Source organism: Vidua chalybeata, chromosome 2 (assembly GCF_026979565.1).
Source record: "Vidua chalybeata isolate OUT-0048 chromosome 2, bVidCha1 merged haplotype, whole genome shotgun sequence".
In the NCBI taxonomy this organism is placed as follows: Eukaryota; Metazoa; Chordata; class Aves; order Passeriformes; family Viduidae; genus Vidua; species Vidua chalybeata.
The window spans coordinates 4,355,753-4,498,338 of record NC_071531.1 but is presented as its reverse complement, the minus strand read 5'-3'; the positions used below and the strand labels follow the sequence as shown (position 1 = coordinate 4,498,338).

The following is a 142,586-nucleotide window of genomic DNA, read 5'->3' as shown; positions in this document are numbered from 1 at the left end:
TCAAGAGGTGCTGTTTTTTAACACCTCTTGATAAGTAGTTGTACATTATAATGGCATTTTAGGAGCTAATCTAAAATAGCTTCAAAACTATTTCTTAGGAACTGTGAGAAGGACGAGGTTTTATTTGTGGCCACCTTTCAGGTAAATATTTGCATAGTCTCACAAAGTTCTCTGAAATACTTGTGATGTTACTGCACAGGCACCCTGAGTAGAACTCACCTCTGTTGAGAAGATTTGTTGAAAGGCCAGGACACTGTAGGACCCTGATTTTGATGACTTTGAGATATTCAGTCAATTCATCTTTGATCCCTGCCAGAGCATAAATGGAGTAAATTTAAATCACTTTTTAAAATCATCACAATAAAAATACTCAGTGCCACTTCCTGAAGAAGTGTCAAGGAAATCTTGTTAATGGGATGAAAAATCTTATTTAGCTCTTTTCCTTCTTCATTCATAACTGGATGTTTTTTAACCTTTCTATACTTCATTTACAAGTCATGATAATTTTTAGTACTGATTGTTAAACAGGAATCTTGACCATGTTTCTTTCCTCCTGTCCACATGACAAGGCAGGAGCTGTCCTGTGAAATTGCTCTGTGAAAATTTCATGAAAATGAATCTGGAATCACCTCCTTGTTTGTTTCCTCCCCCCCCCCCTTTTTTTTTTTTTTTTTAATTTTATTTCCCCATTAACCTTTCATCCACACCATCATATCATGGTTATATTTTGTTCATGGTTATGTTGCTGAAACTTTTAGGTGCTCATAAAATGGTTGGAAATGAAAAAAAAAGAAATAATATTTCCTTTCTAGCGTCATCAATGCCATGATGTGTTGGCTTGCCCTTCTTTAAGGTTGAGCTTTGCACTGAAATTACTCCTTTACTGTCTCAGTGAGTTCTGTTGGTTTGCTTGCTAGAGGGAATTTTTGGATGAGTTGCAGTGTGTTAGGTTCATGTAGAATGTTTGCATGCTTTTATGCTTCCTCCTTTTAGAAGATGAACTTGACTTCGTTCATTGGGTTTTGACTGTTCTGTCCTCTTACATTTCTGTTTACATGTGGTTGCTTTTATGTAGGTCTGTGAAGAACTAGTTTGTTTGGTTTTTTTTTTTTTTTTTTTTTTTTTTTGTTCTGGGGTTTCTTTTTCAACTGCTGATAACCATCACAGGGCTTAGCAAACAGCTGATGTTGTTTCTGTATCAGGAAATAGCACAAAACACGTATTGGAGCAATATGTAAATGCAGGAAGCAAGCTGCTGCCAGTATAACTCTGGTTTCTTTGGCCAGTTGAATTCACAGTGTTGAATTAGGATATCTGGAGGTAGTTATTCCACCCTATTGACTTGGGCATGGAAACAGCCCATAGGGATCTCTGTGTAAAAGCTTTGGAAGCCAATAAGCAATTATGAATTGGTGTGTGCTGAGGAAGTCCTGTTATTTCTTGCATGGAGGGCAAGGGTAAAAGGCAGCAGGTCTGGTGTCATTGCAAAATCCTGCTTAGACCTTTAGGGTTTCTTTGCCTGTCATTCTGTCTGTTGCCTTTTTGGGATGTTGGCTCCTGGCCAGCAAAGGACACGGGAGGTGTGAGGGGGGCCATGAGCCGATGCTGCTGTAATAATGAGGCAAAATCAGGGTCTCATTTTTGCCCGAAATTCACCAAAATTCAGTGAGGGTTTTAGGAGCACGTGGTGGTGAGGACCATGTGCAGCTGAGCAACACAACTCTCCAGGGCAGAGAGGGACTGTCACTGTGGTAGGGAGGAGGACAAGCCTCTGGAGGGCTGAGAGTCTGCCAAGTCCATTTTTCATTAAAAAGGACATTGTCAAATGAAGTACAGACCAGTCGTGATGCAGCTTTTACTTAAAGACCTGATTTGCAGAAATCTGTAGAAAAACATAAAAAATACAAAAAGCTATTGGATTGAATTTGTTTGGAATTAATCTAATATTTTTTTATTTTTTTGTGTTGTTGTTTGGTTGTGCTCTTTTTTTGGTTTCATTTCTGACAGATTTACTGGAAATAGCGATGCATTTCTTAAACGTAATGACCCATGATTAAGATAACATAACATTAACACTCCTAAGGCATATGTAAGAAGCTCAGATACTTCAAATAGCAGCTACCATCTGTGGGACAACACATTTTACTTTATTCATCAGTGAACTGTGCCACTGGTGGCTTTTTACTCTTTGTCTCTCCTGTCATTAGAAACAGTGGCTTTTTTTCCTGAACTTTGAGTTATGATAGGAAAACTCACTCAGTTTTGGACCTTCTGTGTTGCTGGAGGTCTAAATGCTGGTTCTGCTCCATCCATACTGGAGTTTTTGAAATTTAGGGGCTTGACTGCACAGGACTGATGGGTCCCTTTCATTATTTGGGTGCACTTTTTCCAGAGCTGGAAGCTGATAGCAAGCCAACCCTCAAGCCTCTGGTGTACCATGTGATACCTCGAAGCCTGCTCTGGTGGGGAACTCCATCCCAGTTCCCTTGTCTGGGACCTCTAGCTCCCTTTAAAGGACTCCTGAAATTTGTTTTTTTCAGTAAAGTGTTATAATAGCTCAGCAGACATCAGGAGGAATGAGGGCAGTGAGAGGGAAGGACAGTTGTACGCTGAACTCTTCTGCGCCATCAGAGTGGGTTTATGACACTTCTAAATGGCCTATTTAAATTTATCTGATGTGTGAGGTGAGTTAGAAGCCAAAGTATTGGAGTGAGATAAAGCAGACCAGTCCCTTCTAGGTCTCTAGTTGTTGGGAAGGGGAGTGTTTGACTGGTCACTTTGCTTCTCCATGACCCAGCTTCCTTATCTGAGAAGCTGTCGCAGTTCCCTTGATGTGTTTGTAAAACATTTTGAAGTGTGGGAGTGATGTGTGCTCAGGAAGACCAGATTATGTCATTATTGGATGCTACAGATTGATTTTTGCCTGAAACATTTGCAAAGCTAACAGGAGTTCAGTGATTTTGGTTTTGTGTAGTTTTAAAACACTGGGAAATTTGTGTATGTAATATCATGGAAGTTTGTATTTACCTATGAGGTCCTGTATTTTATAACAGGGAAACTTATTGATCAGAAGCTGGATAGGAAATAGATTAATAAGAAATAAAAAAAAAAAAAACCACAAAAAAACCAATCCAAAACCAAAAAACAACAGCAACCCAAAACCAAACCAAAAGCAATCCCAGAAACTCCCAAAAAAGAGTAAGGAAACACTCTTCCCTATTAATTTGCAAAGCCTTTCAAATGGTAATATAAAAAAAAAGTATTTGGGATTTTTTTTTGGTCATAGTACCTGTTGGCTTACCTCAGAATCACCACTTCTCTCTTGAGAAGAGAGACCCTTCCATCCTAACCCTTTTATTCCTTCTCCTTTTCAGAGAACAAGGAACAGAAATATCCTCCTGTGATTTATTTGTCCCTAAGTCTGGGCAGAGCTGCACTTCCCAGCTGCTGTGAAGAGCTGGGCAAGGATGGATGGGACATAAAGCAAAGCAGAAGTCCTGGAGCCTTAGTCACCAGTCTGATGGACTTTCAGTAAGTATGAGTAAGACTCACCTGTCTGCCACACAAATCAGTTCAGTGGTGCATTATTTACATGTTTGCTGGCAATGAGAAGCAAATACCACCATCAGCCTTCCTTGAAGTGTCACAAAGAATTGGCACGCTTGAGGGGCTGAGCAGCTGTTGAAATCTCTTCAGTGTTGTTTGCAGTTCAGTTTTGGGTGAGATGATGCCTTGATAGAGGTTCTAAAAAATAACCTGTTACTTTGGGCTGAATGATGTTGTATCTTTACACAGCTGCAATGCGCAGGGTTTTGCTCTGCAAGGTAGAGAAAGGTATTTCTCAGTGCAGGACTGAGGCACTTCCTAGGCTTTTTTTTCTTGTAGTGCAACATGAGAGGACTCAGTATACAGCAGCATTTATTAGAATGATTTATACAGCTTGTGGAGCTGTATAACTGCCTATTTTAGATCTGCACCAGCAAACATTTTGGCATTTCTTGTGTCTGTGGCAATCGGTGGTTTTGCTCAACGTTAACGTTTAACTTTAAAATAAACTGCTGGATGCTTGAAACGTTCAGTGCAGAACCTCTCTTGTGCCCTGTCTGCAAAACTTTCAATATTGCTGTGGCACAGTTCCCCTGCTGTGCTTCTCTCCCTGTTTTTGGTTCAGTGACTACAACACACAGCCAAGAAAACAACTCTTTAGAACACGTAAGAGTGAAAAAAACCTGGCCTGTGGGGGCTGCAAGTATCATGAATTGGTTGAATTTGTATTTCCTGATGCTTTGCTGGTTTCTGTGTCATAAACCTCACAGAGACACTTCAGTAAGTGTTGAGAGAGGGCCTGAGCATGGCACTGACACCATGTGGGTCTCTGCCAGGGTATTCTTTGACTCTGGTTCTGCCAGCAAGAGTGAGCACTGACTTGACCTTCTCAGTTTGTGCTGCCCTCGTGCTAATGAATAGTCACCACTGTATTATCCTCAGCCTTGTATTGAGAGGCTGCTGAGATCTGATTTCATGCTGCACCTTAATTTGTAGCCACTCTTCAAATACTTCCACTTGGTTTGGGTTGTTTTTTTTTTTTTTTTTTTTTTTTTTTTTTTGTTTTTTTTTTTTTTTTTTTTTGAATTTGTTTTATTTCCCCCATCTGCAAATCTGGTCTTTTTCCAAAGGGAAACTGACAAGAAAGCTGGACAAAGCCTCCAGTTGTGATTGCTTTCTTTTTTTGTTTGTTTGTATAGGTTCACTCTTTACTCCCCAACACTTGAATTGTTTCTGTACTGTTGACAAAGGAAAAATGACCTCTACTCTAGTAAGTAAATAAAATATTCACAATATTCCTCTCTGATTTTTTTTCTTTTAATACGGTTTTATTTCTTTACACGTGACAGCCCATTGAGTGCTATCCTGATTAACAAGTCTTTTAAAACATGGACTATTTGCTGTGTTTCCTTTTTGGCAAAAAGGGGAGAAGATGCTGTGAGGCAGGTGTAAGAGCCTCGAATTAACCAACATTTCAAGTGCTCAGATACTTTTAGGGGAGATTTATGCTTTTGAGCACGTGCATTTGATTTTTTTTTAAGCTTGTTTTGGTGGGATAGGTTAGAATGGCTTCTAACTAGTTCTTAAAGCTCTTCCAGGATAAATATTCCTGTTGCAAGCCAGTGTGTGTCAGAAATAGCTTAGGTGTACCTGGTGTTGTCACAGCATGAAAGGGGGCAGTAAGCATTTATCCTGGACCTGGACAAAGGCTGTTACTTGTCAGCATTTCTTTCTGTGATGGTGCAGCCCACAGCTGTCCTTGCTGTTCATTTTTACCCTGTCAGACGTCCCAGGGCAAGCATTTGTGCAAACAGCTTGGGAGGGCTGGGCTCAAGAATCCTCCTTGGGCTGGGCTGCTATGGATCAGGAAACTGATCCTGTCAGAGGATTCCCAGCCTCGCTCTGTGTTGTTTTTATTATTCAAAACTGTCGCTGTTGGACACGAAATGAGTACACAGAAGCTTGGTAAGTTCAAGAGACAAAAAGACCCAGGTTTATTCAAACATCTGGTATTTATAGAATTCCAAAGGTTACCGTGGATTGGAGGATGGAATTACCACCTCTCCAACCACACTGGTCCAAAGATAAATCAATCATTTCTCTCCACCCACAGAGAAATATGTGAACTATTCTATTTATACATGAAATTGTGTGGGAACTCTGACTCTCAAATATGTAAACATTATCAGAAGGCTAAAGAAGTTTTATGAGAACTTTAAAACTTTCAAAAGAACTATAAAAGAAAACGTAACACTTTTAAAAAATCAGGGCAACATAAAACGTGAGGTTTTAGGCGTGTTCTGCGAATCTCTCTGTCTGTGTACACTGGAGTCCTGTGGGAATCCAGGGCATCCCTCTGGCTGCCCTGGAGGGTCTGGAACCCTGGCAGGGGGTCAGGAACCCCCTGTACAGAGCCCCGAGAGACGCTGTCTCTGATCCCTGTCCATGGAAAAGAGTTTTCAATCTTACAGGATGAATTACAAGCTCTGAGTGTTTGATGTAAGTAGTAATTAGTGTGGCACGGGTGCAAAAGTAGAATTTTAGGATTCTAGATAAGGGGTTCAAAGGAGGCAAGATGGAGGAAACTGGGCAGGCCTTGTCCTTTTTCTTCTTCTTCATGCCCTCCATGTTTCACTGTGGTGTTGGCATTTTTCTGTTGGTTTAGGCTGGGGACACACTGTTCAACATGGGTGATAGATATTGGCACGTTATTGTAAATATAGCACACGTAGGTTCTAGTCTAGAATGTTTGTAACATCCCACTGAGGGGCAGAGCCCCGCACTCCGTCCTGCCAGACAGACCTGCTGCAGGTCAGAGAGAAAATATTTTAGATAAGAAGAAATAAACAACCTTGAAAACCAGCACAGACGAATTACGACTCCTCCTTTGGCAGCGGGGCTGAAAGACAGAGACTTTCTCCAATCTCGGGAGCATTTCAATATCACAGATCCCGGCAGAGTCCCTAGTGAGTGTTCTGTGTGCGGGGGGTGTGTTTTATAGAGCAGCACTGTGCGATTCTGTCCTGATGGCAGCCTTGTTTCTCACTCTCTCCTGTTCCCTCCCTCCCCACGCTGCCCCTCAGGGTCCACCACCGCCATACTACGAGAACCGGGGCTTCCAGCCAGAGCCCCTCTACGCTGCCAGGCCGGCAGCAGGTGCTAATCCTTACCCCCAGCTCTTCTCCACCAACCCTCCCTCCGTGCCAAGCTACGTCCCAAGGGTTGCCACCCACCAGTCCACCAGGCCAGCAGCGCCCCCGCCCAGGAGAACCTGTGCAGCCAGTAAGTTTTGGGGGAATTTCTCCTGCTTTTGGACCTGAGATCCGTCAAAGTCAGATAACAAAGGAAAGGGACCTTCCCTTCCAAGTGGCCGCTTCCTTGTGGATGAAGAAGTGACAGCTGGCTGGGGTGCTGGTGAAGCTGGGGGCTTTGGGAGGAAGGATGGTGGAATGGAGAAAAGTCTGGCAATAAATGACTGATTTTAATGTCAAATAAATAGTGCTGGTGGGTAGAAATTACTTTACTTGTGAACCTGATTTCTCTTTTCCTCCTTGCTTTCATTTCAGGTCTAAGGAAAACCATAATAATATTATTATCTATATTAATTGTAATTTGTTGTGCAATTGCTGCTTTCTTCATCTGGTATTTTGGTAAGTTATATTTTTTCTTTTATTTTTTTTTAAAGAAAAGATGTACTAAACTTCTCAAGTTAGATATATCCGTTCTCATTTTATGCTTTATTCTGAATTAAGGATAGAAAAGTCTTTGTTCCTTTTCTCCTAAGAGATGAACTAATGTTGCTTCTTAATGGCTCAGTTTTGTTTGTGGGTTGAGGTTTTTTTTTTTTTCCCTTTCTTTTTAATGTTGCTGTTACTTTCCAAATTCGAGCTTCATTTAATTTCAGGTGAAGGGAGGGGATTGCAATAAGTGTGCAAACCTTAACTGCAGGAGTGTTAATGATCAAGATGTGTTTTGTTTTGCTAAAATGACATCTCTCTTGGAGCAGAAGTCATTTAGATCCATTTATTTGTTTCTGTGGGACTTTTGTGTAAACATTGCATGAGCCCAGCCTGTCTCAGCACTCTAAGTTGTACCATGGATGTTTGCTTTAGAAATCATCCCCAGCTGGGGTGACTGAGCTCTGAAGTAGGGCTAGACCAATTCTGTTCAGCTCAGGTGAAGTTTGCCTTGTGCTGTCTTAATGTGCCTTTCAATGAAAGCTGCTTTGCTAAAAAAGCAGGAAACTAAAAAATCTGGTGCTTTTAGGAGCCTCTCCTTTCCATTCTACTCAGGAGAAGAGGAGGAGAAATCTAGTGGAAGATGTCCCTGCTCATTGCATTGGGGTTGGACTAAAATGATGTTTAAAGACCCCTTCCAAACTATTCTATGACTTTAAGGGAGTTCATTTAGAACTATTAGGATGACACTTTGTGTTCTTAGAGGCGTTTTTCTGACTCATTTTGATTTAAGCAGGGGGAGTGTAATCTTGTTTTAAAAGAGAGCAAAAGTCCATAATTGAGGCACTCACTCTCCTCCTCCTTTTCTACGTGCTAACGCTTTGCCAGTGCAAAGCTGACTCCTTTCTGACAACTTAATGGTGCCTGATTATTCAGGGAGGCAAGTGGCCAAAACCCAATCGGCTGCATCAGAGACTTGATCTGTGCAAAGGACAGAGCAATCCATCTCTGCTGTGGCAGGCTGGGTCCCTCCCACCTCCGGGTTTGAGAGCCGCTTCCAACGTTTTGCTCCATCCAAGCGGGAAACTCTTTGAGAGCTGGGCTGATGTGCAGCCTCGTGGCTGTGCTTCTGTCTCCCTGCAGTAGAGAATCACTGTCTCAGCTCCCTGATTGAGTGTGGATCCTCAGGGGTGTGCATGTCCCCCTCCCAGTGGTGTGACGGAGTGAGCGACTGCCCCAACGGGGAGGACGAGACCCGCTGTGGTGAGTGGCAGCAGCCAAGGGCTGGGGGGAAAACCTGCATCAACTGCAGGAGCCTGGGAGCAGGTTGCCTTGTCCAGAGCTTGCCTAAGCCGCAACAAGAGTGTTTTAGCCTAAGGTCTGTCATTAAAATGGTTTAGGATGTGTGTTATGGATAGATATTCGGTTTGTTTCCAGCCCGATTGAAAAGCTGAAATAAAATGCTCAGGGGTTTCAGCTGCCTCGACTTTGAGTCAGTTTTTTGAATGGGGTTTGTGCAGAACTGGATCTAGCATTGTCTCTGGATGGAACGGCCAGTGGTGACTTCTCAGTAAGCTTCAGGTGATAACAAACCTGATGGTCTTCAGTCAGGCTTGTCTTTTTCCATGTATTTTGTATTCCTTGTTCTCCTCTTAGCTTTTCAACTACTTCCTAACTCATTTGTGTGAGAAAAGCTGGCCTAATCATTGCTTTGAAAAGATGCCAAGGGGAGCTTTACTGCAGAGCTGAAGGTAGAAGGTGGAAACATTGATTTGTCCATTCCAGAGGTTTGGCATCTTGTGTCGTGCCAGTGCCACACTGGAAAACTCCAGCTGTGCTTTAAATTCCCTCTGTAAACTTTTATTCAGCACATTCTCATGCAGGGTTGGCATTTGCTGGCAGCTCTTCCACTCCATTTGGTTGAATAATGGCATCTTGGAGAAGCCTGTTTCAATCTGTTCTTTTGCTTGAACTATTTTTTATTAAATTCTTGTGCAAGCAGATACATAATGGGACGTGGAATGTCAGAGCTAATTGCTCCTGGTTACATTCTTGCTTTCCAAAGCACTTCTCTGAAGAAATTTGGTGTGTTAAGAGATAATATAAAGTATTTTTCAATAGATCATATTTTATTTATACACAGTATGTGATATATTAAGAAATAAATGGTTGCGTAGAGAAAAGATCAGGAAATTTTCATTATTGCAATCTTTCTCAGTGGTAGAAGAATATAAAAGGGAATTTTGAGTCTAAAAGCTGAAATGAAGGGATGAACCCTATCTTGTACATTTGCATTTTAAAACTGGTTAGTTCTTCTAAATTGCTTTACATGAAAAGAAGTAAGTCTTTGCCACATTTCTGTTTACTGTCTATTTACTCAGAATTTGAGTAGAAGGGAGCATTAAATTAACATCAGTTCATACATGAAGTGGATATTATGGGTAACTACTTCCAAGCAGAGAAAACAGTAATAATAGCATGTGGTGTTCTTAGTTTCCTTTTTTTTTTTCCCTTTTTCCCTTTCTTCCTTTTCTGGCAGTTAGACTTTTTGGACCAAATTTTATTCTGGAAGTTTATTCACCCATCACCAAATCCTGGTATCCCGTTTGCCAAGATGACTGGAATGATGATTATGGGAAGATTGCATGCAAAGACATGGGCTACAGCGTGTAAGTGCAACCTCTGTCAGCCTTTGCTCAGACAAACAAAGGTTAAAATTTCCCTCTTGCCATTTTTAAGGTATTTGAGACTTTTCTGTGAAAATGTACTGGCAAAGGCATCTTGCCCTGTTACACGAGGTGCATGCAGATCAGATAAAAATAATATTTATAATCATTATTAAATAATTAAAATATTTAATATTATATATTATTATTAAATAATTAAAACATTATATATATATATATATATATATATATATATATATATATATAAACTAATAATATTATTTTAACCCAGTGACTGGTGGGAAGTGGAACTTGACAGATGTTCAAAGAATCTGAGACTCTGGCTGGGCTGCACCACCAGGGTTCCACATTCACAAAAATAAAAATAAATATAATAAACAAAAATAAAGATTTCTACTGCTGTCATGTCAGAAGCTCTGGCTTGGCACGGCTCATTGTTATCACTTGTTTGAAAACTGAAACCACTGCTGGGTTTCACTGTGGACTTTCTGTTTTGCAGGGATACATATTTCTACAGTCAGGGGGTGGCACCTGAAGTCAGCTTTAAGAGCTACATGAAGCTGAACACAAGTGCTGGGAATATAGACTTGTACAAAAAGCTGTACAGCAGGTACCTTTGTTTAATAAAAGCCTCTCTCCTTTCACCCAGGCTCTCTCCAGATGCTGGAAGAGGTGCAGCATCTGCCTGCAGCACAATGAGAGCACATCTTTCAGTGGGGATTGTTGGAGGGAAAGAGACTTTGCTTTTAATCTGATTGCAGCAACTGTTCTTCCCTCTTTTTAAAAACACAGCTGTCGTTTTTTCCATCCTCCCTGTCCTCTTCTAAAAGAAAAAATGTCCCGTCCTCTGTGCTGTCTAGAAGGTTGCCTTGTCAAAGGTATTTTTGTAAGGCTCTCTGACCATCTGCAGGAGTTTGTGTATGGCGACAAGAGCTACAAGCTGCAACACATTCACAGCAGCTGGCACAGCCTTTTATCAGTCACATGAACACACAGCATGCAAAAATGGATCTTCACTGTGGAAAGCATCGTTTTTATTATCATTAAACAACTCTGAAGTGTCCAGTGTCAAAACCTGTAGTCTGCTGTGCCTGCAAACTTCCTGCAGCTCCCTTGTTTAGTTCTTCTGCAACAACTGCCTAAATCAGCTCCATTTCATCACTTCATCTTGCTTCTCAAAAGGCTTTCAAACCTTTTGAGCTCGTGCCTGCAGTCTCCCACAGGACAGTTTTGGTGAATGCAAGGCATGGTGGAGGCCAGATGGTTGCTGGTAGGGTAGCTGGAGAAAGTGAAGGAAAGAGGGAACCTGCCACAGGAAGATGAGGCTGAAGGCAGGGCATGTAGCTGGAAAGGGTAGAAAGCAGCTGGAGGGTGGACTTTGCTCACCATTTCCTTCACTGAGTGCCTAAGATCCTGTTTGGTTTTTTTATTTCTCCTGCAGTGGTTCCTGTGCCTCAGGAAATGTGGTTTCTCTGCGCTGCATAGGTAACTCACTGGCTTTTGCAAACTTCTGCTTCTTCACACTTTGAAATGCTCTGGCTGGCAAGTTCTTTTGGACCTGTGGCATTAATTGCTGTTTTTGCATGGGCAAAAGATTTAACTCTGGTTCCCAAATAATGCAGTTTTAGGAGCAGGGTGGGAGAGGAGATAAGGAATACAGTGGCTCCCCAGTTGCTTTTGTCTTTGCTGCCACTGGTTCCTTTAAATGACTTGTGGTGGAGCTCCATATCTGTCCCCCAGCAGCTGTGTTGGGATGTCTGTGGCACATTTGCTTTCCAAGATTCAGCAATTGGGTGGGCAGTGCCTGCTTGATGGCGATTCCTGTCCCGAGGAGTCTCCTGGCTGTTGGCTGCTTTGTTGCACAACACAGGGGTGTCAGAATCGCCAGAGACTCTTGAAAGGTGGGAAGAGTTTATGGTGAACCAAGGGCAGCTGCTGCCAGGTGGGGTTTGCAATTTAATGGGGGTCTGGGCAATGGCAGACTTGGTGTCAGGGCAGGGCTTTGAGCTGTGCTGTGCCCAGCGTGGCGTGTGCACCCTTCTGCCAGGGCAGCCCGAGGTGCAGAATCCACCTCCCAGCTCACTCTTTGATCCACCTCTGCCTGTGACCGACTTTTCAGAGTGTGGGCTGTCCAGCAAGAGCGTGAGCATCATGAACAGGATCGTGGGGGGCAGCGGGGCCGTGCTGGGCCAGTGGCCGTGGCAGGTCAGCCTGCACGTGCAGGGCACCCACGTCTGCGGGGGCTCCATCATCACCCCACGCTGGCTTGTGACAGCAGCACACTGTGTGGAAGGGTGAGTCCCTCTCTCCGTGGCTGTTTGCCTTTCTTCAGGCTGAAATGCATTAATTTCTTCAATTCTCCCCACTTTCTCCTTTAAAACTGAATTTCTGCCCCACCCAGCCTGGCACGCAGGTGATCGGTGCAGTGTTTTGTCTGTGTTAAAAATTTGAAGTATTAAGGGAAGATTGGTTCTGGAAGGAGGCTGGCTGCAGTTCCTCTGTCTGCTTTCTACAGGAAGCCTTATTTTATATTTTGTCCTATATACAAAATGAAATGGGAGATATTGAGCACAGATACCCACCCAATTTAAGATGTAAACTCAAGGCACCAAATGTAATGCCAGCCACTACAATGTTTCCATGAAGATGTTGAATTACACTGTGAGGAAACTCCCCCTCTCCAAATTCTCAAATATCACATTGCTGTAGATACAATCAATTTAAAGATTTCTGTGCCATTTATTTTTTCGTATCTTCTTGCCACAGGGTAGTAAAGTCCAAGTCAGTATTAAATACAGATTTATATCTATCCAAGGAGCACTTTATGTAGCCATCAACAAGAAAAATAGCTGGTGCTTTGTACATTTTTAACCTATAAAAGAGAGTCGAGGGTTGTGTGGTGCCCTCAGAAAGGGCAAGAATTTCTTTAAAAGTTGGCTGCTTCTGTTGGAGGGAAAACACAAAACAAAACCATTTTTAATGGTTGGTTGGCTGGATCACAGTTTGAGGCTAAGGCAAGGAAGAATATTTGTCCTTAACCTTGAGAAAGGAATGCAAGTGTTGATTTCTACCTGGAGATCTTATCCCTCCTTTGTTGTCTGGATTTGAGCTCTGCAGTGTGCTAAAGCTTTGGGAATGGCAACCAAGCTGCAGCTGGCACAGACCCGGTTTTCAGCCTGATCTGGGGTTTTTTTGGAGGTGACTTGCAGGCACAACTGCCTTGGTGCTTCTCATGGAGGGAGTTTTAACACTTGTGGCAGGTTTTCTGTCAAGCTTTTGTAAACTGTGCTGGAGCACAAGAGGCTGCTTAAATAACATCTAGTAAGCATGCTTAGCAATTTAAAAAGCCCACCAAAACCCAAAACCAGCCTAAAAAAAAACCCTGGTGCTTTCAAGATAGTGAAATTCTTTCACTAGATCATGTTTTTACTAATTTTGGCTTCTGCTGATACCACTGACATGTGAGACTTGAGAAATACCTGCCTGATCCCTCAGTCATGGAAATCAAAAGGCTTCAGTGTTGCAGTCTCAGACTTAATTTGTTGTGCTGAGTGATTAAGGGGATGGACAGCGATACTTAACCCACTGCAAAGATTTTTTTTTTTAATATATTTTTGAAACTAGAGCCAAGCTTTCCTCAAGTTACATGTCTAGCAATTTTTCTGTCTTATTCTTCAGAAATTGTAGTCAAATGCATGTGCATTTTTGCTCACACAAACATTTGACTACAGCTCCTGAAGACAATTTTTTGAAGGTCCTAGTCCCTGTCTTGTCACCACAGAAGAAAACCTTCAGACCTTTTCTTTGTTCTGCAGGCGACTGTCTGACCCACACAGCTGGAGGGTTTATGCTGGGATTCTGAATCAGGATGAGATGCTCTTTAAAAGTGGATACAAAGTGCAACAGATAATTTCCCACCCAGATTATGACACAGATTCTAAAGACAATGATGTTGCCCTTATGAAGCTGGAGACACCACTGGTTTTTACTGGTAGGTATTCTGCTCCTCTTAAGGGAAAAATCCAGTGGCAGTGAGCACACCTTTTAAAATTTCAGAATTTCATCAAGCAATCCTTGTAGACACTTATTGGAAAACACAAAATTACCCTAGAGACAGGGTATAGAGACAGAGGGCACAGCCTCTGGTTTCCTAAGCAGGATTTATTTAAATCTATTACATGGATAGGGGGTTTGGGCTCATCTCAATAATATATTTTTACCTCAGAATGCTCTATGGTGCTTCAGTTTAGCCACTGCTGTATGTGCAGACAACTACAGGTGCAGTGCTGGAGCAGCTGATTAAATCCCCTCTCAAATCAGGTCAAATGATGGTCAAAAAACCCTTCAGAATTCAATATTACAAGAAGTTCCTTTCATAAAAGCAGATGTAGGTTGTTTGTAAGCAATCAGTACAAAATAGAGAACAAGCCATTATTTAAACTTGAAGTGCTTTTTGTGCAGGCCCTTTGTGTTTCAGTGCATCAGTTTAAAGCTACCAGGAGTGATCTGAAAGGGAATTTCTGCTGCTGAGAGCAGGGAGATTGTCTGTTTTCCAGGTTTTTGTGCTGCACACTTCTTGTATATATCAATACTGAATCCTGCTTGTCTTGTGATTGTTTTCAGCAGAGTTTTGCAAAGAGAATGCAGAGCTGTAGTTTTCAGATTTTTTTTCTCAGTCTTCTACTGCTCAGAAGAGCTGGTGTTAATTGTTCTATTTAACCTGATGAATTAGGGTCGAACCACTAACTGCTTGTCCCTCACTTTAAGGTGGAGATGAGGTAGATTTGAGGTGGAGATGAGGTGGATTTGAGGTGGAGATGAGGTACCCCTCAGGGAAAGGGCAGCTGGTAAACTTTCTGCTGCTTCCTGCATTGACTGCCTGCAAGGCATGTCAAGTAAAGAGGGAATGCTTGGTGTTTAAGTGGTGGCCATTTAAATCTGAGTTCTGTCTGAACATCTATTTTCTGTTTGTTTTGCAGAAACTGTGAGGCCAGTTTGTCTGCCCAATCCAGGAATGATGTTCCAGCCTAACCAGCAGTGCTGGATATCAGGGTGGGGAGCAGAGCACCAAGGAGGTAAAAAGTGCCTCTGGAATATTTTGATCTTTCACATAAACTAGTCCTCTTCATCCTAAGAATATTGTTGCATGGGCTGACGGGGCAGTTTGAATTAGGTTTGACCATACACTATTTTTTCACCTGTTTTACAGCCCGCAATATTTAGCCAGGGCATTCTGTCTCAAAGCAAGTTGTGAGGTTTTGCATTCAGCAGACTGCAAAGGACCCTCAGATCAGTTCTGGGGGCCAGAAATACCCACCCAGGAGATAATTCTGTGCCCCTGCTGGCAGAGCCACCTCTCCTGCAGCAAGGATTGCTGTGTGCCAAGCATGTCCTGTGGATGTGGGAAAGGGCAGGAGCTGCTCCTTTCCACCTCCTCAGGCTGAAGAGAATGATGCAAGTAAATTTGCAAGACTGGAAAAAGGAAAGGGAGGAAGGGTTTGTTTTGGTATAACAAAAGTACTGGGGGAGGTTCTCTTGACCTCTTGTAGACTTACATCTGAAATTTCCATCCCACTGCTCCTAGGAAGTTTATTTCATCTTGGCTGCTGGGATTTTTTGTAACAGCAAAGTAATGTGATGCTGACTCTGGTTTTGCCTTTGCACCTTTGTGCATATTTCAATTCCAGGTAAAACATCAAATCACTTGAATTACGTTGCGGTGCCCTTAATAGAACGTTCGAGGTGTAATGCTGTTTATATCTACAATGGCATGATTCTGCCTACAATGATCTGTGCTGGAGACCTAGCAGGGGGATTTGATTCCTGTCAGGTAATTGTTCCTAATTAATAGCTAATAATTATATAAAAGATGAAATAAAAATGATCTGATTACTTTTGTGTCTTTCTTTCTTTCTTTCTTTCTTTCTTTCTTTCTTTCTTTCTTTCTTTCTTTCTTTCTTTCTTTCTTTCTTTCTTTCTTTCTTTCTTTCTTTCTTTCTTCTTTCTTTCTTCTTTCTCTCTTTCTCTCTTCTTTCTCTCTTTCTCTCTTTCTCTCTTTCTCTCTTTCTCTCTTTCTCTCTTTCTTCTCTCTTTCTCTCTTTCTCTCTTTCTCTCTTTCTCTCTTTCTCTCTTTCTCTCTTTCTCTCTTTCTCTCTTTCTCTCTCTCTCTTCTCTCTTTCTCTCTTTCTCTCTTTCTTCTCTCTTTCTCTCTTTCTCTCTCTCTCTTTCTCTCTCTCTTTCTCTCTTCCTCTCTTCCTCTCTTCCTCTCTTCCTCTCTTCCTCTCTTCCTCTCTCTCTTTCTCTCTTCCTCTCTTTCTTTCTCTCTTTCTTCCTCTCTTTCTTCCTCTCTTTCTTCCTCTCTTCCTCTCTCTCTCTCTTTCTTTCTCTCTTTTTTTCTCCCTTCCTCCCTTGCTCTCTTCCTTCCTCTCTTCCTTCCCTCTCTCCCATCCATCATTTCTCTATTTCAAATAAACCCTATGCCCTCCCCAGAATTAAAAATTTGCATTGCTTCTGGTTCTTTTGGTGGTGCATCCCTTTAAAGAGGAGAGCTTTTTTTTCATCATCTGAATGGCTGCCAGTGCTGAGTCCTCACTAAATTCCCAAGGGGTTGAGGCTCCTTTTTAATGCTTCAAGGATGGTTTGTTACTTGGTACTTGAACGTGATCAAATGCTCCTCATAACTACAGCATTATTATCATTATTATATTGCTAATCACAGCGTTGTGCTTGTGAACAAGAAAGTCAATAATGCCAATCTTACTTAGAGGGCTCTGGGCAAATTATTTTCATCCCTATTGGAAGCAGACATCATTTAAATAACACCAAAACTGCTGCCATATCTTGTTTTAGGGACTCCCTGAATAGCAGGTGGGTTTATATTGAAACTAAAGCTGTGTTCCTGGAGTGAAATGGGTCGTGCTTTTCCTGGTGCCTGTGTCACTAACAAGGTGTTTGTGCCCGTGCAGGGTGACAGTGGAGGTCCTCTGGTGACTCACCACCACTCTGTGTGGTGGCTGGTTGGAGATACCAGCTGGGGCACTGGCTGTGCCACTCCCAACAAACCTGGAGTGTACGGGAATATGACTGTGTTTACAGACTGGATTTATAAAAATATGCAGGTAAAATAGTCGGAGTTTTTCCATAAATTTTAAGGCCCCGCATCCTGAAACGTGGTTTTACATTTAAAAAATAAAGAAATAAATGTGACTTGCATGATAACTAAGCTGTTTTGTTGGAAAGCATCCAAGTGATTGTTAAGACAGAACCTGAACCTTTGTTTTCTGTTTTGTTTTGTCTTTTAAACAGGCAAACAGATGACAACATTGCTAATTGATGTTCCTGAGGACAAGAATGAATGAAGCCATGGGGGCCTGGGATATTTATTCACTTTGTGGTTGATTTTATTTTTCCTCTTTGATTTTTCTTTTTAAAAGTAACATGAAGGATTGCACACTTGGTTCTGTGCTGGCTACAGTGACAGATCTTAATCAGTGAAGGATTATCACAATGAGCACCTTTCTTCTCCTTGTGGTGCCTGGCAGAGTCATTCTGTCAACTGCTTGCTGAAATGTCTCTCTTTTGTTAAATAACTTTCACTTGATGATCAGGCTTATAATGACAATTTCAATCACAGTTTAATTCCAGATTTTTGTAGCAGGATGCTGAGACAGTTGGTTTAGTAGTTTTTAAATTAAATGTTAAGTAATGTGAATGTTGAATCTCCGAGCTGCTGGTTGGCAATTTAAAAAGAAATGAATGGTTTTTTAGTGTAGAATTACAAAATGGTTTGGGATGGAAGGGATCTTAAGGATCATCCACTTCCAACCCTGCTGCCATGGGCAGGTACACCTTCCACTATCCCAGGTTGCTCAGAGCCCCATCCAAACTGGCATTAAACACTTCCAGGGCTGGACCATCCTAAACTTCCCTGGGCAACTTGTTCCAGTGCCTCACCACCCTCACAGGGAAGAATTTCTTCCTAAAATCTAATGCAAATGTGCCTTCTTTCAGTCTGATGTCACTAGCCTTTGTCCTCTCACGCCATGTCTTTGTCCAAAGTCCCTCTCCAGCTCTTTTGTAGGCTCACTAGGGACTGGAAAAGGTGGTGAAGTCTCCCCAGAGCCTTCCAGAGGCTGAACAACCCCAGCTCTCTCAGCCTGTCTCCATAACAGATGTGCTCCAGCCCTTGGAACACCTTTGTGGCCTCTTCTGGACTTGCTCCTACAGGTCCATGCTGGGGATCCCAGAGCTGGATGCACTATTCCAGGTGGGGTCTCAGGAGAGTGAGAAGGTGAGGGATATATATGAAGGGAATTTTTCATGCACTACAGTACAGGCACAGAAAAAAAAAAAAAATACACTGTCTATTCAGGTAGTTAAAAATCCTCAGGATCTCAACACAGCCGTCAATCAAAGTCAGACTGGTGCAGTCTGGCTGCCTCAGACCTTACAAAAAAGTGCTGTTCTGCCTTAAGCTGCTCTGAACCCAAAAGGGGCGCGTTGTCGATGTGGGATTTGGACAGGGATGGCCCAGACAGGGATGCCCTGGACAGGGATGCCCCAGAGCTGCAGCAGGAGGAGTCTCAGTGCTGATGTCCCTGGCTGAGCACACTGAAGGTGACTCTGCACCTCTCCCTGCTGTCAAAGGGCGAAGTGTCCAGCCAAGGCTGTGCTGCACCTGGAGCTGCACACACACACACACACACACACACATACACACACACACAGGGACTGGATGCTTTGTACAAGGAAACGCAAAGCTGCGTTTCTGCGGGACGAGATGAACTACCTCATGTGTTAAATTTGGCTTCTGATTCCTTAGAGCTCTCCTTTATGTATCCACCTGTATGTTTTTAGCAAAATGTAATTCGTATCCGAGTGCCACCTGACTGAGGATTTTGATGATAATTTATAATTGTAGTAGAGGATCAAAAAGCCATATCAAGTCACTTTGTTAAGAAGGATAAATCTTTATTGAATGAAATGATTCTACTAGTCTTGCTTTCTCTTTTGGTACTGAAATGCAATAATCTTACATGTAAACACTGCACCAAATAAATTGTTGGTTTTTTTTTTTTTTTTTCTTTTTTTTTTTTTTACTAATAATTTTCCTTAGTTGTGCTTTATATCTGTTGACTTGGATTTTGTTTTTGAAAGCAGTTGCTGGATTCAGTGTATGACGTGCTTTGAGAGTCTGATTAAAAAAAACAAAACAAACAACAAACAAACAAACAAACAAAAAAAAGAAAAACACCTCAAGAGTGTGAGCTGAGAGATTATTTTAATTCCAATATTTCTGGTCCTTGAACAAACCCAGGGAAATAGAACAGGATGTCCAGGAATGCTGAGTGGTTTTGGTGACTGGGTCTGATGAAATCACTCTGACTTAATTGAATTAAATAAGGAAGTTTAGCCTGCAGGCAGTGGCTTGAGGGAATCACACCCTATTTTGTCATTCCCCCTCATGCTGCCTGGAGCAATGTGGCCTTGCCTCTCCTCTCTAGGTGTGAGATGGGTGTTTGCAATAGCACATCCTGGGGATGGGGGAATACTGTGAAATAACCAAAGAGTTTAAAATACTTTCAAAACAGAAATGAAAAAATTAAATTGTTACAGGTGTGAGACACTTTTTCTGTGGCTTCTTGCAGCACTGGAAGTCACTAATAGCAAAATAATGTACTGGGAGAAAGAGGAAACTGGCTGCAGTGTTCAAGAAGGTTGAGGAACCTGGATGTTGGGGTGAATGGGGATATGACAGGGACTGTGATATCAAACCCTCTCTGTCATATCTAGCCTGAGGAGAAGGCTTCTCTTGTAAGAAACTTGGAAATGACTGCATCAAACACTGGTATAAACACATTTTTTTCTAGCTGGATGCAGACATTACTTTTGGTTATTAACCAAATCTTCTGTGTGAAAAATGTCGTGAACACAGTGTGTGATCTATTTTGCATTGGCTTCCATGAAATGAAAGAGCTTTTGGAAAGGTTCTCCTTGCCCTGGGGAGGGAAAGGAGAAAGGCAGCAAAACACATGCTGAGACACCCCTGTAATGTTTAACATCCTGGGAGGTTTCTTTCCTTTTGGACATCCAAATCCTGCCCTCTGGTGAGTTGCCCATCAATCCTAAAATTTCAGGTGATGCTGCAGACATCTGAGAGGAAGAGCCTCTTGGCCTTCTGCAAATCAGCCAGCTGGGAAAGGAGGATGAACAGAGCCAATGGTGTCCTCTGCATGCGCCAGTCACATAAAGGAAAATAAACCTTTCTTTTCCTTCTAGGCTGGAAGGGTTTCATGCCTGCTGTGTGCTCCTCTCTCCCTCCTGGGCTGAGACTTAGTGGTGACACTGCAGAGGTGTGATTTAGGTGACAGCAGGAAATAGAACAACCCCAGCAAGCCAAAAACACAAGGGAAGTGGGAGATCAGTGTCATGCATTAAGCTTCATTGAGGAAAGCTAGATAATTTGATTTCTACAGTGTGTGAATTATACAGCTTCCATCATTAAAAAGAGAAAAAAAAACCAACAAAACATATAATCCTCAGAGTGTTAGCTTTTTAATGATTATTCCAGTGGTTGCACAGAGTTCACAAAAGAAATGTTTAAAAATGGGATAATGTTTATTTAATCACAACTCCCTCGGTGGAGCTCTTTATGCAAAGGCAGCTGTTTGCATATGATTATGGAAAATAAAGAAAAACTGAACACTAGAAATTAGTATCAAAGGTCTGGGCTGACACTACATTTTTATGGGATTATACAAAATTCCTCAGTAATGCTAGAAGATGAAGAGAGAAAAAAACTTATGAAAAACAAAGAAATTACAACAAGCTGAATTCTCTCAGGTACTGGAGGGCTTTGGTGAGACGATCAGCTCTTTGGCTGAGGCAATTCCTGGTTTTAGCAGCTTCAGAGTCCTCGTCGAGGAGAAAGTTTAACTTCTCTTTATCTTGCAAAAGTTGCAGCATTGAGGTCTGCACCTTTTCTCCAAAGTCATGAAGGACAGAAGACAGGATGATCAGAGGTATCTGATTGGTGAGGCGTTTACTTGCTTCCTGTGAGATGGAAGAAGAATAAGGCAAAATACTAAATTAGTAAAAAGAACTGAAAAATGAAGGGTCTATAGATAATCTGTAAAAAAAGTGGTTCCAAGGTCTTAAAATGTTGGACTGAGTTACTGTTCAAGAAGGGAGTGATGCTATGAACTAAAAGTGTTTGCAAACAATGTCTTTTGTGCCTGAAATCTAAAAATTGAGAGTAACGGGGATGTCAGCTGTTGCTTTTCTTCCCTCAGCAAACTAGACCCAAGGCAGACTTTCCTCTGCTCAGCTCTGCCAGCTGTCACTGGGACAAGTTATAGGAGGACATTCCTGACAAACAGAACTTGTGCCCAGTTTCTGGAGTCCAACCTGTCTTCATTGAATGCTAACAATATGTTTTGATGCAGGAAATCAGAGTGATTTTTCCTAAAGCTGGTAAATTCCTCTATTAGATTATTATTTAGATGGTGGTATTTAGATGGTATTTCTGATGTGGTTGTCCTTTTAAGCTTAAGACAGCTTTGGAGGAAGCTTTAGCCTTAAGGGGAAATGTCTTCAGCAGTAGTGAGACCAGACTGTGCCTACATTACATTAATTGATATCCTCACAAGATAATCTCCTGTCTGACCTGACCAACTGCCTGGTTCATTTATGGATGCAAACTGAAACAGATTGATCCAGAAGAGCTTGTGGGGCCCTTTCCCCATGGACATCCACAGGGTTTGGGGGCCCACCTGGTGCTTTAGGGCAACATGAGGTTCTAAACCTCTCCCAGCTCTGGGAAGTGGCTGCCTCCAGCCCTCCTGGTGCTGGGTGAGCACTTAGACCTAAGTGCCTGGCTGCAATTGAGAGATTCTGTCCTTCATTTTGTAGCACAACTTGAAAATGGCATTCACAGGTCCTATAGGGTGTAGGCAGCCATGGTCACTTAACTTCCATCTCATTCAAACTGTATTTGGCCTTGCATAAGTCAGTCCCACGGAGCTGTGGTGCCCTGGCATTTGGGGGTTTGTTGAAAATGGCTCTCAAGGCGTTTACAAAAATATTTAACTGCAGATCAAACATATAGCAGAGTGTGTAGCAAGGTGGGATGGACGTGCTTATGCACTTATGGCTTCGTTCCTTGTTCTATGACAACCAAGGGCTTTGTCTTCATCAGCCTGAGCAGCCTGACCATTTAATTGCAGGAATTTGTCACAAAGCCTGCTCTTGGAATTCAAAGTGAGCTGCTACCTACCTTCCTGAATTATTAATATCAAACTTGTTGCTTTCTGAGGGAGTTTTACAACAGAGCAAATCTTCATAATGCATGTTCTCTTTTCTTTCTTTAACATGATTCTTTGTTAAAGCACCCTATTTGTCTTCAGAGACTTCACTTACAGGGTGCTATCTGCAGTACAGCAGATGCACTCTGATCTCTACAGACAGCTGATATATTTTAATGTAATGTTTTATTATTGTTCCTCCTGCTGTAGAAGTTTAGGATCTGACTGCAAGCCACTGACACCACTTTCTGCTGGCTGTAGGAATGTGCAGAGTGGCTTGAGGCTGACCTGAGCCAGACTGGGAGGTAGCTAACAAGTGCTTTAGGAGCCAGCTGTCACTTTGGCACCTTCAGGCTTTTCTAATCACCATATCCTGCATCCTGCTGATACAGCCCAGCTTTGCACTGACACTCTCATCACTGGTCAGAAGCTCCAAGTAGTTTGCAGAGAAGCTGAGCATCTACCTGAATGAGACACTGAGATACCCCCTGGCTATTCCCTGCACAGTGCTAGTGTGGCATTCAAGGCTGTATTGACTCCATCAAGATCTGGCTGAGGGGGATCTGCTGTGGCATTCAGGGGGCAGCAAATCTGCCTGTGAACTCACAGAGAAATAGGCACTGGTGTGAGAAACCATCTCCATGACAACAGAGGACTCCTTTGGAGCAATCTGAGACTGCAGATCTTTCCCGGAGGACATGTTGAGAGCACTTTGTGCCTTAATAGTATTTAAATCTTGAGTGTAAAGGTCATCCTGGCAGTACATGATTCTCTCCATTTTAAACTGTGCCCGGATATGTCTTTCAGCCTCCACTGCTTGTTTGTCTCTAATGTCTTCAATTTTCATCTAGAAAAGAAAGGAACAAGAAGTTCTGAGACATTTGCTCCCTTTGGGAAGATGCCAGTGATTAGCAGCATCCCCAGGGAATGACAAGGTGGGCACAGGGTTCAACTGCCCTTGTGCAGCACTGTCTAATCCCAGAACATGGGAACATGGAGTAATGCTTTGGATTGTGGTCTCTCTCTTGTGAAAGAGCAGGAAAATATGGCAGTTTTGTCCCCTCCTTACACACAAGTGGGATCAGTCCAAATCTGGTGCTTGGAACCCCAAGGAAAATATCTGTAGTCAGCAAACAAACCCTGTCTAACCCCTCTCTGTCTGGTGCTTTTATTGCAGGCATCTGACTCTTTCTGGCCTTTTTGATACTTCCACCTAAAAGTGTGTGGGGGTGGCAAAGTTCCCTCAGTCATGCTCAAATTCCCTTAAAATGCTTTCCTAGCATCCCTAGGAAAACACCCCATACCTTTTCTCATGTCCAGTGTTTGCCTTTGCCAGAACTTCTTCCCTCTTTATTCCTCTCACTGTGTTACACCTAAAAACCCTGCCTGAACACCTCTGTGTTTGGATGAAATAATTTATTTGTTCACTGTCTGGTTGGCCTGGGAGGTCAGCAGGGTTTGACCACGCAAGTGAAATAGCAAAGCACCTATTTCACTCACATTTGCCTCTCAGTTTCCTTTTTCAGCAGTACCCTGTGAGTGGACTCTGTTTCCTGGCTGTTAGCATTGCTTCTTATCTTTTCCTCAAGCTCTTTTCTTAGAAAAGGCCTTCAAGGACATCCACACCACTGAACTCCACCCCAAAACATGTGAATGCCCAAACTGTGAACAGCCATCTTCTAGTTTTTTCATGGCTGGATGATTTTTGGTTTGTCTGCTCCTGCTCCCTTTCATCAAAGACGAGATTCCTGCACTGGCTAAAACCCAGGCTTGCTTTCAGAGAGGAGAAAACAGTTGAGCACTCTGAGAAATCATTGCAGGACTTAAATCTGAAATTAATGATAAACTCTTCAAGGTAGCCACACCTTGAAGTCAAGAATGTGAGCAGAATGAATAATGTGTATATTAGATCTTGTCAAAGTTGTGCAAAATGCACTTTCATTAGTGCCATTACAATCACGCCATCATTTTCAGGCTCTTTCTTACTTTCCTGCAAGAAATTCCACACTTGCATAAGGTACCACAATCATGGATGTATTTACAAATGCCATTCTGTCTTTTGAGAATCTCAGGTTATAGTAGTGCCTCACCTTGGCAGCTCTATCTAGATTGTGAAAATTAGCAAAATTCCTTTTAGCGAGTTCCATAAATTTCTCTTCAACCAGTTCTAAGGGAAGAACAGAGAGACAAAATAAAGTTAGGTAAGTAAGTGAGGGTTTTAAGCTATTGTTAATATGAGACTTGGGAGACTACTCATTTTCTGTATTCATTCAGAAGTAGCTGAGCTGCTGTACTGGTGCACTCTGCCTTTATGATGCATACAAACAAGTAGAAATTTAGATTTCCAGGTACAAGAGTGTGACCACTTAAATCAAGTACTTCTACTGTACTGTTTCCTTGCTGTGTTATTTATTATAGTTATTTTGTAGTTTTTTATAGTTATTTTCTATTTATTATAGTTATTTTCTAATTCCCTTCCAAGAGCCCATGGGAAAAGTATTAACAAACGCTGTTAGCATTTGTAATAGCAATCCCCAAGCTGAATCAGATTTACTTCCACACTCTGAAGGATCCTGAGAGCATCAGTGAGAGCATCAGCTTCTCCTGGAAAATAAACTTGTCAGGCCCAGCAGTGTCCCCCACACAAGAGCCTCCCATGGGCTGGGCCATACTCATCACGTTGTTCAGGATCTCAATTGCTGGCTCCTCCAGTTGTCTGATCTGCTCTTTTATAATGTCCTCAAAAGTCCTGTAGTTGCTGAAGCCTGGGAACTCCCGTCCACGGTACTGGTCTTCATATTTCCACACTTTACCAGGGATGGTTTTTTTAGCTGTAATGGTAAAATAACATTGCTTTGCCAGTAAATCACTCAATGTACACGTTTCAGGATTAAGAAGGAAGTCTATTTCTCCTCTTTGAGTTGTTCTTGAGAGGAAAAACTACTGAGATGATTTTTTGTTACCACAGAACAGAGCTAACACGTTGTTGTTCTCTGAATGAGCCATCTCACACATTGCATCAAGCATCTGACTGACAGAAATTATGATGGGCTACAAAAATTCTAGTTCTTCTTGGTATTTTCACCCTCACAGAAGCAGCTGGCCATTACCAGTCTCTTCCAAGTTTAAAAAAAACCCTGAACAAAACAAATCTCCAAGCTCACTAAACACTTTTTCTGGGGAATCTACTGTTGACTAGTTATTTTATTTAAGATATCACAGTCAGTATTTCTTTGTTGATACTGTACAAATTTGCTAATTTTCTTTTTGTATGAGGTATCACCTTAGCCCAGAGCTAAAGTGGAAAAAACCCCACCCATATTCTAAAATATTAATAGCAATAATAAAATAAAAACATTAAGAGTAAAAATAAAAACGATGTAGATTGTTATTATTTATTATTATTCATTAGTGTTGCTGTTACTTAGAAGAACGGTTCAGAAAATCACCAACAAATTCTGTGCCAGTGTCTTGATTTTATTGCTGTGCTGGATGAAGAGAGACAAGCACTGACCTCTCTGTAATGACAGCATTTAACACAAACTGTGTCTGTGTCCCCAGGACACCAGAACGGATGGATGCTCCTGGCTTCTTGCTCTTAATTTTCTTGGAAAACATTTACTGAAGATGCTGGGTCTGGGTTTAAAAGCAGGGGGATGGGCTCTCAGGTCAGCTGCCAGGATGGGTTCACAGAATTGACAGAATCACAGAATCACTGGGTTGGAAGAGAACTTCAAGATCATCGAGTCCAACCCAGCCCCAACACCTCAACTAAACCCTGGCACCACATCCAGGCTTTTTAAAACACACCCAGGGATGGTGACTGCACCACCTCCCCAGGCAGCCATTCCAGAACTTTATCACCCTTTCTGTAAAAAACTTCTTCCTAATATCCAACCTGTATTTCTCTTGGTGCAGCTTGAGACTGTTCTGTGCTTACCCCTCACAGCAGACTCCAGGAGAATCATGTTCCACGAGCGGAACTCCTTGCGGATCTTGGTGAACAGTCTGACCTCCTCCCCAAACAACTGCTCCTCTCCCCGTGTGCTCTGAGAGATGTCTTGGTTGAAGAGTTTGATCAACTGCAGTGAATCGAGCAACAAGCAGGCAATTTAGTGAAGTTTCATTTCTTCAGACTAATTTGTGGATGTTAAGCAAATCTGCAGTTTTTTGATATTAAAGCAGGGACACAGTTCATAAAAAAACATCCCTTTCTTACATCTTTTGTGCTCTTAGCTCCTGGTTTGTCTGGTTTTTTTATTCTTTCCCCCCAAACTGTAACAGCTAGAGGAGAACAAACTTTATATTCTTCTGGTTTTGTCCCCTGTAGACTTTTAGAGCCATTTACTAAATTCTAATAGGCCAGACTTGTATGAAGTCTGATAAGCTTCCATAAACACCTCTAAAACCTACTGAAGGCTTATCAGGGAGTAACTCCATGAGATGAGGCACTTGGATGGACCTGCAAACCACATTTTGATATCAGGAATGCATTTGATCTTATGAGTGTAAACAATGGGAACCCTTCAAAGTGTTGAGCATGCAGGAGTTTGTTTTCCCTTGCTGAGATGCATGATTTTGACCCAATCAACCAAGTAGTTTAGTTTTCATGTCCCATAATCACAGGAAAAAAAATTTAGAAGAGGCCATGAGCTCCTGTGGTCCATTATTTTTGCAGGTGTGGTTTGTCTGTGTTACCCTCACTGAAATGATGGATATCACAAATTTCCCAGTGGTCCATGCTAATGTTTTGATAATTTCAGGTGGTTTCTTTTTCTCCCACAGTTACCTCCTTGCTGTGCTCTGTGACCAATACTGATACTTACATCTGTGAGGAAAAACAGCTTCTCAGACTCTGTTTGGGGTGTGCCTCTATTGTACCTTTGCAGATCCTGCAATGTTTTGTGGAAGGTGTCACGAATTTGGCTCTCCAGTGCTGGCAAAGTTTTCTGGGGAGGAAACAGTGAAGAAGGACATTGAGATAGGTTGAACCTGTCTGGTTTTGGAAGGAAAACAAAATCCCTCTAAGAGTGATCTACACCTGCAGGGGATGTTTGCTGTTTTTACAAATCCAATAGCTTGCTGTCAGTGTCCCATGCGTGATAGTGGGATAACACGGAAAAGCAAATATGGCCTTTATTGAGGGAATTCAGGAGCCAGGATCTCCCTGAGGGATCAGGCTGGACCTCACTGAGATCTGGGCAGAAGAGCTGCAGTCTAGGGCAGAATTTCACCCACAGTAAGCCAAAAACAGTATCCTCACAGCTTGTGCCAGGAAAGTTGTGACTGCTCAATTCCTGATGGAACCTGGCTGTTTAGTTGCTTATTTTCAGTAAATTTACTTAATTTTTTTTTTCTCCTTTGAGAAAAGACTGAATTTAGATGTTCCCTATATTTTATCATCTTCTCTTAAAGGAATAAGATATATTATGTGCAGATATACCAAATAAAAACCCCCAATAACCTTACCCAAGTATATTAATATAATAGAACATCTTGATGTTTTGAAGACATTTTCAGTGGAATAGAAATCACTATTTCAGTAAGCTGACAGCAGTAACTCGTCACCCAGGTGATCAACGCTCATAAACAAAAAGAAATATCACAGCTGTCATTGAAAAGGTAGGAATTATGAGCCACAAATAGATGAAATAATTTGTTTATTGTTGATCTGCAGCTAAAAGGCAAATCTGAAGACAGAGCATGGGGCTTTTTACCTCTGCCTCTCAGTTCAGTTTGTTCTCTGATCACTGAGTTGAAGGATCATTAAGCACATAAAGACGAAATCCAAGGTTGAAGGGTTGAACTTGTTTTTACGTAGTAATTGATACAAACAGCTCAGCATGGGACTTCTGTTACTTACAATAATGTGTTTCACAAGCTCATCTGTGAGCTTCTCTGCCAGATGGGGGATAGTAGCCTTTCCTTCTTCCAAAAAAGCCCTGTGAAAAAAGAGGAAAAGGTGGCTTTGGTTAGCCAGGCTGTGCAGGGCAAGGAGGCAGCAATGATGCTCTGCTCCATTTTCCCCAATTCAATTACACACTTTGGGTAAAGAAAGGGTCTCTGGGCCGTGCTGGTGCAGATGTGGCAACAGCCCAGGACTCTCTGGGTTTATTTGAGACTCGTTTGACAGCTACTGACTGAGCAAAGGGAAACAGAGAAAAATCTGAAAAAAGCAAATTCTAACAGCAGATGAATGTGCTGTTCCATTATTTCTTCATGTGTGAAGTTCACAACCCTTGTCAGCTGCCATTCTCTGTATTATGATTGATTCGCTGCTGAGTCATCTGGGCAGCCTGTGTCCTCAGCACAGCCTTTCTCATGCTGTTCCTCCATGTTTTACAGTGAACAGAAATACTTCAGTGCCTGATTGAAGTGCTCAGATGCTTTAACTCGAATTCTTTGGGACTATTCGGAACTTCTGAAGTTCACAGCACTCCCCCCATGTGTTTTGCATCCAAAAAAAACCCCAAAAAACATTTTAAAAAATGTATTCAGCATGTAGAAGTCTTCTGGGTTACTGAAACACAACCCTGTATGGGCAATGAGAAATATTGAGTATAAGTAATACCTGTTTGTGACCCCTAAGTAGTTAAATCTCAGCAAATCAACAGGAAGCTTTGATGTGACTTTAACATGTTTTTGATGAGAATTTTTCTGTGAGGAGTACCTGAAATGTTTGTGATTCTCAAAGAAGATTCTCTCCTGTTGGATTGAAGCAGCCAAGGTCAGTTTGTTGTGGATGTCCTGCTGCCCACGGCACTTCACAATGATGTAGCCTTTTTTGAGGGGGACTACCCTGTTTCGCAGTATTTTAACAATAGCCTCTTCAGTTCCCCTGTCTATGAGGTCAGGTTTTGTGAGGATTCCTGTGAAGTTAAAAGAGAAAGTTAACAACCAAGCAGGAACACTCTGTACCATGTTTTATAAAGAAATTTTTTTTGGTATTCTCTCTCCTAGAAAGTTCTCCGCTCCCAGGCTGTAAAACTCACTCTGCAGTTCCTCCCACCATGCTTTTTGCATTGCAAACCTTTCTTTAAAGGTTTTTTTTTTTTTAAAGCAAAGCTTTTTTTACCAATAACTTCAGATCAACTACTATTAACTGAGATTTTCAGCTTCCAGTTATTCATAACAGGAGTGCCAGCAAGACAAACTAAGGGATTCTTGGAGCTACTCAAGAATTGTGACTAGAAATACTTGCAAATATATTCTTTAGGCTGTTTTCTGGAGTTTTTTCTCTCTTATTCTTGCAGCTAATTTCACAGAACACAGAATATCAGACCTTATGGCAGGGATAAAAAAATATTTGACCTCCTTTTCAGCTCATAGATTAAAAAATTATCTCACCTATTGTCCTTTCTCCAGTAGGGTCCACCTCTTGAGCCATTTTCAATGCTTCTGTTGTTGCAATATCCACGTTACATGGCACCACTACCAAATTGACTGTCTCTTTGCAGCCAATAATTCTTTTAAGTAGTATTTTGATCTGCAATTCAATACAGCAGTGAGGAGGTTCAGTGAAATCAGACACTTGCTTGTAAGATGTGACAATTTCTAGCAATATGAGCCACTGCCTGATGACATTAAATGCCATTAAATGTGCTGAGGATAGTCTTACATGCTAGAGGATGGCATGGAAAGGGACCAGCAGAAGAATGCAGCCTTTTTCCTTATGTCAGGATTAATCCAAACGTCTGGCATGAATGAGACCAGACTAATGTTGTTAAGCCTGTCTTGACAGCTACGTGGAGTTTAACCTCTTGTGCATATATAATCTTTCATTATAGAAATATTAAAGGTATTTGATATCTAACACATGTAAGAAAAGCAGGTTCTGATGTGTAGGTATACACTTATGGAAAGAAAGCAAGCTCGATTATGCTGATAAATCTCAAATTTGTATCTCTGAAAGGTGCACAAATGTCTTTGGCTTGTTTTTCAGTGGAATATTTGTAGGAAAATTTTAAAAAGCACCAAAACTGAAGATGAACATGACATTTAGTTTCAATGCCAAACAAAATGAGTTCCTCATAATTTGTGTTGTTTTGTAGAAGCTTCACAGAGCACTATTGTGCTTATTGCACAGTGAATCAATTATTTTTTTTCCCCTGGATTTTGGTAAAAATGCCTCTCTTTTCTACTTTCCACCCATCTCAGTTTCTGACAGGCTGCAGTGCTACAGACTCCATCTCTGGAGCACGCAGACAGCTGGGAACAATGGAAATGTTTGGATTTTATCACATCTGCTGCATTCTTCTCAATACAAGAGAAAGATTGCTATCTAACTGTAGAATCAAATCACTCTCCTCCCAGAAAGTAAAGCCCAGACAATCTAACCTTGTCTCATTTCTATTTGCTATATCTAGTTTAGTTTGGGCTCCTCTTATTCCAAGTTGCCATTTAAAGGTATTTTAGGGGAAACAACACACCCAGCTCCTGCACATCACCCTCACAGCAGGCCTTATCCTACCAGAGTTTTATTTGCATTTCCCAGCATTTCTTCCTAAAGCAGATAGAGGAAGAGCAGAGATGCCCTCCACTTACTCTGTTTACTTCACAGAAAGTCTGCTGGGAGCCCTGAGGGGATGAGAGCTTGGGACAGGTTGGCACATGAGGCTGAGTTTACCTGGTCCCCGATGTCTTTTGGCTGGTCCCCCACGGCCACTCTGGCAATTCCAGGAAGATCAATTAGTGTCAGATCTGGAACATCAGGGGACCGAACTTCCAGGGAAATTAATTTCCCGCTAATGGCACCTCTAGGACCAGCCACAACATCCTGGGCTGTGAAAAGAACAAGGCAATGGATACAAGCTTCAAATGATGCATCAAACCAAAGCTGAACACAATGACTTTGAAATGTACCAACTACCACCTAAGGTTCTTACAGGCTTGGCATTTTCTTTCAGATCCAGCCACACAATTAAATCAATTTATGCAAAAATCTAAGAAATTATCATGCAGAACAAGTTGATGTGAAGTCCTGTTGGAATATGAGCTGTAATATTTTACAGAGCATATATTTATGCACTCTCATGTATGCAGACAAAATACATATAAATAAACCACAATGAAAGGGATCAAGTAAAACACTGGTCAGTTGTAGAAATGCTTCCTCAACAACAAGAGACTTTGTAAGCATTAATTAATCCTTGGATGCCGTGAAAGAAATATAGATGTTGCTCTATATTCTTCACATTTTGATAGGGAAATTGAGAGTAAATTGTCCCAGATGCTACAAGGCAATAATGCTTGAACTGTGAACACAGAGAAGCAAGGAAACCCCAGTCATTTTCATCAGAGATTTTCAGCGCTGATGAAATTTAATTACCTTAATTCATACCAATTGCCTGGCCAGTTTTGAGAATATCCAAATAATGTGTTGAAAAGCTAATTTAAAAAAATATAAATAATAACAATTTGCAGAGCTGTGCTAGTCAAGAAAGTAAGGACAATCCAACTTTCACATTTAGGGCAAGTGCTTATTGCCCTTTGGGTAAGAACACAGATTTCTTACCCAGCCTGAAATGCTGTAACAGTAAAGCTGAGACATGTGAAGGGCAGTGACTGAGCCCGTGGTCACAGTACCTGCCAGAAGCTTTCTGTTCTCCACTCTGCCTTCTTGCAATTTCCTCCAAAATAATAAAATTTCCAGCCAGAGATACCTCAGGCACTCTCTGGGCTTTTGAACTCATGTCAGCAACCATTTAGGTTCCATGTTTACAATTTGACAGACAACCACCCCAAACCAGGAAAACAGGAAACCACCATGCATGTAAGGACACAGCCTGAGCCTTTATCATGGATCAGGATAAAAGGATCATGGATCTAGTGGGTGGCATCCCTGCCTGAGGTGTTGGAACTTGAAGACCTTTACAGTCCCTTCCAATCTAGGCCATTCTGGGATCATCATCATAAATCATCTTCACCACAGAAGAACTGGCACAGCTCCCTTGAGAGAACTGAGTTTTGTTTTTTGTTGACCCAGCTTCTTCTGCTCTGATTCCAGCTCTTGGTGTTTCTCCACAATCACTGTGGATGCTGTTCAGTCTAAGAGGAACATTCAGAGGAGATGGAGCCAGCCAAATCCACTCACCTTGCCTTATTGCTCTGTCCACCTCAGAGGCGTCCTGGAGCTCCAGGGTTACATTTTGGTAGGAGATCTTCCCTTGCCAGGCCTGCCCTTCAGGCAACCTCTTCAGTTTAAGTTCCAAGGGACACCGAGTGACAATACCTGCAGCAGTTCCAAAGGGCAGAGGTTGTGCATGAAACATGGCTGTGAGGTGTGTGGTGTACACAGGGTTGCCTGTGTCACACCAAAATGTTTCACACAAAAATGTTTCGCCCAAAAACGTGGAAATGTTCCAATAGATGCTGCCAGAGGGGACTTGTCCAACTTCCTGCTCAGAGCAGGATAGTCACCAGTGCTAGATGAGGTCAAACATGGCTCTTCCCAGACATGTCTGGCCCTGAAAACCTCCACAGATGGAGTTTTGCTCCTCTCTGGATTATCTGTTTCAGTGCTGCAACTAAATCCTATGAAAAACCTATCCACAACTCCAGCCTGGAAGACTAGATTATATTGTAAACTCACATGGAACTTGCAGAAATTATGTGTGCAAAAATGCACACACAGAGCTGGAAAGTGGATTTTCTTGAGCTGTAAAGTATTTCAACAATCATCTCTGACTTAAATAATGCTTTAAGTAAAGATCTTTGTACACTTTTTACGCATAATAATAATAAAAGATATCTGTAAGAAAATGTAGTTTAAAAAACCCAAGACAATCCCAAAAGCAAATTTAAAAACTGGTTTTCCATGTGAAATTAATACTCTGCTGCACTGCTGCTTTCTGAGAAATGCACAGAGTCAGCTGGGGTAATCACACTACACTTCTTACTTCTGGTCTCTTGAGCATGTGGAACATGTACCTTGGATTTACCTTGTGGTGCCTCACTCACACCTCCATTTCTCAGTCATGGAGTTATCCAATTCTACACCAAACAAAAAAAAAAGAAAAAAAAAAAAACCAAACCCTTCCACCTCATCAAAGAGAAAACGTGAGAAAGTGAATTCTTACCATTGCCTCTGGGGAGAGCAACACCAGACAGGGCTTCGAGGACAGAACTTTTCCCGGAGCTCTGGTCTCCAATCACCGCAATCGCAGGCAAGGACAGGTCCTTTTCTATTCCAAGAGCTCTCAAGCTGTCAACAAGATCAATGCAGGGTCGGATCTTCTCCTCATATTTGTTGTACAAGGTGTGCTCTGCAGCCTGTTAAGAGTTAAACTTACAATGAATTTTCCATAGTCAAAAAGAAAAACAAAAAAAAAAAACCAACGCATTTTCTGTTCGTCGATCTTTAGTAAAAGTTATTTACTGGCATCAAGCTCTACTTCATATCACTGTGCATCCTTGCATCTCCATGTAATAAACAGGTGTCTGTAAATATGAAAGAAACAGTTGAGGTTGGCTCACAGACCATCCTTAGTAAAAATAACAAATTTTGGAAACCATCCTGAAAAGATAAAGAACACATTACTACGTGTGCTTTGTTAATTTTTTTAATAACAGTTTCTTAAATAACAGACATTTTTTTCCACTCATCCACAGATGTACTGAAACATGTGTATGCAAATGAAGACTGATCCCAGAAATCACTGAATTTGGTAAAAAATAGCTTATTAGATCTTTGTTTTGGAATTTGAAGATTTAGTTTGTACACAGGCACCAAAAGAGTTCTGCTGTAACATTCTTAACAGGTGGCTGAAATCTTTTAGATCATCATGGCTCTTTCTTCTTTGCCTCATTTTAGGCTCACATAAGGCATGAATATGAGTGAGTTGTTTTAAATGACTGATTATTGTCATTTCTGGGTTTGACACAGGTCCAGATATTAACACAGCCTCTTCATTTATGTGAAAACAAAACAATTTCCAGTCTTTGGCAAAACTGGTCCATCTGCTGTTAAATATGCTCAGCTAAAGTATATAAAGATCAGCTTGGTCTCTTCTCCCTGTTCCTCTCTCAATGTTCCAGTCTGACTGCTGCAGTTAGAGATGCAATTTTGGGAACACCAATCTGTTTCAGACATATTGGGCCAGGCATATTCAAACCTGATTTTTTGAAACGAAAAATAGAAGTTTCTCTCCATCACTTTTATCCAAGAAAAATACCTCCAGAAGTATGTTTATGGATCAGATGCACTCAAACAAAGCAGATTTTTTGGTTCAAGATGAGGAAGGCAGCACATATTATTGGAGGCAGGCATTTTAAACCCTTTTTAGTAACCCCTGCTCACTCTCTTCACTACAATGTTTAATAGCTAGTAAATTCTCAAAAAACTTCAATAACTGTGTCGCAGACTTAGAACCAACCCGTGTTCAGTGTTAAATATCCAAACAGGTTATTATAAACCTTTCTGTGCATTTTTGTTAAGGGTTGAAGAGCCTCAAGAAAAAAAAAAAACCCTCAGCTTTTATGATTTCTGTTCAACATTTGTTGCAAGGATTGAAACAGACACATGTCACACATTAAATTGGCTTTTAGGCTGCAGCCATCTCTTTTTTTAGACCTGCATTATTAATGTCTGCATATTAATTGCAGGTACCTCTCTTGCTACTTACATGAATAATTGCTAGGCCTCATCCCAAAAGTTATCCTTAGACCTAACAAGTGCAGATTGCCCAAAGAGACAAAGGAATTAATTTTGGGGCACAAAGTGAAACAACAGATTAAGAGTGGGGAGGATCTGTGCCCTCCCCTTGCCTTACCTTGTCCTCTTCTCTGAAAAACTCTTTTTCCAAGTCCTGGTCATAGTTAGGTTTACTCTCAAACAGCTTCTCTGACAGCTCAGGATCTTCTTCTGGTTCCTCTGGTGGGAGAGGAATTTTAGCAGCTTCTGGAAATGGTTTTACAAAAGAAAATACAAACCCCTCTTTCTTTAGGGTATTGTTGGTTCTTTCAGAAAGTTGTTTGAATGCTGCTTTCTTTTTATCCATGGTCTGCTGATTTACTGGGCTTGAACGTATGCTGTCCATAGTGCCTCACTAAATATTGGTCCAACCACTCTGAGGTGCAGCTTCTGAAACCAAACAGGAGGAAGTGAGTGACTCCACCTAAGAGAGAAAATCAAACACCTCTATTTCCTGATCCAAGCCATTGGTAGGTACCAAGTGCCACAGCTCTTTTCAAATCACTAAGATTGCTCTCCAGAGGATAGACTTGAAACACTTCTCCCTACCTCGTTTATGCTTTTATTTTTTTATATTTAAAAAAAAATGCCACAGGAAAAAACAGTTGTTTTTTTTTTTTGGAAAAAAAAAAAGTTACATCAATTTTTGCAAAAAGCCAATTCTCCTAGAGGAAAAATTTTGCTGAAGGGTGTTTGGAGAAGCTCAGTCAGTGTCAGGACAGGATTGGAGGGAACATGAATCCTTAACTTCCTGGGGTCAGAAGTGCAGGGCTGTGTAGACATAGTCTGCTCAGTGCCCATCTCACATCTTCTGTGGAAGAAATACTTGTCAGGGGCAAGTCTGACACCTGTTTTCTAAGCTCTGCATCTTGGTCCCCTCCTCTATAGTTTAAAACCCTCTGCCAAAAGCAGACTTTTCTTCACATGATGTTAGAGAAGGGAGGACTAGGAAGCTTTTTATTTCCTTGTTCAGCATTTCCTTACAGAAAAGTTTTGTTTTCTATGAGTGACTGAGGAAATTAGTGGCATTTGATGTGACATTATCCAGGGAAGGCAATTTCCAGAAACAGTGATTTAAGGAAAAAAACCCCAAGAATCCTTTTTCAAAGTTAGAGTTTTTTAGCCTCCCTCTGCCAAAACCAAGATCTGTTTAACTCAAACACTTCAGAAAACATATTAGGAGAACCACATCTTTGCTTGAAATAACTTCCTGTTCTGCTTTTTTTTTTTTTTTTTTTTTTTGGTTGAATTAAGTTTACAGGCTTTCTAATTTAAACAGATGCCAAAATAGGATGATCAGATACAATGTAGGTTATACTTTAAATGTGTAAAACAAGTTTAGGGAAAAAAAACACACATTGTAGCAGAGCAGTTGACAGAAGGTTGTGTGCCAGGCACAAGAAACTGGACACAATGATTGTGTGGGCATTTATAATTAGGTTTATTGCTAGTACAGTATGTAAATATTGCCAGTTCAATATCAAAACAACAACTTTATCATCTATTACAATGGATTATAATCAGGTCATGGTCCTTCTGCTGAGTCACAAGTGAGATCCCCTTGCTTCCAAAACTTCTCAGAGCAGTTTAGGTGCAAGCTGCTCCACTTTAGCTCCAGATTTATCCAGCAGTCCGTGTCTAAAGGGTTACAATAGGAGCAGGTTCAGGTGGAAATGTACAGATTTCCAGTCTTTGGCCTTGCAGAATTCACCATTGCAAAACAACAAAGCACCTCTGGAGCTACTTTAGGATTTTATGTTTGTATTTAAAATACCTTGGGTATTTTAACACCTGTCCAAAAGCACTGGAACTGGAGGTACCTTGTGGGCATCTCTGGTGGGTGTGGGGAGAGAAGGGGATGGGGAGGGGGGAAAATCAAGCCAGAAACTTCCTGCAGCTTCGTGACACCAGTTTGTCCTGTTGGTCCAGCCTCCAGCAGCATTTTATATTCCTTTTGTGGCCAATCTACACCAAAGTAAATCGCAAACATCTCAGTCCCTGATCTCTGGAATGAATTAATTATGCAAACGTCCAGACATCCTGCAATACCCACCTGGTGTGTTTACTCAGGACAAACCCCATGGCCATCACAGAGGTGGAAGGGACGTGGGCAAGGCTGAGGATGCATGGGGAAAACCGAGTCTCTTTAGTCACCCTTTACAAACATCGAGATGGGGTGCAGACCACAGCGTGCAGACCCAGCACAAAGATACCTGCAGTCAGCACCAGGATAAACACCCGTGTGCATTTCTGAGGCTACACCGCTGCTCTCCCCTGAAAGGGTGGGTGGGCTCTGTAACCACACGGGCATAGTGATTTCTTTGTGTACTGAGCCGCGACAACATCGGATGGAAGAAAGGAAGAGAGGAAAACAAAAAAGCTGCAATTGTAAAGAGCCCTTCTCCAATGGGCCAGAAGCCACATGTGAAACATGACACCTACATGACGCGATGATACTGAAAGTCTGCCAAAAATTTCCTCTCACCAGAGCTGGCCCTGCTTCCTTTGTCGGGATAATACCGATTTCCTTGAGCTTTACCTTTAGAATTCGCCTGTCTGTGTGAGGGAAACCTCTCCCAGAACAACATGAAGCACTCTGCTGCACACCCATATCTGCACAAATACCAACCTGCCGATGGTTCTGAAGAGAAGTTCCTTTGTTTTTTCTGTTTTTTTCTTTGGCTATGCATCTGTAGAAGATGAAAATCCCCTTCTAAAAAAATCCCCTCTCAAACCCAAGGTGCAGAGCTGCAGTGCTGAATCCGCACAGCTCCTGCATTTATTCACTCTCTGTCCAGCCAGAGGAACACATGGATTTCTGGCTGACACATCCTGTGACCTCAGGATATTTGGGTAAACCTCACAGTTTCTGTGTTGTATGTTTGTTAACTCCAACTGTCTTCTCAGAAAGGAAATGAAGCAATGCAAAGCTTATGATCCTACTCATAAATAGTGCTGGATAGATCATCCTGCTGAATAATGGCTTAAAAAAATTAAATGCCATCTCTCAGTTTCCTCCCTTTTAAAGAGGAAATAATACTAACATATTTTATTTTTTTATTTTTTTCCACCCCAGAAAGCAAAAAATCCTGCTCCTGGCAGCCCTGTTTAATCACACTAACTCTAGACACTTTATGCAGCCTTGTCACCTTAAAAGGAATGAAGATAAAAGCAAAAATTTGCATTATTCTTTTTAGAAGAAGGAAGAGAGAAACTTACCCTTGTAAGTGTCCTGTAGAAAGGAGAAGCAGTGACTTTCTGAAACTTCTTCAGACGCTTTTTTATTTACAGGCTCCACCTTCTCATTATGACAAGAAGGACCAGAAATGAAACTAATTCTCACAGGAGAAATATTTGGCTTTTGTGGAAATGACCAGGCTGTTTCAAAAGACAGAGCTGCCATGAGTGGGCACCACTTACTTACTTTGCACCTGGCTCAATTAAGGACATGGGTATCCTAACACATGAATTGTGTCCACAGAGAAGGGGGGACCTCACAGCCAGAAGTTCAGAGAGCCAGAGAATCCTAGAATGGTTTGGGTTGGAAGAACATAAAGATGATCTTGTTCCACCCCTCTGCCATGGGCAGGGACACTTTCCACTGTTCCAGGCTGTTCCAAGCCCTGTTCAACCTGGCCTTGGACACTTCCAGGGATCCAGGGGCAGCCACAGTTGCTCCGGGCAACCTCTGCCAGTGCCTCCCCACCCTCACAGGGGAGAATTTCTTCCTAATATCCAATCTAAACCTACTTTCTTTCAATTTAAAGCCATTCCCCCTTGTCCTATTACTACCTGCCCTTGTAAAAATCTGTCCTCTTCTCACTGAAGACTCTCAGAAGAGTAGCCACACCTCTGTACAGCAGTTCAGCATTCAGCAGATGATATCCAGGTGAAGCTAAGCTTAATTACTGCTGAACTTTTAGTGAATTGTGAATTATTAATTAATCACTGTGTAGCCTTAGGATATTTAGCACTAATGCAGCAAATGCATTTATCAAAGGCAATTCTGAATCTGTTACAGCTGTCACCTCAAAACACAATTCTTGACTTGACAAAACTGTCTCCATGAAAGGCCTTAGAGGGGCTCTGTCAGGCAAATGTGAAATCCCTACTATTGAGGAGACAGCTTTGTGATAGCCCTGGAAGTAACAATGCAACATGTTGGTTTTTTACTTTCATTTCCTTGTATGTTTAGTGAACAGCAGAAATGAAACTCCTCACAACTCAGCTGAGCTCCTCCTTCCTTGGCTGTACTGTATAATATGATGTCAGGGATTAATGGCAGAGTTACTTGGAAATATCTGAGCAACAACTTGCCTTTCCTCCCTCACAAAAAGGCATCTCAGTGAGTCAGTTCACTCACACCTGGGGCAGAACCTGCTGGTTCAAGCTGCTGTCCCCACTCCCACCAGTGTTGCCTGCTGGGGATGCTGGTCCTGTGCCATCCAGGGGACCCTTTCAGCCTCCTCATCCCTCCATGCAAAAAGCAAGTGGGTGAGGGCCACCTCCACAGGACAAGGAGTATTTCTTCCACCTCCCAGTGGGACTTCACATCCCAGCCAGGGTGGTAAACCATGCCACCATTCCCCTGGGGATGTGCTTTGGCTGCCAGAGGACAGTCACAAGTTGTTTCTCATGACCTTCTGGTGTTTTCTCAACATTACTGGGTCAGGATGCTTCCTATTCTTCTGTCTTTGCTCTCCTGCCCTCATTTTTTTGTGTTTTAGTTCTTTTTTTTTCCTCTGTTGTTAATAGGCTCTAAGCTGTTAAGCAACATCAGTATACTTTGTTCAGTCAGGGGCTTTGCAAGCTGGATGCAGGAACCCCCCTTGCTTCTCACTCCTCTCTGGTTTTGCCCATTGCCTCGAGTGATCAGCTGTTCTCAATTCCTGGCTGTTCTGGTGGGTTTCCAACTGCCTTACTCAGGTCCATGGGTGTGACTGCACAGCAGTCACACTTCTCTGGAACCAGCCCTTTCTCCTCACTCCTCACCTGGCAGTGACTCAGGGGACTTGTTCCCCAGCTCTGGCTGCGGGTGGCAGGATGCTGGGCATGGGCTGCAGCAGGACACCGCAGCTCTAAGCTCTCCTGGCCTCCTTCACCATTCCTATCCTTGCACTTAACCGTGCAGGAGATCAATCTGAAGGATATTCTAAGTCATGCTCTTGTCCCAAAATGGCTTTTTCTACTCTGTGTGAAAAAGGCTGATCCTCACACAGAGCTGAGGTATTTGGTTTATTTACAGTCTTGCACAGAAAGAGGTGCTGGGTGGCAAATCCACAAAGCCAGCCCAGTGACTATCAAAACTTGTTACTATTTATACACAAACAAAGGCATTAATGTTCACTGGCTACAAGTCACAGAGTTCTTTTATTAATTAGTATTCTATTTTCTATTCATTAAATTATTCTCTCACTTCTTTTGCTAATTAGTCCTCATGCTCAGTCTTTCTCTTCTTTTGAGTCAGTGAGTTTTTTGGGTTGGTGGGCAGTGAGTCAGTGGTTGTGATCTCCCCTTGCCAAAATGACCCATTCCTGATTTGATGAACTGGCCTTGCTTTGTTCCTTGCTATCTGGCATTGTCTTAGTTTATTCACCAAGTGTCCTTGGTTTGTTGGTTCAGCAGTAATTTATGCCTGGCTGCAGTTGATACATTATCTCAAGTTTCTTCTATTCTTTTTTTTTTTTTTCCCCACAGCTCCTGCAATTACTGAGACACATTAAACATAATTTATCTTTTAGGGAGCTGTTCATCATTTCCTCCAGTTGTGGTTTTAAAGCCACAACAGCACTCAAAAGCCTCACTTTTTATGAATATCACACATTTTCCCGAAATTAATCACAGGGATGACTGGCAAGTCAATTGCTTCATGATTTTTCAAATGCAAATATTCAGTGCTGCAATTAAGACAAAGCATAATAGGGTTAGCATTAAGAGAACAACAACAGGGTGAAGTAACTTAGTGAAAATCCCTGTAAGCTGTTGTGACCATCTGAAATGAGTGTCCCACCATCAATTCTGCAGGAATTGATTCAGCAGCACCTTTCCTCCTGTTGGATTTCCCCACCTGAATGCTTAGATGGTCTAGATCTCCTCATCCTCCAGAATGCAAAAGAAAGCATCTTTTAAATCCAAAGCAGACAAATCATTATTTGTCCATGATAATTTGTTTTATTTCTTCTAAATCCTGTACCAGCCTATACTGCTGAGAACGAGGCTTCTTTGCTGGTGTCTGATTCAGAGTGACCCTCTCCAAGCAGCATTCAGGATGTCATTCTCAGGTTCCTCTGAGCTCTGGTTCATTATTAAATGGATCCAAGCCTTCCATGCCTTTTCTTGTGAGATGCATAGAGGTTTCTGAAAAAGCTTTTCAAGCATATAACTTACAGAGTACACTTCCTGTGTCTTGGTTTGGAAAGACAGGTGTCTGCTAAGGAAGGCAGGAGCCTCCCTGGAAAACGTAAACCCTCTCCCCGTGAATTATTATAATTTTGAAATTAAGGGGCTCTCAGGCAAAGATATGGGAGTAGGAATAACAGCTTATTAGGGAAGAAATAAAAATAAAATAAAAATGCAGTAATACTTTTGTACCAACCCTGCCAGAGTCAGAGCAGGCCCTGGCAGCCTGTGGGTCAGGGTGGTGGCAGCAGTGCCATTCCATGGGGGCTCAGCCCTCCTGCAGTGCCAGCTGTGCTTCTGCTGGAGCAGGGATCCTGGACAAGGCTGGAGTTTTCCTCTGAAGCTCCAGGGCTGCTGGAGATGGGCCTGGGCTTCCTCTGGGAATGCAGTGGGGCAGAAAGCTGCTCCTCTGGGAATGCAGTGGGGAAGAAAGCTGCTCCTCTGGGAATGCAGTGGGGAAGAAAGCTGCTCCTCTGGGAATGCAGTGGGGCAGAAAGCTGCTCCTCTGGGAATGCAGTGGGCAAAGGCTGCTGTGGTGTTCCCCAGGTCAGATTGTATCCAGGTAGGAATGCTTGGCTCCTCCCCTGGGTGGAGCATCTCCCCATGGGATGATGGAATTTTCTCAGCCATGCAGGGACACTCAGTGGCCATGAACAGAAGAGATCTCCTGGAGGGAGGATTGGCTGTGGGAGAGATAAAAGAAAAAAACTGCCCAATGAACCGCAGAGAACTGCCCCAGCTCTGACAGATGGTGATAGAACACATACCCCTAGCCACATCTTGCATTTCCAACCCAAGACATGCTGTCATACAGAAACTCGTGAGTTAATTTAGTGTCTCCAGCTGCACATTCTGTGGGTTGTAAGAATGGCTGTGAAGCTCATTTTCCCATTACTCCAAGATCAGAATTGTAACTTTACTTAGCAAACCCTTGCAGTGAGTTTTACTGAATGTCTGGCTCCTCTATCCACTAGAAATACCTGGTTTCAGTTGATGTATTATCTTAAATTTCTGTCTTCTAGTCTTTGTTTTCTATAGCTGCTGCAATTACTGAGGCATGTTAAACCATAACTGATCTATGTGGGAGCCGTACATCAATACTCGAGATTAGCTTATGAATTTTCAGCTGTGCCTTTGTTATGTGATCAGTTTTGTTTTGTTTAATCACAGGACTATGTAGCAAAAAAGGGAGGACTCTGAGCAGCTTCACTTGCTGTGAACAATGAAATCAGGGTTCTCCTTTTTCCACATGTCAAGAGTTTGGTTCTCCTATTTTCTCCTGAAACTGCAAAATAAAAACTTGACCCCCTTAGTGGGAAACTTTTTAGTGTAAGGCATTGAAAACAGTTTTAATGTATATGTAATGATTTATAGCAGCTTCTTTCACTGGCATACAGTTCTACAGATTAACACAACACAACAGAGATGTTTAAAATAGACTAAGCAGTATTTAATTCAAATCTGACAGTGCAGAGTATGTTTTGAAATAATTTTAATGAACAGAAAAATGGGGCATGATGCAAAAGATGAATGACAAAGCATTTGTCAAAGCCATTTCACACTATAATTTAAAAAGAAATCAAAATATAGTGTAAATGCACTAGTTGGCAGGACCATTCTGTGACACAAACCACTAGGAAAAATCCTTAATCATAAAATTATTCAGATATTATACTGGATGTTGTCTAGTCAAACCTTATAAATCAAAGTGATTCAGACCGTGTTGCCTTGGGCTTTATCCCAGTGAGTCTTGAAAACCCTCAGGTATGGAGATTCCACAGAATGAAATTCATTCAAATGATTGACTAATCACTTTTTTTTTTTTTTTTTCCTTTTCATATCTGGTTGGATGTATCCCCCATGTTTCAGTTCCCACCCAATATCTCTTATTCCCCCACTGTGCATCTCTGTACAGAGCCCAGTGCCACCCCCTCGGCCAGAGGTGCTGGGGGGCTGCTACAGCCCCACCCCCAGAACCCCCCTCCCCAGTGTCCTGGCTGAGGCTGGGACAGAGGTGATTTTCTTCCTGGTAGCTGGTGCAGAGCTGTGTTTTGGAGAATAGTGTTGATACTACACAGATGTTTCATTGTTGCTAACTACTGTTCACCCTCAGTCAAAGACATTTCAGTTTCTCGTGCTCTGCCAGAGAGGAGAAGCACAAAAATCCAGGAGGGAGCAGAGCTGGAAGGGCCAAAGGGATATTTCACACCACGGAATGCCATGCTCAGGGTTTAAATGGGTACAGTTAGCCAGAGGGGTCCTATTGCTGATCAGGGACAGGTTGGCATCAATCAATACCTGGTGAGCAGCTGTACTGTGCATCACTTGGGCTTAATTTTTAAAAAGTTCAGTTAGAAATTATTATGATAATATTTTACTTGTTCCATTTATTCAACTCTTTTGATCCCAACCCATACGTTTTTTGTGATTCTCCTCCCCATCCCACTGTGGGGGTGATAGATGAGCGAGTTACTGCTTGGAGGAGATTTTCAGTTCCAGTGCAAAGCTGCTTCAGCACAAGCTAGTGGAGACAAAAAGCAGCCCGTGAGGTGGGAAGGAGTGGGTGGTGATTTGAAAGGCTTTAAAATAAATAGAGAAATGGAAAGGTCAGAGAGAAAATATAACTGGGGGAATGTGCATTCTTGGGGGGGGGCAGGGGGGAATGTATCTGTGCACAAAAGTGTCTGAAAAATACATCATCAGTGGGTAGAATGCTCTCCATGGTTCAGAGCAGAGAGAGACACAAACCAGAACCATTCTCTTTAGTTCCTGAGCCTTGTTCTTCTCTAGTAGGGATGAGCTATAGGGAATTGTGTGATTTGCTGTGTATGAACATGTCCACCTCTTCCTGCAAATGTCTCAGGTGTATTTGTCTGCTGTTTGACTTGGTTGAAGTTTGGGTCACAGTGTTTGACATGCAGGTTTCATCCTTACAATGAGAGGGGCAATCCTGAAGATCATGAAGAGTGGGATAAAACCTTGTTCGTGTGAGTAGCCATCACTGTGTGGCTTCCTGTCAGTCACAGAGAGGGAGATGAGTGCAGTTTGTCTGCGTGTGGTTTGGTGAGGCCTGACTGTCTTATGTAAATTGGATATTGTAATTAAGGGGATCTTTTTCCAGTACAAAAATACTTGAAATTTGAGAGATCCAAATTACTTGAAGCAGTGGGAGCTGCTGACATCACTAATACCAGGGTAATCCCACATGCATTGGACTATCCAGATAATGGGTTTTCTGTAGTCTCAGAAAGCCTTACCTAGTGGGTTGTGTCCTCTTCAGCTGTGTGCAGAGACCTGCAGTTCCTGTTGTCTACTCACTGCCTGGGGACTTTCCCTTCTTCCAGCTTTCCTGCACATTTGTTATGCATCAAGCTTTCTGGGCAGAGGGGTGGTTCAGACTGCGCAGGGCAGACAGGGGAAGTTCAGGTTGAACACCACAAAGAATTTCTTCACTGAAGGGGCTGTTAAGCATTGGAAGGGGCTGCCCAGGGAGGTGATGGTGGTGTTCAAGAAATAATTGCACGTGGCACTGAGTGCCATGGTTCAGTTGATACTGTGGTTTGTGGTCAAAGGCTGGACTCAGTCTTGGAGGTCTTTTCCAACCTCATTGATTCTGTGATTCTGTGATTTATTAGACTTCAAGCTTTCTGGGCAGAGGGGGTGGTTCAGACTGTGCAGGGCAGACAGTATATCTTCTGTTTTTACTACAGTGACCCTTCCTTCCTTCCATCTGTCTACCCTCCTTTCTGCCCCCACCCTTCCCTCTTCTCTCACATGATCCTTGCACAGTTCCCCCCACTTGGAAGTGTCCACCCCACCCTGGAGCCAGGCACATGGAGCTCATCATCCTGGAGACTCTGACCCCTGATCACCAGAGGGAATCTGCTGGAAGCAAAGGGACCAGACCCTGTTGTCACCCCCAAGGCTGGTGTGCGAGAACTTCAGTGGCTTCTCTGGTGGACAGAAGTGTTTCCTGCATTTGAGTTTTGAGCAGTGGTTTATTCCATAGGAACAGGATTGTTTGGCAAATCTTCTTGGGCTCCTTTACTGCAAGTTTTGTGGTAATCAGAAGTGATTGTAGTAGTGGGTAAAGCAAAGTGAAATTCAGATGTTCTCCTTGAGAGGCACGGAAGAGACTGTGGTTTCAGCTGATGCTCTTTCAGAGTTTTTAGTAAATATACAAATCTAATGAGGTGGAAACTTGGCTTCAACTTTTAAAAATAGGGATTTATGTTTGCTTTCTGCTTCATACTAAATATTTCCTTATTTCTCATAAATATTTATGGAGAGTCCTGTAGCTAGTCCCAATCTCATATGAATTCCCAGGCTGATTACTTTTGGCCAGAGCTGGATTCATCAACCAGATGTTGTTGTTCACAATGATGTTCACCTGAAAATGCTGTAACTGTTGGCTCTGTTCACAAATTGCCTGTGCTGGTGTGTTTGCCAAAGCCATTTTGCCTGTCTGGACACTGAATCTTGACTTGGGTTTTCTTTTTTACACTATGAAAACCTCCACTTCTGGCCCAGGAATAGCTTTAAAAGAGTGTCTAAAGCAAGGCAGTCTGAAGTCAGTCCAGGAAATGACATCTGAACTCCCTCTTTGTTGTTGTCCATGCTCCTGACTTTGTTTTCAATTACATGTTGCATTTTTTCATCTCTTTAGAAAATGATGAAATTTCCTATTGTAAAGGGAGGATACAAACTTCACTGAATAAAAGAGTGAAGATTTGCTTAAAAGCAACAAAGAAACTAACCCACCAACAGCTGATAAGGTGAAGTATTTTTGTGTCTCTGAATTTCAAGGTAATCAGAAGTAAAAAATGAAGTAATGTATCAAAAAACAAAGAAGACCTTTAACTGTGCAATAGATTGGACACTTCTCCAAAGCAAGCTCCACACAACAAGATTCCCAAAATTAATTAAATAACCCCAATGAGTAGAAGCTATCAAAAAAAGGGGAAGAGGAAAAATGAAGAAAAATATCCCCCCTCAAAGACAGGGACCATTTCTTCAATTTATATAGGGCAGTGTGACTAAGAATTAAGACCTTGTTATCTAGAATATTAAACCTCTTTGTTCAAGGGGTACCGAAATCTGTTAATGATCATTATGATTCTGGTATTTAAACAGTTGCCATTGGGACATTTACAAGAAGTGATATTTTTCTCTAACCATTTTTCTACTTCCTTAGTTTCTGATAATGAAATAAAGAGTGTTATCTGTTACAGATAAGGCAAATAAAGAGTTCCTCACAGCATTAAAATATTACAGTTTGAGTGGGGCAGGGAGAGTCTGAAACCTAAAGCACAGCATGTAGTGTGTTGGATTGTCCATGAACTGTTCAGGTGCAACTGGCTTTGCATGACCTTCCTCCTGTCTGTCTCTTTAAATCTTGTTACATTAAAAAATTACAGAGATGAGTTCTTCAATTCATGTAAATTACTACTGTCAGCAGGAAATTAAATGGTAGCAAAGGATCTGGCAGAACAGTGGTGGGGGATTTTTGTATCCCTCAAGGTGTATTAAGCACATGTTTATGCTTAAATGCTAAGAGATTTAATGAACAATATCCAGAGCAGAGTCCTACTGCCATAAGTGTTTTTACAAGGACAGTGCAAAGATGTGGAATGGGCTGATTCCTTACATTTGCCCTTGTATCCATTGTGTGAGGTGCATTGGGCACTTCATCCCCGTGGTCCAGCCCCCAGCACCAGCTTTGCTGCTCAAAGGTGGGCCCTGAGTGCTCCCATTGCACCACTACCACCAAAATACTGCAGCATTTCTTATCTCAACAGCCAGTGGAACATCACTCCCTCACAGGGAGCAGCCCTGGCTCTGGCATCCCTGCCTGCAGTCAGGGTAACCCCTTCCTGGCCTCATTTCCTCTGCACCAGATCATTCCTTGGTCTGGAATTATCATTGCTAAGCAGTCACAATTTCAATTATCTCTCCTATGCCATACTAGAAAACAGGTTATGGATTTAATGAATGCTTGCTCTTTGCTACGAAATACATCAGTATCTCACTGACACATTCACTTCACTGCAGCAAAACACAAGTAGAGGTGCAGACACTAAGCAGTGGACTGTGAGAGAAGGAAAATGCTTTCCCCACGGCATGGAGTTGAGGAATACAATCAGTGCAGGTGGCTCAGGGTGCAGATGCAGGAGCTGCAGGTTGAGCTCTGGGGGTGGGAGCCCCAGGCAAGAACTGGCATTGACCCTTTGCCCCTTAAAAGTCACAGGCACCTGTGGCACCAGCCAGGGAAATAAATTGCTTTAAGGATCCAGATGCCTGAGACTCCGCTACGGGAAACCTGAGGTTGAGCTGCCAAGTCCACAAGCAAGCCATGTCATCTTGGGAATAAACATGGGATAACAGCATCACGAAATTTGCAGGGCCACATCTGAATTGCACCAGTTGTGCCTTATAAATGTTCAAGAACTTCAGAAACAGTCTTTTCCCGAGGAACAACAGTGATCCCTGACTGACCACGTGTATGTTTCACTGATGTTTTGTGTCTAAATTATATTTATGTGAAACAAACCTTGTAAAACTCTAAATGCAAATCCATTTGTGGGAAATCCCTGGGGTATTAGATATCAGTATCAGCAGCATTAGAAAATGATGGTTGTAGTAATATATCCATAAACAAGGAGTAGTTATGCTCTGCTGAGCAGGTAGAGGAAGCCTTCCTTTCCTTAGTTTTACTGCATTCCTAATGGAGTTAGAGCCAGACCAAATAGATGAGATGTGTTGCATTCCTGCTGAGGTGCCCTGCAATAAAAACTGTGGGAAACTATATCTTAGGTAACTCTTGAGCCCTCATTTTTGGTATAGTGCTATGAAAGTTTTAAGATAACAACAGCAAAATAAAACCTCCTTTTTTTTTGTCCATGGGATTGTTAGGCAAGGGATCAGAGGAGTGCACCAGTAGACTGGAGTCCTATCTGATGGAAATGTTACATAATCCAGAAGGGGAGAGCTGGGAAATTTACTTTGTTGAAGTTCCCCATGATATTTAGCGAAATCCACTCCCAGAACAAGGTTATAGAAGCATCTGACCATCCCTCAGCCCCTCCTCTGCAGGGGGCTCTCAGCTGCCATCAGCTGGAGCTCTACACAGGGTTTGTGGCAGGGAACCATGAACTTTCTGTGATCCTGGCCCATTCCCTGAAATGACACAAAAAAAGCCCTCACAGTTCATCCATATGAGCTGTGAGAAGTGGGACTCAGTAAAGGACAGAGTGCTCTAAATCAGTTGCTGGTTATGTGCAAAGCTGCTCTCAGTCAGGCCAGTGCTGTAGTCAAAGTGAACAGGGATGCAGGGAGTTTGGCAAACCCTGTGCTCCAGACATTTTCCATATCACTAATAATCACCAGTTGTTTATTTGTGCAGGAACTGTAGCTGTGTTCCCCAACCCTGTCTGTCAGACTGAGCAACCAGTTCCTAAACCAGGTCTAACTACAGCGTACTTGCACATGCACATATATGACGAGTTGTAAGTGAAGGAAATTAAAAGCTTGATCAGTAAATCCTCCATGTCAGGAGAAAGCAAGTACCACAATAAATGTCAGATTCTCTGATATTTAATATTGGACAACTGCAAGTATGGGGTGTGTCTTAAGAAGATAAAAGGCAGAGTCGTGATGAGTCACACAGCAATGACCTGTAAAGGGGAGGTGAACATTTGTTTTCCATTCATCTGAGAAAGGGGATTTTGCTTTTTAACACATCAGCTCCTGCAGCACAGTGAGGGAGAACTGATTTTCTCTTCTGATTTATTTTTGTAGCTCATCTGAAGAGATACTCTTGTAGATACAGTGAGTATTTGGCTTCCTGTGTCTAGATCAGGATTTAATGGTTGCTAGTGGAAGGGCCTTAAAGATCATCTAGTTCTAACTGATGCTCTGTTTCTGAGACCTCTTTCCTATTTCTTTCTAACTCTCTACCTCCTCTTCCTTGTTAAATAAAATCCACATTAAATAAAATCCATATGTTGTCCTCATATGGTCTCCTTTGCACCTTCATTTGGGCAGAGGCCTCTCTTGTAACACCTGCTCAGGGTCCCTTCCAGCCGCCAGCATTCCAGGATTCTGTCAGCTCCTCTCTTCCCTTTTCTTCTTGCCTCTGCTTTGAGCTGGGAATGTGCTTGACAATGTCCAGCAAAGAAGCCTTTGCTGTCTGCTCTGGGAGCCCACCCAGCTTCGGGACCTTGTCACCTGAATGTATCTCCCTCACCCCAAAACGCCTTCCCTGCCCCACTCTCCCTAAGGAAAGTCCCCTTTTTGCCCATCCTCCACAGCACTCTTCTCGTCCCATTCTTCCTGTTCTGGATGGTGGGGCAGAGCATGCTTTCAGCGAGCTTGCTGCTGACACAAAACTGGGAGGTGTGGCTGACACACCAGAGGGTTGTGCTGCCATCCCAAAGGATGTGGACAGGTTTGGAGAAATGGGCTGACAGGAATCTGGCAAAGTTCTGCATGACAAAGTGCCGAGTCCTGCAGCCAGGCAAGAACAACTGCAGGCACTGGCACACGCTGGCAGTAGCTGGCTGCAAAGGAGTTTTGTGGAAAGGACCTGGGGTCTTGGCCCACAGCAAATTTCATACCAGCCAACATCTCCTTCCAGCAGAGAAGGCTGAGGGCAGCCTGGACTGTATTAGGGGGAGTGTTTCCAGCAGGCTGAGGGAAGGAATCCTTGCCCTCTCCTCAGCAATGGTGAGGCCACTCCTGAAGTGCTGTGGTCACTGAAGAGGGGCCACTGAAAGGCCATGAAAAGGATTCACAGGCTGGAGAATCTCTCAGAGGAAGAAAGGCTGAGGGAACTGAGGGGAAGAGGCTATAGAAGTCTGCAGGGGAATTTGACGAGGGTATAGGAATGTCTGAAGGGAGGGTGCCAACAGGACAGAGCCTGGTGCCCAAGAGACAGAACAAGACCCAAGGACAAACCGAAATACAAGAGGCTCCTTCTGAGCAGAAGGAAAAGAAACTTTTCACTTGGAGGGTGAGGATCCACTAGAACGGGTTGCTCAGAGAGGTTGTGGAGCCCAAGGAGATGTTCAAAAGCCATCGGTGTGGACGTGGTCCTGCACAACCGGCTCTGGATGGCCGTGCTCGAGATGGGGGCCGGGACGAGGGGCCGGAGCAGGCGGCAGCCGCCCCTCAGCCCCGGCGGGCGGGGAGCCCTCGGCTGCGCTCTTGTGGCAGCAGGGACCGAGCCTGGCCCCGGCTCCTTCTCTGGGGCGCCGCGCAGGCGACGGGACACAGCGGGAGTAGCCTCGGCGCCATCGCCCTCAACCCCGAGCCCACTTCTCCATCCCGCGCGGGGCTCGCCCCCACTGCCACAAGCAATAAACAAGCCGTGCCTGCGGGGCAGAGACTCCTTGGCCCTAGGCTTTCTGGGCTGCAAGGACACTCTCCAGCGGAGCCCGCGCACGCCGGGGACAGCCTGCCCAGAGGGGCTGTGGCGCGGAGGCAAAGGCTGCGGGCGCTCCCCTCGGGCCAGCCCTGCTGGAGGTGGGCAAGCGCAGGGCAGAGCCCCGAGGTCAGAGCAGCCGCTGCTTCTGGAGGTGCTGGGAGCGGCCGGGGAGGCAGCGCTAATCTGAGGCATCTGGAGGTCTCTTCCGACCTTGATGAATCCGGGACTTGGGGATTGCCCCGGGCCAGGTGCAGCACCTGGGCCTTGGCCTTGTTGAACCTCATGAGGTTCTCGTGGTCCCACTTGTCAAGCTTGTCCAGGTCCCTGTGCACGGCCCCCTCCTTCTGTGATGCCCCTGCCCTGCTCAGCTTCCCGTCCCCTGCAAATGTGCTGAGGGTGAGCTGGATCCGCTGTCTGTGTCATGGGGGAAGCCATACAAGAGCCCCGGGGCCAAGGCAGAGCTCTGAGGGACACCCCTCATCCCTGGCCTGCAGCTGGACATGGAGCCACTGCCCACAGCTCCCTGGCTCTGTCCATCTCTGTCCAGGGCTCTGCAGGGTGGGGCTGGGGCTGGCGTGTGGGGCCGTGTCCAAAGCCTCACAGGGGCCTGGGCACAGCAGGGGCTACAAGTGCCAAGTCCGTGGCTGCTCCGTGCTGCTTCCACCAGGGTCGGCTGTTGAAGGGGTGCTGGGGGTGGCCCTTGGTGACACAGGTGCTTGGTGTGCCCTGGGGTGCCCAGTCCCAGGAGAGCCGCTCTCAGGAGGAAGCAACTCCCAGGACCCCTGTGCACTAGAGCACGGCAGAGATGGAAGAGGACAATGCGAACCCCAACTCGCAGCCACCCAGCCCCTTGCCCAGCTGGCTGAACACCAGGCCCTCGGCAGGCACTTGGTGAGGGCAGTGGGTGGCTCAGTCCTGTCCCTGTCAGGGACTGAGGAGGGGGCCTTTGTCAGCGTGGAGGAAGAGCAGGAATCTGACATGGATCATGAGCTTTCCCAACGGGGAAATGTTAGGAGCTACCAAGAGATCCCTGACTGGGAAGAATCTCTTGAGTGAGAGCTCTCCCAAGGAGATGTCAGTGGCTGTGGAGAACTCTCCAGCTGGGATGAGGAGAGCAGGAGCTGTCCCAGGGAGAAGCCCTTAGCTACCAAGAATTTTCCATGGGGAAGAATGCATGGAGCAAGGGCTGTCCCAAGGAGCAGTCAGAAGCTCCCCAGAACCGTCTGACTGGGAGGACTCTGCTGGCCAAGAGCTTTCCAAAGAGGAAGACTCCGCTGGCCAAAAGTTGTCCCAAGGCAATGGTAGCAGACCCTTTGTGCAGTCCAGTCGGGACAATGATGGTGACAAAGAGCTTGCTCAGGACACTTTGGAACACGTGAGCGTCCACAGCAATGGGGTCAAGCCCTTGCTGCGGGAGAAGGACACGGCACAAATTGAGCTTCTCTTTGCTGAGTGAAGAAGAAGACGGGGAGCAGAGACTGGGAGTTTTTGCAGAAGACGGGCTCCCAGTGCCTGTTCCTCGGGAGGCCTGGGTTGAGCGCGGGGCAGCTGAGCCGTGCCCCAAGTGCCGCTCTGGGCCTCGCCTCCCCACCTGGCAGCCCGGGGCCTCCTCAGAGGACCGCGGCTTCTCCCGCCTTCGAGGAGCAGGTGACAGAGGCCCGAGTATTTTTTATTTTTAATGAGACCTGCAATGGAAATGGAAACAGGCCAAAAGGTCTATTCTTTGGGTAGACTTTGGAAGAAGGAACTGCTAGTGTAAAGTCTGTGTTCTGGAGGAGAAGCTACATTTCCTGTGCTGCTGAAAACTTCTCCTGGAAAGAAAAACAAAACAAAACAAAACAAAACACCAAACCAACCAACCAAAACCAACAACTCCCCCCCCAACTCAAACCAAAACAAAAACACAGGAAAAAAAAAAAAGACACCAAAAAAAAAAAACCCCAAAATAAACCAAAGCAGAGAAATGAAATCAAAACTTCCGAGGCCCCAGAAATGAAGAACTGCTGTCACTCAAATGGCTCAAATGTTATTAAACCACCCATCTCAATCCTCTGAATTCTAGTAATTTTTCAGCATCTCACTGCAGCTAAGACGGGATCACATAAATCACAGTCATACATTACTTCCCTCCAGGCACTATGTTTAAATAAAAGCATCAGCTTCTCTTTGCTTATCTGGGTGGATTGCTCTTGGTCAGAATTTTCCTTAAAGCACAGCCTGCCTCAAAAAAGAGCATCTTTCATCTTTCTTTTCCTGTCTTCTATTTTTCTTTTAAGTATAGTGGAAACTTCCCACTTTGAGTTAGACAACACTGCACAAAGAACATGGAGAAACAGTTGCCACTGAGAAACTGAAAATGTTACTTATTATTTGATCAATATTTTCAATGGCTGCCATCAAATTGGACTGCCAGGGATCCAAGTTTTTTTAAGAGACATGTCAGGACCCTGAAATACTTCTCATGCTCTTAAATGGAGAAGTAAAACAGGAACTTTGTCCAGGTACTTTGTTCTTTATGGGTCTGGTTGTCATGTTAACATAAGAGGTAAAAATGGGAGCATCTAAAATGTGTTTCTACATGGGGCTATTCCATGTGTGAAATGCTCTGCTGGGGAGATTTGAAATGGGAACCTCCTCCTGGCAAAGTGTAGGAAAGGAAGGTCTGGCACAATAGGGGCAAAGCTGCTGGTGTCCACCCAAGGTGACCTCCAGCCATGTCTGTAGCTTCCAGTGTCTGCCCAGGACAGGTAAGCACCAGAAGGTTGGGTATTTCTAGAGATATAGAGGATGTGGAAAACCACTGCTACCACCTACTGTACCATCCCACTTTTAAATCCACAAACCCACGCCCTGAGTAATGCCATAGCCTAAAGCTCATGGCTTCCCATGGGATTTGCCTACTGGGATTAGGAAAAGATGGATTGCTGTGCAGGCTTTTACCTTACTGCATGGTGGTGGCCCCACATGTGTAATAAGCACCCAGAGGTATTTCCCAGCACTTTCACAGCTCGGGAGAATGCAGGAAATCACTTTCTACCTGCTCCTTGTGGTTGGCAACACCACCTGGCATGGAGAACACCGACCTCCACCACTGCAGCTGTTGTTTTCCCCCCCAGATTAATTTTTCAGAATTAGGATTCCATGAAAAAGCTTTTTACTTCTTCCTAGGAGGCCGTTCCTTTAAAAGTGTTCAAATTGTGGGTGTAAAGCCAAAGTCCCACTTTCAAACCAACTCTGCAAGATTGCTTCTAATCTGAATAGTGATTGAAAAAGTGGCAAGTGATCACTTTTCCACAATTTCCTCAGATCAGACGCTTGTCAAAGTATTTGAGAGGTCTCTGCTTGCCATATTTTACTTGCCGTATTTAAGTACTGTGTCGTGCAAATGAAAACAAAGCTGATGATGGCTATTCAGCACTGCAGATTATCAACAGATTTCTGTCTAGTCCAGGTTACTCAGCTTCATCTCTGTAAAAGTGAAAACACCATGGGTTAAAGACCCTTTTGCAGGAATTTGTGCTGTGAAAGGTTCTCAGAGTGGTTTGATATTTGATTCAGATGACAGAGGTGCAGCTTTTACTGTTGCTAAGGGTGGAACACTTGCACAGAGTGTGAAGAACAGAGCAAATGAAAAGCATGAGAATGTTGTACTTCATGGTAACTGCTAAGCAGAAATTGAAGTAAAATTTAATTGTAATTGATGTGAGATTAATTGTGGCCTGGAGCAGGAAGCAGTGGCTGTCAGACTGCACAGAGCTCGAGGGCTGTCTCAGAGCTTGGCACTCTTGAGGACTGCCAGCCATTAGCACTGTAATTATGTTATTTTTATAATTCAGGCATGTAGCAAAGGGTGATTACGATGCAAAGGAATAAATGTCCTGCCAGTAGCACCACCCGAAAAAATTATTATTATTAAGAAGAATGACTTAATGTGGAAAAACATTGAAACAGCTATTGAAGGGCTGAGTTTGTATCCACCTCGTCAGCAGCAAGGTGCTAAGGAGCTGAGTCTGCCAAAGTCAAATTGAGCCAGACTAATTTAAATGGTTTTTTTTGGCAGTGTCCCTGGGCTATGGAGCAGTTTGCAAACCAGTAGCAGGAAACTTTAGGGACTGGTGAGAGACACAACACCAGAAAGCTGCTGAGGACGCAGCAGTGACTACAAGTGGCAGCCACAGTTGGAGATTTGAATCTTTCAAGCTTAATTTGAAGGTTCAAAGGGGGCTTCAAGCAGGAACCACAGAACTAATGTTTTAATGTTGAGAAAAGTGTAAGGAAAGATTAAAACAGGTGGGTTCAGTCTAGGCAGGAGAGAGTAGATGAGGACAATCATAAGACATATCATAGAATGGTATAAAAAGAATAGTGATGAGTTATTCTCCATGTAATCAGTTTGGGTTAATTCTATATGTTTGGGGAATAATTAGAATAATAGTGGAATGCTGCAGGAAGCATAATTTAAGTTATGGAATCAGGCATATGGGAGATATCTGAACCACAGGGGGACAAACACCACTTAAGACCAGTCCAGACACATGCTGTGCTTCAAAGAAAGAGAAATTGAATAAATGTTTCTACAGCTTCCTTTCAATCATGTGCTTGATTCTACAGTTAACATGAACAACTTTTACACTTGCATGAAGTCACTATATTTTTTATGTACGTTGCACTTAAAGAAAGAAAAAATAATTAAATCAAACTATGTAGATTTGCTGCTTGAATTTGTCAAAATAATTCAAGTAACTGGATCTTTACATGTTAGTATTGCTTTCTGTGTTGTCAACATCACTAAAAGCAGCTCAACAAATGTACCTGGTCTTGCCATACTTTCTCTGAACAGAAGAAATGTTATTAATAAATTGACTTCAAAGTAATTTGCTGTATTGCAAATGATTTTATATTACAATTTAGACTAAGTTCTGTTTGTGTATTAGTATTTAAAGGCAACCAAAAGAAAAGACATACTAAAAAGAAACAAGTAAAACCAAACCCCTAAAAGTATTAATGACAATCTATACTCACTTTCAAAAATTCTGGCATTTTATGACTGACTTCCTGAACATTGCATTTCCAAACCAGACTATTTTATTTTTACTTCTTATCAAAATACCTATTTGTTTTCAGATTAGAACAAAAGCACAGAGAGCAAAGATAGGTTAAAAACTGTGCATTTGACTTGTTTTGCAATTGGTGTTCAGATGCTTATTGAGTTCTGGAGGCAATTGATTAGAGTCATAGATATAAAAATATAGAATTGTCTTTATTAATGAGGTATGCATTTGTTCAGATCAGGTTTCTTGGGATACAGCCTTCTATTTGGATTTCAGCTGGCCAGCCTTTGTATCTGTTCTTTGTCTGGTCAGAGTGGTTTATCTGTAAAAATAAAATAAATTTAAAAAAAGAAATCAGTAATCAGTATTTAGTTTTTTCTATTTACATACCAGTTTGTTTAACTTTATACAAGAGGAGGGAGTAATGAAGGAGGACTGGGAAGCTGAGGAGAATGTTGCACATCTTGCTTAACATAATGGGTGAAGATTCTGCCAGTTTCTCTCTTACACAGAGTGCTTTATTTATTTCACAGATGGCTGTCATGATATACACTAAATTGAATATCTTTGTCCAGCACAAGCTCTGAAATGTGAAGAATATTGCAAAAGTATTCTGCACCAGCACAAGCTGGGGTGACCTGCTGGGAAAAAGCTCTGTGGAGAAGGACCTGGGGGTCCTGGTGGACAATGAGCTGTCCCTGCCCAGCAGAGACCAAAGAGGCCAATGGGATCCTGGGGGACATCGGGATGGGCACTGCCAGCAGGTCAGGGGTGACCCTGCCCCTGTGCCCAGCCCTGGAGGCACCTCTGGGTGCTGTGTCCAGCTCTGGCTCCTCAGCACAGCAGGGACAGGAGCTCCTGGAGCTGAGCAAGGGCCTGGAGCATCTCCGTGCCCAGGAAAGGCTGAGGGAGCTGGGGCTGCTCAGCCTGGAGAGGAGCCCCAGTGAGAGGGGCCTCAGCCCTGGCTGTCCCTGGCTGTCCATGTGTGTCCCTGTGTGTCCCAGTCTGTCCTTGTGTGTCCTTGTGTGTCCCTGTGTGTCCCTGTCTGTCCCTGGCTATTCCTGTCTGTCCCTGTGTGTCCCTGTCTGTCTGTCCCAGTCTGTCCCAGTCTGTCCCAGTCTGTCCCTGTGTGCAGGAGGGCAGAGCAGGCCCAGGCTCTGCTCCAGGCCCAGCAATGGCCCCAGAGCCACGGGCAGGGGCTGAGCCCAGCAATTCCCTGCACAGGAGGCACAACTTCTGCCCTGGGCAGTGCCCAGCCCTGAGCAGAGCCCAGAGAGGCTCTGGGCTCTCCTCCCTGGGATATTCCAGAGCCATCTGGACACAGCCCTGTGCCCTGTGCTCCTGGAACAGGGAGGTGGCACCAGAAGAGGCACCATGGTCCCTTCCAGCCTGACCATCCTGTGATCCAGTGATATTCTGGGAAAAAGAGCCCCACTGTGGGAGCTGTGGAGGGAATCAGCATCATCAAGGGACCTGAACTCTGTGTTGGGTTTTCTTATTTCTGTCTGCCTCAGTCACACAGATGAGCATTACAGAAACTGAACACAAGAGCACAGATGCAAACAGAAATCTCTGTGAAAAACAGTTTCTTTAGTCCTCCTGCGACCTGTGGGCAAGTTATTCCCAAAGTTTTAGGTTTTGATATATAGACAAATATAAAGTGAAAATGAAACAAATCTGACCTTTTCTTTTTGGATATTATCTGGCAGCTTGAAGCCTTTGGCAGCTATAAAAACCCAACTTGATCTGAACTTTATATTCTTTATTTCTTTACTTCCCAGTTCTTCTACTAATTTTTTGGTGTCATCTTTCAACCTAGGAAAACGTAGTGAAAAAATGAGTGTTAAAAATTCAAGATGTGAAAAATGATGAAAAAGATCATGGCTGATTCATGCTTTACATTCAGCATTAAGCCTGCAGAAGCAAAAATGAGATTCAAATAGCCCTGAGAGCTGTGGTAGCAGCATGACATTGAATTCACAGAGAGAATTTAATTTATCAAATTTTTTCCTTCTCACTAAGTTCCTGATGTTAATACAACCTGTTTGTAACAGCACAGCAGAAAGAAAAAGGTATCTCAAATACTGTCTGGTGCTTCAGTCCTTCCTAAATAAGGACAAGGGTGTCAAACACGGATTAAGTCTTTTCCTGGATAATTACCATATCATGAACTCAGCTAAAAACCCCCAAAGATTCAAAAGCACCTGAAAAATCAGATTATGATGTTAGAAGGAATGCAAACTAGAGACATCATAATTGGAGGTGTGGATAAATAGTATTTCAGAGTAAGATAAATAATATTTCAGAAGGTTGTGACCCAGATGGAACAGCAGTGCCCTTTGGAGTGCTTTTAAACAATGTCTACCCATCCTAGGGAGCACCAACACACAGGTATGTGCAGTCATGGAAAAGATATGGAATTGAAACTTTTAGACAAGAATTGAGAGAACAACTCTGAGCGTAAAATGGAATTTACCATTCCTTTACACCAATTCACAACAGCCCTTTTCCAGAGTTTCACTGCTCTGCCCCTCAGGCTCATTAACCTCCTACCTGGTGCTCCCATCATCGTGAGTGGCCATCAGAAGGAGGGTCCCTTCTGGTGCTTTCCTGATGAAATCCATCATCTCCCTGGAGTGGTCTGTGGAGTCAATCACACAGATGGTGATTCCTGGCACACACATCACGTTCCTACTCATGCCCCCACGCTCACGAATATTTTTAAGGAGTCAGGGAATCAGCTTCCAGTGCCTCGGAGCATTCTGGTTCTCCTCACTAATAGGTAAGGAAACTTGCCATTCAAAGTATAGAAAATGTGTTAAAAGCTATTCTCAAAGTAGATAATCTTTCCAGCAACGTGGAAGGCTGTTAAGAGACAGATTAGCAAATTTCCTATGATGATGATGATGATTTTATAACTATGATGATTTTGTAACTGAAATAGAACAAGATGTGTCAGGAAAAGGAATTTTGCTGAGTGAAGTATCTGGATGTCATAACTGCTTAAGTGCCATTACTACCAGACTGAAATAAGGGAGACCAAAGGAAAAAAAAAAAAAAGGAAAACAACAAGATAATTTAACAAAGAAGATCATTAACTATCTCAACCAACAGGAGAAATTCAGCTTTTCAGGCAAAATTTGTCATCATATCTGGCCAGAACATATTTTATGAAGACAGCAGCTGTTTGTTTCTAGCTGATCCCTGTTGAGAATACAAAGTCAAACAGAAAAGAGGAGGATAATTACATGAATCTGTCTATTCTTAATGCTGAAACACTAACAAAAGCTCTCTTGGACTCTTTTCCTTACCTCCTGCCCACATTTCAAAAAAATTTGTCGACATGAATTTTCCTGTTTTATCTGTAATTAAAATAAAAGATCGAAATATAAGCAAATGTTATTTTATTCAATAGGCAAACACAGCATTTTCAGCTAAAGCTAGGCATTCCTAATTTTGTGTATTATTTGACTTCTTTTGTTTCAGTTCTTAAATTGGAAGAAATATTAAATAATAACTTTAAGATTTGGAGAGAATATTTTGTTTCATATCGTCTCTAATAATCAAATGTGACTAAAATTTTTATCACTTCTTATTTTAAAGAAAAATTCATTTTTTGGTGTGTGTTTCTGTGTTTTTATATCTAAATATACGATATATATATATATATATATACACTAAATATATATATCGTGGCCATAGACAGGAAAATTGGTTAAGCCTAAAACTGTTTGAATTAGCTTAATCCTATTCTGTGCAGTGTTTGAGACATTCAGCTTTTCATCCATTCCATTTATTGAGAACAGTCATTATCTTGCCTGATCTAATTAATGGACATGTAAGAAAATATGTTTTACCACAGACTGATGCAAGATAATGGATAGATTTGCCTGCTCCTATTTGCCACCATCTTGCTTGTGCATTCAAGATGATTATTTCTCCTCTTACTCTTATTTTAAACTCATTTTTATATTTTATACCCAGTAAAGATTTTGTGATTGTTAGAAAAAGAAGGCAGTAGTTAACTGGGGAAAAATTTGGAACAGATTCTTGTCAGTGGTTAATTTAATCCTCAGCAAAATTATACAAGTTTAGACAAAGTCAAGATCTTGCTTAGCAATAGTGGGACAAAAAAAATTAAGATATAAGCGTTTTGTGATCAAAGCCAGCTTGACTGTGCCTGTGAACTCCCTTTTTCCCTCTCTCCCACAAGATTTAGGCATTCATTTTTCCCTGGACTCATTATTGAATACACTGCATTTCATCACCATTCCCATTCATCGAAATCAAAATTTAGGATTTAGGTGCCTCCAAACCTAGAATAAAGCACACCTGCTGCTTCCATTGACTTTTACTATAAGCAAATGGCAATTTAGTATTAATTAAAATTTGAATTTGTTTTTCTGTATATCCTGAACAAGTCTGGAAAAGGAATTTGTACCACGGCTACACCTTGAGGCAGAGCTGCAACTCTCAGTTCGTGCTTCACCCGTATCAGTGGAGCAGCAGATATATTTTATGAAGGACTGAAGCTGAAAGCTGAGTCCTACTGCTGGAGATCACAGATATTCTTGCTGTGCTACAAGTCTTTTGTCTAATAAAATACACCACATCTGTGTGCACATTTTCTATTCTATTTTCCTGTATTGATTATGAACATGTTTCTTTTGTTTACCCAGAAGACTGTTTTTTATCACACAGATTTGTTTTTCTTACAGTAACGTGAATCAAGTTTGCAATATTTTCCTTTCCCTTCCATACTAGCTGGTAAAAAAACCCCACAAAACAAAATATCCAAGCCCTCCAAGAACACTGGTAATTTATTGCAGTACACAAGTATGTCTCTCTGTAACATTTTTTTCTCTTACTTACAATTCACAATGGCAATGTTTATACCACTTCCAGCCTCATGATTCCCTGCACTTATAATCCTGGAATTGAAATAAATACAGTGTCAGTAAAATAAAATACATCTGTCCATCAGCTCTGTTGCAAAGTTATGTTTACCAGTGCAAAGTCATTTTCTGATACTTATGGTTTCTTCAGTTATTTAATTCAAAATTCTATTTTAAACAAGAGTTTAAAAATCTTGTGCAGTCTATCAGTCAGTATCCTTTAACAATGACTCTTTCAAAACGAGCCAGATCAAGAAAATATTTCATACAAGTGCAGCCAGAAAGATAAAGGAGGAAAACAAAACAAAACAAAACAAAACAAACAAGATGAAGTGGTTTTGTGGCTGTACTCTCTCTGGATTATGTCTCCAGGAAAGGTCACTGCAAGGTTTTGAAGTTATTTCACCTGTCCAGTTTGAAAAGCTGTTAAAGAACCTGGCTTTCAGAAGGTGCTGAGCAGTCAACATTCTGTAAATCTGCTATCCTACACCATGAAAATTAAAAATCCTGCTGAAAACTGACAGTCATCTGCAGCTTATATAGAAGAACAAATAAAATCACTGGAGATTAGGTTAAAAAAAAAAAAAAAAAGAAGAAGAGTTAAATACTATCAGATAAATTCTGAAGTTTTCCACCAGAATAGGAGCCCCTGGTAGCAGCTCAGTTGCTGCTACTGAGCCAAACCCAAACACGTTTGCTCACAACACAAAGCACTTGCTTAGGTGTAAAGTGAGAGGGGTACTCACTCCTCGTCCTCAAAACAAATTGTAGGCCTCCTCTGTTTGCCACCGCCACTGAGGATGCGATAGGCGAAGTTCCCAGGTGGGCAGGGAGACCAGAGGTCACACTTCTGCCTTTTGGGGGCTGGGGCTGCAACAGCAAAGATGAAAGAATGTTTTATTGGATGCTGCATGAACAATTTCTACATGGGATGAATCCCCTAAAGTCAACGTGCTGAACTCAAACATCTGAACACAGAATCCTGAGATCGTGGCAACTTCATCACAGGTTGGTTTGGGCTGGAAGTTATCACTGATTTCCAAATAGGTATAACTGAAAATAAGGTGATTATTATCTGCTATTCCACATCACAGGAAACAAGGGCTACCAGGATGAAGGTTTCCTACCAACAGCTTGAAGTGAATAGTTATCGTTCTTATTTTAAGCCCTTTTTAAACACAATGACTTAGTCATAGAATGACAAAAGTATACACATTAAACCACCTGGTCAGAGCTCAAAAATAATGAGAGTTTACTCACAAAGTTTAGTTAATGATTCAGCTGTTTATCACAAATATAAAATATGTGTAATAGAAACAAAGCTGCAGCTTTGCACTCTTTTTTCTGCAAACAAATAAGGTGTTCTTACATCAGTGTTCAAATAATTGCCTTTGTACACATGTAAAAATAGGCTGACATTGTGTTTCTTCAAAAACAGTGTCTGAGAAAAGGTTTAGCTTTGTTTTAATTAGCTTTACAGTCAACTTCATTCGTATAATAGCACATACCAAATAATTTCTTAGCTAACAAGCCATTCATTATTTAGCACATAAATACACAATATCAGATACAGTATAAGAAAGAAAAAAAAAAGGAAATAAATACAACTACATACCCCTCAACACTGGTTTCTTTCCAATCTCTTGAAGTGCAGCAATAGATACTGTATTTTGGGGTATATGAGCAGCAACAAAGTATCCCAAATACCAAGCAGCCAAGGATGTCAACAGGAATCCAAATAATCTCAGAACAACTGTGAAGGGGGAAATAAAAAGGAAAAAAATCCATCCAACAAAAACATAAAAACGTTTTCATAGCAACACAAAAAATCTTGTTTTTTTTTTTCTGGCATTGCTACCCAAACTGGCTGTTTTTTTTTTTTTTTTTTTTTTTGTTTTTTTTTGTTTTTTTTTTTTTTATATTTTTTTTTTTTTATTTTTTTTATTCACTGTGCTAACCACAGCCTTCAGAGATGTGGCAATAGAGTATTTGGTGCATTCCTATCTCCAAGGAGAACCCCTTTTGTTTCTAAAACTTGATCTTCAAGCAGAAAATTCCCCCAAGACTCCCTTCAATCTACATCCATAATATCTCAAATAAACACAAGGTTTAACTCAATCCTAGCAGGATTTTGACTCTGAAAAGTAAGTACTGTGTACTACAGAGGTGTTTTGCAGTTACTATTGATTTTTTGAGATGTGCAAACACTCCAGGAATGGTTTTAAATGCTGACCAAGCAGGGAATTCCCTGCACCCACGTTTTCAAAATGCTGGGATAAAATAGAAGGCCCAAACAATCCCTTTCACACAATGAGCTCTGATTCATACACAGAATCAGACCTGGGTTGGAAGGAACCCTCAAAGTTAATCTAATTTGACCTCCCTTCAATGAGCAGGGAAATCTTCAACTGCATCAGGTTGCTCAGAGCCCTGTCCAGCCTGACCTTGGGTATTTCCAGGAATGGGGCAGCCACCACTTCCCTGGATGACCTGTGCCAGTGTTTTGCCACCCTTGTTGTGAAAGGCTTCCTCCTCATATTGAATATCTGCTTTTCCTCAACACCAGAAGTGCTGACAGCTTTCCTGATGAAATACACCACCTAATTTATGATGCTAAACGAGGAAATATCACACTGCAGTAGTGGAACAGGATGTTTTAGAGGCCTGAGTCACTTCCTGATCTGCAAAGCACCATCCTTGAAAACAAGGGTCTGTTAAAGTGGAAAAAAAAGAAAATTATTCATTTTATAGTCCTGAAAACTGAGTTCAACAGGACCAATGTCCAAAAATATGCAGTATGTTTACTTTGCCAGCCCTCTAGAAAATTTCTAGTATTTTGTATGTATTATCTAGTCTGAATCTTCCTTATAACAGTTTACACTCATGAGATAGTTCTCTTCTTTCCTTCTTAGCACTGCCTTTTATAAACATTAAGATTTCTGCCCTGCCCTTTCTTTAGAACAAGGCCAAAGTTTTCACTTGTCCTCCTCAAGTCCTGTTTTGCGAGTTCTGCTACTCCTGTGAATTCTGCTCAATTGGTCTGCATCCAAGTTCTGAAAAATTCTGTTATTCTGGTTATTTATGCCAGAAGGAACTTTGATATTTTTTTTCCATAAGAGCAGACTTTATTCACACAGGTTCTGTTGATAACCCACCATAAAGACTGAATTTTTCCTTGCTAGCTACCCCCTCTTTGTATTTCTCCATGTGGTTGTTCCTGCATTCTCCCAGCTTTAAAAATAAAAAGCCCAATGATACATTGCAGAAATATTTGTGTGACTGCAGGGAAAATATTGTGAGAAACTTGCTGTGTTTTCATCAAAGGATTAAAATTGAGAGTTACATAATGGATCTTCAGATACTATAAATTTTCCTCAGTATTACCCATGAGAAGTCTCTCACTCCACCACTAGTAGTGCTGCAAACCCACACTAAAATAATACTGAAATTACTCTGACACTTCATTTCTGCAGTGATGTGAACACAAACACTGACAAAGCCCACATGCACAAATCAGGAAGCTGCTGGAACCAAGCAGATTAACACAAACTTTAGGTCTTTTTTAATACTAAAAAAATTACCAGATTTATACACAAAATATATTTAATTCATAAAGGAGGCCAAGTCACAAATTTCAAAGACAAAACCCCAGAAGAATGAAGTGAAAATGACAATTTTATTTAGAGATTTCAGTGACTATTTTTGGGGAGAGGATAGGGCATGGTGCATTGCAAAGATCTATGAGAGCACCAGTCAGGTTTTGTTTTGCTCATTCCACAGTTAGCTTGGCAGGTTTACCTTTACCATATATTTGCACTATTTTTCATCATTATTATGGAGCAACTCTGTTGCAAAACAGGCTCAACAGTGGAGCATTTTATCTAAATAGAAGAGAAAGTACAAAAGTCTAACTGCTGTTATGCCTGATGTTATTCCCTGGTGGCTGAGGAAATCATGGAACAGATCATCCTGAGTGTGATCACATGGCACAAACATGATAACCAAGGGATCAGAAAGGGCTTAGGAAAGGCAGGTCTTGCCTGACCAACCTTTTATGATCTCCTTGATGCCTGATCTCTTTTTATGACCAGGTGACCCCTCTGGGGGATGTAGGGAAGGCTGTGGATGTTGTGTGCAGTGACTTCAGCAAAGCCTTTGACACTGTCTCCCACATCTCCTGGAAAAGCTGCAGCCCACAACCTGGACAGGAGCATCTTCCCTTGCTTAAGAATTGTCTGCATGTCTGAGCCCAGAGGGTGGTGGGGAATGGTGCCACACCCAGTCACCAGTGGTGTTCCCAGGATCAATTCTGGGGCTGGTCAGGTTCAATGTTTTTATTGCATGAGGGGATTGAGGACACACTCAGTCAGTTTGCAGACAACACAATGTTGAGTGGGAGGGTTGATCTGCTGGAGGGCAGGAAGGCTCTGCAGAGGGATCTGGACAGGCTGGATTGATGGATGGAGGCTTGAATCAGGAATAGGGTGGCCACAGGAGCAGGACCCACCTGTACTTGGCACTGGTGAGGCCACATCACAAATCCTGTGTCCAGTTCTGGGCTCCTCACTACAAAAAAGGTATTGAGGGGCTGGAGTGTGCCAGAATGGAGCTGGGGAAGGGGCTGGAGCCCCAGGAGGGGCTGAGGGAGCTGGGAAGGGGCTGAGCCTGGAGCAAAGGAGGCTCAGGGGGGACCTTGTGGCTCTGCACAGCTCCTGCCAGGAGGGGACAGCCGGGGGGTCGGGCTCTGCTCCCAGGGAACAGGGACAGGAGGAGAAGGAACGGCCTCAGGCTGGGCCAGGGCAGGCTCAGCTTGGCCAGCAGCAGGAATTTCCCCATGGAAAGGCTGCTCAGGCCTTGGCAGGGGCTACCCAGGGAGGTTTGGAGTGCCCATCCCTGGAGGAGTGAAAGAAACAACTGGATGTGGCACTCAGTGCTTCTACCTAGTTCACAGGGTGGTGATCGATCAAAGGTTGGACTCGATGATCTTGGAGGTTTTCCCCAACCTAAATAGTTCTGTGAATCTATAATATTTATATAATATTTATATATCTATAATATTTATTCTGTATTTTACTTAGAACACAATCTTCTTAAACCTTTTTTGAAATATGCCTTTTAAGGCTCAAGGAACACATTTCCCAACTCTCCTGCATAGTTTGTACCTGGTTCTCAACACTCATGGAATATTTTCACTGTCAACCAACTTTTAGGTTTGCTTTCTGGGACTCAGAAGGTATCAAGAGACCTCACTGACCCAGCTGCTGGGTCCAGCTGGCTCTCTTAGGTTTACTGAAGTTATTTATCCTGCACACATACATTCATTTTTGGGTTTCTCTGCAGACATGTGCAAACCTCGACACAGTTAAGAGCGAAGCCATAAGCTCAGAGAAAGTTAAGATAGTCAAGAGAGCTTAATATTTGTGATTAAACAATTAAAAGCTATAAAACACAAAGTCCAGCCTATATGCAGGAAAGTCAGACTGTGCTTTTGCTGACATTGGAGGCTGTGGTTGCTCAGCACCAAGGAGCAGTGTGGGGATGCTGAGCTGCAGAGGTGTTGCTGTGCCTCCCTCACTCTGTTTCTGCCACGGAGGAGCTCCCTGAGAGTTACATCTTGTCCCTGTCATGAGGCAGGGACACTCACAATACTCACAGTGCCAGGCAGAGGAGGTGGCAGAGAGAAGCCAGGAGGAAGGACAGTCAGGATGGAGGCGCAGCAGGACATGTAAAAAAGCAGAGCATAAGGAAAAGATGACAGAATCACAGAATATCCTGAGTTTAAAGGGACCCACAAGGATCATCCAGTCCAGCACAGGACAGAACCCCAACAATCCCACCCTGTGCCTGAGTGCGTTTTCCAAACCCTTCTTGAGCTCTGTCAAGTTCAGTGCTCCCCACTTCCCTGGGGAGCTGTTCAGTGCTCGACCACCCTCTGGGTGAAAAACCCTTCCCTAGTATCTCCTCTCTTAATATCTCCCTATCCTAATATCTCCTCTCCCCCGAGAGAGCTTCCTGCCCTTCCCTCGGGTCCTGTGTCAGCAGTCCCACCTTCCAGCAGCTCGCAATTTCCCTTGTCCCTCAGGTGCCTCTTGGCAGCAACGAAATCACTAAATGTAAGCCCGGTATTGGGTTATTCTGTGTTTAGCTGATTCCAAACCCCCACGCAGCCACACTTTGCTAATAGACACACCCATCCGCACGCAGCTGGGCTTGAGCAGAGGAAAAAAGTAAAAAAAGAGAATATATTTAAGACTCGAGCATGACTTATTCGAGTCTAAGAGCTGAGTTGGCATCATCCCTCTCGCCCCTTCCCCTTGGCCATGGGGGTCTCATCCCGCCCGGAGCGGCTCTGGGGCGCATCCTACTCACAGTGCCGGGTCAGCTTCATTATTCCTCCTCCTCCTCCTCCTCTTTCCGTCCCTCTGCCAGCCTTCCCCTGCCAGCACCGGGAAGGCAGCGGGAAGGGGAGCGGCCGCCTGTAAGCGCCGCACCGCCCTGGTTTAACAACTTTAAATTACTCTCCGCAGAGAGCACCCAGCTGGCCTGCGGGACAGAAGGAGAGCACATATGCCTCTTTTTCTTTTCTTTTCTTTTCTTTTCTTTTCTTTTCTTTTCTTTTCTTTCTTTTCTTTTCTTTTCTTTTCTTTTCTTTTCTTTTCTTTTCTTTTCTTTTCTTTTCTTTTCTTTCTTTTCTTTTCTTTTCTTTTCTTTTCTTTTCTTTTTTTTTCTTTTCTTTTCTTTTCTTTTCTTTTCTTTTCTTTTCTTTTCTTTTCTTTTCTTTTCTTTCTTTTCTTTTCTTTTCTTTTCTTTTCTTTTCTTTTCTTTTCTTTTCTTTCTTTTCTTTTCTTTTCTTTTCTTTTCTTTTCTTTTCTTTTCTTTTCTTTTCTTTTCTTTTCTTTTCTTTTCTTTCTTTTCTTTTCTTTTCTTTTCTTTTCTTTTCTTTTCTTTTCTTTTCTTTTCTTTTCTTTTCTTTTCTTTTCTTTTCTTTTCTTTTCTTTTCTTTTCTTTTCTTTTCTTTTCTTTTCCCCTTTCCCCTTCCCCTTCCCCTTCCCCTTCCCCTTCCTTTCCCTTCCCCTTCCTTTTCCCTTCCTTTCCCTTTCCTTTTTTTCTCTCTCTGTCTTTCTTGCTTTCTCGCTTCCTTTCTCCCTTTCTCCCTTTCTCCCTTTCCCTTTCCCTTCTGTGGTGAGGCTCCTTTCAGATCATTTGCTCCCAACACCACCACCATGGCCAGGGAATGTCTCACTACGTCAGGTTACTCAGGCTTTGGACACTTCCAGGGATGGGACAGTGCCCCACCGCCCTCACAGGGAAGAATTTCTTCCTCATATCCAACCTAAACCTACTCTCTGAGTTTGGATCCATTCTCCAGGTGAACCAGTTATTTTTGAGTCAGTTGAACCCAACCCAGGGCTTTTTCCATTGGAGACCCCTCCTCCTTTTCCCACCCCTTGTCCCAGCTCTGAGATGACACAATTTCCACTATGAGCTCCATCCCATCCTTGGCTCATCTTTTCTTGTGTACCAAGTGTTGTGCACCATCACCTGGAGATTTCCTTCCTGCTGGGGTAGCTGTGTCACTAATTTTCATTTAGAAAACCACTCAAACCTCTCTGTGATTCTGCAGTTGCCCTTAAAACCTCTTAGATTTAGTTTCCTCTAAGCTCTTTTTTTCCCTCTGCCTCTAATGATGCAGAGGAATTATGTTTAGCTCAGCAAACAGATGAATAAATCCTGCAGGGGGGCTCATATAGGAACTGCAGCCAGAGAGAGGCTTTTGCATTCCTCCCAGGACACTGCTGAAAGCTGTAAATGTTCCCAGTCCCTGGAGGAGAGGTGTTTCTTGTCCTTGTCTGCGAGTGGTATATTATAATACCCTGTAAATTGCAGGTAAAACCTAAGGGAGTAATTGCTGCAGGTTATTTTCAAATGTACTGGAGCTTGCAAATGAAAAAGCAACATCCCATGAAACCTGGGCATGTGAATAATTAAAGTGGTAACATGGGACAAATAAACTTAAGCAATGAGAAGCATTGAACAGAAAGGAAGAAGTTATGAGATGGCAAGAGGAAGTTAAGGACAACATTAGTCTGACATACTTTTTAAAATATGCAATTACTTCTGCAGGAAGTTAACCTGCAAGCTGGCATATCAGAAAATGATGCCTCTGTTAATAAATGATTGAAACGGTTGAAGATTGCACTTCTAGCCCTTAAAGTAACAATAATACAGCTCTAAACCTAAAACACCGTGTGGCAACCAAATGAAAAATTAATATGTTTTTATTAAATCAAAGAATATTAACTAGGACTTGGGATAATTTAATTTTGAAATAAATTTATCGTATGAGTAGTGGTGGGTCACAGATTCCATAGGGAAAAATTTTAAGCCCTTTGGAACTTTGTCACCACCTCAATACAGTGAAAAACACACTGTACTGGCCATCAATGTCTGTAGGAAAAGATGAAATTTTACCTGCTTTAGCCCACAAGAAAAGTGTAGCAGGTTACTTTTCATTACTGCCTAAACCACCTGGAACTACACCCAGGCATTTGCTCCAAATCCTGGTTTGCCTGGCCTGCCAAATCCCAGGGATCCAGTGGCTGAGAAGATTTTAAGTGCCTAAGGAAGAGGAAACTCTAAAATGTTTTACTTCAGGTATCTCTTCTGTATCTGCAAAAAAACCCAAATTACACTTCTTTAGTGATTAATCGAAGATGTGGGGTGCAGAACCCTTCTGAAGGATAATTTCTGATTTCATTCTGCAGACGTTCATTCTGTAATTTGAAAGCTTAGAGAAAAACTTACAAAATAATAATCTGCACTCTCAATTCCTGTAAGACCCTTTGGTGATAAGCAAGACAGGAAATCAACTCAGGAAACAAATGACACTGAATGGAGCAGGTGAATGCATCTACAGGGTCTTGCTCTTCTCTTATCACCACAAAACCCAGTCAGCAGAGGAAGTTTATGATCTAACACAGTAAGAACTACACCAGCAAGTTCCTGCTTGCCCTTTGAACCACAGCACCAACAGAGATTTTCTGCATCCACCTCACTTGACCAACAGAAGTGTCATTCCAACCCTTGTAAGAATTTAATTTGTGTTTTCTCCTTGCCCACAAATGGCCAGCAGTGGATTTTCAATCCTGCCAGGACAAGTTCAAAGAATTTAATGATTTAAAATGGAGGCAGAGTTAGCAAGGCAGGGAGAGAACACTGGACTAAATCTTTGCCTGTAGAGCTCACAAGAACTTAAGAAAAATAGACCTCCTACATAAAATGTGCAGCTGGTATCTAATTTTACCTGACACTTGGGGCAGACAAGAACATGCACGTGGACAACAGGGGCAGTGGTGTGGAAGAGCAGTTATTGAACTCACCCATAATTCACCATGTGCCTGTGCCATAATGCAGCATCCTGTGTGGTGGTGACATGAAGGGGAACAGAGAAATAGAGATGTAAATGTCTATTATAATAAAACTACTGTTTTTTTTTTTTTTTTTTTTTTTTTTTGTTTTTTTTTTTTGTTTTTGTTTTTTTTTTTTGTTTTTTTTTTAATACCTTAACTGTCTGTATGAAACGCAGGAGCATATAGTTAAAACAAGATGAGAACTTTTAGATGCTTCTTTTGTGGATATAAAGGATTAAAGACACCTTCCACAAGATATGCAAAAATTGATCATTTAACAAAGGGCAAAAAGCAAGCATTGATTACTTTCAGTTGATAAGCTGGAAAACCTGTAAGGTTTGTGAGGCTGAGGCATTTCTGACCTGCTGAGCAATACAAAGGTGTGGCTGATTTGTGTGTTTTTCTTCTGCTTTGTTAATCCAGAGGATAAACATGTGGAGAATATATTTAACTGCACTTGATCCAGATAGAAGGTGGATACATCAGCAGTCAAAAATAAATCAGCAGTTAAAAATCAGTATAAACCACCAGCCTAGAGAATCTTCAAGCTGTCCAACAATAAAAAGAATCTCATTCAATAAGAATACAGAAAGCTGAAAGTAATGTTAAATTTACAATTAAAAAGCAATCAAGGGAAAAGTAAATAGTATTCCTACTCATAGTACTTCAGAAGAATTCTGGGTGCATGAAAAGAAAGAATTTGAAGTCATAATACTTGTTTATTCATAGAAAGCAGTCTCATCTAGCTGACAGCTGTAAAAATCCAATACTCTAATATTTCTGTAGGCACTGGCAGCACAGATCTCTGTACTCTTTACAATAACCTGTATTTCTTGGGGAATGCTATTGAATTCCCTAGCCAAACAGATGAAGAGTCAAGGTGTAGGCAAGTGGTACTTGTCAGCCTCTACAAGGAAAAAAAAAATAAAAAGAAACCACAAACAATTTATTTTTAAAGAGTTTGTTTTGGTGGAGAAAGGGGAAAATAGTAAAAGTTTACTGTTTTAAGTGGCCATCAGAATTACACATTTTACTGTAAAATTACACAGAGCACTTGCATTGCCACCCTTCATGTATTTGTGTACACTCCACTGTCATTATCAAAAAAAAAGCCGTATTCTTGCAACAAATTCTTACTTTTGTGTTTCACACACAAACTTAAAAGCTGTTTTGTCTAAACAGGCTGGTTTTCATGGGCAAAGATGAGCAAGGGAAGTGTGAATAAACAGTTTTGCAGTTTTGGATTCAATGAGCCTGAAGTCTGGAGGGTTCTCTGAAGATGATGGTAATTTCAAGAGCATAAGTTTAAGCACAAGAAAAAGAATGAAAAATTGTGAGCAGAGCTGTGTAATAATGGGAGCATGAAATGGTTTGGAAGGGACCTTAAAGATCATCCAGTTCTGACTCCCTGCCATGGGCAGGGACAATTTTCACTAGAACAGGTTGCTCAGAGCTCCATCCAACACCTGAACACTTACAGGGATGCAGCATCCACAACTTCTGGATATTCAGTGAAGCCTCTCCTTTACTGCCACAGGTGTGGCAGTAAAGGAGAAGCTTCACTGAATATCAGGACAGAAATAAGCAAAACCTGCCAGCTTTGAAGGAAAAATATTAAACAGTTGGTGTGACTCCATGTTATTTGACTAATGTCCTAAACTTATAACACACACAATAAATCCACTGTGCTGCCTTTAAAAAGTTCAGGGCTTAAAATAATGGATTTTGTAAAGAGGTGTTTAGGTGGAGGGAAGAGGGAGATAAATGATCAGAAGACCCTAAGCTAAGGGTCTTTGAGGTCGGATATTCAAAAAAGAAAATGAAAGTAACTTTTAAGGGAATTCAGGCAAAAAATCAGAAAGTGATGAAAGGGTTTGATGCCTTGAGAAGGCTGACCTAGAGCAGAGGCTGGACAGAGCTAAAGAATAAAGTAGGGATTTATGAAAAGGCCTCCATGGATCCACCTTGGGCAGCAGCAGAGCCCAGCCAGGGCTGCACCCAAGAGGAACCAAAATGGTCCCAAAATGCACGAGCGCTCCCGGGGGCTCTCACTGGGATCAGCTCTGCTCCATTTGCACCTTGCAGTTCATTGTCCCATTCCAGCTTTAGCCCAGGCGCTCCCATCCTGCTTGTTTTTCTCTCTCCAGCCCACGCTGTTTGTGCTCCTGGCCTGAGCTTTGGATCATTTGTCCTTGGTGCCCAGCTGGAGAAGGAATTGTTTTGTCTCCCTGCTCTGTGAAGAGAGCTCACCATCCCATAATATGAAGGCCAGACCCACACACTGAAGCAGCACAGAATCTGAAACATAGAAAAGTTAAAACCTGAGGAATCAGATTTCCAAGAGTTGGAAAACGCCGCTTGGGCTCCACCTGGCGAGGAAAGAGCGCGGAGCAAGGATTGGGGACAGGGACAGGGATTTGTGTCCCTTCCCCATCTGCATCCCAGGGCAGGAACAGCCCTAAGTATGACCCCAGTCCACGCCAAACCATCAGCAGCTCCACATTCTCAGCGTCATGCTTTCTCTGCTCGGTTCTGCCCCGTACTGAAATGGAAAGTTGAAGCGGGAATATCCGTAATTCCGGAATAAGCAGGAAAAATAATCATCTCGGAGCTAAACTTGGCTGCCTCCCCCTCCTGCCAGGGTCAGATGGGATCTACACAACCAGAAGTTGGAACTGAGAGTCACAGGAGGAATTTGGATGGATATAATTTATCAGCTTTGAAGTTCTTCTTAACAGGATTTTAAAAGACACACAGAATAGGTTGAAAGAATTAATCATTTATTTTACGCAGCATAAAATCTGATTTTTTACATAGTGTTTATCTGAAAATGGCAAGAATTGAAAATACAAAGTATCAATTTTTGGAAAATTGAGTAATGAGGCTTGACAGTAAGTGGGATAGAGATCCTAACATAACCTGAAGATTGAATTAGAAAGACTATACCCCTTTGCTCCAAAGTTTGATCCCATTTTCTTTTCAGTCAGTGCTAAAAACATTGCCTAATAAAAACAAAACAAAACAACAGGTGAAGAAATGCCTCTCTAAGCTGACCTTAAAGGTGAAATCCTTTCCACATTTCCTATATAACATAACAGTTATTGAAGTTTTAAAAGCCTTAAAAGACCTCTGCATCTCCATGTAAAATTTGCAATAAAAAATGTGAACTGCCTGTTTTCAGGTAAGTCTTAAACACTGAACTTTGTATAGTTTATACACACACAGAGTATTGGCTACCAAAACAATTTTTTTCCAGCACATATTGCAGTACTCCACGCCTTTGTGCTATCAAGAAATTGTTAGTGTCTTTTTGTTACCTCTAAACATTCTCAACTCTTTTTTTTTTTTTTAACCACAGAATTTTCCAAAGGACAACCACACTACAAATACAGCCATTTAAACATTCAGCTCTATAATCCCTCTCTGAAAAAAACAGGAGTAAACATGCCCTTTGTAGGTTTGACTTGGCCCTGTGAAAATTTCCCTCATCAGAGGGGGACAAGATGAGAGGATTGTTACAAACAATGTCCTTTATTCGAGCATTTTGCCTAAATACACATTGCTGTAAAATCAGAGCAAACTCAGTTGCTCAGCTGGAGTGGTTTTTAGGACAAAAAATGTCATGGATGGAGCTCTAACAGCTCCTTGTGGTTCTCCTCTCCACCCCTGTACTTCCTGAGGATGGAGAAAAAAGAGAATATGCAGGACCATGGCATATTTCCAAGCGGGATGTGAAAGAAGTCCAGGGAACATAATCGAATGCACAAAGGAGTTCTTGGCACACAGTAAAATTCAGGGACCATTGGCACAGGTAAAGTTCTGGCTCCAATTCTTCTCTTAAGGACACTGCAAATATTTTCAACCTACAGTTATTTTTCAAATCATTAAAGAACTACTTTAAAACAGGTTTGTGAATGGCAAACAAGAAAAATGTATCTTTTGTTAGAAAGCTGAAAATGGAAAATGAAGACCTTAATATTTTAGCAACTTTTTTGGGAGGGGAAATGAGAAGGGGTGAATGGCCTAGAAGACAAATCAGAAAAATCAGATTTAGAGCCAGTGAATAAGTAGGACAGCAACTATACTAAAATATATTTAAGTGATGGTTATCAATTAAAAAAAAAAAAACAGGAAGAGAACAATTTTTGAGAGCTACTTTTTTTTTTTTTTTTTTTTTTTTTTTATTCTAAAAATTACCTTTTGTGTTTTACTTTTTGGCTAGCTCAAAAGAAATTCTGCCTGTGCCTTCATGGTCTAATCTAAAATTCCCAGTATTTCAAAGACTACCTGACCACAAAGATCCAGGCAGATACAAACCATTGTTTATTACTACTGCACAGGCATTGATGTCAGCATGTTTTATGGTTTCCTGTCCTGCTGCTTCCAAATGCCACTGCTGGGGGTGAGAAACAGCATTGAGTTACATGGAGAGGGAAATATTCAGCAGCTGGGCAATGATCCTCCCTAAAGATGATTGTGTCCTGTGTTCACCTGGGAGGGGATAATTCCCAGTAGCACCAAAAGGCACCTTGGAGTGCTGGTTTCCAAAATATTCAGGCAGGTGGACCCTTGCCAAAGGAAATGGGGACTGTTGGATGTTGCACCTACAGCAGCTGCTGTCTTTCTGTGGCTTTTGTGTTTTGGATCCATCTCACCCAGGGGTTTGGCTGAAGCCAAGTATTTCTGCTAGCATTCCCAAAGAGCCATAACCAGGATTACTCACAAGCCTGGATTAGCATCTAATTAAGCCTCAAAAGCCAGCAAATCTAACTGGCTCAGAAGATTGCTCATATCCTGTTACCAACCTGTCTTCACTTCTCTCAACAGCAGCAAGGGCTTCAGCAGCCAGAAATTAACAATTTATCAATCAGAGAGTCAAGTATGACAGGAACTAATGTCTTGGTGAAAAGTGCAGCCTTTTCTGAAAAGGATGAATCTGTTATGCTTTTGCAATTTTTAATGAAGCTAAAGGCATCCTGATTATTTTTCTTTCTGTAATTCCCTTTAATTGCACCTCCATAGGTCACTGTACCAACACCCTTCATTACACTGCTCATATTGCTATTTATATTTGTATCTGAGGAGAGGATATGACAACCAAGAACAGCCCAGTTTTTGGAAACCCCTATGGAAATCAAAGCAACTTCCAGCAGCACAACCATTTTTTAATATTGGAAAATTTAAGGACCTGGCTTTCTCTCCCTGGAACTGTGCAGTGCTATGCAACTCTCAGAAGCCTTTTAATATTTAAAAGGAAAAGCTTGGTAGACAAATGGCTCATCCTTCAGTAAGACAAAACCAGCCAATACACAGCAGGGAACCGGATCAACTCATAGGTTGATTTTCGCTGATGAATTTTACAGCTGTTGAGCACAGGAGATACCAAACCCCCTTGATACATTGCATTTAGGTTGATTCAACATGCACATCCTAAACACAATCCTTCACCTTAAAAACAGAACAATCCTCTCCACGTAACTTTTACAGCACCTGAACAAAGGCCTTATTAAAATGCTTCATCTGTTTCCCTCAGCATTTAAATTGCACCAAAAACCCCATGATAATATTTCTAAAACTTGCGAAGGCAGCGGGATAGAATTAACCTATTCCCGGGGCTGGGCTCAGGTTTAACCACTGGAACTCAAACCACACCCCCTCAAATCTCTGGCATGGCACCGATGGTTTCAAATTACCTGCGAGGCTGCGGCCAGGGGAATGCAGCTTTCTGACACTTTCCTGGGACGTGGTGTTACATTCCCATCAGGGGAGAGCTGGGTCAGCAAGAAATATTGATATTTCTTACAAGGGATGGTTTGGGGTGCTGTGATTTGGAGCATCCTCATAATAAATAAAGGATATTTTCCCGTATCATCTTTATTCAATGCTCTGTTTTTTTTCACTCCTCTTCCATTTTTTTTTTTCCCTTAAGGTGTGGTTTATTCTTACACCTGAAGTTGGTTAACAGGAGCATAATATATCTCACAACATATATATTTTTTGAAATATATGAGGGAAAGAGATCACTATGAGTTACCAAGTGACTACACTTGGTTATAGCGTAGTCTATCACTGTGTTTCATCTTCCATACAAAACTGCTCGAGAGCATTATTTTTCTTAATGTGTTGTAGGCTAAAAATGAACCCTCAAGGGTTTCCATTGCTCTCCTTGTTGCCAGAGCAACAAAGCAATGCTCACCTGAATTTCTGCCACTCTAAGTATCAATTTACAAGCCCAGATGAAGTTTGTGCTGCTCGCAGGTGTCACTCACAGCATTTTTACTACAAGCCACATTTTTAGTGGGAAAGAATGCCAGGAAAACTCAAGAATATATCAGTATTGCTACTTGGTTATTGTTCCTCTTAATTGAAGTGTTTCCTTTAAAATATCTTGACCAAGGACATTCAAAGCAAAAGGGTAATACTTAAATCTTCTATATGAAATCCAGTGCACTAAGAAGACTTTGTCCACCAACTCAGAAGAAATCTCTTTAAAAAGTCTACTCAGAACCTTTCCCAAGAAATTCCTTCCTAAAGCTCTTTGTGGCAAGGAGATAGGAGGTTCTGAGGTGAGGGGAGCAGTGATGAAACTTTTTAACAGCATACAAGTTGTTTTCACTTTCTGAATTGAAAAAGGGTTTATTGTTTAACACTATCCATCCAAAATCCATACAGTGTTTCTGTTTGAAACAAGTGACAGAAGCATAACTTCTATTGCCATACTGTAGGAAAAGGAGGAATACAACTCTAAAGTTATTTGTTACATGTAAAACCAAAGCCAGGAGGACGATGTGGAACTCTTAATGAAAAGATATTAATAAAGAGATATGGAAAATAGAACACTGAGAAAACAGTTAAGCTCTATGGCTTATTTAATGGAATTCACAATTTTTCTCCTCTTAGAAACTAAGAGGCAGAGGAAGAAGGAGACAAGCTCACAAGTCCTTCCTGTTTCCAACTTCAAATTCCACGAGAAATCATTTTCAGACATTGGATCACAGCATCAATTATTTTACTCTACTGAGCCAAGCAATCTGAAAGTGCAAGAATTAAAAAGAAAACCACAGGCACTTCCAGTTATGACGTGAAAGACATAAGTTAGTTAAAAAAAAAGCCCAACAGTGTTTTATTTTCACACACATGATGTGCACCTCTGTAAATGCACCATTCCTGAAAGAAAAAAATAATCTTTCCTTATTCCATGCAGAGTGAGATGCAGAGGCAGTGTGATCACAGAGCTATATGAAGGGATTTTGGGCAGAAAATTTTCTAGGCAAGGGATTGAGAAATTCAGAGCTAAGCTTTTTTTTTTATTTATTTCCTCATTTCCCATACAGATATGCAAACTGCTCTGCTATCAAAATGAAAACGAATATTTTTTCCTTTTTTTAATGTATTAAAAAATCTTCAGCTTTGCAATGTTTCTCTTTCCAATCCAAACACTTAGGCCAGTGTTACAGAGAAACCTGCAACTAGAGAAAAGAAAAACTGTCCTATCTGCAAAGAAAACACCTCGTTCTGACCTCAGCATGATGATCTGCACTTGCAGAATGGAAGCCTGGTCAAATATATCTTCCCCTGCTCTCTCCCACTATTGTTTCCAGTCCCACCACGTGTTTGTTTTCAGCCAGGCAGGACACACACACTTTTCATTTGATTGATGCCAAACTGAACACCTCAAGCTGAAAAACAAGCCAGCATAAAGACTTTCACTTCACAGCCTGTCCATAAAGACAGGTACTTCTCCTTTGAATTTCTAGGTTGCTGAGCTCAGCCAAATTGAAAACGTTGTCATTCTACAGCAGAACACAGACCTCGCTGTCTTGTCTGTCCATACATATGCAGATCAGCCTTTTCTAAATATCAAACTCGGAAAAAAACCACAAAGCCCCACACGAGGGGGAGAAACTGAAAGGTTTCTTTTTTTTTTTTCTTTTTTTTTTTTTTTTTTTTTTTTGCACCAAAGTGGAAAGTCAGGAAGTATTGATTTTTATAAAATCCCAAAATATTCAAAGCCAAGTAGTTCCATTTGGTTGTATGGAGCATCTTTTGTGCTTCAAGACCAGTTCTAATCCACACACTCACCAGTGGTAGCATCCTTGTAAATTAAGAGAGGTAGTCTTGTTTTACTCTAAGGCTGAACAAGTTTGTTTCCCAGTTTTCACCACCTTGGACTATTCTGTTACAGCTCTCAGGGAGGATGGCCCTCTCGAGTGGCAGCAGTGATCTTGAGGGAAAGAAAACACAAACCAACATTTCTTCTTGATCTCCCTTGCTTTTTCTCTGCTGCTTAAGTCTGACTTTTCTCCCTCCCCCACACCATAAGCAGAGTTTCAAAATAAACTGATGTAAACAGAAAGCAGTATTCATTTAATGCAATTAATAAGAAATATTTTTTTTTCTCTTTTTCTACAGTCAGGACTCGATTAGTTAGAAAATACTGACAGCTCCTTTTGTTTTGTGAAAGAGAGATGGACAATTTTGTTCAGACAGTGGAAGAACATCACGGCGTGGCTTTTTATCTTTTTTTTTTTAAACTTTTTTTCTTTTTTTTTTTTTTTAAAGAAGGTACTGTAGAGAGCATAAAGGCTCACTGTACTGCAGTAGCAATTCCAGTACCGTAGCACTTCAGAGGTGTTTAACAGTGCTTTGGTTCAGAACCGGTGTTAGAAAATAAAGCTATAAAAGTCACGATGCAGAGTATTTGGTGGGATTTTCAACAGCGTTTTGTAGGAACGTAGAAGGGACTGAGGAGGCATTGGCTTCTTCCCCTTGGCAGAGCTCTTTGTCCTTGGTCCCGTTTTTAAGTCTGTTTTTGGGGTCCAGCCTCTCATTTCCACCGGTGGCGCACGAGGGAGGACTCGTCGTTGACCACGTCATTGTCCGTGTAGCGGTGCTGGCAGCGGGGTGGGATGAGCAGCAGCACGATCAGGACCAGCAGGATGATCCCACACAGGCTCATCAGGGCGTAGGAGGCGATCCAGAGCATGGGCTCGTGGAAAGAAACGCTGGCGACGCAGTTGCTGGCCACGTCTGCTGTGGTGAAAGGGCCCTCGATCTCAGAGACGGGCGAGCCGTCAACTTCTGGGGAGTTACAGAAACAAAAGGATCAGGACTGCAGACACCAGTTAAAAAGTACTTGTACATCCCTCTCCCTCTGTCATCACACATCTCAGCACATTCGTGTTTCACCACATTTCTCATTGCAATATAAACCTGTCTTAGGTTGGAAATGGGTGTGTGTATTCTATTCCTATCTGTGGGGCAGTTCTCTGCTGTTCATTGGGCAGTTTCTTTCTTTATCTCTCCCACAGCCAATCCTCCCTCCAGGAGATCTCTTCTGTCCATGGCCAGTGAGTGTCCCTGCATGGCTGAGAAAATTCCAGCATCCCATGGGGAGATGATCCACCCAGGGGAAGAGCCAAGCATTCCTACCTGGATACAATCTGACCTTGGGAGCACCACAGCAGCCTTTGCCCATTGCATTCCTAGAGGAGCAGCTTTCTTCCCCACTGCATTCCCAGAGGAGCAGCTTTCTTCCCCACTGCATTCCCAGAGGAAGCCCAGGCCCATCTCCAGCAGCCCTGGAGCTTCAGAGGAAAACTCCAGCCTTGTCCAGGATCCCTGCTCCAGCAGAAGCACAGCTGGCACTGCAGGAGGGCTGAGCCACCATGGAATGGGACTTCTGCCACCACCCTGCCAGGGCCTGCTCTGACTTTGGCAGTGTTGTTTGTTTTTTTTTTTTTTTTTTTTTTTTTTTTTTTCGTTCTTTTTTTTTTTTTTTTTTTTTTTTTTGTACTATTGCATTTGTATTTTTAGTTTTCCTATTAAAGAACTATTCCTATTCCCATATCTTTGCCTGAGAGCTCCTTAATTTCAAAATTATAATAATTCAAAGGGAGGGGTTTACATTTTCCATTTCAGGAGAGGCTTCTGCCTTCCTTAGCAGACACCTGTCATTCCAAACCAAGACAAAAAGCAAGAATCCCGTGTTTATAAAAAGGGACTCTGAAGCATAAAGGAGACTGTGACTCTCCCATATCTCCACAGGCTGTCTAAGAGAGGACAGGCATTTCAATCAGTCAAAGCCCAAACCACTGGATCACTTATTTGCCTCTGCACTAATCTTTCAAAAATATCCATTTAAATATCCTACAACATCCACCCTGGTGTAGGGCAGAGCCTGGGCAGTTTTTTGCTTGTTTCTGGTATTTCCAGCAACTGGAAAAGCATCTCAGGTGATGCTTTGCTCTTCTGTGTTTGCTGTCTTCCTAGGGAGCAGCAGGAAGGTTCATCAGCTTCACAGATACCTGAAATGATTTTATCCTAAACACAAGGTGCAGTGTGGAAAGCAGCACAGACCCTCTTGTGGATGAAAATGCAGAAGGAAGGGGAGGTGAGGCAGGAGGGCTGGGTGACAGCTGTCCACAAAAGGGGAGCGGAGGAGAGGAAGGCCAGTGTCAGGAGTGAGGAACAGGGACATGAAGGAGCAACAGTGCTGGGCCAGGAGAACTAACCCAGCAACTCAAAAATGATGACAAAGTTAAGACAAGAAGCAGTTTTAATTCACTCCTCTAGTCAGCCACTTCCATGACACATCTGAATATTTTTTCATGAAGGCCTCAGTTTTAACTGTCCTGTCTATTTCTCACACATTTTACATGCAGGAACACTCTTGCCTGATTGGAAGCGATCCCATCTACTAAAAACTGTATCTCTTATTTTCACATATCTTACTCACAACTGCTGAAACCAATTTAAAGAGATTACCATAAACTACCCCCTTGGAAGGAAGAAGGGAGCCTGGATTTTGTGAAGGTGACCTTTAAGGTTCTTCAGGTTTTTAAAGAAATGCAGAATAGTTTGGTTGCTTTATCTGCATAGATTTTGGTTGTCATTTGGTCCCTGGCCTCATAAGACCTTGTATTATTTTAAGATTTAGTTTTTGTTAGATTTAATTAAATTTAATTGTGGGCTGGTGTTGAAAGGGACAATCCTGCACCCTCACTCCTGTCCCTCACAGCCCCGTTCGTGTTGGTGGAGGGAATGGGAGGCTGCAGCTCACAGATCAGATGGGAGACCAACCTTCACAACAAACAAAATGCCCAAACAAGGAATTTTCTGTAAAATCAACTCATCTGAACCAAGCTTTTCTCCACCCCTAAGTGTGGGAAGACTCCTTTAGCAGGAATATGCTGTGAGAGTGAACTGGGGGCACCCGAGGCTGCACCCACGAGGACCCTGGCACTGGTGAATAACCAAACACCCACTCCCCAAACTCATTAGATGGTAAAATTCTGCCTAGAAGGTCTGTGGAAGAAATGCCTTTTGTCCAGAGCCCCAGGATTGCATTTTGCAATTATTTCTTATGCAATGATTTCTTCTGGACATCTCACCCCCTCACACCATTGGTTTGTCTCTATGAAGTTCTGCAGCAACACCAAACTCAACCACATTTAACACCAATTTGAAATGCAAGGCCTAAATATCATTACTTAGTTGTATTTTGAAGAAGTGTGGGGGGGAAAAAAAAAGCAGCACCATTTTCCACCTTGGAAATAACTTTGAAAATAAACAGTCTCTAATTACTCATTATTTGGCTCCAGCACAATAATTACTCCTATTAAAGAAGACAACACAAAACTGTTGCCATAGTGGCTGACATTTTAAATTGCATTTTGAGAATGCCTGATAGCAGCACAGCCTCTGCTTTCTTCCCTCCAAAAGGGGAAAAAAAAGTTTTCCCTCACACTCTTCCACCCCCAGAGAAATTGAGAGGAAATTTGCCTAAATTGTTCAAAGAAGCCCTTAACATAAACTAACAGTCACACACACCCAGCATATTACACATTAACCGAATTATAGGATTTTGATGTATTATTTTAAATATCTGGTGGTACCTAACTACAGTACTTGTGTAACCTTGAATAAATGAGATTTTCTTCATTCTTGATGATTACAGGACAAAAAAGGTGCCTCTGGAAAAATGCTATCTTCTGACATTTGTGTAGAACTCAACACATGCTAGCTCACCCACTTGGGTGGTTACAAAGGCAGTAAACCTGGAGTTAGATAAAATTAATCATAGAATTGTAAGGTGCAGCTTGAAGGAGGCCCCTGGAAGTCACCTAGACCAGGTTCCTACTCAGAGCAGGACTGTCAGCATCAATGGATCAGTTCTGCTGCAGATTTATCCAGCCAGGCCTTGTAAAACCCCGAGGATGGGGACCCTCTTTCAGTGCTGTACCACCCACCTGGTGAAGAAGAAACTCCTCATGTCCAACATTCCTGAATGTCCCTGGTAGATGTTGCTCTTTGCTACATAATTTCATTTTCACTTGCCTTGACTTGCATTCAGCTTAGGGCCTACTAAAACCCCAGTTCCTTTCCACAGGGCTATTTTTTTTCCTTTCCCCCCCCCTTTGTTTAGAAAGGGACCTTAAAGATTATCTAGTTTAAACCCCCTGCCATGGGCAGGGAACTTTCCATCAGACCAGCTTGTTCAAAGTCCCATCCAGCTTGGCCTTGAACATTTCCAGGTTGCTTCACTAAAACCACCTCTTTGATCTGAACATCCTGTCTCAAGAAGGGACCTGATCCAAAAACCTGTCCTAATCATCCTGTAAACACTGGGTTATCAACAGGCAACTCAAAATTATTTGTCTGAATAAGTCTTAAAGGGTTTCATGTAATGAGGAAAAGGCAAATTTCCTGCTACAATGGAAGAGCTTCCTGCAGCCATCTAACTTTCCTCATTCTTGGTACATCCTGGAGAATGAAAATGGTCCAAGGAATAATGAGGGATAAGCCAATTCTCATGTCTAGCCAAGTCCGAAAAGTAACCTGGAAGTTCAATGAAATTAAGGTTTTTAGTCCTGGTCCTGTAATTTTTGTATTCACCACGTACAGCTTTAACACCTTATACTATTAATTTGATTTAATTTAATGTTCACACTAAGAAAGCACAAATCATTGCAAAGCCACACTGAATTATCTTTAACATTCCTCTGTTTCTGAAGATTGGAGCCACCAGTAATTCAGTTTAATTTATGCCCACGAGCTGACTAGAAGGCTCCAAATAAATGCCATTAACACAGTTGCCACGGAGGGCAGGGCTGGCCTCCAGTGGAAGCTCCATCCCTCATCCTGCACTCACAGCCATGGCTCTCTCATCCAAGTGCTGTTAAATATGGAAACCACAAGCTGTGAAGGAGTGAAACTCAGCATAACTGGCACAATCCAGCAAAATGTCATCTGCCTCGTGTGAGTGGAATCTGTCAGCTGTGTGCGTCTTGTCTCAGCTGATTCCTCAGGAAGCCGAGTTCTCGTGATGCTGGGTGAGACATGTGCAGAAAACGTGGACCAGGAGACAAGGAGGAAATGGCTTGGAGCACCAGCTGGGTGTAATCACATGTCCAAGCTCGTGGAAATTCCAGTGGCAGCTCTGTTCAGCAAGCTCAGCTCTTCCTCTCTGGCAGAACTGCATGAAGTGGTCAAACTGTGCTTGCAGGTAGCAATACTAACACCAGGGTGTTGTTGTTATGGTTCTCAGATTATTTTTCTCAACAAAGAAGGGCTGGCAAAGCAGTTCTGATGCTCAGCAGCTGCCTCGTGTCCCCTGCTGACCATGCATGGTCCATGTCTTCTGTCAGATGCCCCCTCCTCCCTCCACTGATGGCTGCAGCAGGACAGGGCCAGGAGGCAGCTCCACACTTGCTCCAGCTGCAGTCAGGAGGCACCAGGAAGAATGAAAGGCAGGAAAACCTGGCCTGCAGTATTTGTCCAGCTACACCCTCCTGCCAGATGCATTCAAAACGTGTCTTTCATCACTGCCTGGCACCTCTCAGAAGTGTCCATAAAGCAACTCATATCAATATCCAGATTTTCTCTGGGAGCGAGCTCAAAGCCAACAAGGCTGAGCTTGTTAACAATGGAGAGATTAAAAAAAAATAAAGCTTTAAAACTGCCCTAAAGCTACAACTCAGCCAGCCAGTATCTCTGTTTTTCCCCCCTATGATTGCATTAAGCACTCCAGTCCTATCTACTTTTACCTTCTCTAAGACCTTAAAGACACATTGCCAGTTCCAGTCCTTTTCTCAGGCAAACCTCAGCTGAGACAATGTTTTTCAGGGCACAGACCATTCCTGTTTGGGACAGAGACCTGAATATGGGTGCACATCCTTGCCCTCCTCTCCCACTTGGAGGTTCTTGTGATGTCAAAGCAATGTCTGAACGACAAGGGGAGGAAACCCCAAAGCTTTTTGGGTTTTAGCTACCCTTGGTGAGGAAAGTGAAATCATAAAAGTTAACCAGCACAGTAAAATCAGACAGAAATGATGAGCTTTTTCACATCTCCTCAGAAGCTAGCTAATAAATTAATGGCTTTCTGCTTACAGTGAGAGAAGTAATTGTTTACAATTAACACAAACACTACGAGTCTTAATGTGAGTCCCATTTTCACCTCAGCTCTTTCTTTGCCAATTTCTGAGGGACTGAACAGGCTCAATTTACATTAAGAGAAAAGTGTGAGTAAGGCACTTCACTGCACACTGCAAGAGTTGCTTGAAGAATCCATTTATGCACAGCTCAGAGCAGGAACCAGCCCAAAATGAAGCTGCATTAAAAACAGGGACTCGTCTGATGTAACTGTTGGGGAAACTGCACACACAGACAGATGTCCCAGAAAGATCATCTCTGTGAGAGGGAAGAACCCAGCATAGATACCCAGAGCTGAGGCTGATTCACTGCATGCAATGTTGCAAGATGTTGCAATACAGGTTTGGGTTTTCTTTTTTCCCCTTTCCTTTGAAATGTGAGTAACTTGGAATTTCTTTAAAATACACCTTTCACACTGCAGGAGTACCCACACTTTCTGCCAACAGATACGTGGCAAAGGTGTTTCTCTGAGTTTCCTCGCTCCCCAAATCCTGAGAAATTTTCCTCTTACCTGCACAAGGACTCACTGCAAAGCCCACTCTCCTCTGGGCTCTGTCAAAGATGACATAAAATCCTTCCATGACTGTAGCACCAATGACCAGAGCGTTTGTGGAGGAGGAGATGCCGAATCGGTAGCACTGCAAATTATCTCCTATCACAAGGATGGGTTGAATATAAAGCTGTTAAAAATAAAATAAAATAAAAATAAAAATAAATTAAAAAAAAATCGGAAGCCAGAGTGTAAAAAGCAACACCTCAGAGCAGGTAGAAGTTCAGACATTTTCATTCTTATAGTTCAGGCACGCAAATTCCATTGGAAATGGAGAATGGATAGGGGCAAACAGATTTTTGTACATGATTTAAAACTGGTCAAAGCTAACAGGCAGGTAAAGAGGTAAAGCTTGTGGACTCGAAAATGAATTTGAACACAGTCAGTCACTACATGCAGGTCAATACATCCATAAGGGAAGGATGGCTGAGGAAGAACTTGGGAGATGAACTCAAATTAGAGAATAATTAGTTCTTAAAAGAATTATTAGGATGGAGTTGATTCAGAGAGCATTCAGTGTCAGCTTCAAGGTTCTAGATTTTATCAATTCACGTCACATTTCACCCCCTGTCTCCTCGGGGAAGATGAATGATTGCCAAGCTACGTGATCAATACAGAAAAAGCTTATCATAAGGCTTTACTATATTTAAAGTTTAAATGTACTTAATAGGTTCATTCTTTCCTTTGCTCCTGCCTGTCCCTTGAGGTAAAAGAATGTATTAGTAATGTTAGACAATACCAGCCTCTACTGCAACTTACACTGGGAGGAGAAGCCAGAGAAGAAAAACAGAAGTGGCACATTATATTCTAAATATAATGGTATGGATGGAATATTAATAAAAGATAAGCCAGGCGAGTTACAGAAACTGGTGAAGAGCTCACAAAGGGTCATTGCCAAGATTTTCATATTCAGAAGAAGTGCTCCAACTCAAAATGCCACGAGAAACAAATCAATTCCCTTCCCAAAACAAGAAGATCAAAATGAGCAGAGACATTCTGTATTGACATCTGATGTGGCCAAAGCTCATGAAAACAAAACAGAAACTTGCTTGGTTTTCCTGACAAACTGAAAAAAAATAATTCCCAGCTAGATGGACTGCACTGAGAGGGAAACTGTGCTTCGTCCCTTTCTTTTTTGCTTTTAGGTTTGACAAGTTTGTTATTTTCCCTATTTAAAAATTGATTTTTAAAATTTGATTAAAAAAGGCTTCCTTTGCATGCAATAAGCCTGCTACTGCTAAATAATAACCCTAAATAATAACCCTACTAATTGCCCTGTTACTGCTAAAAATAGCTCCTATTTTTTTAAGAGCATGTGCTTTATAACAGTAAAAATAAATGCACAGATGAATAAACAAAGAAGGTTGAGACCTGTGGTAGGATAGAGATCCGAAACGACCTACTGGAGTTTTCATCCCTCAGGTAAATGGAGAGTTTGGGAAATAAGGACCAGGGTTTTTCAGTTCTATCCCAGCATGCAAGCTGTGTGCCAGTCCAGAATTCAGAAGAGAATTCTTGTATCTGTAAAACAAAGCAAACAAACAAAATTATGCTTAGAGATTCCAGCCATTTTTGATAGATCTTTGTGAATGAGCACTGCCACTATTCGATGCTTTCATTTCCATGGAGAAATTCAAGAACACAAATCTGAGCTGCTTCTTTAAGGACCAAGGCAAAATCCCAAACCCCAACACCCAAACCAAGGTGTGTCATGACCCATCATGGCCTGGAGAAGGGCGAAGAGGCAAAAGCAAGTTTAGCTCTCCTTTCCCTCCCCATTTCTGTCCCATTATTTCCTCTACTGCAGTGAACACGTGGCCTCCCTGAGCCATCACTTCCACAATGGGATTTTCCTGCCTCCCTCCCTCCACTCTGACCAAACACCAATGGTTTTACATTTTACATTTTATAAAAAAACACAAACCAAAACACAAACCACGTGAATATATAATGAGATAGTGAGGCTCCCTGAGTTCCTCATGCACCTACAGCTCCTTACTGAGAGTTTTGAAGCCAAAGGCTAAGCCAAATATCTCCTGGCATCTGAGGGAATCATTTGCTGTAATGGAAAGAAACACACCCTCTGTCTCTTTTGAAGCCCTGTCACTCCCTACCAATAGAACCTGACATGCTTTTGAAATAAATCTGATTAACAGTATTTTGTAATATATGCATGGAACTAACAAAACAAAAAGCCAACCCCTACAGAGCTTGTTTGGCTAAGACAAACATCTTGCTCAATGCTCCTGCTCCCTGAAGCTGACCTGCTGCCAGATCTGAGCAAAACCCTTCCTCATTTTACTGCATTACTTTGGCTGGTTCCTGTTCCCTCAGAAAGCAGCAGAAGGGAGGAGCTTGATCTGAGGCTGCACAGCCAAAGCCTCCCATCTGGGTGAAGGAAAAAGATGGAATCCAGCCTCTGCACTCTCCTCATTTGTATTTATCTGTCATATGGATTATTCTGTAAGCATCAGCTCATTCATTAAAATATGGCATTTTACAGGTGACAGGCACTCACCCTCGCCACACATCTGCCAATGAAGTGTTTGTTAGAGCTGCACAGAGACTTCTTCCCATTTCCAGGTGCTCTGCCCTGTTCTTGGGCCTCAACAAGCACAGACTCATGTGAACAAGGAGATTTCTCACCACGAGCAGGCCTTTTACCCTGAACTCTCAGCTCATGCTGAAGTGCATCCCTTGGCACAGGGCAGAACACTCTTCCCTCACAGCTGAGTCCCAGGCCAAACCTGCTGAGAAACACAGCTCTCCTCTCTTTCCATTTGCTCTTGAGAAGCAGATCTGAGAAAAATTGCAAGGTACCACCCAGCCAGGTCAGGCCAAGCCTATGAAGTGCTCTGTTTTAAGTGCCTGCTTTAATTTCCCAGAAAGACTGCTTAATGCATTGCATTTCTTTCCCTTCCTTCTGCGCACTGCAGCAATGCATGTGGGAGATTTGAGTGCATGACACCCTATTAAAATAAAGATTTTAGGATTATCTGAGCCTTCCTTTGTTCAACTTTCTAACTTAACACTGTATTCCTGCTGTCCTGACTTCAGCTCAGTGAGCCCCTCCCTGGCTCATTTCGGCCCATCTGCCAAAATCACCACCCTTCAACACCAAACTGCATCATAACAGCTGCTCCCTGAAAGCCTTCAGTCCAAATAATTTAAGTTTAAAAACCCATCTGCACCACTAAAGAGCATAGAGCTCACAGCCTTGTTTTTGAACTGAGCTGAATAAAGAAATGTGTCACACACAGTTATCCCAGTTTATCTGAGAGGGAAAATAACATCTGGCTGGGTGCTCTTAACAAGCTATGAGGAGCAGGAACTTGTTAACCTGGCTCACCTGTGGTCAGAAAAGTGTGTCTGACTACAGCAGATGATTTTTTTCCAGTGGTACATCTCCTGGCAGAAGCACAGAGCCGCAGTACAATTGCTGAAAATACCCATTTTCCTGACATTGCTCCTACACAGCTGGAATCCCATCCCTTCACCCTGTAACTACTTTCTTATTTAGTAGACTATCTCCATTGTTTAGAGTTGTCAAAGTAAATTCTGGGGTGTGTGGAGGGAAAGGGGTAGAGCAGGAAGGTCCTTGAGATTAAAAAGAACTCAGAAAAAAAAAGGTACTTTATGCATTTTTAATAGGAACAGAAAAAAAAAAAAATAAGCAGAGTGAATGGTTCCCCTCTAATACTTTATTGATCTGTCCACTGTTCCCTTGTGACGTGGAAGGCCCCACTTCAAATGTCCTGACCAGCATCAGAGGGGAGTGTGGATCACTGTGACCACTTCCCAGGAGCATTCCTTATCCACAGGGTGACATTACAAGAGCTCCTGGGCTGGCTTCTTTCAATTCTCCCCCCCATGGACTGAAATCGTTCCAGTCAACACTAAAGTGTTGTGGAAAGAGAAGAACTCGTAACTGGTACATTTATTTCAGATATTGGACATCTGCAGGCAGTGAGGAACACTTCATGCCAAATCTCTGCTCTCCATTAAATAGGGAAAAGGATCTCAGTCTTGAATTATCAGCACACAGGCAAACACTGTCTTTGGGGCAGCTGCTTACTGTGTTTCCTGTGATTTGCATCAACAACCACTGTCTGATTGTGAGTCCATGACAAAAATATCGAGTTTGTTCACACTGAAATAGCTGGTGTTTATTCCTCCTCTTTAACCTTCTTGGTGCTGTTCCTTGTATTGAACAAAAATTTATGAATAGTTTTTAGTAATCAGAAAATGCTGTTTCAGCCACTCTGCACACAGAGAACTCCACCATCCCCATGCCCTACTTCTAAAGCCCACTCTGTTTCCAAAGAAAGATGCTTTTGAACATAAATAATTCAATAATGAAGGTCAAAAGCAGCTTTATTGATATGAATAACCCTAATGAATGGCATTTATTCCAGACAGCACTAAGAATTATACTTGGAAAGGAACTGCTTGCAGCAGCAGGTTCTCCTACTTTATAAACACTCTGTTTTGAATGAAAAGACTGATTTTTGCACTCTTAATACTTTGAATCAGAGCAACAGGGATTATGTCCGTGTTTCTCAAATGCTTAGAATAAAATACACCATTTCTGCCCTATTTCTGATGCATTTCCATACACACACTTCTTGTCTGCAATTGTGGCCCCCCTTTTCCCTCCTCCCTTTTTTTTTTTCCCACTTCTTCCTTTCCATCAAAGGCCATCAGTCATTTCTCCTTATTAACAGGGCTAGACCAGGGAAGCTTCTGCTCCCCTCAGGTGAAAAACCCATGACTTGCAAGGCAGGCAGCAGAGATGACACTCCTTTTAAAGACCCCGTGATCCTTGAACAGGAGTTTCACATTTCTGAGCAGGTTTCGTGGCATTTTCTTACCAGGGACGTGCGAGCTATTGCCTGCACCACAGCACTGAAGACTTTCTCTGGCAGTCGAAGGAGAGTGGTTCCACTGTCTACTATGGCTTTATCAGCATTGTACTGGGGAGGGGAGAAAGAAAAAAGAGAGAAGTTGTATGCTGTAGTTACTGTAATGCAGATCCCACTGTCTCCTGAGCAGAACAAAGCTGCTCCTTTTTGGCAGCTGCCTTGCCAGAACTGCAACTTGTCAGCAGCTCTCTCCAGCTGACAGCTTCAATCCCAGTGAAATCTGAGAGCAAAAACAAAAACAAACAAAAAAAAAAGCAAGATGCTATCAGCCTAGATGCAAGAGTGGGTTTATCTGCACAGGTCAGGAAATTACTGTGTCACCACAGCTGGTGCAAATGGTCACAGTGCTGTAAAAAAGTGAATTCTGGCCCCTCTCAGAGGGGGCAAAAGCACTTTAATATTCAGTAGAGAGGTGTTAAACACCCTGATGCAGCTTCTAAGCTCTAATCAAGGTCTCTGCTGGCATGAGAACAACTCTAGTTTAAACACAACAACCTGTTTTGATGGCTGGCATATCTAATATATGAATAAGCAGAAAAAATTAGGCCTTATTACATGTCTATACTGGCTCAAGAGCACAAATGTCACACCTTTATCCCTTGACTGCTGAAAACCCCTGAAGCACACACAAAAAAACCCAAAACAAGTACAAAGAAATTTGAAGTTTCAATCTTGCTGCCTTAAAATCTGCACAAAAAACCACGCATAGCAAACAGCTCTCTTATTACTAAAAGTTCAAACCTAAAATTAAGAGATTTCAGCAAACTTCAGATACATTCAATGAGGTATAAACTTTTAAAAGGGTAAATCTTTTTTCATGAACTCCTTAAAAACTATGCTTAACTGTTTGGGGTGGGGAGGGGGGAAGGCAAGTAGCAGTGGCAGCTATTTGCATTACTTTTGCTGCCAGTTTAGGCAGCAGGATTAATATAACTGAGCTGTGACATGTTTATGGCATAATCATAAGACACAGGATGATATACAACCTAAGCTACTTAGGAGGAGGTCAAACAGCAAGTGAATTTAAAATACACTGATTTGGATGTTATCAAGTCACATGGAGTCCCTTAAGGGCAGTGACAAAAATAAAACCCACCAAAAAAGTAAGAAAAAGTAACTCTTGACAGTTATTTCTACGTTTTTTGAAAGAGCTGCTATGGGGCTGCCACACAGAGCTGAGAGAAAAGCAAAGAGGAAAACATTTATTACACACTCAGAAATACTTCTAAAGAGTGGAAAGAAATGCCAAGGCATTTTGGAGTCCATTTTAACAGATTTGCACCACAAAATACACAATCACTGGCATCCTGGAATGCCATCCTTGGGGAAAAAAAAAAAAAAAAAAGTAGTTAAAAGGGTTGACCACTGATATAAACCTGTGCAAAAATCTGGGAGTAGTGGGATGGTTCACATGGGGACTGAGCACCTGGTTTTGCCTTCTTGGCTTTTCTGGTTAATATTTACCAGTGCAAAGTGCACTTCTGGCAGCTCAGGACTTCTCCCAGCCCCGGCTGCCAGGCTCAGGGCCACAGCTGTGCTGGAGCTCTGGACACATTCCCAGCATTGAAGCAAGGGGAGAAGTTTTCCCCAGCAAGGAAAGGAGCAGTCCCTGGTGAAGGCTGTGAAAAAAAATGTTCCATTTCCTAGAAAACAACAGAGAGGAGAGAGGGCTCCTCATCCCAGAGTGAATCATGCATCCTCTGCGAGCTCCTAACCAGCCAAACTTGCATTGTACTGCTCCTGTCTTACTGCTCTTCCTCTGAAATTCTGTGGAATTTCTGTGGGAAGGTCTCCTTTGATCCAGGAAGGCTTGATCCTTCTGCACCAGTGAAAGCAACCCATGGCTCAGAAAAGAGCAACAATTACAGGAAACTTTCCTGACACACCACTGAATTTTTCAGTGAGCTGTTTTCTGGAAACAGCATGTATTAAACTAAACCACTGAAGGGCTCCCCTTCAAAAACATGTTGACTGTTTTTTAAGGCAAGAAAGAAAAGCAAACATTTGTTTTAAAGGACCAGTGGTTTTGCTTTCCTAACAGCACAATAGAGAGAGGCATTTAAATAGACCTTGTTCTGCTTATTGAGTTGAAAGATGTTGTGACTCATTTTAAATAATTGATATGGCAATATGATTTCAATATTTTGCATGGAAATATAATATTTATGCACATGTTATACTGGAATAATGAATTTCACTTAATTTATATGAACTATAAAAACTTTAAACTTATCACATCCCATTGATCTCCAACTAAGAGCATCAGAGTAGAATGAAATTAGGATGTCTAAAGAAATTGGGGCATAAAAAATACAGAACTAAAATTAAAACATGAATACCAACAAGCAAGAGTAAGAAAGAGATAAAGCACACACATACACATATATCCTCCACAAAAAAAAAAAAAAAAAGAAATGCATTTGGAATAAAAATTGCAACAGCACAGTCTCATTAGACTGATCTAGGTACAACAGAACATTATTCTTAATAGAAACAGAAAGCTTATCCATCAGGAATAATAACTGCCAACCACAAGAGAGCAAAAGTTGATTTCAAGAACATAAAATAAAAAAAAAGGAAGCCTAGGATGAGAGCTTTAGGAAGCAACCCAGGGTGACACCTGTCCACTGCCATCATGAGTTGTGAGCTCAGACAGCTCTACAGGGGTCAACCCAAAACCTCCCATTTCCTCTGTTTGACCAGAGCTGCTTTAATTCAGTTCTCAGGACACTGCAGTGCACATCTGCTTGCCAAGACAGAACTGACCAAGCAGGGTATTTTTTTTTTTTCTCAGCCAAACTTGCATTTCTCAGAGACAGGAGCAGAGAAGGGCCAATACCTCTCTGCAGTCCAGCTGGAGGTTCTGCCCCCCGACCTCCAGTTTGAGGATTTCCACCTGGTAGTACCACTCCTCTTTGATGGGTGTGTACCAGATATCCCCCGTGTACAGACTCGGCTCAATCCCACCCAGCACCTAAGGGAGAGAGGAAAAGAAGTCACATGAAAACCCCACGTGTTTAGTTTTGGGGCAAGTGCACGCAAAAAGGGGGACATTTAATTGTGATATTCAGGGGCATCCAAGTTTTAATTTAGCACCATTGGTTAGGATTTTACTGTCAGGTTCTCTGTCAATAATAGAGCAGTATGAAACATCTAGACATTAAACAGATAGTGCTTCAAACAGAATTCCCCTACTGGGCCAAATTATCAGCATTTTCTTTCACCTACAACCTCACACTGATTCTATTATGAAAACTCCACTGTTTTCATTTTAAAAACAGTATCTTCAGTGGTTAAATCTAGGCAATGTATAAAAATGGAACAGAATAATAAAGTTACATGTGAAAAATCTGCTTTATCAGATCAGAAAAGCATTAATATTGTCCAAGAAGATTTTATTTTTTCTTACACACATTTGAAATGGAATCCCATCCTGTCACTGCTATCACTCTTATCTCCCATCAAAACTTAGGCTGAGGATGGCTGGGAGCATTTGTGGACTCTCTGACTCTGAGCTAAGCCTAAGAAAGTTCTCTCTTGGTCTCCAGTTATATGAAAGGCATTTACAATATGTGAATTTTCCTCAAAATAAGTATTTGTGATCAGCTCCTGTGCTGAGATGTTTATTTCAGCATCATTTGGGAACAGTCATTCCATCTCCCAATTCCAGATACATAATGGGCCAATTCATGGTCCCACTAAAAATGATGGAAAGATTTCCCAGAGTAACAGAAAGCAGGAGATCTGAGCTACAGATTTTTCCCTTTAATATGTTGTTAAAAAAAAAAAAAAAAGACCCTTGATTCCTCTCCCCCTTTTCACATCACATAAAAAAAATACTGTAGCATTTTGATGAGATTGAACAAATTTATCAGCTCAATAAGGGACTACTAAGTTTGAGAAATACAGCAGAATCTGCCCTGAGGAAACACCACAACATCCATGTTTTCCTTTGTTAAAAGATGAAAAGTTTACTCAAACTTGAGAGAGAAAAAAAAAGAATTGAGAATGAAAACAAATAACACTCAAATTTTGCCCGAGGGCTTAGCTTTTCTTTAAAAAAAATAGAAAACTTTTAAAACACTAAAGTTTAAAATACTAAAAGTTTAAAATACTGAACACTAAATTTGGCAGAAGCAGGATAGTCAGAGAAAAGAGGGAGAGAGATGAACAAAGATACATTTTCCCTCTCCTATTGACAGATACCCACAAGACTACCTCCGTTGGTACCACTTCCAGAAACAGGGAGTCCAGCACCACACATCTGCAGGGAGAAAATGTTGGGGATCTTTGCCTGCCTCACGAGGGAATCAAAGAATGTCTCCACAGAACTGGAAGGCTTGAAGGTGTTGAAAAGCAAAACAAACAAACAAACAAACAAAAAAAAAAGATTTGCAGGGTTCATTAGAAAGTTTCTTCACAGAAATCAGCAAATCATTCAAATAAGACCACTTTTCATGAGTAAATTGAATTTCTGACAAGCATCTGATGAGACTTCTAGACATAATAAGCCATTAAAACCCCAGTATCTGTCATTTTTCTGTTTCTGTTGTTTTTAAAGACATTTTCACTCTTGACCACTGTCAGCCCTGCTGCCACCAAATCCCTAAAACATAGGAGTAATTTTCAATTGCAGTTTCCAAACTCAAACACCAGTTTCAGGCAGAAACTCTCACCAATTATTTCTGTTTGGAAAAGGCTTTGTGTTATTAGAACGCTCAAAGGTAACTTGCCTTTCACACCTTTCCACAGTTAAAAAGCAGAATTTTAAAGTCAAGATTTTCAGTTTTTCAGCACTGTTGAATTGTAATGAACCTTGAGTTGAGTGGCCCAAATTTCCTCTCTTTTCTCTTAAAGAACTTAATATCCTTCACGCTCTCTCCAGCTGGGTACTGGCCAGGTTCTTCCTGACACTGCAGGTCCTGTTTTCCTTTGCAGTCACTGGAGTGCTGCAAGTTCCCTGTAATTCAGATTTGTGTGCATGGAGGTGAGAGGGGCCAAGTGCTCTCAGTGCACAAAGCCCAGAGCAGCCTCAGAAGCCAACAACCCCTGAAGTCCTTGGAAGAAGGGAAGAACAAATGCCCTGAGTACTTTGTTTGCCCAAAGCAGAGTTTGAGAACAGCTCCTCTCCTCTCCTCTCCTCTCCTCTCCTCTCCTCTCCTCTCCTCTCCTCTCCTCTCCTCTCCTCTCCTCTCCTCTCCTCTCCTCTCCTCTCCTCTCCTCTCCTCTCCTCTCCTCTCCTCTCCTCTCCTCTCCTCTCCTCTCCTCTCCTCTCCTCTCCTCTCCTCTCCTCTCCTCTCCTCTCCTCTCCTCTCCTCTCCTCTCCTCTCCTCTCCTCTCCTCTCCTCTCCTCTCCTCTCCTCTCCTCTCCTCTCCTCTCCTCTCCTCTCCTCTCCTCTCCTCTCCTCTCCTCTCCTCTCCTCTCCTCTCCTCTCCTCTCCTCTCCTCTCCTCTCCTCTCCTCTCCCTTCTCTTCTGCTGACAGTCCATGAAGTCAATAAACACAATTCTCACACAACTCTGGAGTAAAGCAGACTCGCCAGGCAGTGCTGAATCATTTGTTCTCTCTGGGTAGAACTTACTTTGGGATGTGAAGGTGGAAAATTGTAACTTTGTAGTTTTCCAATCGAGTTTTCAGCTTTAGATTTTAAGGTTATACATTTTGGATTATAAATTTCAGGTTTTAATTGAATCTTCTACCTGAATTTCCTGCCTCCAGAGGAGCAGGATGTGCTTGGTTCTATGTTCCTGGAAATACTGCAGCTAATATTTGTTCTGAAATTATCCATCCACCTCAACTTTTACTTGATGAACGTAGAATGAACTGCTGAGGACTTTGCCTGGGACCAGTTTTGAAAAGTATCCTCAGAGCTCTAATACCTCCCTCCACACACATCCCACAACCACACTCTGGTACTGCAAGCTCTGTAAAAGCTTATTCATTCCAGAGGAGCTAAAATCAGCATTTCCATCACCAGAAAAGCAAAAATCCTCACACGGGACTGTGGTACTACCACAACCCAATTTATTCTTTCTGGAACAAAGACAGAAGATCTGTAGGAAGGAGTGGCTGGAAGGGTGGAGCCTAATGCTGACAGATCATCTGCTGGCTTGATTTTAACATATTTCTATTTATTGTCCTTGTGAAAGACAATCGGGGGGAGGGGATGGTTTACCTTGGCTAAGGCATCGTAGGCAAGACCCAGGATCCCGTGCCATTTAACCCCTGGCAGGAAGAAGTTCTCTGACTCAAGGATGGTGGCAATGTTGATGGTGTAGCTGCCATAGAGTCCTTTGGGCATGGTGATGACATCTGTGCCCAGCACTCCCGTCCAGCTGCCTTGGCTGTACTTCACTGTCACCTCAATCCCTTGAGATCTGTATGTGCTTGACCTTTTAAAAGGAAAGGACACACTGATGCATGGGCTGCTCATTTACAATGCAAGACAACAGAATTTATTCCAACTCAATTTTGCCCAGAGAGGGAAAAAAGAAAAAGGTAAATTAAGTATGCAAAATATGTATTTATACTGCTTGTAAAATCAGGAAAAAGCAGAAATTAAAAAACCGCAAAACTCAAAGCCCCATTTTATCCAGAAGCCATCAATAACTCAGATCTTCACAATGTGTTTTTTTCAAAAATAAATAATCTAAGGTATTATGTCAACTAGTGCAGTGTCCCTGACTCAGACTGGTCCCTAGGAGCAACACTCTTTTAACTGGAGAAAGAATGTATTAAATGGCACTAGGAAATGGAAAGCTGCTGAATTCAAATCTAAAATTGAAATGCAAAGCTAACTGAATAGCTGTAGACTAATACCTCATTAATATTCCTAAAAGATCCTTTTTGGGTAAATTGGAATATTATTCTGAGTATCAGCAGTATGACAGAGGTTTCCTAAACCTGCAGTTTGACCTATCTCTGAGGAAGTAAGTAGAATTTGATATCATTAACAAATGATTCACTGACTTGGAGGAGAAAAGGAACTAATTTTTTCTAGACCAGGGAGGCAAAGCCAAATGAGCAGTTGAGTATGGCAAACAAAAGAAGGAACTGAATCCTGTTTAAAAGGCTTAAAAAAAAATTAGTAAAAGCTTCAATAGATTTTTCATTTTAAAGACCTGTAATCCATAAATATTGTTATCATATCCCACCCACATCTCTGCTGAAGAGCTTCAAAAGTTCTAAATCCCTCACAATTTACTTTGAATCCTCTCCTTGGCACACAGTTTCCTCTTTTGGAGAGACAGATGACTACACTCAGTTCATCTCAAGAGACTTTTCACAGCTTTTTGGAAAGTAAATTAGGGGAGGGAAAAGCGTAAAATAAATTTATAACAGCATCTTTACATGTGTGTAGAACAATAGAAAGGGCAAGGGTTTATCAGGTGCAGATACTTTGATCAACCCAGCTTTAATCTAACAACCACATGAAGTGGCTTCACAGGCCCTGTGCCTGAGCTCACCAGCATGAATTTGGGGTCATTTTCATTATTATGAGGAACAACCTTCAGATGGCAACATGACCAAGTCCCATAATTCAAACACTTCCTCCTGAGGAACACTTTGGCCATACAGACCATGCAACTGACTCTTCCATGGGAGGGAGGCCAGGTTCTAACCCTAAAGCAGTTCTTGATACTCTCAAGACCTCACTCTTCAAGGGTTAACATCCAAGGCAGCAGAAATACATGAGATAATATTTTTAATAATTTAAAATGCAGGAGTTCTGGAGGTACTGCTATTGCCTGCATCTGATCACTTCCACTGCTCCTGTGTAATTCTGCATTTGTATGACACTTACACAGAGGAACATCTCTGCTCAGGCAGGGTCTTCAGAACACCTCTGTGACACTGGCAGGACATTTTATAAATCAAAATAGAGTCTGAATAATTAGCGGCACAAGGGAAACTGGGGGACAGGAAATGAAAGGGAGAATATTTTCTTCATGTAGAAAAGTGTCAGGCTGAGCAGCAGAGGAGGAAACATCTGAAATCAGAGAGAAGATTGAGTGCTGGGAGAATAAAGCGAAGCAAATCTGCAGATACAAGCAGTGCATGACTAGAACAGCAGCACACAGCTCTTCTTCCATAAGCAGGAAGAGCTGCGGACCAGGACACAGAAAGACTGGATTCATTTTCCAGCACAGCTGGTGACCTTTCCTGTGGAAAGGTCCTTCCTCACCATTTGTGCCTCAGCTTCCCCACCTGTAGAAATGGATACGAAGACACTCATCTCATTTGTAAAGTTCACAAATGTCATATTGAAGAGGAGGAGACTTTATTACTTCCTTCAAGGAGCAAAATTGGTAACACAGGAAGGGACCTTGCAGTAAATCATATTCTGTTCTGCAAAACCACTTCCCCATCCTCTTGCAGGTAATCAGACACTGTTTTTTTTTTTCACTTTTCTACCTCACTGATCTAAAGGAAGAAAACTTTAGAGTTTAAAATTAGAGATTTGCTGTAATTCATGGGCCGAGTGTTTTAAAACAAACACACAGCACAGAAAATTACAAACAAGCTGTTCTGGCTGTGATGAGGAAAGAAGAAATTCACCTCTGCCAGCAGGACAAAGTATATCTTAGCCAGAGGCAAGGAATAAGGGCTCCTAGATCATGGTGCTGTAGTGATCCTACTCCCTTCTCCCTCTCCTTCCATTCCTACCTTCTCTCCAAAGCAGCCACCAGAACCCTGGTCCTCAAACCTCAAATGGATCTTGAGCTCCAGCTGAGCAAACCAGCAATGGGTAATTTTCCCTTGCAGAGTTCACCCTCATTACCAGCACACCGCATAGGACAAAACACAACCAAAGTCTCATTTCTCATGTCACAATCCCTTTGCAGCAAGCTCAACATGGCAACAGCAAATCCACCATGTGCAGGAAGCCCTGTGTAACACCAACCTCACCAAACAACTTTAAGACAAAGCAGACATGAAAATACAACAGAAATGATTGATTTCTAACCAAGAAGTCCCATCTAATCTGCAGGGCTTCCACAAAAAGTTTACAATTCACCCCAAACCACAACCTGTACAGTGCACACACAACCAACCTCGCAGGATCACACTGCAAAAGCAGCAAAACAAGCTGCTTTGTTTCTTTTGTTTGATGGCATAGAACTTATTGTATTACCTCAATTTATTGTCTATATCTCTCTTACCTCCCTATCTCTTGGAAAGATCGACTCTTGAGCAGCTTGCTTTTGAAGCTTCAGATGGTGAGGCAGTAGTACTCTTTATTTATTTACTGAAATAAAACTGGATACTGTTCCTGAATACTGAAAGCCCTGAACATGTTAAATTTACATACTGCTGCAGAGCCATCACTGATCACTTGGGTTCAAGTGTAAAAATCCCTTTATATGTCTGTTTAAGTAGCTCTTTTATCATAAGTAGAGTACTCAACAAAACTACTTGTTATTTTCAACAGCATGAGAAACAAACACTGTGATTTCTTTTCAGTTCAGGACAAATCAGGTAATTTTGCAAAACCTTATACATCGTGGCGACTTATAGAGCATGATTATCACAGCAAACTCAGAACTTTTTACAGCAAAGGTTTGTCAGAGCCACTCAAAAGCCCGAGTTGTAAAAGACTGCATGGTAACAGCTTTACTCATGTTGTAAAGAAAGAGCCAGATAATTAAACAGCAGGATTATATCACATAGATTACATGATACACAACATCATTTAACAAGTTAGTTCTGGAATTGCTCCAGGAGGGCTCCTCCTGAAAAACACACTCTGGGTCCTTTGAAACAAAGATGATGCCTTCCCCATGCACCCCCCTCAACTTCAGTCAAAAAAGAATCATGCATTCAATTTCTGATTTTGATCATCTGAATAAAATTAAACTAAGAGTGTGGCACCAGGAAATTAAGCCCCATCACTCTCTCCAACACAACATGAATATTCTAATAAGCACACATCTATAACTCATAACCCATTAATTTAACAAATTACTAATCTTTCTTTCCCCTTGTCTTCAACTTGAAGTTTAAGATGTCGGAAGCACTCCATGACAATATAGGGAAAAACTGCAGGAGCGATTACCAGATGAGAGGAAACCCCTTTATCTGATCTTAAGTGTTCCTCCTAGGAAGGAAGAAAAGTGCCCATAGGTCGTTTTTCTCATTTACACGTGGGCAAAGGTCGCTCTTGGGTAATTTTACAGATCCAGCTGATGTGATATCAGTGCCCTTGTTTACCATCCCTGCAAAGTCATGACAACCAAGTGTGCTGGTTTGGGCTGGGGGATAGAGTTAATTTTCTTCACAGCAGCTAGCACAGGCTGTGTTTTGGATTTGTGCTAGAAACAGAGTTGAAATAGAGAGATGTTTTTGTTATGGCTGAGCAGCTCTTGCACAGAGCCAAGGCCTTTTCTCCCTCTCACCTCACCCCACCCCACCACTGCCAGGCTTGGTGTGCATGAGAATTTGGGAGGGGACACAGCCAGGTGACCCCAGCTGACCCCAGGGATATCCCACAGCATGGTGCCATGCTCAGCTGGGGGAAGACAGGGGAAATGTTTGGGGTTTTGGTGGAAGAGTGAGTGAGTGAGTGGCTGTGTGGGGCTGAGTTGCCATCGGGATTTAGATCACAATGCCAGGGAAAGTGTTCTGACTGCTGGGAAAAGTCTGTCCTAAGGCCAGTCTCAAAAAGAGACAAGCAACAGCACTCAAGGAAGTAGAGGTGACTGGGCTTCACCTCCAGTCAGGAAAAGTCTCAAATAAAACCTCCTGGAATCTGTTTCCAAGCATGTGAACGACAGTCATGCAGTCACAGACACTCAACGAGAATTTCACAGGCACACCACACCTGACCGATCTCACTGCCTCCTACATCAAGACTGGAGGCACAGATGAGGAGAACAGTGGCTGTAGCACATCTTGGCTTCAGTCAGGCTTTGGACACCACCTCCCATGGCATTCCTGTTTGGAAGCTGAGGATGTGGGGCTGAACAAACCACCAGGCTGCACCCCTGGGTCCAAAGGAGCTATTGACTCGTGACAAGCAGAGCCCTGGGAGTTTTGAGTGGAGGAAAAACTCCACAGCCTGGAGAAAAGGAGGCTCAGGAGAGACTTTCCCACTCTTTACAAGTCCCTGGCAGCAGGGTGCAGCCAGGTGAGAGTCAGGCTCTTCTCCCTTGCAAGAGCAACAGGACAAGAGCACACAGCATCAAGCTGTGCTAAGAGAGGCTCCAGCTGGACACCAGGAGGAATTTCATCATGGAAATGGTTGTTAAACACTGGAACAGGCTGCCCAGCGAGGTGGTGGATGGACATCCCCCCTGGAGGTGTCCAAGGAAGGCCTGGACGTGGCACTCAGTGCTCTGGGCTGGTTGACAAGGTGGGGAGCAGTCACAAGTTGGACTTGATGGTCTTGGAGGTCTTTTCCAACCTCAATGATTCTGTAGTTCTGGGAAGGTCTTCATCAAGAACCTACAGGAAGGACAGACTGCACACTCAGATTTGCATGGGATCTACATCAAAGGGAGCAGCTGCCACAGCCACGAGTTACATTTTTTGAGGTTCAGGTTGGACAACTGGAAATATTTCCTCCCCAGGAGACTGTGGCACGGCACTGGAACACTCTGCCTGGACAGAGCAGGGATTCTCCATCCTCAGAGGTTTACAGGACTTGGCTGGGCTCAGCCATGGCTCACGTGCACTGGTGACAGCTCCAGCTCATTTGGGATGTGTGCTGGTGACCTACAGAGCTTTCTTGCAACCAACAGTTTTAGAAGATCTACCAGATTTTACTGGGGCGAGGATCCTTCCAATTTACTTATTTAAATGTATGTAAAATATTTAAAATGGAAGAAGCACGACCCAGGAGTCTGCTAATGTTTGTGTTCTGAGCCCACTGCAGGACTCCATCAGTGCAACCTAAACCAGAAACTCTTGCTGCAATTGCTCTGGATTGTAATGACTTGATTTTGAGTAATTTTACAAAGTACCTTTAACTAACTCTTTAGGGCCTGGACTTCAAGGTTTCATTATTAACCTTATATTAAAGTTCTCAAAACACATGAGAACACCAATCAGAGGCTGTAACCTTCACATGATTTCAGCCTGTCTTTCTCCACACACAAGCTCTGCTGCTGCTGTTTCTAATGGTTTATGTTTTGGATGAGTGAGGCCTTGTCCTTCCAGTCTCAATAACATCAATTAAGAGAGGGAGAAAGAATGCTTGTGCTTTTAATTCTTGCAATTAAGTTTTCTCATAGCCACTGCCTATGGAAGGGGATAGCTGGCTGGCATGGAAAACCCTGCAGTAATGCAGAAACAGCTATCAAGTGCAAATTCTGGATTTTCCAGACCTGTATCATGTCAGCATTATGTGAAATATCTCCATTAACATCTAAATACATGGCAGGAGGTGAGGCTACTCTGGTAAGCAGCATGAAAATAATGGATTTCCCTCCATTCCCAGTAAATCTTACTGGAAAAAAGTGTAAAACCCCATGTTGAAACTCATGTGAGATAGTGAGAAGGGTGATACTCCCCAGTTTCCCAGCACTCAGTATTTTTATCCATATGCTTCAGCTAAAGATAGACACTGCCTTTTGGAGAAGTTTACCTGAAATAATTGAAACTAGAGAAAGGAAGAAAAGAAGGAAGAAGAAGTGAGATTCAGACAGACAAAGCTTGGCTGTGATTAATGGCAGCTTATGCTAAACACAGCAAATTTAGTGCATAACAAACACCAGAACCACCAAGTTGTATTTTATAAATAACCAGATTCATCAGGGTCTGTCCAGATCACTGACTGATTGAGGCTTGTGGCCAAACTGAACAACAAATTAGGTTTTGACTAAGTAATTTTGCTTCTGGATGAAATGTCAAGTAACTGATACAATTCCCGGCTTTTAATTTTTGTTTTCAAACAAAGGCAAAGCATATTGAAACTTTAATTCCTTGCATGTCTATTCAGGTAAGAAATTGGCTGAAATTGGTGTGATTTTGTAAATGATTTTCACCCTGTAATCATCTTCTCTTTTCTCCAGTTCTAATTAGTGCTGCTGGTGTTCACCCAGAGCTCAGCTGCGCTGCCACCCGTGGGGCTGTTCATGGTGTCAGGCAGGGTTTTGCACTTGGCAAATCCAAAATTCCCACCCCATGGGATGTCACAGGAGCCCCAGGAGCTGCCTTATCATCCTGTCTTGCATGGAGGAGCCAGAATCCCCCTAATTTCCACCATGGGTGCAGAACAGGTACTTACAGTTCGGGATTGAAGTAGGATGTGACATCAGGATCAGGCACACCTGCTACAGCAAAATTGCTGCTCCCAGTGTCAACCAGAATATTTAACTGCCAAAAAAAAAAAAAAAAGAAAAGAGAAGAAAAGAAAGGGGAGATGATTTGCATATCCAATTAAACAAATTGAAAAAGAAACACTGCAGTTTTTGTCTAAACTATCTTCAGTTTTAAAATCATGGTGAGCACTGCCCTGAGAAATAAATTTAGTGTCACTTTTGGGAAAGATATGCTGCTGCAGCCCATCCAAAACTGATCCTGCTGAAATGCTTTAAAATAGTCCCTGTGAAGGGGGAAAACCCACCAAGCCCACATTTGCACAGCAGATGAATTCCTGATCATCTCAAATTTCTTTTTGGCCCAAGCCCACATTTGCACAGCAGATGAATTCCTGATCATCTCGAATTTCTATTGGCCCAAGCCATAAATCTTGGCAACCTGTCCAGAACACAGGCTGAATTATGGACTGCTTAAAGCTCTCTTTGTCTCAGAGCTTGTGAGATTTCAAGGTAGGTGCAGAGTGCAGGTCTGGACAGAGATAAGCAGAACCATGAAGCTGCTTCATGGATTGGAAAACACAGGAGCAATGCCCAGCTCATCCTGAGCAGCAGCAACCTTCCACAGCCTTTACCACTTTTAAAAATGAGGATGGCAGATTTATTAACACCGTGATTGAAAGGTGGCCTAAGAGGGGGCCACTTGTTTGGTTGATGGGGAGGGTGATTTTGGCTGAAAATTGCCTAAACGTGGACAAAATGGGACGCCTCCCTTCCCCATCTAGCTCAGGTAACAAGGCTGCTCTGTCACAGCTGCACGATGGCAATGCAGGACCACTTCCATCGGTGAGACCTGGAAACCACATTAGGTACAGAGCCATTAAATGGTAAGTTTAAGTCAGTCAGAGACTCTACTGCTACCAAAAGCAATGGTCACACTTTTCCCCTGCTCTTGGCTGGATGCTTCCCAGGCCTCCCTGGCAAAGCCACAGGGCTGTGATGCAAACCAGATCAGGTTCCTCACCCACAGATACCATGAAAAAATAGCAATCTGCCATATCAGACAGCCACCCCAATGGATATGGTAGGAGCAGATACTAGAGAAGGGTGATTCCCTCCTTTGGTGACAACAGATTGGCTTAAAACAGCTGCTCCCCAGAAAAATATTAAAGAATTAGGAATTTTCCTGTAGGAGGGAGTGAAGCATGAAGATTTGGTTGGCCACGGCTTAAAGCCAGCTCAAACCAGCCCCTTTGGTAGTCCCCGTCACTCCTTAAGATGCGATGCAGCTTGGGATGTACAACAGGAGGGGATGTGGGAAGGGCAAGAGAGAATGATCAGGGAAACAAGTTTGGTGTTGACAAAGGAAGTGGAGAAAAAGGGCTGAGCTCAGAAATGAGTGTAAACACAAAGGAGGATAAAGCATTTGAAAAAGATGTGCTGAATACGTCTCTAATAAGAATGAGCGTAGACAAAAAGTGTGAGTCAATGTCTAAAAACATCTTTGGTTTGTTCACAGAGGAGAGGGGAGGTGATGGTTTCACCCTTTTAATATAGTATGGGACTGAGGAACTCTGAAATTTAAACAAGAACACAAAACCAAACAGAAATTTCTGAGAATCTCTTCTGAACTGCAGGCACACTCTGTCATTGGTATTCCCAGCCCTAATCTTGCAGAAATTTTAAGACTAAAAAGAAACAAACCAACAACCTTAGCCAAGCTGCATCCCAGATTTTAGATTAAGCAAAGACAATACATTAAAATTTATTTTACAACCACATGAGCTAGACAGAGACATCTAAGAACAAAAGGACATCCACAAGTTCACATGGCTCTAGGAGCTGAGGCTTTAAAAGAAAATAAGAACCTCTGAGGCTCTGCAATAAAATCCGAAGTTTGCTACATAGTTCATTTCCATGCTGTCAAAAGCCTAACAGTTTTTCAACTACCTAACAAAGTACAAACTATTCATTCCCCCCCTTTCTCCGGCATAGAAATCATATTAAAAATAAACAACAAAGAGCAGCTACAATGTGTGCCTGCATCTATCAGGACTGACAAAATTTGCCTCAAAGGGGTGCTGCAGGGCTTAAATTAATTAGCCTTTCCCAGGTAGTCTGTGATGCTTGAGCAATGGGCACTATAGATCAGCTGCATAAATACATGTAGGTGTTGCCTTAGCCTCAGTGATGTGCATGGCACCATACACGGAGGAGGACTTGGGGGAGAAAAAAAAAAACAATCAAAACGAAACAAAAATCACTAAATATGACACATAGGAATGCTATTTTACCCCCACACCTTAAATACAATGTTATCATCACGGAATTCACAAACCATCCATGGAAAGGGCAGATTTACTGCCCACAGCACGGAGCAAATCGAGATTTCAAGAAGAAAATAGATAACCCCCACAAAGAAAGAGGGAGAGCACAAAGCTGGCTAACCATGCAGGCTCCAGCCCACTCGGACACAGCAGCGCTCACATGACAGATGCTATTGAGGCTGACATTCTCTATCCACATGTTTGTGCATAATGAGATGCAGGCGGCCGGGGCAGACACTGATTTATTGTAGTCCTCACAATAGCGCCAGTGATTAGCAGCTCATTTTGGGGTGGGTATAACTTACTGAGTTCCCTTTCTCTCCTGAATTTTCTTTAGTGCCTTCACGTCTCATTAAAAGGCACTTTCATGTTGTCTCATTCCCCGGGCTCATGGAGCTGCTGGGGCAGCTCTGGAGAGTCACAAGGTGGCCACTGAAGGAACCAAGGTCCAGGGCTGTCCATCCTGTCCTGTCCTACTCAACCACGGACAGCAGCTCTGCTGAGAAGGACTTGGGGGTGCTGGTGGGTGAAAGGCTGGACATGTCCTCGGGAATGTCAACTTGCAGCCCAGAAAGCCAGCTGTGTCCTGGGCTGCATCCACAGCAGCGTGGGCAGAGCTGAGGGGGGAATTCTGCCCCTGTGCCCTGCTCAGGTGAGAGCCCATGTGAAAAAGGCCAATCACTTGGTTTTTAAAATGTTTGAAGTTTAATAATAATAAAATGGTTATAAAAATAGTAATACAATTAGATTAATAAAAATTTAGAGTTAGGACAATTACAAGACAATAAAAAACAAAGAATTACGGACATCCGGATGCTCTCGGGCCCTTAAGCCCGATAAGCATGCCTTGTGAACAAAGGAATAACCTTAAAAGCAAGAGCCTGTTGCATATTCCTACATCTCATACATGATGCATAAATTCCTTGCAAATTAAGAGCTTTTCTGTTTTTTGTCAACTTCTTTCCCTTAATCCTGGTGGTTCCATAAAGACGGAGAGAAGGTGGAAGAATGTTTGTCTTTTCTGATAAGGAGGCACTGACTCTTTATGGGCCCCGTCACTGCCCTCTCTGTGAGAAGAATTTCTTGATTATCTCATCTCTTTCTTGAGCTAGCTAAAAAGTATCCTACATAGCATAGTTTCTATTTTAACATTGTGTTATGAGTTAAAAATACATTTAACACACTACTTAAGAGAATTAATACAGCATAACTTTCCAACATTACACATATAATATTCATTGTAACACTTGCGAAAAGCCAATCATAAAATATGCATTTTTCACAGCCCACCTGCAGAGCTGCCCCAGCCCTGTCCCAGCCCAGGGAGGAGCTGGAGCTGCTGCAGAGAGCCCAGAGGAGGCTCCAGGATGAGCAGAGGGCTGGAGCAGCTCTGCTGGGAGGAAAGGCTGGCACAGCTGGCATTGTTCACCTGCACAGGAGAAGCTTTGGGCTGAGCTCAGGGTGGCCTTGCAGGGCCTGGAGGAGCCCCAGGAAAGCTGGAGAGAGACAATTTCCAAGGGATAGGTCACAGGGAATGGCTTCAAACTGCCAGAGTGTGTTTAGATTAAATATTAGCATTAAACCAAATGAAAAACTACTTTCCTTTTGCTTTTGGAAGAAGCAAAGCCTTTTTTGGGGATTTTTGGTGGTTTATTTTGTGGTTTCCAAGTTCAGTTTCAGACTCGCACAACAGACACTGAGAGCAAATGCACTAAATTGTTTCTTCCCCCTAAAGGTCACCTTAACCACAGCTGTGGGAAACTAAATCTGCACCTAGTAAAGTACCTAGAGATTATTTTGCTGCATTTGTCTGCATTTCCTATATGCAAATAGAGTTGTTATTATTAACAGGAGGCTCATAAATATCCCTATTTTACAGTAAGCAAGACAGGAACATCCACCTCTGCCATGACAAACTCACAGGGGGAGTCTGACACTATCTATATGCCATTAATTTGTGGTTGCAAAAAGAAGCAAATCCAAACTTGTTTACTGAAAGTCATGAGCGCTGAAAGCAGAAGCCTCAGAGGTCATGCATTTTACATTTTTTTCTATTCTGAAGGGGTAGAAACACTAAAAATTCCCCAGTCCCAATGATTTCTTTCAACTGGAAGTCAAACACTTTGTCAATGCATCCCTTAAACTTTCCAGTGCTTGATTTAGCAGCAGCATCAAATAGCACTTACTGCATGCTACACAGCTTCAATAATTTAACTTACCACTATGCCTTTAATATTTTTAAGCCTTCCATTGTTAAATATTGTTGTATTTTGCTACCAGAAAAACCAAAAATTGCCTATTGATGTGTTATCATTTTTTCACTCAGCAAAGCTTTGGCTGTCTGTGGTTCAGGCACCTGCCCTGGTACAGCAGGTGATGTCAATATGACACATCCACACCAGACTGGTTGTTATTCATGCCTCATTTAACTGCCTGGCGTAAAACAATTTGCAGTTATCCACCATGCTTTCAGAAAGTGACTTCCTTCACATTTTCAAGGGAAAGTGAGAGCAGCAATCATTCATTTTTTTGTTGCATAGAGGTTGCTCCTATCCCTTAGCTGGGACAGAAGTTGCCTCTGTTCTGGCACACACCCTGTTCAGACTTTGTAGAAGTTCTTCTTCCCTGTTTTAGTTTGAGGTTGGGAGGTTTTGGTAACATCCAGAAAAACATACGAAACAAATCCCACAGACTGAAAGTGCAAAATGGATTTTTTTTTTTTTTTTGAAGAAGCTGTCTGCATGATTTAGCATCCACAGTCTTTTCCAGGTGTGGAATCCTGGGGCTTGCCTGCAAACCTGCTGCTTTTGATGTGATTCACTGAACTAGGGATACTCTTCATCCCCACTAAAAGACTAGTCCATAGAGAAATCCACTGTATATTTTTTTTCCAAGTTCATGGGTCTGATCAATCCTTTTAGGTCAAGGAATAAAGTTCCACCACTGGACAGGCTAACTTTCTACAGCTACTTGAAAGGAGGTAGGAGTGAGCTGGTGTCAGTCTTTTTTCACAGCTAACAAGTGACAGGATGAGGGGGGTTGGCCTCAAGCTGCACCAGGGGAGGTTTGGGCTGGATATTAGGGAAAAATTTTCCTCAGAAATTGTTGTAAAGCACTTGACCAAACTGACCAGGGAAGTGGAAAAGTCATCATCCCTGTAATTGTTAAAAACAGGTGGATATGGCCCTTGAGAACATAATTTATTGGTGAACATGGTACTGGGCTGATGGTTGGACTTGAGCTGAAAGGTTTTTCCCAGCCTTAACTATTCCATGATTCTGTAAAGAAACCAGACTGCAAAAATGTATTTGGCTTTTCACTCCTGCCTCAGCTGAAGCATAGGGAGTAGGGGGAAAGAAAAAAGGAATAGGATTTGCACACACAGGGCCATAAATACAGAAAACAGCCTTACATTTATTCTGGGGTTCACTCAAAACTTAAATAATTGATTAGATAATTGACAGTTTCCTTCACAAGGCAGCAGAGCAACGAAGGGGGCTCTGTAAGAATTCACAGAACCACAGAATGGTTGGGGTGGAAAGGACCACAAAGCTCATCCAGTCCCTGCCATGGCAGGGACACCTTCCACTGTCCCAGGCTGCTCCAAGCCCCAGTGTCCAACCTGGCCTTGGGCACTGCCAGGGATCCAGGGGCAGCCCCAGCTGCTCTGGGCACCTGTGCCAGGGCCTGCCCACCCTCCTGAAGGAAGAATTTTTTTCTGATATCTAATCTAAACCTACTCTCTTTTAGCAATGATATCTCTTTTCACGATGAAAACTACAAGCCATCGTGCCTCCTCTGGGATTTTAACTCGACCCAAGGGCACCCCTTTCTTTTCCCTTTCCTCTTGTCCTCAGTAAAGAGCACAACCATTCCACACCAGTAACATTCACGCACCACTCAAAATCTTTCCATGCTTTCATGATTTCTCCCAAAGCACCCACTTAAAATAGGGTTTGTAATTCTACATGCTTGCTGGAGCATGTCACACAGTGAACTATGACAAAGCAAAAAAGTTTTTATCCCCACGCAGAAACCAGAAATAGGAATCATCCCATTACCTGCTCAGGAGCTGTTACCACACATCACAGTGTAGATGTAGAAGTCCACCCCATCTCACCCCTGAGCTTGTACGATCTCTTAATTCTCTTTCTTATTTTGTCCCAAACATAATAAACCCTCCAGAAAATAATCTGCTAGACAGTGCTTCAAAAAAAAAAAAAAAAAAAAAAAAAAAAAGAAATGGTTCAAAGAAGTGCTGCTTCTTGTTAGGGATTAGCAGCTAGAAATCATTTGGGTAACAGCTCTTCTTTTTCAAGCTGGTTAATAGATAGGAAAATTAGTTGGCAATTTAAATGCTGCCTCATTTAACACAATGATTCCTAATTACATTATCAGCCCATCTGGCAAGAATTGCTTACAACCATCACACAGAAAAGAAAACACCAGTAACTCTATGCTGTGTTTGCCCACAGTTATTACGTGTTATTATTGGCACTGACTGTCAGTCAGGTTATTTCAGTAATTTGTTTCTACAAATTAGTAATGTTACAATATACAGTGGCTTTTTAAGCACAAACATACTTTATGGTTTTTTCCTCCCCTCTGTTACTTAGAGTTAGCATTTACAGCCTACTTTCTAATAAAAAAAAAGTATCAGAAGGCTAGGCTTTAATATAGATTCTTCATCTGTTCCTCTGAAGATGTAGAAATAAAAGCAATTTAAAAGATTAATTAAGAGAAAATTTTGGAAGCATTTCTAGATGTAGAAGACTGCAAAGTCAGACATAAACCTGAAAAGCCTCCACAATGACAGATTTCTGCTTGCAGAATGATATGTACTTTGTTTAAAAGGTTAAGACTGAAAACAAAAATAGGTAAATTTGTTGGACTGGCACACTGCCTATGAACACGGGGGCAAGGATGGACTCTCCCACTTCTCACTGCTCACAAGCAGTCCCTGCACTGGAAGAACACCTCACCCCAAAACCAAATGATCCTCTGCAGCTTGGATGGAATCATACTTCACCTTGGAGGAGGAGGAGGAGGAAGGCAGACCCACATTTTACACCAAGTCCAGGAGGGGCATTTCCAGTGTTGCCCTGAGTGATGTCACCTCACCAGAGGAAACAGACCTATCTGCTCCTACCTCCAAAAAACCCCTCCCATGGTCACAAGAAGGGTTCACCCATGCAGCCAACATAAGAGAGGCATTGTGAGGAAAGAAAAAAAAAAAGAATGAGATTAATTTTCTAATGACGTTTGTTCAGCAGGTGGTGCCCACATTTTACTGCAGCTCTGGGGATGCAAAGGAAGGTGATTTATTGCTGCACAAAAACGTGGGCAAACCAGAAGGTCAAGTTTATCAGCAAAGATAACTCCTGCTTTCACAACAGCAGAAGTTTGTCACAGAAACTGTGCTGTGTTTGCAGTCTGGGGAGTTAACAGGAGCACCAGTGCCAGAAGCAGACCAAGCTCTCCAGAGAGTGTTTGGCCTTTGCTGCCATTCCCCTCACTCCATTCCCAGGTGGTGCCAGGACCTGAGAATTACATTTACTATTTTTGCATTTACTATCTTCACATTCAGTCTCTTCTCTAGCCACTTAAAACATCTATTCCCAAACACTCTCACACCCTCACTGGGCCCAGCAGAAGACCAAGAGTTTTTCCCCTCAATCTCTCCATGATCTGCACTGCTAGAGAAGGAATATTTCTTTTTTCCTGCCTGAAAAGCAATAATCTCTTTCTTTGCCAGAAGATTACAAAGTACTATCTGGATTAGCCAATCTATCCGTGTTTAAGAGCACTGCATGCTTCTGTAGTGGAGATTTGTATAAAAAACACAAATGCTAAAATGACAGATTGCTCTGAAGTCTAAACTTGCTAAACTAAATTGTGAGTTGAAATATGAGCATCTGACTGTGGGACTGATGAATAGTCATTTTGAAGAAAAATATTACAGGAAGTGCTTTATATATATTATCATTTTGACAATAAGGGAAGGCTATTATGGTTTAAAGACAAAAAAAATAGTCAGCCAATCAATCCTGGTAACAAAACAAAATATCTATTCTTCATTTCTATGCTCTCCTTCCTGCCAATGCCCTCAGTTCCCTAAACATTAGCATTCTTTCTGCACATGCCTTCTCATGTGCTATCTTATTTTTCAGGCTGAAATTTATTTGCTGTGTCTAGATTTATCATACAACACATCCATCCTATTCATGCTATATGAACATGCTTTGCTGTTGAACATGAGCCATTACTTGCTTATCTTAGAGCTGAGTGAATCGTAGCAATTTTGTCTCATTGCCTTTTCTGAAAAGATTAACCTTTTTTTTCCCTCTTTTTTATTTCCTCCCCCCAGATATGAGTTTCTCTCCCACCTCACACCCTATAGACAAAAGCAGGTGTAGCAATCTTGTAGTTCACATAAACCAGCTGCAGCTGAAGTCATGCTTTGCCCAAAGCACTGGGTTTTAAGGAAAATCTGGACTAATTACAGAGTAACAACAATAATCTAGAGGTGTAGAGAAAAATCACCTGTAAATAAGCGTTGACAGGCTTTAAATGGCTTGAGAAGATGAAGGAAATTTGTGACAGTCTTTTAACAGATGTAGGGGTGCCACAGAGACCCCCAGGGAGCCAAACCTTCAGAAGGGAGCCAAACCTGCATGGAAATCAAGAGGTGCCTTCATCAGCCTTCCCCAGGCTAGGCACCAACCCTTAAGCACAAGTAGAGTTAGTGCTCACTGAGAGCCGCAGAAATCCTCCCAAATCTGAGTGAGGAAAATCTGTACATTTGCTGTACTTATACCACACACGTTCTTGAATGGAAAGATAATGAGTGCCTAGACAAATGGAGGATTAACAAAACCCCCACAAACACTCTGAAATTCAAGAACAAGTGCATGATACATCAGCTATTTGCAGCTATTTGCGCCTAAGTGCACACAAAGCTCTTGTTAAATCCAAAAGCCTGTTTCCACCTGTTAGTAGGTGTAAAGGAACGAAATTAATCAATTTCTAGGTAATTACAGCACAGCACTGACGAGACAGGGAGGCTGTAAGCCAAATGCCACTGGAAGCAGCTCTCACATTTAACTGCAAGCCTCGAGAGGAATCCCAGTGCCCACGCAGCCTTGGTTTAGAGACAGGCTAAGTCTAAGCCCTGTGTTCTAAATTAGCAAGAGTCTCATCCAGAGCTCACCCCTCCCTCCCTGGAGAACAGGGTGACTTAAGGTGCTGGAGACACGGCTATTAATTCAATAATTCCATAGCTAAAAAGAGCTTAACTCTTGGGGATGTGTTGTGAGTGGCATCACCCATTTCACAGGCTCCTTCTCAGCATAAAACTCCTTCTCACTTGGAAACCAGAGAGTGTCACCACCCCAGGGCAGACCTGCTGGGCACTGTCCAGCAGGATTTTGAGCTCTTCGGGACATCAGATGGAGCTAAGGATGCTGTAGGAGGACCTGAGGAGGGGGAGAGCTTCCACAGTAAACAGGGCACTGTCTGAGGTGAAATGTCTGCTGTGGCTGTTCTGCTCACCAGCACTACTTAGGGCATGATCTTTCTAAAAAGTATAATCATGTCAAAGAATTTTAGAGGTTGGGCTTTTTTAAGGGAGTCACAAAGAAAAAAAAAAAAAGAGAAATCATGCTACTACCTTACCTTTCAGAATACAATATTAAGGAGAGCTTTTTGCCTTTTTTTTTTTTTTATTTCTTGGGTTAAGGAAATGAAATCAGTAAGCCTACATTAATGTATTATACCCAGTGAATGATTACAGTTAGAAGCTGCATTCAGTTCAGAATTTCAATTTTCCGAGGCTTTTGCTCTCCAAAATTAGCTTCCAATTTATTTTGTCAGGTCATTCTTTTCTTCTATTGCTCATTAGACTCAGTGAAACTGCTGTCAAAAAAAAAAAAAAAAAAAAAAAAAAAAAGGCATTTTTAACTCTTTTTCTCTACCTAGCGTCAGAAGTCCTATCATAAAAAAAAAAGAAGCTTGTTTTTGAAACTAAATCAACAACCCTCCAACTGCAATTATACCAAAACAGTTTTACACATATGTACAGAGCCAAGCCATGCTAGGCAAACTCAAGAAGGCTTGAAGTGACTAATCTTAAAACCTTCCTCACCCTCTAGGTGAGTCACTGCCCATGTTTACTGTGCCATCTGGAAATAACAAAATTCATCAGGGGAATGAAGCCCATTCCTAATATTCTTGAGCTTAGGCTAGAAGGCATCCCTAGCCTCATGAGCACTGCTATTTTTTTGTAATCTCCCTTCTGCCAAAGACACCACAGCCCCCTTGCCCTTCAGCAGCAGGCAGAAACCCTGCAGCAGAGGTTCAGTCCCACTCCTCTATTCCTACTTTCTTTCAAAGGTCTCCCTCATACCAAACATTTGAACTTCAAGCTCAATTTTAAATAAGATCCTGGCTTTCAAATTGCATTGGAGATGTGAAACCAAGCCAAAGCCGCTCCTTCAACACTTAAGAAGGTTTTTTTTTTGGTTGGTTTTGTTTTTTAGAGATGCTCTTTACAAGAACATAGGGAATGGCTTCAAACTGAAAGAGAGTAGGGTTAGATGGGATATTAGGGAAAACTTCCCTGTGAGGGTGGTGAGGCCCTGGCACGGGTTGCCCAGAGAAGTTTTGGATGCCCCTGGATCCTTGGAAGTGTCCAAGGCCAGGCTGGATGGGGCTTGGAGCAGCCTGGGACAGTGGAAGGTGTCCGTGCCATGTCAGGGGGTTGAAGCAAGATGATCTTGAAGTTCTCTTCTGACCCAAGCCATTTAATAATTCTTTGATTTGAAGGTAGTGAGTAACACTGAAAAAAGGCTACAGTTTGGAGCCAAATAGAAAGAAAATGAGACTTGCAGGACAGCAGTGAGAAAAATCAGATTTTTCAGAAGGCTGCATGCCAGGCCTGATCTCTTACCTCTCCTCTCCCCTTCACCTCGCTCTTGTAGTGACACGATTCTTTTCAGGTTTTTTTTTTTCCCTCCTCTGTCAAGATGTTAGTTTTGGAGATGAGTGTTTGTTAGCAAAGGTTTTTCAAAGCCTGGAGAGCTGTGAGGAGGAGAGGTGAAAGCAGGACACCCCTGACTCATCAAGTCTATCTGTTCTCCCTGGAACGAGCTCTTCCCAGCAGCACTTCCATACCCACTCTGTGGGGCAGCACTCATTAGAGCATCCTCCTAGCTGCACTTACTGCCTGCTTTCAGGAATTCCTCCTCATGTTTTTTTGGTGCTTCTCTTCAAGGACACTGAATGCTTAGAGATATTTTCCACCCTGTTCTCCTAAAACGCTGTAACAAACCCAAAGTGCAGAAGTTTTCCCTGGTGTTTCTCTATCTGCTCACCACAACAGCGAAGCAACCAACCTTCCCAAAACATGGAAGTCAATGGGTATGATGCCATGGGAACACCCAGCTTGCTGCTTAAGACAAGTTCAGGGCTCTGAAAGCAGCCTGTCCCTCCTGGAGGCCAGGAAAGTACAGACATTCACCCAGTGAGATCCCTGGACTGGCCAGGAATGTTGGGTATGGAGAGGTAAATAAACAAGCACACACCTTGGAAAGCCAGCTATGGACTCCCTGTACTTCAAGGCATGACCTCTGCTATAAAAATGCCAGGACTTGTTCTTCAGGCCTGGTTTGCAGCACTGCCAGGTTTTATTTAACACGAGATCTGGTTGTGTCAGCCTGAGGAGCTGGAGAGGCTGATCCCACCCTCTTAGCTACCTTCAACCATCTCTTCCTCACCTGTCATAGCAGCTCCCACCTCTTTCCTCCCTTTCTGCCCAGAAACAGCCACCATCCCACACTTTCACACACTTGCTGGGCTGGTAGGATGGTAAAGGGACATGACTGGATCTGACAGTGCAGGCAAAGGAAGGGAAGGAGGGAAAGACCAAGATAAAACCCACAAGTTCATCAATGTCAGGCACAAAGACTGGAATTTGGTTATTCTGATCGTGTTTCCTGTTAGGAAAGTTGTGCCACACCTCTGGGGACAAGGTGTAGGGCCAGGCAGCTTCCCAGTGCTCTGTGCCATCCTTGGTGGCCACAGGAATGTGCACAGGGAGTCCCAGGTCTCAGAGCACAAACAAGGTGATGCAACTCCAGTGGTTTTATTTCCCTGGCAATTAATAAAGGGAATACAACAGACGGAAGGCTTTTGCTCCCCATTGCACCTGACCTATTTAGGATATTGCCAAGCAGAGTTTGATTGTCATCATGGGTGTTCCTTGGAATTATACAAGGGAGTTAAAAGGCAGAAATCAGCTTTATGATTATGATTTAGCAGGAAGGACTATTTGATTGGGGAAAAAAAAGAAAAAAAAAAAAGGAAAGAAAAAGCTGTTAACCAATGATATGTTTGATTAATTAAAAATAAGAATCATGCTTTTTATTCATATTTTTTCTAATGATTTACTTAAAAATTTGGCAGGACAATTTAAAAGGCCGTTTTGATTCTCAAGTGAAGTAAGATATGCTTTTAAAAAAAATTCTCTTTTTTGAAAGCAGCACTGTTCCTCCCCTGCTATTGGTGTAGTTTATTTCTCTCTCTCCTTCTCAAACATTCATACTTTACTCTTTCCCCTGGCTAATGCTGGAGAGGCAGCAGCTCTGGGAAATGAACCAGCTTCGCCCGTGGCTCATACATCATTACAATTGTTAACCAAGTTCCACTATAAAAATCTTGATTACACAGGAGAACACAGAGGCATGCAGGAACACAGCTTCATTTCCAGATACCAGATTGAGTTTGTAGGGCAGGAAGTTAAAAGACTTTGTTATGCTCTCGGGTTGATAAAGTCTGCCCGGACACGCCATAACAGCAGCTCTCTACAACCCATTCCTCCACACAGCAACAATTCCAGTGTCGGAATGAACTTCCTTCTACTCTGGCCAGGGGTTACATCCCACTGTGTGATTGATGGATGTGTGATGGGAGCTGGAATTGGATGGTCTTGAGGATCCTTTTCAACCCAAACCATTCTATTCACACCACTGGAGCTGATGGTGCTCAGGGCACTGGAGTTGTGGAATTTTGCCCACTGGCAACAGCAAGTGCTGTTGTGCACAACTGCCATGGAGAAAAGCTCCCAAACCTGGACAAAAAGCTGCAGCAAGTACCACTGGCATCTGGTCACTTGCCAATGACCAAAGGTCATTCAAGGTAAACCTGAAGGCTCAGCAGAGTGCAAACGAAAGTTAATTTTCGCTGGAACATGTAGCACACACCAGCGTTCATAACCACAGCTCCTGAGAAAATTTGTGAACTTTCCCCACCCCCCACATGGTTCATCTCAGTGGTTCTAATGCAAAAACCTGGCACTTTGGTTCGTGTGAAATGTTTGTGTTATTCCCTGAAGGACTTTGCTTCTGAAAAGTAATGAGAAGATTATTCTCTGACAGTTAAGCTGCAGCACTGTGACTGCATCAGATGTTACATTGCTCCAGCAGCTCCCAGACTTTTGGGAAGTGTGACCACCTTTGAACTCCTCTGTCTTATTTGCAACCTGAGAGTCGTTGAGAAGAAAAATGAATGAATTAAATAAAAATCTCTTTAGTCAGAGAAAAGGTAGGAATGATGAATCATTTTCTGACACGCCTCACACTTCACTCTTTCCTGTAGCAGGCATCTACCAGGCAGCACAGTGAATAAAAGCACAGCCTTTCCAAACCACGCTTAGGCAGCACAGTAATACTGCCCTGAAGAGCTCAAGCTGCTGTAGTGTGCTCTGGTTTGAATCATAGAATCATGGAATGGTTTGGGTTGGGGAGGACGTTAAAAATCATCTAATTTCACCCCCTGCCATGGGCAGGGAACCTTCCACTAGACCATGTTTCTAAAAGCCCCATCCAATCTGGCCTTGAAAAGATGCCATAGCTGTTAATTTCTTATACTGCAGACACTGACATTCAAGGTTTCTGTGTCAACAGAAATAATGGAATTCTGGAAGTAAAGTTTCCATTTACATAGAAAAAAAAAAAAGTGATGAAAAAAAACCTCCCTCGAGATTTCACAAAGTCACAATTTTGAAAACAGATCCAAATCCTGCAGTCAAAACAAAACACCTCAATATTTTATTTTCTATGCCAAAACTATTACTTCCAATGTCATTCTTCAAATTCTTTTTCTTCCCAAATGCCACAATAAAATGTTCAAGTTGGCACACACAGGACCCAAGCTTCCATATGATGACAAAGCAAGTAAGCCTTTTGTTCCTGTAGAAACCCCAAATCCTGATCTCTGGTGCGAAGCTTCTTATGGAAGCAAAGTAGGAAGCAGAAAGAGCCTGGGTGGTGAAAAAATTCTCACATCTGGCCTTGACCTGAGCCTGAGCACTGGGTGGGCTCCAAGGTGCTCTGCTAAGAGCCACTTTCACAGGCAGATCCACTCACAAATATCAAGGAGTTACCTGAGAGATGGCTGACAAAAGCATCCAATTATTTTTCCCTTGTCAAATGGCAGGAGCTGGCCTTTAATCCCTCCCTCAAGTGGAAAGGTGACTCTCAGTTCTTCAATTGTCATGTTTTTTCTTTAAATCAAGAAACGCCAGTTTTGGCGTTTTGGATCCCTAAGGATGGATTTTTCTCTGTATTTAGGGAGGAGAAGCTTACCAAGTGTTACTGCAGCATTAATACCTTTCCACTTTTAAAATAAGACCAGACTAGGATGTGAGACCAGCATTTTCCCTGAACACATGCAATCTAGCTTAATAGCAGTTTTTGCTAGTAAATAGGTACAAAAATAAGCCAACCATAACGCTAAATAAAATCAACTAATTTTAGTACTTGCAAGCTGAGCAAAGAGCACAAAATCTACAAGTAATTTGTTTTTCACAATATCAAATTATTAGTAAGCAGTGGTGAGGGAAAAAAGGATTGCAGAGTGCAATTACTGTCTTAACAGATTCCCTTCAAAAGGGCCTAATTATGACACATTAATTGTATTCAGTGAATTGTAATTTTCACTCGAATAAGATCTTTCTCCCCCATCTAGCTTGCTTTCCTCAAATTCCCTCCCCATGATACCCCACAGGTTTCATCTGTTAGAGAAGGATTTCTTTAAAAAAAAGCAAAATAAAAGTCTAGAACATTCATCCCCAGCTGCCCTCCCCATAAAATACTCTTAGACATAAAAAAGGCAGCGAGAGCAGTAGGAAAGACAGGTAAAATGAAGAATGAGGGAAGAACTCTGAGGGAGGAGTGAGACCAGGGGGAAAAAGGTGCTATTTTATCAGCCTTTGGCAAAAGAGGGAGCAAACATTGACTCTGGCCTGATGCTTTCTGAAGGTTCCAGAGCTGACTTTGCTATGTGGCTGCTCTCAGACGTGCATGGCCAAAAGTCCATCAGACAGCCACACCTGGGGCAAGGCTGCTGAACTGGCTGGGCCTGTGGGCAGCAACAGCTGCTCTCACCCTGAGGGGGAGAAGTTTTCAGAGCTCAGTGGTGAGGCTCTGTTCTGGTTTGAAAGCAAAACCAGTGAGATACTCCAAGTCAGAAATACAATTTATTAGGAAAAGGGAAAGAAACAAAATACATGTAATGATACAAAGGAAAAGCCACTGACAGAGTCAGAATACAACCTGACACCCCTTTGGCCAGCATGTTGGTAGCAGTCCAAATTGGAATGGCTGCAGTCCTCCTGGAGTGGCAGATGTGGTTCTGTTGGAGCAGTGATCCTGTAGAATTACAGAATCACAGAATCACAGAATAATGAGGTTGGAAGAGACCTCTAAGATCATCAAGTCCAACCTATGCCCTAACACCTCACCTAGACTACAGCACCAAGTGCCATGCCCAGTCTTTTTTTAAACACATCCAGAGATGGTCATTCGACCACCTTCCTGGGAAGACAATTCCAGTACTTTATTATTCTTCTAGTGAAAAATTTTTTCCTAATATCCAACCTGTACCTTCCCTGACGCAGCTTGAGACTGTGTCCTCTTGTTCTGTCAGGGAAGGGTGTAGTCTTCCTCTGAAGGTCCAGTGGAAAACCCCAGCTGCTCCTCTTGGGAACCAGTGGAAAGGCTGAGTCTGGTGTCCCCAAAACCCAGATTATATCCAGTTAGGAATACTTGGCTCCTCCCTCTGGGCGGAGCATCTCCAAATAGGATGTTACAGTTCTTATCAGTCACACAGTGACATTCAGTAGCCCATTATCAGCAGATGTCTCCCCGGAGGGAGAAATGGTTGTAAAAGAGATAAGGAAAACTGCCAACTTAACCGAAGATAACTACCATAGAGATGGCAAATGGAATACATCTTGCTTCTCAATCTGGGACAGGCTCTCAGGTGATGCCAGGCTGCTGCATCCCTCGCTGTGCCAAGCGGGAGCCACCGCAGCGAAACCAAAGCTGTGGGGTTGGTGCAGACCGGAGCTCTTGCAGCGCGCGTCCGGCCGCCGGTGATCTCTGACCCGGCTGGCAGCAGAGCAGCTGGAGATGGGCTGGCAACAACACCCCAAGGGATCTGTGGGGTGCACAAGGAGACCCTCTGGTCTCGGGAGCTCGACGATGCTGTGGTCGCGTGGCACAGCAACAAGGAAGGGACGGGTACAAGTGAAGCGCCAACACTGAAGATACTTATGAAATAAATAAAAAGGGCACAAATGGGGGTGCAAAACAAAACATAAAGAGGCTGCTTCAGAATATCCCAAAGTGGGGACCACAAACACACACACACACACACACACACACACACACAGAGAGAGTCTCTCACAGAATGTTCTAGAAGCCTTCTGGCCAATCACAGGCTGTTGATCTCCATGGCCACTCCCAATTGGTCCCAGAGTCCTTTGCTCATCCTTTGCTCCTCACCATAAACTGCCTTAGTTGTGGCTTCTTATTTCTTGAGGCCTGATGTTTGCTGTCTGTGGTGTGGCTGTGTGGGCAGTCTCTGGCACATCTCCTCCAGGGCAAGCTCCTACATTGACCTCCTTCAGGTGCTGCCAGTCGTGGAGGAGCTCCCCGAGCTTTTCGAGCCAAGGGAAAAGCACAGTGGGTTGCTCATGCTGAGGTTCTCCTCTCAGCTAGGCTGCTCCCAGCCCAAGTGAGCCGGGTCCTGCCAGTCCAGCTCCTTAAAACCGCGATCCAGTCACGCGGTGGGCTGTGGTGGAGGCATGAGCAGAAAGGAAATTATGATCTATCTAGTCCTGGGCTACTTTAAGTGCTTTGAAGGACACTGAGCTGATGGATACAAATTCAGGTGTAAAAGTGACCTTAGAACTTGTTCTGTGTTTGCTTCATCAGCTTGGATCTACAGAGCAAACCCAGGCTGGAAAGCAGCAAGACGAAGGACAGGCCTGTCAATAGCAGGAAAAAACACTTCCTTTTTTTAAGGCAGCTGAGAGCTGCCTCCTTTTCTTTGAAGATTTGATCTCAGGCCCTAATCTATACTGAAATAGAAGCAACAGGTTCCTTCACTTATTTACACAAGTTGTTTGTACAATTAAATCTGTATTTTACAGCCAGTAGGGAAAGGGGGAGAGAGGTCTGTCCGAGTCACACTGGAGAGGCACATGTGAGAGCCATTGTACCAGCTTCCTTTTTCAAACAGAGCTGTACTTGACAATGACCAGACAACACTTCGGTCAGACTCATTTCACTTACACTGAGTGAGGACATTTCAAAAATTATAATATGTGGAGGCAATGTAATAGCTAAGGTGTCCTCACATACTCGAAGTCATAAGTGCTCTTCAAGAAAATGAAGACCCCTGCAAGGTGTAGTAGCTTTTAAATCTGTCTTGCTACATGCAATCCCTAGAGCTCACAGTCCTCTAGTTAGAGAGGGGGGAAAAAGGGTAAAAAAAAACCCACAAGAAAAACCCAAAGAAGAAGAGAAAGATTTCTTCCTTAATAATCCAAATGAACCAAACACATGGAAATTCCACATGGGTTTTCTTTCATCCGCTGTTTCATTTTCATCTCATTTCTTCTCCAAATCCCAACTAATTTACACTTTATTCAGGCAAAACAGTTATTTGCTCTCCCTCTACTTTCCTCTTTCCAGATTTAACTGATGCTTTTTCCTTGATAAGGAATGAAATGCAAAGTGGTAAAAAATGTGAGCCTGACACCTATTTCCACCACCCCTGCTCCTCACAACAGCTCTTCTGCCCTGACCCACCAGGATCTGAATTCAGGATTGCCTCAACCAGAGACCCTGGATAATAAAGTTTCCATCACTTCTCTGAAGAGGAGAAAACTCCTTGAAAGGAACAGTTAGTGGGGCTCTAATCCCTAACTCTGGGAGAGAAGCACATCCTGAGGAATGACCACAGTGAGCCTCTTCCATTCAGTGTAATCAGCACTCACATTTTGGGTTATTTCTATAGTACAGGCTCTACTACCCCCACGCAGCCTCTTTTGCCAGGGCTAATTTTGGATGGAAGAAAGTGCTAGAATGCTAATTTTTTGGTCAACCCCAATCTGGTATGTTTGCTTGCTTGTCTTGGGTCAAAATCACATCACAGCCCACCAGCCCACAGCTGTTCACTGTATTAGTCCTGAATTACAACTGCCAGGTCCTCGTCCTTTTTATTTTGCAGGTATCCAACAACAAAAACAATCAAAATTGACTCAAATCACCATTTAAAAATGGGAATATTTTTGCATTTCAATACTATTTCCACTAGACAGATCTGGAAGGATTTTGACGCTGCCACCTCAAAACACTCCAATGCACTGTAGATCTTGTCTTTGCTTTTCAGCCTTTTGTTTTTTTCAGCTTTCATAAAGAACTCAAAAATAAACACAAAAGACTTTAGTAATTACTAAAAAAAAACAAACAAAAAAAAAAGACAGAAAGAGACACTTGAGATGGAACCTGCCTTCTGATATTTGAAGAAAGAAAGATCAAATTTTAAAACTCCTTGTATCTAGAAAGACAGTGAGCCTCTTTTCAGAAAAATTAAGAAAGCGGAGCTGAGCTTGTTAGGGAATAGTACAGCACCAAAAATCAGATTACAAGAGCAGTTGAATCCTTCCTCACTTCTTCATTCCTTTCAACGCTCAGGGAATGAGAGCTACCACCAATTAAGGAATAATGGCTGCAAGTTCAGAACTTGTTAATGTCTGTGTACATCACCTTCAAAACACGAAGCCATAAATTCTGACTCCATGACACACTAGAGGTATTTAAAACATATCCTTCTTTATCATTCCTCTCTTTAATAGCTGGAAGAAATGGAAGGGAAAATAACCTCCCACCAATTAGGTGGGAACTGAAGTTTGTGTTTTGCAGTGGGGGCTGTTAGACCCAACATCCACACTGACCTTAAAACTTGGGAGCAAGTTTATAGAAGAGGTTTTTGCTCACCCTGTGCACAGAACAAACTGCCATTAGGATAAACAGCAGATTTAAAAGCCTCTTCACGAACAGAATGAAAAGCTGAGACTGAAAGAAAGGAGCTGTGGCATTCAGAGCACAAGTTGGATCCTTCTGTGGTTAATCAGACCGGAGCTCTCAGGGGCCGAACGCCTGGCCTCTCTTCCACAGAGAGCTGCAGGAATAACATTTACCTGTTCTCCATAAAAACACAGCTTGGAAATGCAGTGGGATCAGCAGGACTACCACCACCTTGTACAAGAGACAAGAAGAAGCAGTGGTACTGTCCCTGCAAACATTTAATGCAGTCCAGATGGACTTCAAGAAAGCTGTGAAAGACATGAGGTTTTTTTAAGTGTTTGACTATTCTTTTGGTCAAAAGCTTGTAGGAGAAACAAAATTAATATGAAGAGAACTGCAGTGAAGATAGCAAAAAAATCTAAATGATCTTGGATTCAATTTCTCACAGTGCTTATAATCTCAGGGTAGGCAAAATAATAAAAGATAGAGCAAAGGAATTCCATCAGATTATTTAAAGAAATAGCTAAGAACACTGCACACAATTCATATTGGGCTCTTGCCACCTCTTATTTAAATCTGGAACTGGAAGAAGTGCACCTATACAGACAGGTATAAAGCCCATAATCCATCAGGAGTAGGACACATAATAATACATCCATGAAATAAGGGACAAATACATCACACCCTTCAATACAACAGACCATTTTCACCTTTCACATAATTCTTAAGTAGGTCTACATGTGAATGAATAAGAATTAGTGGGAGTAATAACACTTGACACCAACCTGGTAGCTGGTCTGGAGATCTGATAGGATTAGGAAGGATACTGTATCATAAAACTGGAAATGATCAGAAATACTTTGGCTGCAAACACTTTGCAAAACTGGATTGACTGCATTGAAGTTTCCTGTTTTGGAAATAAAATAAATTTTGACTTCACACAGCTGCTCTATTTTTGTACCATCAGAACAAGTGTTTCAGAACTGCCATTGTGAATCTCAGTTCTGTGCTGTGTTTATCTGCTATATGACAAATCAGAATTGGAACGAAAGCCAAAAAGTATGCCTTAAATGACCTGAAAAACGAGATTCTGTCATAGTAGCTTCCTTCCAAGAACAGGAATTAAAAAAGGAAAATTTCTAAAAATGCAGCTGAGCAGTAAAGCAAGCCCTGTAGTGCTGAAGCCTTTCACAAATGTTCATTCCCCATTCTGGCACAGCAGCTTCCAACACTTGACGCACACGCTCCCGAAGTCACTGGGCACCAACTCTACTGTAACCACGACATCAAATCTGCTTTCTCTTCTCACAGCCTGCTACTTGGTCGTGGTCCACCACTGCCCTGTGAGCATTGCCCCATTCCCTCTCTGCTCCCGTGCAGAGCAGCAGCTGTGCCATGCACCTTCCTGCTCCGAGAGCGTGGAAGCACAGCCGCGCTGCTCCGCCGCTCCTCGCTGCCAGCATCCTCCTTCCTCCTTGGCAAAATGTCAGGGCAGTGCTCCTGCTCCCTGGGCTGGCAGTCCTGGGACAGGCCTGGCTCGGGCAGGCAGCTGGGAAGCCCCAAGTTGGAGGGGAAGGAAAGCAAAGGAAGGTGTCCAAGCGTCACTCTGCAGCGCAGCTTCTGACGTGAAGCAAAGTCAGGTTGGGAGGAGCATTTAAATCAGGAAAAGATTTTCCTTTTCTACACCATCATGCACAGCCCACTCCCAACTCCAGCAACGACTTGCCCAAGGAGCTTAACACAATCCAACGCTTGGCACTATGCAGACACTTGCTTTTAGTAGCAGCATGTGAAGCATTCAAGTACCAACAGCAGCAGCTTTGTAGCTTTATACTACTCATTGCAAAGCAGAAAAACAGCAAGCACATTTGTGATCTTTAAGTCTTCTTGTTTCAGACAGGGAATGAGATAAATTCATCCTCATCAAAAGTACAGAATAAATTCTAACTGCACTCCACTGAGTCATTACACACCAAGATCTGACTTGGGAAACAGAAGCATTTATAATCTTACTTACAACCTCAGTGGGTCTACTTGTGAATAAAACCTCACATGTGCTAAACCAGTGGTAGTCTTTAAAATAATTAACTTTGCAAGAAGTCAGAACTAGTTTGAAGTAGTAAAAGCTTTGCAATCAGATTCAAAGCATGTTTTTTTAATGTGGAAAAAATAAAAATCAGAGGCAAGTCTAGCTGAAACCTTCCATCACCTGTAATAAAAGTGATACGAGCTGTTAAGCATAAGTGAAGCCTGTGGGTGTACTGAGGGCAGCACATTTATCCCTCTTAGACCTCTAGTCATATTATTAAAGGCCTGTCACATTTTTCCTTCTGCATTTCTTCCCATTTCAGAATGCCCCTAGACATGTAAGGAGATAATATACTTGATAGTCACTTTTCCTACCTGAAGTTATTTTTTTCATCTAAGATATGCTGAATTGGGTGATTAGTCCAATCAAATCTGGTGCCTCGATTCTGGCAGAAGCCAATATTGAATGTTTGAATGTTCCCTGGAGTTATGAAGCACACACCACACCACACTTACAGAACTAGTCAAATATGCATCACTCAAAACAGAGGAAAAATTATTTCATGGCCTCTGTGGCTACTGGGCCACATCTTGATATGTCAGACCTAGTTATGGGTTTTAATTTTTTAAAAAATCTCTATTTATTGATCATAAAACAACGCCAGCCTTTCTCAATGTATGTATTGATCCCAGTGTGATACCTTGTGATTAGAGAGATGATGTGGCCAATCCTCTTACATTCGAGAGGCAAAAAAAGAAAGAGCTCACAGACATCCAAAAATGCAATGACGGCTGAATGCTCCCCATTGGCTGCGCATTCCGGCATTCATTGGCTTTTTTATTACGTAGGGGAGTTAAGCAGAAGAATAAAGAGATTTTTTTTTTTTTTTTTTTTTTTTTTTTTTTTTTTTTATGTGTCTACACTGGGAACCTCAGGACCTAAACTCCTGAAGCAAACACAAAGTTCTGAAGGAAAGCCCCGAGGGCTCTCAGGAAATTAATCCCCGCTCAGCTGACTAGTCATCCCACCAGCAGCCCAGCACCGCTCCTCCTGGGATCTCATGACACAGATGAAAGAGCAACTACACGGCAAAAAAAAAAAAAAAAAAAAAAAAAAAAAAAAAAAAAAAAAAAAAAAAAAAAAAACAAAAAAAAAAAAAAACAACTCGAAACAAACTTCAGCCACACTGGTGGAGGCAGAGAGGGAAGATTCAAGGCAACACGGTTTATCTGAAAACAATATTCAGAACACACACACGTTCTTTGCCCCGTTAATGAGCAACACATGGATTCCCGGCAGAAGGGGCTGGTTGTGCCCAGCCGTCACTTAGTTTAGCAGGAAGATGCCGAGTGATTCTCCAGGGAGCACCGGGAAGATCTAGCAAAGCACCCAATCACGATGCAGAGCAGCTTAAAAAAGCAAAGAATAACAAAAAAAGCACCCTCTGTCTCTAAAACACGGTCAGTTCGACTGGCAGAGCAACTCGCTTCGGATCCAAACGCCGAGACACAGCCTAAAAGAAATCCTGGGGACCAGATCCGCAGATTTCCCGAGCAAGGGCAGGACAGGGCAGCCGGGGATGCTTCTCTCCTTTCTCTCCTCCCTGCGGGTTCGCGGAAAGTCTCTGCTGCTGCCGCCGCTCCCCCGCGCCAGGCACCGGCTCCGTCTCCCGGGAAGGGAGGGGGAGAAAGGGGAAGGGAGGAGGCGCCAGCGCCGAGCACCGGGACAAAGTTGCGTTGGAGCCGGGGGGGGCGGCCGAGTCGCTCCCACCCAGGAGAAGTTTGGCCCCCTCCTCTCCATCCCTCCCAGCGCCCCCAGCCCGCAGCCCCCGGCCCGCTCCTACCGCCTGCGGCGGGGTCCCGATCAGCATCTCCAGGTAGTAGCCGCGGCCGGAGTCTCCCTGGAGGTTCTCCACCATGGCTAAAAAGTTGAGGGTGCCGCCGGGATCCGAGGCCAAGGCCAAGCCGTCCGCAGCCCCGGGGGCATCCTGCTGCCGGCTGCCGCTCGCCGGCCGCAGCACCACCGGGGCGGGCGGCGACCCGGCGGGGGCGGCGGGGTGGGACACGCGGAGCGGGAGGGAGAAGAGCGCCCGGCAGAGCCCCGCGGTGCCGGCCAGGAGGAGCAGCAGCAATCCGGGAGCCGCCGGCGGCGTCCCCATCCCGGCGGCAGCGCCGGGGCCGGGAGTCGCTTCCCAAGTGCGGCGGCTCCGGCCCGAGGCAGCGGCCGCCTGGCTGCCAGACTGGAGCAGCCGGCGGGGGGGGAGGAGGAGGAGGAGGAGGAGGAGGAGGAGGAAGAAGAAGGGAGCGGCTTACCCACGCCCCGGCTCCATCTCCCCCTCCCCCGAAGCGAGCTCCTCCTCGCGTTTCTCCCGCACGGCCCGCGGGCAGCCGGAGCGCTCGGAGCTCCGGGGGCCGTGCGGGGAAAGTTGCTCCGACCCAGCGCCCACGGGAGAAACTTCCCGGCTCGGCTCGGCCCTGCCCGCAGCCCCGCTAACGGGGCGTGACGGCACGGCGGGGAGAAAAGTTTCCGAAAGCCCTAAAGGGAGAGCGGCGGAGCGGGACCCGCGGCTCCGCTCCCCTCCCGGTGCGGTGCGAGGGTGACCGGGGCTCCGGGCTCCGGCAGCCTCCGTGGGGAGCCGCTCCCATCGCGACCCCGCGGGAGCGGAGGCTGTGGTCGGGCAGGAGGAGAAGGAGGTGGGGATGCGGGGTCACTCGGGGATGCGGGAGCGTGTCCCCGTGTGCCGGTTCACACGGTGGCGGCTGGTGTGAGGAGCGGGCGTGTGTGTGTGTGTGTGTGTGTGTGCGTGTGGAAATTCAGCTGCTGCACCGGCAAGAGCGAGGCACGCAAGGCGTCTGCTTGAGAGAGCATGCGAGGCTTTAAATGTCTTCATCATGCACGGAATTAATACCGGCAGTCAAGTGCGGCCTTTTGAAAAATGGGAACGCTTAGGGTGGAATTAGTCTCGACATCTCTGGAGTAATGACAGTGCCTGATGGATGGTTGGACGGAGCGGATAGTCCAAAAACCTTGAAATGTAACACTGGGCAAGTCTAAGCAGAGTCACTCTGTGGTTGTTTCTGGCCCTTCCCCCAGTCCTCGGTTGTAGATAAAGTTGAAAAATAGCCAGCTGAAGTCATGTGTACTCTCGGTGTCCCCTGATCAGTTTGCTGTCTTAGGCAACCACCTGGTCTCTCCCTGTGTGTAAATCTGTGCAGAACTGTGTGGACTGAGATCCCTTCTCTGCCAGAGTAAACTGAAAGAGCTCCCCCCTTCCCTTCCTTGAGCTGGAGTAATCGTCCACAAGATTTCCAGGTGTTTCACAGGTATTAAATGAAGTTTTATTAAGAGGTAGACAGTGTTCATTCCCGGGAAGGCTGTTTGGGGGAAGGATACTCGGGTAAGGCTGTTAACCGTAGGCATTTGTCAGAGTTGCTTGAAGAGGATAATCCTTAAAAAGAAGGTGGGAGCCCACCTTCCCTTGCTGAAGGAAATGAGGTGTTTTCACATTTTTTTCACTGATGTTTTCATTACTCTGGCTCTGTCACCTCAAATCTGGAGCCCTCGTGCTCACTTTGTAAGGCTTCCCTTGGATCAGTTCAGTACTTCTGGTGCAGCTGGATGCTTTTCCCCCTGCATCCATGGCAGGAGGGGGATGCAGACCCCGTCCTGGCTGGTGGAGCTCTCTGCAAGAAGGAAAATGCTGCAGGGGAAGGACCTGGCTGGGGGCTGGAGGAGAGGTTATAAATGAAGCTTCCTCTCAGGAGGTTGTTATGCTTGTGGGAAACCACACACCTTGGTAAGAGGTGAAATTGTGCAAAGTTCCCCTGCTGCACAAAGCTTTCTATTTGCCTGACAAGTAGGAAGGTGAAATATTGCAGCCCTGGTCTGTCTAGTCTCACCTGCTCCAGACAGAGGGAAAATGCTGCTGTGGGCTGATGGCAGCTGAACACCTGAGGGAGTGGCAGCCAGGCTCACACAAAGAGGTTATCTCTGGGGTGCTACAGTAATGGCTTTTCCTAACGTGGCTGGGATAGTGACAGGTTGCATTGTAGGGCCTGTCTAGTCACAGCTGAAGCCAAAGGGGAATTAAAATGCTTAGGGCTCTTCATGGGTGAGCTGAAAACTGGAGAAATGCCCCCGCCCCTTTGGAAAAGGGAATGGGAAAAGTAATCAGGAGTATAATTGAACACCCCCTCAGAGTGGTAGGGATGTATTTAGAACAGTCAGCAGCTATGTGCATTTTGTTTTAATTCTTTTACAGTACAGTAAGTCTTCCCCCTTGCTGCTGTTGCTAAGATACATTACCACACTCCTGGCTAAAGCAACTCCAGCCAAAGGAGTGCATAGTTTTCAGAGCATAGAAGATATAGCATAGCCTTTAAGTGTTGAAGAGAAAACTTGTCTTTTTTTTCTTCGTGCTATTTGGTAAAAGTTCTTCTTGTCCCGTTTCCCACAGCCCTGGATCAGTCTCACAGTAAATGCTCACCAGGCAGCTTCTGTGTATGAGGTGCTGTGTGTGAGATGCTGTGTGTGAAACCTTCCTGCCCTCCCATGGCATCATCCCAGCAGGGCTGGTGTGCAGCCTGCCATGGGGTTTCTGCCTTGCCTCCCCTGCTCCTTTATTTATTTAAGTATCTGAGAAGGATTAGGCTGGGCCACGTACAGGTGAGAAGTTCCAGTGCATTTCTGAACACGGGCAGGAATGTGCCTTAAAAGTGCAATGTGAACAGCTGCTTGGGAAAGGAGATATAAAAAAAGTCCTCCCAGAGAGCCAAATGTGACTACATCCAAGATGTTCCTCAGAGGGGAAGTCATCTGTATGCAATGAATGCCACAGTCAACATGCATGTTTTGGGTTTTTTATGTATCACATACAGAAAATAAATGAAATGCCAGAAATAGACTGCAGTTTAAGTGTCTGTACACTTTGTTTTCTACAATATTTGGTGAATCTTGTTTTTCTCTATTTCTGTGATTCCAAATATGTGTTCTTCGAGTACATAATAATAAAAGTAATTTTAAGTATCAGTCTCTGTGAATAGGCCTTTTTTTTTTTCCTTAAAGTCAACTGTCCAAATATAATTTTTCAGGTAAATCTTGACTTTAATCCAACTCTGCATTAATTCAATTTGATGGCACCGTGGTGCTTTAAACCTTGAGCCACTTGACAGTGAATTAACATTTGTCTCTATAACACAACCTTCCACCAGTATTTACAGAGCACAGAGCATCATAAAAATGCAGCTGCTCTGTGCTGTGGACAAGGTGTGTGAACTCAGTCAGAGGGGACAGTTGCTCTGTGGAGATGTTAAATCAGGCCTGTTGAGAAAACCAGCAGGAACAGAGAAGGCATCTGAGGATGCAGAGGAAGTGCTGGAGCTGATCTGAGCAGAAGGAACTGTGTGTGGCTAAAAAGAGATCCTCTCCCTCCCGAGGAGGAAGCTATTAGGGGACTGCTCAGATCGAAGTGTTTCTCTGCTGAGCTTCTGAAGGAGTCAGGCTGACCTGTGCTAGCATTACACAATGATAAGGGCAGATGGCCACAAGGACTTCTGTCCTAAAACTGCTGTGTCTGCTTTCTGCGTTCTTGCTCTTAGCATAATCAATACTTTGGTTTTAAGAAGAGTGATTGTTCTTTACTGTAATTCCACAATGCTCCCGAAGGAAACCCAGCTGAACTCACAGCGTGCAAAGGGTTAATTCTCAGAATTCGCTAACCCAAGGAGAGGAGAGGTTTTGTTCTTCCTGGATGTGACTGGGAAAATGTCTTCTCTGTCTGTGGTTGTCTTGAAAAAGCAATCGGCTTTTTCATATTTTGGGCCTAATCCAGTGAAGGATGGTACAAGAGGGGTGTAAACAATCAAGGGGCAGCAGAGGCCACGAGGTCTGGCTCTGCTTTGTGTCTGCCAAGGTTTGGCTCTGTTTGTCCTCAAAGGCCACGAATAAATCAGCTGGCCCATGGGATGAGAAATGTGCCACCCAGGAGAGCTGTTCCAGTGGCACCCCTGGGGCTCTGAAACGTCTCCTGTGCCAAAGCGGGGGGGCATGGACACTTCTGGGACTTTTTAAAGGATGGAGTGTCTGCCCTGTGTGTAGAGCTCATGCAAAATGAATCTTGTGGCTGAAGACCCTGTGCTTGGGGATGTAGCTGCAAATCCTTATCACCATCCATCTCTTTATTTTGGGTAGAGGATCTGTGGGTGGAGGTGTCTTCTTTGGTCGCTGCGCTGTCTGTGCAGTGAGTTTTCTGAATGATGCTATCTTCCTTTGGCTGCAGTTGAACACGTGAGGGATGGAGCTGCTCTCCTGTGAGGAAAGGCTGAGGGAATTGGGACTGCTCAGCCTGGAGAAGAGAAGCTTCAGGGTGACCTAATTTTGGCCTTCCAAGAAAGATGGGGAGAGACTTTTTACAAGGCTGACAGGACAAAGGGCTTCAAACTGACAGAGAGCAGGTTTAAATTGGATGTTGGGAAGAAATGCTTCCCTGTGAGGGTAGCAAGGCACTGAAAAACGTTGCCTGGAGCAGCTGTGGCTGCCCCTGTATCCCTGGAAGTGTCCGAGGCCAGGTTGGACACTGGGGCTTGGAGCATCCTGGGACAGTAGAAGGTGTCCCTGCCCATGGCAGGGACATGGAACGTGATAAGTATTAAATTTCCGTCCAATCCGAACCATTCCATGATTTTATGATCCCTTTTTCTCTAACAAAGTGGCGTGTGACCAATCAAAGGGCAGAGATGCAAAATGCACCTTGTTTGGTGCTTGTCCTAGTGCTAGAGCAGAGGGGCTGTGCAGAAGCCGTGATCCCTCCTCTGTGGAAAGGAGGAGGAACCAAGGAAGGAGAGGCAGAAGCAGCTGCAGATCCAAGTGGCTCCAAATAAGGCCTGATCTGACCACGTAGTCTCAAAGGGCAGCACAGAGCTGAGCTTAAGGGAAGGCTCATGACCACCCTGGTGCCACAGCACCATTGATATATTCAGTATTATGTTTACTTTGACTGCTTACCACCTTCTGTTTGGGTGTTTCTGGTCTGGTGTAACTCATTGCTGCCTGGGGAGCTGCCATTTGAGCTCCTGCCCCACATCTGAGGCAACCTGCAGAGCTTGTGATAAATGCATTGACCACTCTCACAAAAGTGTTATTTCTCCTCAGAAAGTTCTGCAGGCTTCCTCAACTCTATTCTGCAGCTGGCACCAGGGAAGAAATAATTTGTGGGTTAGACCTTCAAATGATCCAATATCGACCTTCTGATTCCAGACCTTCCTACACCACAAACAGCAATGGTTATAAATTCATAAACTATGAAAAATTAAACATGCAGAACTACAACAGTGCTTTAAAAACAACACAGTGAGAGCTGGCACTGCTGAAATTACCCAGATATAAATGTGGGGCTGCAACCCACTTGCCCAGAAGTGGTGGACTGTTCATTTATTGTTAATACTAAGAATTGTAATAATAATTTGTTGCTGGGTGTTCAGGAATCACTCAGCTTGGTTAAGACTTTTCAGAAGTGCTTGGACTCCACAGTATTTACTTGGAAGTGGGGGACTTGGGATAGAGAACCCTCAAGGAATTCTAGGCAATAGCTGTTGAACTGGAAAGTTCAAGAAATAAAGGAGCTCACACATGGCAAAATTAGTTCCTGCAACCTGTATTTATAATCTGCTGCTTTTTGTGGTCTACTTTTCTTTATGACCCTGATGCTGATCCTGGCAGAGCCTCTGTGGACTGGTAAATTTTGTCATAATCTATGAAAATCTGCAGTTTCTTTTACTTGGGGTCCTCAACCCAGTGACTGCCAGCTGAGCATAGAAATTCCTTCCTTTCCTCTCTTCCTGGGCCAGTACATTTCTGGATTCTAGTTTAGATATGCTGCTGTAGTAAATTCAATCTGAAATGCTGAAGGCTGAGCACAAACCAGGTTCCTGAGTGATCCTGGGATGAAGGAGAATTAAGAGGGACAACCTAGGTACATGTAATTGGTGGGATTAATTAAAGATTTATTTTAACACCCTAGTTTTGTGGGGTTTTTTTTGTTGTTTTTTTTTTTTTTTTTTTTTAATAAAAGATTATGGGGGTTTTTTTTGTTGCTTTTTTTAAAAATCCAAAATAGTAATACAGAAACACTGGAAAAAATTATTACACTCTTCCCAGTGACCTTGATCAAAATAACTTATTCTGTATCCCATTTCTTTCAAACTAAAAAACCAAAGCCAACAAAAACCATTTAAAAAAACCCAAAAATTGAGCTCTGTTTTTCCAAAATTCTTAGAAAGGTTGAAGTTTCTCAGTTCATGCATGTGAAGACAAACATGTGCATGATAAATGAAAATGTCACCAGCAAAGCAGTCCACAGGCACGGAAACATTCTTGGCTTCTAAGCCATGGGGAAAACCTGATGTACCAAAGAGAGGTTTGCATCCATCAGCTTTGCAAAATGAGGTCTTGTTGTCATCCTCCTGGGCCTCTGGAGATCTCTGAGATGCCAGAGAAAGGTGGAATGGAGCTGTGTTTTACAGAATGAACTTCTAGTTCAGGATGTACCAGGGTATATTTAGACTTTTTGAGTGTTTGTGCTAATGATGGACCCAAAATGCTACTTAAAACTCTCACATACTGTAAAAAAAAGTGATAATGAACTGTTTTCAGCTGTGAATGTTGGACTTTCTGCAGGAGAGAGCTGAAAAATGGTTTAGGTGCTTTAAGGTTAAGTAAGTCAATAAGTAAAAGGGCTGTTATCCTGCATTTACCTGGTAATGACAGTAATGAAATGGTCCAGAAAAAAAAAAATGTCCTAAGGCAAAACACTCTGACCCCTTTATAAAAAAATGAGTAAAAAATTGTCAGCTTGGAAAGTTGATTAAGTTATTAATGTGTAAAATGTTACATGACTTTGCACTTCAGTTGTTGTGTCTTTCCAGCAGTTCATTATTCCTCATCAGACACAGAGGTCTTCTCATAATTTATGTCTCCTGCCATTTGTTTCCAGAAGCCAACAATGAGAATAATTATGCTTGCCACTTGGAATTCTTTGTTTTCAGGAAACAATACATCAGGGAGGCTGTTTCAGAGTTGCAGCCTCTGCCAGGCAGCCAGCCAAGAAGAGGCAGAAGGCTGAAAATAAAGCTTGAAAAAATTCAGGTGATTCTTCCCTCGTTTGTATTGGTAGGGCCCACTGAAGTAAACCAGATTGATTTGCTGCTTGTAAGGGCAAGATCTGGTAATTTTACTTCAATTAGTCTTTCATTCTTAAATAGTTTGCACTATTTCTTATGGTGGGCATCAGAAATATATTTATTGGAGCTGTTTGCAGGATTTCTGATTGATAATGCAGAGAACATTGAATTAGAGAAGCTTGTAACTGCTGAACTCAGAGGCTGAAGTCTTTTGGGCTGCAGGTTTGCCAGAGACTCATCCTATTTTCTGCAAGTTTGTTCCTGGCTGTTCTGAGGAATGCACTGGAGAAAAGCATATTGTGCTGTAGCTAAAAAAAAAAAAAAAAAAAAAAAAAAAAAAAAGATCAGTCCATTTGGGGTATTCATGTGTGAGAAGCAAATCTGGGATGTCCAGGTGCTAGAATACAAAAAAACACACTCAAAGGAAATTAGCCTATGAGGTATATATAATAGAACCAAATGCAAGCATGGTTATTTTCCTACAAAAATCAGCTTACATGTGCTCAGTGGCAGCCCATCTGGCAGCTCCTTCCTTCCCAGGGCCCCTTTTACACCACATTCCATCTCTTGGTTGCTCTGCACCTTCAGGCTGGAGGAAGCTCCTTGGTCCTGCTGCAGGGCTGGGTCAGACTTTCCTTGGAGCTCGTGCTCTTGGGCACTGCAGTGCTGACAGAAACCACAGAAGTGACAAAGGGACTCCTGGGAGAGTGCAGGGAGGAGACAGCTTCCAGCTGAAGTGGCCTGGCGTGCTCAGGGGTGGACAGAAGAGCTGTGACAGCACAAAGAGAAGGGACCTGCACAGTGGCGTGACTTGGAGGAGAAAAAGGGCCCTGCTGGGGTGACAGGAGCAGGCAGTGGACACAGAGCACAGGAGCTTTGAGCACTTCTCACCAAATGAGGATGGGAGTGCAGGAATCCAACACGCCTCGGATGAAGTGGTTGGGTAACTAATTAAGATTTTCCATAGAGGAATCTGTTCTGTCTTATTTTGAGAGCAACGAGACCTTCTGGATTCTCAGAGGCCTTTTCCTTCTTAGTCTCTACTGGATGAGTTTATTGACTGCATTTTAACAGTTTCTGAAGTAACACAAAAAAAAAACCTTCAGGGTTTCACCTTCTACTTTGGTCTCCATGACAAAGGTTTAGGTGGTGTTGCTTTTGAATATGATTTTCAGGATTTAGTATTGGTAATCCTATTAGTCTATTTAGGAAATGAAAAAAAAAAAAGAAATAGAAGCTGACTCAGTGTTGGAGGTAATCTCCTTTATTAGACTTGTATGAGAGAATACATTTCTCAAAGAGGAAAAGCATTCAGGAATGTCTGCTTCATCTTTCCAGGGTCTCATGTAGGCTGAATATAATGTTTGTGTGAAAGGACTGAATAATTTTTTGGTTACCTCATATTAGCAATACCCTTATCCATCTCCTGTACTCTGTTAACACTTTGGCAAATCTTACCCCTTCATAACAAAAGACAGCTATAACACATAGTTTGGGTTCCCCCCACCTCGTATAAGCAGGCTCAGCTTTAAATAGTTCATAATAAGCATTTGGATTTGAAGGGGAATTGGCAGGAATGCCTTCTGCTAGGTGACCTTTGCAAATATGTCTGCTGCTGCTACATGTAGTACCTAAGGAGATGGTGTTTACTGCACTGGTTCTCTCCTGGGAGCTGAGAAAGAGGACAAAGCAGCTCTTTGAGGCTTGGCAGAAGATAATCAGAAATGTCACTCCCCACTCCATTCCTGCCAAATGCAATTAGGACTTTTGCCGGGGAGAAAATCATTTAGGGGTTGCACTTAAATCTTAGAAGGCACATGTGAAATGCTTCATTTTCAGCAGCTGATGCTGTAAACAGAATGTAGATAGGAGTAATGGAGTAGAATTTGTTTTTCTCACAATGAATGCAAGGTATAAAGTGTTTATTGACTTAAAAAGAGAAACTGAACAAACAGAATAAAGAAGAAAGTGTTCACGGCGGCTTTGAAGGAAAGAATGTTTTTATTTCATACTTTGAAGAAATTGTTCAAGTAGTTCAGCTGTGTAAAAATGTGACCCCCTCTAATGCTGCCAAGGGCAGTGAGATCAGGGATAATCTGCTGAGGAAATGCAGCTCACGCAAGCCAAAGGCAGCGTTTTAAACTTACAACACCAATTTTTTTTATTTCCAAGAGGGAAGCATGGGCAGAAGGGTTTTTTCGCTTCCTGAAGAATCCCATTACCTGTTTTGATGAATGTTCTCTCTTTGCTGTAGATGCATGTGGATGTGAGGCACAGTCTGACACATCTTCTCCCTCCACACCTGCTTTGTCTTCCCAGTTAAAAGCTCCACATAAGAGTAAAGGGGCTTTAGGAAAACTGTATAAAAGTTACCTTTAATCTTGCATTATTCTTCTAAAAGAATTGCAGGATAAATGCCAGAAAAAGTAGACCAAACTGGTACTTTGCAGAACCTTTATGCTAAGCAGGGACACCTTCCACTACTCCAGATTGCTCCAAGACCCATTGAGCTTGTCCTTGGACACTTCCAGGGATGGGGCAGTGACAACTTTTATATGCCAGGGCCTCACCAACCTCAGAGGGAGGAATTTCTTCCCAATACCCAATCTAAATCTGCTGCATTTCAGTTTAAAGCTATTTTTGTGGCCACAGAGAGATGAATGCTCTCATCATTGCTGTGGTGTGATGTGATTTGCACATGTCAGGCTCATCACAGTTCTGGGGATGTGCAAATTACTCTTCATATTTGTGTGGTGCTGTAATGCCCTTGGACACTGTTGCCTGCACCCTCTGATTCCCAGCTTGTGCTGGAAAATTTTGGCAATGCTTCCTCTCCAGAGGAAGAATGGATGGAGAACTTTCCCTCCTTATCTGTCCCTTTGGTGAGGGGCAGGTAAGGAGGGAAGACCTGGTGCCAGTGCTGCCAGGTCTGTGTGGTGCTGTGAGTACTAAAGGCTGTCTGAAAGATGGGTTCTGTGACATAGGTGGTCCTGCAGTCCTTTCATTGACACGAGAGAGATGAAATATCCTAGAGCAGGTCTTTGTAATTAGAGAGAGATACCACCTCCAACACTCTGCTTCTCCTAAAATGTCACTGACTTCTTGTTCCTGGAATATCATAATATCTCTCTTTGCTATTCCTGTTGTAAGAAAATTCCAGTGCAATTGCTCAGTAGTTCCTCGCAGTTCCAAATATAAAGTCCTATTTAAAACAGGCTGCTCCAGGGGGCCTGAACCCCCAAATACTTTCCTGTGCAGACAAGAGGCACCTTCTGGCCATGCCCTGGATTGGGTTTTTAGGGCTGCTGAGTGGATGGACTGTGAACTTGACCTTCAGGATGGTGTTTCCTGGGACAGTGTGGGTGCACATGTTAAGGGCACTGCTGAGGCCACACCTCGAGTCCTGTGTCCACTTCTGGGCCGTGCAGTGCAAAAAAGACCTGGAGGGGCTGGAGCGTGTCCAGGGCAGGGAACAGAGCTGGGAAGGGGCTGGAGCCCCAGGAGGGGCTGAGGGAGCTGGGAAGGGGCTGAGCCTGGAGAAAAGGAGGCTCAGGGGGGACCTTGTGGCTCTGCACAGCTCCTGCCAGGAGGGGACAGCCGGGGGGTCGGGCTCTGCTCCCAGGGAACAGGGACAGGAGGAGAGGGAACGGCCTCAGGCTGGGCCAGGGCAGGCTCAGCTTGGCCAGCAGCAGGAATTTCCCCATGGAAAGGCTGCTCAGGCCTTGGCAGGGGCTGCCCAGGGAGGTTTGGAGTCCCCATCCCTGCAGGTGTCCCCTGGAGGTGGCACTCAGAGCTCTGGGCTGGGGGCAGGGTGGGCACCAGTCAAACTTGGACTTGATGATGCTGAAGGTCTTTTCCAACCTCAGTGATTCTGTGAATTCTCTTTTTCTGTGCATTTCCTTGTAAACTTAAAATGGTTCCCTGCCATAAGAGCTGGCACCCACATTTGCCTTAAAGCAATGACAGCTCAGGCACCTTTCTGTCCTGTGGACAGCAGGCTGCTGCAGCCTTTACATCTTGTTCTCATCCTTGCCCTGTAATTTGTTTTGGCTATGGTCTCTGAGCACTTCCATTCCATTGTTTTCAGAGTCTTCCCTGATGCTGCTGTAGCTGAAGTCTGTAAGGTCAAAATATTCATTTTCTTGGGTGGGCAGTGCTGCTGTAGCTGCTGTAACACAGAAAAAATGGTGGTGTTAAGCTTCTCTGCATGTCAGACTTTGTTCCTTCATCCTCCTCTGTTTCTGCTTTTCACCTTCTGGGAAGAGAACCCCAGACACAAGTCAGTGGAATTTACCAAGTTAGGAGTGCACCGAGCTAGAAAGAAATGCTGCAGCAAAGAAATGTACCCTTAATGATAATCCTCGAGCATCAAGGGACGAGCTGCTTTGTAGCACTTTGCCCTTCAGTGCTCTTGCTCTCTTGTGTCATCCTGCTACCAGATATCCTTGCTTTGCCCAGGACTCACATCCCCAGTGCTGTGTTTGGCCCAACAATTTGTTCCTTCTTCTTTTTTCTTTTTCTTGGTGCTTCACCTCATTTCCAGTCTGACTGCTCAAGTTCTTAGCAGTTTTGAGGTGCTGCTTTCAGCACTGTGCCCAGGGTATTGTTTGGCCTGTGTGTCATCTCTATATTTACTCTATCAGCAGCACTTTTGCTCCTGGCCAGTGATATTGGTATGCTCCTAGCACCCAGGTATGTTCCTTCTTTCTTGTCTGCACACGTACTCATCAATAATTCTGTTTCTGCCTCCCTTATCTCCCTTTTGGAGAGATACAACCGCTTTAAAGATAACAAAACCCAGAAATTCTATTCTTCCCCTCTGATTCTCACCATTCATCTTTCTCCCCTCACTAGCAATGCTTGTGTAATTTTTGTTGTTATTGCCAAGAAAATACCTTTTTAAAAAACAGTGGTGCTCAGCTTTGGACCTGTCTCGCCCACACTATCAAAATGTGGCATGTGTATTTTTAGGCACAGTTCATCACAATTCTTAATTTTGGTTAAGTGGATAAGCCCTTCCATGTGTCTTTGTTTTGTGCCTCAACATCAGCCATATTATCTATGATTATTTCTTCATTTCCCCACCCTGAGCTTCCCTAAAGCTGATATCAACTAGACTGATTTTTTTACTTTTTTCTGTTCCTCATGATCCCCATCTTTTCTGGGGAGTACCTTTTGTAGTCTGATATTCTCACCTTATGCTTAGTATGGCTGTTCTGTTTATTTTTCCCATCTCCTTCATCACTTGCCAATTCACTTTTTTTTTTTTTTTTTCATTTTAGCATACTTTTCTCATTCCTTGTTCTTTCTACATCAAGCTTTTCTCATTTTGTACTTTATAAATTTTTTTTTATTAACTCCTTCTTGTTTATTTCTGAAGTTTAAATCCCTTCTTAAAAGGACTTTCTGTGTTTTCCTCCTTTATCCCAAGCATATTGTCTCTTATAGATCAGCATTACTTGTTTTCTTTACTAGGCTATATTGCTCGGGGGATATTGAGCTTGCCTGATGTTTTTATGTTTTTGTTGTTATTTGTTTCTTTATATAATCCTCCTCCAAGTGTCATACTAGAAACCTTTACAAAGGGTATGGACCTTTTATTTCCACTTCATCGTTATTCTGTTTTTGCTCAAAACTAGCATAGTTTTAAGACTATATTTTCCAGAAAGACAAAAATATAAGAGGGCTTTTTTTTTTTTTCCAAAGGAATCAAAGATATAAGAACTCACAAACAACTTCTTCAGAGCCTGAAAAAATTACTGCATTGGGCAATCTAACTGCGGAAGGGAAAGGAAAACTTTGGAGAGGGTTCAAGACCCAGCTAAATGTAACATCTTGGGCTGCAGACAGTTTCTTGGCCTTTTTTTATCTAATGTGTTTTCATCCCAAATGCCACACACAGTTGGTCACAGATTCCTGGAGTGCTGAATGAGACACACGGAGAAAGAAAAAGCCTACAAAACTGTGCTGGATGGGTGGCTGTAAGCCTGGAGGCAGCATCCAACTTTGAAAGAGAAAAATACTTCTGGCTTGGTGATTCAATGTGTTGCTTAGGGTGCTGATTCCATCTCAAGTCTCTCTGTATTTGACACAACGCTCAGCTCCTGAAGATAGATACTTTTGGTGCAATTCTCCTCTTTCACTCGAAAAAAACCCCATTATCTATCCTTTACATCTCTAGGGGAAAGAACATTTGATGTGACTGTGTCTGAAAGATTCATAAACCAGGACGTGTACGAAGTCTTCTAAGACTTAAAAAAAAAAAAAAAAAAAATCATACTGTGGTTTTTAAATCCATCCTCCTGATTTGTGGGACAGGTGATTTGTCATTTGCCATCACAATCAGAATACAAATACCTCTCACTCCTACCAGAGGTGGGGAGATGTGGAAAGATCAATTCCTTCAGTAGGCCTTTGTAAGAAGAGAGACAGTGGGGAAAAGGAGTATTTCCATGGGAAAATCATTGAAGCTCCATTTATATGATACAATACTGGGAAAAGCTCCATCATGTACAAACTGAGGAAACTGAGAGACTGTTATGAGAAACTGTTCCATGAGGGGCCATGCCTGGGAGGATTAAGGTCTCTTAAAGTGCTCTTAGCTGTACCTAAGCCTGGAGTGTGCTTACACCTCTGTTTCAGAGGTGTGAGGCTGGGAGATGTGTAAAAAACTCACAGTACCTTTAGAGACCTGGAGGGATGGTGCTGTTCCTGTGCAATTCAGCGATGCACAGCTGCAGGGATTTAGACCAGGCACTGGATTTCATGCCTGGCTTGTAGAAACCAGCACAGGAAGAGGGGGGAGAAGGTGCTCCTGAGAAAGGGAAAGGTTATGCTTTGGGGGAAGGGAAGATTGAGGGATCCTGGTCTTCATTGCACAGAGCTGCCCTGGGCTTTTGATGGGGGAGGACAGAGGTTTGTCATGATCCTCCCTGTCCTGGAAGATGAGAGCAGCCTGTGGTCACTTTCAATATGTTATCAAAACAGTGGGTCTGGCTCAGGGGCTCTGACAGTGGATTTACTGCTGCCTCCTTGGCACCACAGGGCTGTGCTGAGCTGCAGGATTGGTTCTTAGGGGAATTCTCTGGAATGCCAGACTGCACAACACAGATTTGGGGCCTCAGCCAGGATGTGTAGGTGCTGCTGTGCTGAACTAGGCAGATTTGTTGGTCTGGGGAACATCTGCTCAGTGGTCTCCCGGAAAAGTAAAGGCAGATCTGCAAATTCAAGATGGATGCAGATTAGTGAAACTGGTCTGTGTGGAAACCCAGGGCACCGGGAATATTTCTCTGTCTGCTCTGGGGTGTCCTGACCCCCAGGGAAGCACTGACTCTGACCCTCATTCATGGAGAAAACTTCCTAAGCCTCAAAGTAAACTAGAAACCACAAAAGTGTGAAATAGATTGTAGAGATTGTAGAGAGTAGTGTAGTATGTCACATGGGTGAGAAATTAAGGTTTTAGGATTTTTAGTATTTATAGATGGGTTCAAGATGGAGGATATAGGGTGTTGTCTCAAGTTCCTTTCTTCTTCCTCTTTCTTCTTGGGTTTGGGTGGTATCTTGTAATTGGGTTGAAAAATCCGCATTGTGGGTCTTTAGGGCTCAGTTATTGGGTTAGAAAGGGAAATAATTTAGGTGTCACTTCTTAATTGGGTAGCTTAGTTTTTGATTAGACTTAAAAGGCCTTTTAACAAGAGATTGTTGGCCATTTTTGTGCTGTTTTTCCTGCACACAGAGTCTGGTGCAGACAGTGCTGAAGTTTTGATAAGATAACAACAAACAGAAGCTGAAGACCAAAAAAGTCCTGTGCGTCTCTCGTTCCTGACAAAGAACTGCTCCAGGGAATTGCCCAACTTGGGGCCAGTAAACTCACAGGTCTGAATTGATCAGATCCTCATGCTGGACTCAACATGTGGACCTTTTTCTGTTGCCTGCACTGCAGGGTGTTGTATTGTCCAAAAACAGCTCTGGAAGGAATTGTTGTCCAGAAAAAAAACCCTCTGAAGTATAATTTCTTCCATGCCATGAAAAAGCGTTCATGCAAACTCACACCTGGGCTTTATTTTATCAATAAATTGTAGAAATTGGCAGTAGTCTGTAAGGGCTGATTTGAGTTCAGAGGTGGGAAGAAGAGATTTGCATGTGCTTCCCACCTACCTGCAGTAGCATGGGAATATTTGTGCTGAAGGTTCTGCACTCCTCTCTAGGCAAAAGTCACCACGTGGCACTGTGATGTCAGCAGTGGATTCTTATTTTTCTTGTTTTCTCACACAGACACATTCCAAAGCCATGAAATCCTTATGTGGCTTTTAGGTTCCAAATGTGATCTTGAGGACCTTGTTACCATATTAATTTGTAGACTGCTGAGGGTTTTGGGTTTTTTTTTGTTTTGTCTTTTCCTCTCCCCTGTCATTTTCTCCCCTAAAATATACC

At 42.9% G+C, this 142,586-nt stretch overlaps 4 protein-coding genes across 5 annotated transcripts in view; 1 reads left to right on the top strand and 3 right to left on the bottom strand.

Annotated features, from left to right (window-relative positions):
- Nucleotides 1–18,986, top strand: part of TMPRSS2 (transmembrane serine protease 2) — a 21,825-nt gene extending 2,839 nt beyond the window's left edge. Inside the window, exons 2-15 of the mRNA XM_053936555.1 lie at nt 3,375–3,531; nt 4,746–4,816; nt 6,630–6,828; nt 7,113–7,196; nt 8,367–8,486; nt 9,763–9,892; nt 10,410–10,520; nt 11,352–11,395; nt 12,030–12,204; nt 13,726–13,901; nt 14,890–14,985; nt 15,598–15,740; nt 16,876–17,028; nt 17,216–18,986. Of these exons, the coding sequence (XP_053792530.1) occupies nt 4,802–4,816; nt 6,630–6,828; nt 7,113–7,196; nt 8,367–8,486; nt 9,763–9,892; nt 10,410–10,520; nt 11,352–11,395; nt 12,030–12,204; nt 13,726–13,901; nt 14,890–14,985; nt 15,598–15,740; nt 16,876–17,028; nt 17,216–17,227 (1,458 nt within the window). The 5' untranslated portion in view covers nt 3,375–3,531; nt 4,746–4,801 and the 3' untranslated portion in view covers nt 17,228–18,986. The remainder of the gene's footprint in view (nt 1–3,374; nt 3,532–4,745; nt 4,817–6,629; nt 6,829–7,112; nt 7,197–8,366; nt 8,487–9,762; nt 9,893–10,409; nt 10,521–11,351; nt 11,396–12,029; nt 12,205–13,725; nt 13,902–14,889; nt 14,986–15,597; nt 15,741–16,875; nt 17,029–17,215) is intronic.
- Nucleotides 18,987–20,442: 1,456 nt separating this feature from the next.
- LOC128783923 (interferon-induced GTP-binding protein Mx-like) lies at nt 20,443–38,361 on the bottom strand. The gene is made up of 14 exons (XM_053935100.1): nt 38,123–38,361; nt 34,983–35,293; nt 33,291–33,483; nt 32,306–32,443; nt 30,839–30,993; nt 29,560–29,698; nt 28,883–29,081; nt 28,076–28,154; nt 27,039–27,161; nt 26,153–26,294; nt 24,885–25,043; nt 24,303–24,379; nt 22,820–23,059; nt 20,443–20,962 (listed from the first exon to the last, which is right to left on the bottom strand). The coding sequence occupies exons 2-14, from the start codon at nt 35,247–35,249 to the stop codon at nt 20,729–20,731; spliced, it is 2,145 nt and encodes a 714-aa protein (XP_053791075.1). The 5' UTR covers nt 35,250–35,293; nt 38,123–38,361; the 3' UTR covers nt 20,443–20,728.
- A 17,606-nt stretch (nt 38,362–55,967) lies between these two features.
- Nucleotides 55,968–67,147, bottom strand: FAM3B (FAM3 metabolism regulating signaling molecule B). Of its 2 annotated transcripts, none has more exons than XM_053935055.1 (8): nt 67,042–67,147; nt 62,288–62,425; nt 61,419–61,542; nt 60,650–60,708; nt 59,089–59,139; nt 58,331–58,418; nt 57,460–57,592; nt 55,968–56,099 (listed from the first exon to the last, which is right to left on the bottom strand). In XM_053935055.1, exons 1-8 carry the CDS (start codon nt 67,058–67,060, stop codon nt 56,010–56,012), a joined length of 702 nt encoding a protein of 233 aa, XP_053791030.1. In that variant the 5' UTR covers nt 67,061–67,147; the 3' UTR covers nt 55,968–56,009. The 2 variants fall into 2 exon arrangements, with proteins under 2 accessions (XP_053791030.1, XP_053791031.1); XM_053935056.1 differs by having other exon boundaries at nt 62,288–62,335; nt 67,042–67,146.
- Nucleotides 67,148–76,688: 9,541 nt separating this feature from the next.
- BACE2 (beta-secretase 2) lies at nt 76,689–127,198 on the bottom strand. The gene is made up of 9 exons (XM_053936665.1): nt 126,821–127,198; nt 103,216–103,304; nt 96,163–96,379; nt 94,198–94,326; nt 92,827–92,961; nt 89,937–90,038; nt 86,437–86,586; nt 85,027–85,195; nt 76,689–79,163 (listed from the first exon to the last, which is right to left on the bottom strand). The coding sequence occupies exons 1-9, from the start codon at nt 127,133–127,135 to the stop codon at nt 78,910–78,912; spliced, it is 1,560 nt and encodes a 519-aa protein (XP_053792640.1). The 5' UTR covers nt 127,136–127,198; the 3' UTR covers nt 76,689–78,909.
- Nucleotides 127,199–142,586: the final 15,388 nt, after the last annotated feature.

Excerpts from the sequence above, each read along its gene's own strand:
- FAM3B (XM_053935055.1), bottom strand. Across the intron at positions 60,709-61,418 it reads ATTTGTTTTGAGGACGAGGA|GATTATAAGTGCAGGGAATC; the intron begins GTGAGTACCCCT and ends TTTCAATTCCAG. Across the intron at positions 59,140-60,649 it reads AAACATTGCCATTGTGAATT|ATAAAACAGGAAAATTCATG; the intron begins GTAAGTAAGAGA and ends TTTTAATTACAG.
- BACE2 (XM_053936665.1), bottom strand. The coding sequence starts at position 127,135 with ATGGGGACGCCGCCGGCGGCTCCCGGATTGCTGCTGCTCCTCCTGGCC. Across the intron at positions 92,962-94,197 it reads GTACCAACGGAGGTAGTCTT|GTGCTGGGTGGGATTGAGCC; the intron begins GTGGGTATCTGT and ends TCTCTCCCTTAG. Across the intron at positions 79,164-85,026 it reads TGCAGTGAGTCCTTGTGCAG|AAGTTGACGGCTCGCCCGTC; the intron begins GTAAGAGGAAAA and ends GTAACTCCCCAG.
- LOC128783923 (XM_053935100.1), bottom strand. The coding sequence starts at position 35,249 with ATGGACAGCATACGTTCAAGCCCAGTAAATCAGCAGACCATGGATAAA. Across the intron at positions 26,295-27,038 it reads AGCTGTTTTTCCTCACAGAT|TTGATCAAACTCTTCAACCA; the intron begins GTAAGTATCAGT and ends GATTCACTGCAG. Across the intron at positions 20,963-22,819 it reads ACACCAGTGCCTATTTCTCT|GAAGCAAGTAAACGCCTCAC; the intron begins GTGAGTTCACAG and ends TCCATCTCACAG.